At 40.8% G+C, this 127,613-nt stretch overlaps 3 protein-coding genes across 3 annotated transcripts; 1 reads left to right on the forward strand and 2 right to left on the reverse strand.

Annotated features, from left to right (window-relative positions):
- The first annotated feature begins 41,540 nt into the window (after positions 1-41,540).
- Positions 41,541-63,603, forward strand: BMX (BMX non-receptor tyrosine kinase). Its single transcript, XM_032099913.1, is given in 14 exon segments — positions 41,541-41,572; positions 41,574-41,671; positions 42,673-42,804; positions 50,499-50,727; positions 54,130-54,189; positions 54,976-55,030; positions 56,604-56,671; positions 57,352-57,393; positions 57,395-57,554; positions 59,506-59,570; positions 60,506-60,618; positions 62,411-62,565; positions 63,528-63,569; positions 63,571-63,603. Coding segments are annotated over 14 exon segments (1,284 nt in total).
- Positions 63,604-65,419: 1,816 nt separating this feature from the next.
- Positions 65,420-91,710, reverse strand: ACE2 (angiotensin I converting enzyme 2). Its single transcript, XM_032100703.1, has 18 exons — positions 91,409-91,710; positions 88,271-88,429; positions 86,280-86,373; positions 85,519-85,662; positions 84,054-84,166; positions 83,427-83,535; positions 82,627-82,724; positions 81,074-81,243; positions 79,771-79,997; positions 78,820-78,964; positions 77,166-77,264; positions 76,407-76,529; positions 75,885-76,057; positions 74,938-74,996; positions 70,315-70,415; positions 69,240-69,356; positions 67,817-68,011; positions 65,420-67,133 (listed from the first exon to the last, which is right to left on the reverse strand). Exons 1-18 carry the CDS (start codon positions 91,595-91,597, stop codon positions 67,013-67,015), a joined length of 2,436 nt encoding a protein of 811 aa, XP_031956594.1. The 5' UTR covers positions 91,598-91,710; the 3' UTR covers positions 65,420-67,012.
- Positions 91,711-101,235: 9,525 nt separating this feature from the next.
- CLTRN (collectrin, amino acid transport regulator) lies at positions 101,236-123,509 on the reverse strand. Its single transcript, XM_032100704.1, has 6 exons — positions 123,323-123,509; positions 122,893-122,951; positions 117,130-117,215; positions 109,382-109,498; positions 106,085-106,279; positions 101,236-102,052 (listed from the first exon to the last, which is right to left on the reverse strand). The coding sequence occupies exons 1-6, from the start codon at positions 123,387-123,389 to the stop codon at positions 101,902-101,904; spliced, it is 675 nt and encodes a 224-aa protein (XP_031956595.1). The 5' UTR covers positions 123,390-123,509; the 3' UTR covers positions 101,236-101,901.
- Between the last annotated feature and the right edge of the window lie 4,104 nt (positions 123,510-127,613).

Here is a 127,613-nt window from a genome sequence, read left to right on the forward strand (position 1 = left end):
TCTGTCTCCCCAGTCACAAGCAACTCCTTCAGTTTTCGTTCAGCCATGTAATAAAATCACAGTGTTTTCCAGATGCATTTTTCTTCTCCCTCTCATGTACTGCCTGGAAAATGTCAATTTCCTAGAAATATTTTAAATTATTATGCCACAAGCCAATAACTTACTACTTGCAGAATTCACAAAGTATCCCATCTGGGGTTGTTGCTTCATGCAAATTGAAATATTTGTGTCCTTTCCTCAAGGTGGAATGAGGTCTTCCAAAATTTTCTGCAGGTCCCTTAGACTTTCAGACATTCTGTCCATTTCTTAATAACTTCAAACTAATAAGTAATAACTTTATGGCTTAGTTGCTACCCTGTAGCATTCACCTCTAGCAAAAGATTTCCCTTTGGATCAATTTACTCCCTATTTTATTCAATCTCTTTGTTTTGGCATAACACTGTTTTCACCTTTGAAAGCTTCCCTCTGTTATAATTTCCACATTTTTTTTCAATGTATGCAGGCTGCCTTAAAAGTAAGACATGCCTTAAAAGCAAGGAAACAGCTTTTGTTCTGTACTGAACAATGCTGCACTACTGCTGTGAGAAATTATTACATTCAGTAGAAGACATGGTTTACTATCTGAGACATGGAGTAGTCTCACTGGAGATGGTATTCCAAATATTACATACACATTGGTTACATTCCGATACAAAAATACTCCACAACTGGAGTATTTTTTCTAGTATCACAACACTTTAAAAGTAGCTTCTTTTCAAATATTAACCAAATTCTGAAGTTGAGTGTCCTTCGCACATTTTTCCATGTTTTGCTCTCCAATGCAGGTGAATTAATATTGCAATCAAATTATAACTTTGCGCTAAAGGGATTTTTGGTGTGCCAAATTTTCAATTAGTACCACAGTGAGAAACATTCATATGTAAATAATGCATTCACATTCACTAACTACTTAACAAGCCAACAAATAATCCAGTTCTATTTTGGAATACATTTGGTATCAGGAATATATCTGCAGTAAATCAGCTGATGGGAATCCCACTATATTACACTGACCACATTTTCTACATTCCCTTCACTTGCCCTGTGCAAGGAATAATTTTTCTTGGTGATCACCTCTGACAGCAGGGAGAGGGGTGTAGTCCTTAAGACCTGAAATTCTCAAAAATGTCATCTCATACCTTTCGCACCCCTATTTTTTCCCATTCCATCCATTTTTTATGCTTAGAGTTCTTCATTAATAAAAATGAAGGCTATACCTCTGTAATTTTTTTTTTCCCCAGCTCACATACTGTAAGGCTAGAAATTCATAGGGAAACCTCAATGACCCTTTAGAAACTACTTATCTCCATCTGCAGTTAACTCCTAAATCCAGGCCTGATTCCTAAATAGCACCACAGACGCTAAATCCCTCATTTGTGAACATCTGTTGACACTAGGCCTAACGCACTCCTTTCATGCTTACCTTACAAACTGACTTTGGATGGCACACAATCCGCACCTGAAGCCAAACTGCAGACTTGGCTCAGTACAGCTGGCTGATACCATTCTCCAGAGTGACTGGAGAGTGTTACAGCAGCTCAGATCTCCAAGGATGATACAACCCTACAGCAGAGTGCTGCATCCTCCCAAAGGTTTTATTCTTAGAAAGGTACTTCAGGATAAAGAAATATCTTCCAGCTTCTCTATCAGATGAACTGTTGATTGTGAAAACTGAAAGGACTTGACCCATTTGTTTTGCATGGTATTGCTTAATTTTGCTTTTCTCTCACCTTGAGCAATGACAGTATATCAGCCCTATCTGGTTTGGCTTCTATTTGTGTTCTTATCTGCAATTCTGAGTTATCATAAGTTAACTGCAAACTATTATATTTTGGCTGCAAAGAGGTAGGAAAATCATTCCACCATAATTTCTAAAATTTATGGGATCATGTTCAGTGCTTTTAAATGTTTAAAAAAGTTATTTTTAAAAACACTCAAATCCTGGAACTAAATTTTACATTACATTGTTCACTGAAGAGTGCTTGTGGCAAATGGAATGCAAAATGCTTTCCTTCAATACATCATGTCCATCAAAATAAGAAACCTGCCAAAAGTAATGATAAAGCACCTGGTGAAAAATTAGGCCAAAGGTAAAAAAAAACAGTAACCTTGCTGTGAAGCTGCAATATAAAGAACATTGGGATGCCACTTATTTTTAAGACAGTGCAGCTAAAATAACTATAGTTTTAGCTGGAATATACAAGAGAGTCTCATAAGACATTGTCAACTAAATCAAACCTTACCCTGTTTTTTAAGGTAAGACACTATACCAATTCTTACCATTTTTAAAGAAATTATCTCTTGTGGATATGGTAATATGCAGAGACAGAAGAAACACAGGATGACTCTTTTTTAAAAGACAAGGCATATCTATGCGTTATTAAATTCAAAAACCCCATGACATTAAACCTACCTCAAAAACAGGTCAAAAGGGACTTGTTTTATGGCAACTAGAATACTATTCAGCTACCTCCACTTACTGCATTCATGCATTCAGAGGGCTGGATTAGAAACTGGTTCAATTAACAAATGTGCATGGAGCTGTCATCATGCAAGAAGAGATAAGTGTATTTATGATTAAAGTGGTCTGCTAAATCAGAGCCACCATCTCCTAACTCATTCATGGCTTGAGGCCATTCATGGATCACCTTGTTACCCTAACCCTTTGCTAATTTAAAATATTTGCTCACTAGATTCGTGTTACTTCACATGCCATGACCATCTCCAGTCATCCTTCTAGCAATACAGTGCCAAGATCTAGCATGCTGATTACAGCAATTGAATACAATCCTGACCACTCAACTACAGGCCTATTCATACCCACCTGTATGATGCATTTAATGTGTAATTTGGGGTGATTCACTAGGCCCAGCTTCCCATCTTTATTGCTCTTCTAATATGTAAGCAATTTGTAACCTACGACCATAAAGACAAGAGTTCTTTGGATGTGTTACATGCTTGTAATGATTAACATTATTTTATTCCTCATCTGACTTTTTTATTTGAAAGCAGCTAAAAATTATATTTTGTACTGCAAATGAAATTGATTTCTGGTGGAAACCAAATCCACTGCCATAGATAGTAAGGAATTCCCTTTTATCCAGCTAGCAGGAAGAAATGTGTTACAAATGTGAAAGAATTATGCAATGCTGAGATTCTGCTAATCCTAAGGGCAACCACTGACTGCTGAGACTGGCACATGTTGTGTGGGCAACTGCTCCCAAGACGAAGGCTTATCAGATGGGTGCAGGCTGCAGGATGTGGCCTTGGGTTCTCTCCAAGCCAAGCAGAATGTACTGCTTTCAAACCCCCAGCCTGCCTTCTGCTGCTCTTGCACTGTGCTGAAACATCTGTTTTCTATGAGACTAAAATCACTGACCAGCTGTTTAACTCTTAGATGTGCTAGTTTAAAGGAATCATCCAGGCAATTAAAACAACTGGTTCCCTGAAAAATCATCTCTAATGGATGTGTGTCAACTTTTATTTATGTTTTCCTTTCACTCCTATGTGAATCCTCCGATGTTGATGAGGTGCAGATTCTGAGTGATGTTTTCCTGCTGGTTCTAGGGCATCTGCAACACCCTGTCTCACGGGGTTGGTAAGAGTGGACTCCTACTGCTGCCCTCCTCAGCACAGGGCTCCTGATGGAGCCTCCATCCCTCCCACTTGCAGCAAGTTTGCATTATCACTTGAATAACTGTTTGTGAGCAATCTGCTTCTGTGAACTGACTGACACCACAGGTACATTCACGTAGTAAGGTCTTCCCTTGCTACCTAAAAAAAAGTAAAGATATTGTCTGCCATACATTGCATATATTCTTAGTACTTCAGACTGAAGTAAATAGACATTGCAATCCTACTCTGGTTCCCTTTCAAAGTCTGTCTGTAGTAGATTTACACATGAAAACATCTGATTACCATTAGCATCTGTAGTTAATCTTCCAGTTGCAGTCTGACCATTAAGAAATCTACAGAAGCCAAAAAATGAAGGAACAATGAAACAACACTCTTGAAATACCACATGAAAAATGGTACTCTTTGAGCTGTCTGTGTTTAAATCTTTCTCCCAAATGCCTACTCCTTCATCTGTTCTCACATTAATACAGTGGGTAGGTATGAAGGCATTTGGAATGCCTCCCCACTTACAAGTGTATATAGCTGACAACTACACTTCTGCTTCTTTTCTTCTTTTTTTTTTTTTTTTTTTTAATTCACACCAGGTGGAACTGTTAAACTGATTAATCATCATGAATTAAGCAGTTTTCATTCACTAAAGGCATCACTAAAAGCCCACACTCTCGCTTGAGGTTGTTTTGAACCATCAAGTGCATGCTTTTCTTTGTAGACAAAGTTTCTTCTCTCATCCAGTCCATCATCAGCTAAGACAAAGAAATTCAGTCTCACTGGTGAGCTTTGACCTTTTGTTATCCAGAAAGCAATGAAGATCTTACAAAATCAGCTCTGGTGTTAATCCATAGTTACCCTCCCAAGCAAACAAGTTCTTTTCAAACAAGCCACCTCTAGATTAAAAAACTGTATCCTACTGTGCTCCAGTCCAGCACCTCAAAGTCACACTTAGTAGCCTGGGATTACATCTCTCAGTTCCTGTGTATTTTCTGTCAGTGGAATTTGAGCTGTACTTGACTGCTGTTTGAGATCAATAGAGATATTCCACCCCCATACAGAGGAGTCCAGCTTCCATCAAACACGGTGCTGCTCTGTCCTGAAACCAGAACTTGGGAACAGGTAGCTGCTTTTTTCAATATGTTGCCAAACACTCAGAATGTAGAACACTTCATAATTAACATGCTTTTCACCTTATAAAGGTGAAATACTTCACCTCATTTTGAATCACACCCAGTTCATTATATTCTTCTTCTCCCACTTTCCTCCTCCCACAAAACTAATAACCTTATAACCTGTAAGAAAGTGGTGTGTGCTTGATTTCTTTGTCCAGCTTGAAGCCCAGGTACTTGCATATGGCTAAGGATAAAGCCAGCAGGGAAGGAAAACATCATTTATATATTTAGAAGCTAGTTTGTAGTTTGTGAGATGTCTAGGGCCACTATTCAAAATTAGTTTCCTTTGTTCTTTGGAAGTCAGCTATAATATCCTAGGTAAATGGAGTAGGATTTAAGGAAGATTTCTGCATTTTTAACACTATGGCTGTAGTAATAGAAGCTGTAATAGCAGCTGTATAAACATAATTTGGAAAAAGAGAAAAAAAAAATTGTAAAAGGCAAAGCCAAAGTGGCAAACATAGAAAAAAAATGGGGAAATCTGGCTGAGGTTAATATTCAGTTCACTTCCTCAGGTACACCAAATAGAAGTATATAATGTCCACTATGAAGGAATGAGGTCATACAAAATAGTTGGATCTTCTTTCTGCTTGACAGCTCCTGCACTACATAATTTTTCTCTGTATTCTTGAAGTATTTATATAACTATGAATTCTTCAGAAGGAAACAGGGAATTTTAAACAAGAGAGAAATTAATAGTATGTATGAAGAAATGACTTGTTGCTATCAGCATTGAGACAGTGAAGCAAATTAAGGGAAACTTAGAAAAATTAAAATGATAACCAATATTACACTTCACTGAAAATGTTATGTTTGTCTCTAGAGATTACTGGCAAACTAGAGGAATCACCACCCTTGGACTGATGTTCACTGGCAAAAATGTTCAAAGTGTTACATCACATAGTTTTATAACAAAAAAATTTCTCTATAGAAATCAATAGCAATTGTGAAATCTCATCCATGCAAGTGATATGACTAGAACTTGAATAAATAAATCAATTAAAATATCCATTAGGAATAGCAATGCAGTAATTTTTTTTTCCAGTGCGTGTTTACTTGGCTTACCCTTGTTTGGAAATATTTCTAGTTAAGAGGCAAATCCAGATGTACATAAGAAAAGCCTTTTATTTCCCTCCCTCCGCCAAATAATAGGACAGTGTAAGCACATTGAAGTTAGACATTGATGTTTTCCAAAATATACATCAGCCCTCCCCAAAAGGAAGCAATGAGAATTCTTTGGAACTTCCTGCAGTATTGTATAACACCCCCAAGGCACTCCTGCCCTCTCCTCTGAAGCTGAATGAAAGAAGCCCATGTAGTTGTTGGGTGGGACCACGGCATTATTAGTCCACTCAGCTGTAATGAACAGGGTTAGGAGGTCAACAGAAGACTGCCTAGGTTTAAATGCTGACAGAAATTTCTCTGTCACCTTTTCCTCAGTGGAATGCTGCTGCATTTGATCACCTTCTAATTCGTGTAGAGCTTTCTTCTTTTCGAAGCTAACAATTTAGGGATTATTCCTGGAAATGTTGCTGCTGAGATCATGTCCTTTTCTGGAGGCCTGTTGATCTAATGTGCAAAGCAAGACCAAGAGCAAATCCCTGAGACAAGTTGAAGTATCTTAACAGAGAATTAAATTTCTTCTTAAGTTTTTTAGGAAAAGGCTAGAAGCTACTCAAAGCTCAAGAAGCTTTTCAGGGAGCCCCAAGGCATTGTTGTTTCATCCCCATGCTATCCCACCATAAGTTTTCCTCATAACTCCTCACAGACTGCAGGAGGCTTCACAGGACAGTATTCTGTCCATACACAGCCACAATGAAACGCAGATATTGAACTGACCAGAAATGCCTGGACAACAGTAAAGCAGGAGCGCAGAGTTCTGTGCTCACAGAGACTATTCAAATGCATATTGCCTGGTCACAGACATGACCTTTCCTGGTCTCTGATGACTGATTTCAGCTGCTGATATGTCTGTTTGACAGGAAAGTCAGTTGTCAATAAGCAAACCAACTGGAGCTGTGTGGGTGCCAGGCTGCAAAGCAGTTACAGGAAATGTGCAAGAAATCATCTTTCAGCATCTGTGTTCTGCCTAGACAGGATAGTTTGGACACTCTAACCAGACAGTGGCAAATTCCTGAGCTAAGTTATGTGCTTGATCATATCACAGTTGCTTTTAATTGCCTTTTTCATCAAATATTCCATCAGAATACCGAATTGATAATTTTAGTAAAATCACAAAACCAAAATAACATAGTATTTATAATAGATAATTTCTTTTAGACCTAGCCCACAGCATTCTTTATTTCTATGCATTGGGTAAAAATGAAGTAAATTGAGTTTAAAATTAACAGTGGCAATGCTCCGTAAAACTTAGACTTAATCTAGTGCTGCAGTCATACAATAAATGTATGCAATGCATTCCAGTGCTCTTAGGTAGGGTTTGTTATATTTCAAAATATGTAAACAAATGCTGAATGTCTGCCTACTTTTCCTTTAAAAAAAAAAAGTGCCCACAAAACCCAGAGATTTCAGAAAGATTCTGGTTGTCAAAGCCTTAAAAGATGAGATATTACTGAAAAATAATACAGTGCTAGTACATCATTGAAATAACAAAATGGTGTATGACACTCACCTGGCTCATTCAGTACATGAAGTTTGGATACTAGTGGCAAGGAGAAATCATAGTTGTAACTTTGGAAAAAGACAATGGGAAAAAAAATTTCAATGAAACAACGCAAGAAGCTCCAATAGCTTGAATTGTCTGAGATAGTCACCTTTGGCTGCCTTTCTGGCTGCTGGAGAGAAACAGAGATTTCAAAGGCCTATTCATCATCCCTTAAACAACAAAAATACACCTGTGAACATAATCAAAAAAATCTTTCACATACTTTAAGGAGCATCTATGGCAACCAACTCTGTAGTACATGCTCTGCTACGGAGTTCTAAAATTTGGGAAGATAAACACCATCCTATTTTTACCGGATATGTTACATCTGAGCATAGTCTACATGTGTTTAAATGGAAGTTTCACAGTGGAAATCATCAAAGAAAACAGGAAAGAAATGGAAGAGAAATGAGATTGAACATCTGCTTTACAGCACAGAATAGATCACAGAGTCTTTGAGGTTGAAAGGCACCTTTGAAGACTGCCAAAGCAGGGGCAGCTACAGCAGTGCTTAAGCTACCTCCAGTCAGATTTAGAGTATCTCCAAGGATGCAGATTCCAGCACATCTCTGGGTAGCCTGTGCAGTTCATATTGATGCCTTTTCCTGGTCTTAAAATCAAGAGTCAAACATGGTTAGAAGGGAAAAAAGGGATCTGTATTTATTTTAAGGATCCTTAGGTGCACTATGTCCAGGTCGAATGCACCTCAATGCACACCGCAATGCACACCCTACAAAAGATCGGGTATAACATTATAGGTCTTACTAATTAGCATATCTATCAAAAATTCCCCAATGAGAGGCTCAAATGAGCTTCTCTCCCCAAGGAACCTTCCCCTGGATGGTTCTATCTTAGTTTACAGAATGTGTTCTGGAGAGGAGCTTGGGGTCTGGGGCGTATTGATCCCGAACTACGAAACCTCTAAGATGTTTAGTCTCCTGGCTGAATAAACAAGTCCAAGAATGTAGGCAAAAAAACCCCATTACGAATACAGTAGTTATAAAAGGTATAAAAGGGTGTATAAAAGAAAAGGCAAAAAATCATCATGGCATCAATATAATGGTCAATCCCACTGTCCATGTCGCCAGCAAAGATGTTGAATAGTGCCAGTCCCAGTACTGACCCCACACAAATCATCACTGCTTTCCACTTTGTCATCAAGACATTGAGCACAACGCCCGTTGAGGTGTGACAATCCAGCAGATTCCTTATCCACTGAGTGGTCCACCTATCAAATTCATGTCTCCAGATTTGAGACAAGGATGTCTCAGGTAGATCATATCATTCATTCTTCCCTCAAACCACCTTTCCAGAGAAGGCCACCAAATTTGTCAGGCACGATTTGCTGTTAGTGAAGCCATGTTGGCTGTCACCAATCACCTCATTTTCCATGCATCTTAGCACAGCTTCCAGGAAAATCTGCCTATGATCTTGCCAGGCACCAAGGCGAGATTGACTTGTCTGCATTTCCCACATTTTATTACACACCCTAAGACTTAATTTTATGTGCAGACCAAGGAAAGACAGACTTACATATTTTAAAAGTGAAAACACCAGAAAACTAGGCTGTAGTCTTACAGATCTCCTTTCTGTAAGGAAAGGGGTTTGTTTCCTTCTCCTGTGATTCATAGACTTCCCAGAACATTTGTTTTGGGGGATGAAAATGATAAATGGACTTTCCATTTCTGACAAATTCCCCAGTCTGTCTTGGTCTTGGGTCACCATTCAAAACTGGAGAGTCTGCTGAGGAACAGAAGAGGCCGCAGATTACCCTGGGTCCAGGCAGATGGTGAGCTCCCTACCTCCTAATAAAGTCTTAAATTATATTAAAAATTGAAGCTCTTTGATGTTCCTTTCCTTCCTGCAATTTTCCCAATACAATCTCTGTCACCACCACTGGATAGTTCCCTAATTAAGGACTGAACCAGTTGAGGAACTGGCCTTTAGCAAGTAGTCTCACACTGTAACCAAATGTACTGTCTTAGAACAGAAAACACGCAAAATCAGAACTAAACTAAATTTATAAATTCCCTTTCTGAAATGAAGAATTTCCTATATTGTGCACCCTTCAAAGAGTTTCCATTCAGAAGTCTTTAATTTTATCACCCCTAACATTCTTTCCTTCCTTTCCTGGGTTTTATTTGTAAATGTGTTCTTAATTATAAGAAAAAAACATTGCCACACATAAGCTATGCAGCCTATTGAAATCACAGCTGCTCCAGCAGGGAGGCACTGGATTTTCTAGCACAAGTGGGAGAGGCAGGAGTATGTATGTCCACACCAAATTCCCCTCCTGCAAATTAGAAATGATTTATGAACCTTTTTTAATATGTCTATTTTATTGCCAAAGTGAAGCAAAATATAAAACATGAAATCAAGGAGAGGCTGAAACAAAGTGGGGTCTGCATACCAGAGCAGTCATAAATTTTTCAACATGTGGTTTCAAATGTATCCGTAAGTATTTTACAGTTGTATTTTAAAGGTATTTTTATTTAATATTTTTCTTCAAGCTTGCTCCATTTTTTAAATTTCTTCAGAGTATTGTATTTAATTTCCTGGCCCAAGTATAATTTGCAACAAAGGTATGAAACACCATGTCTCAAGACACCATAAAAAATGAATTAGTCTTCCTCCCTGTATTTTTTTTTTAATTCTAGTAATACTTTCCTAAGAGAACAAAGAAACCAAATAGTTTGCATACAGAATCTGTATTACAATCGTAGATTCATATAATGGTTTGGGTTGGAAGAATCAGTTATTCATAATTCCAGGAACACTATAAGCTGTGCTTTGTATGAGGATCAGCCAAGATTTTGTCCAGCTTTTCCTTCTTAAAATGCCATGTATTGGACATACCCACTCTGTGAACAGCTGTTCTGTGGGACTCACTCAGATCTAGTCAATGCACCTTCTAGAATAATTGTTGTTTGTTAGTAAACTAGAGGTTGATAACTATCCGTGTTTTGTTTTTATTCCTATATTGCAGCATTAACTTTTTTTTACCCAGCACCTTGCTTCACCTACCTTTGTTTTTCTGTTGTACATCTCATCCATTTAGCCTTTCCCCTTCTTCTCTTCTCCTTCCTTCACCATCAGTGAATCATGACCCAAAGGTGCCATTCCACAACCACCCTCTCATTTTAATTCCTCTCTGCTATCTCCCTAAATCCTTTAAGTCTCAGGTCTGACTTTATTTGAGCAGCTTTGCAGTAGTTTACCATTTGGTCCCTCAGGCATCCCACATGCCATGCTGCCATGACCTGTATAAATACAAACCAAAAGACTTCAAGTCCTAGAGATTTCCAGGATGACTTGTAAGAAAAAAATCAGCACAGATAAATGTGGAAGTAAGAGAACAAGTAAGGCAATCTGGTGATGATTGGCAGTGGGCTCAGCACAATCTCAAGTTATTATCAAGCTTGCTGTAGACAGCCTGGCAAAGCTAGCTCTTATGGAGAGATTTAGAAAGGCAGATTTCACTAAATGACTACCATACTCAACAAACATTAATTTTTAAACGGGGCAGTAGGTTGTATCTAAATATATAGCAAATATAAAAAGTAGTGTGGGGTGAAGGCAAAGATGGACAAGGCAACTCTTAATTTTAGCCATGTTAATTTTTACTTTTCATAAGACAGATCTTTGTAACCATTTTGTTGCTATCATTCTCCTGTTGCTTTCTGGTTTCTGCTCTTGCAACAGATATCCTTTCTGCCCAGATCTATCTTGGTGTCTATCAGGTCAGTTGCATCTGAAAGATCAAAACCTCTTTTTGCACCTAGAACTCCTTTCAGCTAAACATAATTTCACACCAGTTCAAGATTTTTCCTATGTAGATACAAATGCAAATTCCTCATCTTTTAGACTGTTTCAGGCATGGAACATATTTGTGAGATTCTATGAAGCACAGAAAACACTTTGGACAGCTTAAAAAACTTCTGCAATCAAGAAATGAACTGCCACTGAGGACAGTAATTATGGGCTGTAAGCAGGATGGTAGGGAGAGTGAGAAGGAAAAAATTATTTAATTTTTAAGAGCAATAGCAACCTCCAAGTCGATAATTTCCTGGCAGTTAATGACCAGATGGATTAAGATCTCCTCCAGATGGCCATTAACTGCCAGGAAATAGTCAACTCGTTGGCCATTAGTGTTTAAAACACCATTAGGGTACTGCTCTTCATTAGTTATATTCACAGGATGTTACTATTCACTAAGGATATGAATGCAGCAGAAATTCTTGGTTTTAACAGACAACAGAACAGAACAAAAATAGAGCTGAAATAGATGGATAGTTTCACTTAAGCAGGGCTGTATTGCTGCTGGAACTGTAAGAATGTGATGCTCGTAGGAATCACTGTCAGCAGCGTAAGCTCCACACACTAATCCACTTATGTGCCTTCTCTCATGTCCTGAAGGGACCACCCCAAGAAGTGAAAGGTTAGTCTCCATGCCAAATCAACTAATGGTTTCCCTGCTAAGACATCCAAAAAGTATGTGACTCTTGAGATTAGGTTACTTGACCAGTATTAAGAGGACTTAATTTTTTTAAGACAAAAATTCCAAGTGTAGAAAGCACAGCCATTTCGTTTTATGGTGTACACACAAACACACATACATATGTTTCTTCCAAGTAATCTCCAAACACTGTAGTTTGCTATAGATGACATATAATTTACTATATAGACTATACTATGCTATAGTTTATATATACTGTGTTATAGTTCATAGGTAGCTTACTATGATTTATGTACAGTTTCCTATAGAACCATAGTTACAGAATCATGTGCTGTATGTACCTATAACTGCTCTGGCTATTTACAGAGCTGTGCAGTAAGTTTAACTGCTGAACCCACAATTAACTAGAACCTTATTTATGATAAAATCTTCAAAGTTAAAGCTAGGTTAACCTATCTTTGAAAATACTTTTTAGGATTCTTTATATGTATGTGAACAAATGTATGAACATCTATGAACTGAAAAGGGAACAATTTGTGAAGTTATTAATTAATTATGGGAAAATAACTGTTAATGTCCCTAGTCCAAGATAACTAAAGGGTAGCAGGATTAAGGGCATCTGTCTTCAAAAAAACCCAGGGAACATACCTAGAGCTGTTTTACTTTTACTGGTTTTAGCAACAAACACAAATGTTCCTTAGTCATCAGCCAATCCTTTTCTGAAGAAGATAGTAGGAACAGTTTTACCATATCTTTGCCAAGTTTAGTTAGTAATTTTACAACACATTTTACACAAAGGGCATATTAAACCTTAACTTAGAAAGAGAAAGCTAGTGAAGAACTATGGGATTTTCTGCAAAACAAAACACTGCTGATTGCTCATTTGGTGCTGGTGCTACAAGGCTTTCCCCCTACAACTTATAAGGTTGGTGCTGCAGCCAAGCCTTACCCATTTTGAGAGTTCTGCTACATAATATTGTGTGAGATAAAATTTATTATAACCCTCAGCTATGCTCTAGAGGAGCTGCCACCAAAGTTTTCTTACTGCACACCATGAATTGCATTTTCCCTGAGCTTACTATCCTGAATATGCTAAAATACATTCCCAACAGATGCACAGACATGCTAAAAGTTTGGAGAGGCCTTGCTTGATGGGGTCAAAGCTGTCTTCTTGGAAAAGAGAAGGAGATTTTTTTTTATTAATGTTTTCCTTTTTCCTGTATTATTTTACTACAGTAGATTATATTTGTAATATGTTTGCTGATGTCTTCCTAGGGAAGTGATGCAATTAATAAAAATCAGCCAATGCATTTAAAAAAACCAAAAAAACCAAACCAAACCAAAACTAAACTAAAGGTAGCAAAATTAATATCCCCAGAAATGCCAAAGATTCTTAGGTGCTTTCTGAAGCACAGAAAAACATAAGAAAGAAATTCCTCAAAAAGGAATCATTCTAAAAGTGCCTGAAAACAGATGGTTTATGAAGAAGGAGTGAAGGAGTCTGTAGTAATGCAAACATGTGTAAATTAGTAGTTCTGGATACAACTATTGTAAGGTCTTAAACTAATCCATCAATTTACAAGGACTTGAAAGTGTGCACAAATAACTGGAGCTGGCAAGCAGGCTGGGCAGTCACTAAGTGTAATCTTAGCACTTCTGTCAAGATGCCTCTTTTCACAGATGTCCTGAAAAAAAATATGGTGTGGCCACAGAATACTGTTGTAGCCCAGTGGTGTATTAACAGAGCATTTGACTGAACTCACCAGTCCAGGATGAACAGTGGAATCCAGGTTGCCTCTTTCATAGGGAGCTGCCCGTCAACACAAGAGGGAAAGTCATGGATAACATTCTTGGAGCAAAATAAGTCAGTTGGAGAGGAAAGGCTTTCTTTTATTCCAGGCACTCTACGTTGGTGTACTAATATCAAAATAATTTCTAAATAGCTCAGAACAGGCTTCTGAATGTCCTATATAGCAATGATTTATCATGCCCAGATGTATGACACAAGCTTTCATTTAGCTACTTTTTTAGTGATTTGTACACTTTTCTTCTGTTTGTGCCCCGCCAGGCCTGTTCTGGTGAGCAATCAGATGGTTTTCCTGCTACTTAATTACCTCACCCCATTTTTAGCAAACAGCGGTGCCTGCCAGTTACAGGGTACAGATGTCTTACTGCAAAGAATTAGAAAGTGCTCCTGTGTGCACAGGCAATAGCAATGCCAGAAACTTAATTTATATAATGAGGAATCACGACTTAGTTTCCAACTTCTAACAAGTTAGACACAGAGCAGTCATGTTGTATCTGAATGTCACTTGCCAGAGGCAGGCAGTGCACACAGAACATTCTCTTCATCTGTTGATGGCAAAATATCTACTGATATCAGAAGGGCCAGAACTTCACCCCAAAATTTTTCCGATAAAGTAATTTGTATCATTAGAAATCATGATATTAAAAAATACCCCAAAACCTAACAATACTTCCTTGATTGATTTTATTGAAAATAATTTAAAATATTGATTTGTGTGTATGGTTGTTACGTAACAGAGTATCCCTTTAGGAAAGTGTAGGTGAGGCTATTTTACAAAATAGCAAGATGCAATGATAGTGCACTAAGACGGTTGATCTGAAGAGAGAACTGTGGACAGCAAATCAGGAGATCTGTTTCCATATCCAGCCTTTCTGCCAATCACCTGGTTGGATAGACACTGCCTTATCTATTAACAGACCTAATAATAGGTGTAGTGTCCCTCATTTACCCCCTTTTTTGTGATTTTTCCAATCATTTTTTTCCCATTACTTGCTGAAGATATGGGAAAGACAAACAACTGGTAAAAAAAAAGGAGAAGGTTTCCTCCCTTTTTTGCTGGGGAGGAAAAAAAACCAGGAAAAACATCCAAACCCTACCACATGGACCTACTATGTTTTTGCCAGAGGGCAGTAAATGTCAACACTGTAGTATATTTCCTGTTTTGAAAATGAACCAGTTTACTTCAGAACTATTAAATGTCCCAGCAGTGGTAACCCCTTCCTGTCTGTTGTCTTTCTGTTGGGCAGATCTCTTAAATCAGTCAGGGCTGCTGCCTGCTAGAGACTGAGTCCTGAACAAACGAAACTGCCCCTGCAGTGAGATTTCTGCAATAAGGCTACGCTTTGATCAGAGCCTTCTTTCTTTCCCCAAGGATGAGTTAACCTCATAAAAATGCATATCCTGCCCAAATGTTTGCTCTCATTTATTCCTTTCTTAATACTACCAGCAAGATCGCTGAACAGACAAACTACTGAGCCTGGGTATAAATACCCAGCCTCCAGCAACCATTTGCCAGAGGTGGTCAGGGCCATCCCACAATTCATGCTCTAATTGTAGGCTGGGTGGCTGCTGTTTTTCTTGAGCTGGTTCAAAGACACCCATTGAGGACAAGCATCTGGCCTTTGAAAGGGAGCAGGGATGTGAAATCTGAACAGTATAAGCAGACACGAGTCTGAGGTATTTTTAAAAATATATCTACAACTCCTTCTGTGCTCTGCCCCAGTATATATGATAAAATTCTTACTGGGAGCAAAGTTATGAATGTAACCAGAACTGCCTACCACCACAGGTTTTGTTTAACACCACCTGAATTTAGATCTGATAGTGCAGACTGCTGCCCTTATCTGCACCACACTTATCAGCATCCAGGGGACTGCGGAGCAAGAGAGAGAAGGGTCGTGCATAAGAGAGCTTGGTGAAACATCATGGTCTTACTCTCTATATTTTATAATAAAGTGCAATAGATGAAGTTGCATGGACCATGACCATCTGAGAGGTAGGCAGCCAAAGTGCTTTTCCTCAAAGTCAAAATAAATTATCTGGCAGACAGTACAGGAGACAGCCCTAAATGTTCAGCATACTGTAACTGCACACAGACACTGTCCCCTGATGAAAGACTGAGGCGTAATGCACCTTATCACTACCTTGGAAAAAAAAAAAAGACTCCAAAAGAAAAAATACAAGGTGAATGTAATGCAGCCAAGTTAATGCCATCTTTGCAGACTTTGCCCACTGTTATTTCTTCACAACCTTTACCCCTAGAGGATCTCTATCACAGAACTTGTGCTTTCTTTGGTATTTATGGGTTTAGATTTTCACTGGTTCTGTCAACAATGCTGGGTTTTTGAGGTTTTTTGGGGGTGAGTAAATAAAAGCAGGAAAGCTACCAACACCATCCAGCTGCTGTCAACTGGAAATGTGCTGCCAGCTTGATACAAAAATCAAGAGGACTGAGCTGTTCCTGCATCCACCTTTTCCCATAGATCCTTTCCCACAGATAAAGACAAACATCACAGCTGCAGAACAATGAGAAGTGTATGCTTAACCATCATACCTAAGAGAACTGATGAAAAAATAAAAGGCATCTGATTACAATCTTAGTAGCAGATATAGAAATGTTATTGAAATATGCATTCACCTTCCCTTTCCCCCATAAAGGCTAATCTTAATAAAGATAATAGAACCACAGAGCCATATACCTCTGCAAAAAAAAGAATAACGAAGGAGCTACATAAGACTGCCTTACGTCATGCAGCATGAGTGCCTGAAATGCATTTCTGTCAGAGGTAGTGGGATGTTCAGTTTTAGGGTGTTATTAACTGGGGCTGCTTAGTTAATAAGCATTAATTCAGTCCTTTCACTGAGACAACAACATAAATTGCAGTGGCCTTTTCAACTATGAAAAATGCAAAAGGCCATAAGCACTTGAGGCAAACCAACAATTATCTTCTGGCAATGAAAGACTCCCATGGCACTTGTGCTGAAAATCTGGCTTCTTTTTGTTGGTAACAAATAGTTGACTCTTATCTTGATTTGCTGAATTCTTTATAAGTTTTAGTCTCTGTGGCCCCCAAAATATTGGCACAACAGTCACAAAGCATTTAAGACTTTGTTTTGGATGGACAAAACAGCATCAGAAGTTTGGCATTAAATGAAAAATCAAGCTGTCTACACTCTCGCAGTAAGGCTACACAACCTGGCAATACTCTCTGCAGAAGGGAAGGAGCTAGAGAAGGCAAAATTTCTTTAAACTAATTTTTAATGGTGTCCAACAAATCCATGAAGAACATGAGTTCCCAAGCTTCACCTCTTGCTTTATCCATTGTCATGAGAAGTATTTTAAAGTGTGTTCATGTGTGGTAGCAACTGCAGCTCCAGTTCTGTGTTCAGGATCTGAGGTGTGTAGGGAAACAGGTTTCCAGCCCTATCTCACTTCTGTGAGAAAAAGGAGGTGACAGCCGGGCCATGAACCATTCCCTAGCACAGGAAGAAGCACTTGGGGAGCACTTTGAAGTGACATCTGTAATACTGCCAACAGCTGTTCTTAATGTGGAAAGTGACCTGTAGAATGGTATGTATAAAAATGAGAGCCTGCCTTTCCTCTCTGTTCTGGCATAGCACAGGATAACACAGCTCCTCCTCTTTAGTAACATCAGGAAACAGTTTCTTTTGATCAAAAGCCATCATATAAAATGCAGACATTTGCATCTTAAACTACTTCCTGAGGTCAACAGGCCTGATTCAGATTGAGCTAAAATGGAAATCTAAGTTTAAAAGAAAATACTTATCTTCTCCAGTGACAGCTGAGACCTTCAAAATCAGGTGAAATAATTCCACTCCCTATGTTCTAAAAAAAGTCATACAGCATCAAGGCTGGAGTCCTCCTATTCAACATCCATCTGTGGTCTTTGAAACTTCAGTTACACCCTTTTCTTTCCCTTTCTGTAAACATGTACTTGCTCCATCTGGCAAGGAGAACCATAAATCTCCCTTGACTGTATTTGCTATTCTGGCGTTTTTGCAGTAGTTCACACAGATGGGGTGTATTTAGACAAATGGCAGAGGGAAAACACTTCTGCACACATATAAGTGGAAGTCTCATCTACAAACAGTATTTCTTCTGTATTAGTCTGTAAATTCATGGTGCTGAACATCTTGAACTCAGCTGCACCTTCTGTCTTTCAGCACTGCTTTTACTGTCTCTTTATGACTGTTTTCAGCCAGAAATACAACATTAGTGGAGGAAAAGAATGCAGCAAATACCACCATTACACCAATCTGCCTTATAAAATCTCACTTGCAAAATTAATGTGAGCCTGCTAGAATGAAACAGTCACATGGACTGAAAACCTCCATGTTGTAAGCAGAGGGTAATGATAAATACCTAAGTACAGAGATCAGGGGAGACAGCTGATGGAAGATTTAGGCATCAATGTAAATCTGGTTTTATTTAAAGTATGCATTTACGATCAGGAAAACTAAGGGGATACCACATAAATGTCATTTTTAGATGTAATTAAACCAGGAGGAATATCAACCACCAGTAAGAAGGGAGAAATCTTGCAGGAGTCCTTCATCAAAAGCGGAGGGTGAGAGGTTTGTGAAACCATGTCTGGGAGAAATATATGTCTTGGGGAAAGGAAGGAATCTGAAAAACTGATGCATAGAGGGAGACAATAAGAAGAGGGAGACATAGTGACAGTGGTGCTGGATAGCTCAAACAGGCAATAAAAACAGCAAAGTAGAGAACCCTTCCTATTACAGTGTGATACTCAAGATGACACAAGATGCAATTTGGAGTTCCATATGCAGAAAGGTCTCCACACACACTGCCCCAGTGTGCTCACTGGGACACTGCTGGGCACCAAGGGGCTGGGAGAAGCAGGCAAGACAAGGAGATGGTGATTTCTCTAGGTTCCTCTGGAAAGTGATCTGTGTATGCTGTGTTAACTACTCCATTAGTAGTTAACATAGGCACAGCTGAAGGCAGAGGCAGGTTGTGAGAGTCCACAGAAGCAGAGCCTCTATCAGCTTTGTGAACTTTGAGACTGTATTTCACAGGATCTTCAAAGCCATAAAAATGCACAGAACCATCTGAGGAGTAAGCCTGCATCCGAGGCTTCTGTTAGAAATCGTCAGTGTTAGAGATAAAATTAATCATTAAAGCCTTTTACATTCCCCATTAAATTGTTCTCATCACTATTTTCATTAGTGAGAAACTGCTTCTTATAGCAGTTGGGGATCTATGAAGTAGCTGGATGCATGCAATCAATAATTTCTCAGGAATTTGTTGGAAGTGGAGGCCAAAGAAATGAGGGGCTGAATTCAGACAGACATCTGGATTTTGCACTGCTCTAATCTTTGCATACGAGATGAGCTCTGCTTTTTGATTTACTGTGCCAGTGGCCTGGCAAAGAACAGGATGCTAACAGGAACATCATGGGAGAATTACATACTCATATGTAAATGCCCAGAGAAGAAAAAAGACTCAAATCTTCTGCCTCGAACTCTTTCAGGGATCTTTTCAAATAAATGTATGTGTAGAGACATAGGGAAAGGGAATTATTAAATCAATCAGTCCAGCATCTATCCAATTACTCAGAATCATTTTTTCATGGAGCAACAATCATTAGGCACTCCAGAGGAAACATAATAAACCTCACATCAGACAGATTAAGTGTATTTCTTTCTTCTATGAGAGACTGTCTAAAACTCAGAAGGATGTGGTTTAATAGCATTCTGATATTTTATTTTTTTAAAAATAATCACCACAATCCTGAAAGTTTATTAACCCTGTAATTCTGTCAAATATTTTATGAATCTTGCTAAATTCTCAACATCAACAACCTCCTACAGCCTGAGTTCCAAAGCCTAAATAAATTTTTGGTCAAAAAAAAAAAAGCATTATCTTACATCAGTCTTCAATTTGAAAACTTCAGATCTGCACTGAATGGCCCCTTCTTGTCTCTTAACATCAGAAAACCAAGTGCTCCTGGATCTAGCAAAGTGCCATACTCTATTTAAAAAACAAATTGGTTCCCACTATTTTCTCAGTTCTAGTAGCTATCTATACATTTTTTAATTCTCTATTCATAAAAAAATCCTTGATTACTGTTCATTTTTCTCTAACTCCCTTCTGTTCAAATGGAATGAGGCCTTCAGTGCGACATGTGGGAGTTACCAGTGGTACTAAAAACCAAACAAAAATTCTACTTGCAAGTTCCCTTTACAAAAAATTATGTAACAATATAGATAAAAATCATCATCAATTAATTTCCATTTTAAACACAATGGGGTTTAGTGTCCCAAGCTACTGCCCTAAACATAGACCATTCAGGGACACGACCAGCAGTTGGAATTTCTCTTCTTTTCTCTCAGAAGAGGTTTTGGAAAGCAGGCACTCATCAGTCCAGCCTTCTGGATGTAGCAATAGACTCTGATCCTGCAATTCGCCCTTTTAGCTGCCATTTGTCCATTCCCACAGCGAGGTGATCACTACATACTCACTACATCTTTACCAGAAGACAGTTTTTACCAGACAACATTCAGTTGTCTATAATTTTAACTCTGGTTAGTTGTTTTTTCTCCTTAGAAGAGAGAAGTCATGAAAAAACTTGGTTTTTAAAGCTGAAGCATTCTGGTCCTTTCTGAATTTCTCTCTTGGTTGAGCCTTCTGTGGTTAAAGGAGTGCTCCCTATTCATGTACCAATAACACAGATGAAATCAAATGCTTTCCTAAGCCACTTGCTTATTTCTAAAGGCACCATTATTGCCTTGCAAGAAATTCCATCACAGCATTTCATATGACTGCATATCTGCAAGCCATATCTGCAAGTATCATTATATACCCAGCTGAGGTTTTAAAGTTAAGAGCCTTGTAACTCCAGCCTAGTTTATTAACAACCTAGACAATAAAGAATGAGGTACTTCTTGGTGTTATCAAGGCTGCACAGCAGTTGGGAGGTGCCTCCTTATCTTAATTGAGAAAGGCTATGATGAGTATAGGCATTGCCAAATAGAGGTAGTAAGGAGCTAAAATCAGAATGAACGCAGGCCTATCCTTTCTTTTACTACATGTTCAGAGAACCTCTCAAGCTCTTTTCCTTAGAAGTAATCTAGCATCCACTCCCATATTGCATCTCTTAAAAGCAGGTCTGGCTTCTGCTGTTTTAGTGGCATAACCTTATTGCAAATCTACATTTGTTAAAGCATCAGATTTGCAGCAGAGATAGGCCTATTTTCATTAACTCTAATATTCTTAAATAAGCTGCCATCAGGTAATTATTCTCTTTGGGATACAAGAAAGAATTGGTGCAATCTTGGTAAACCAGGATATAATTTCTAATCAGAAGGTGTCTTCATATCTAGCCATTCTTTTGTACAGGTAGGAATTTTTAGCCGCAGTGTCTTCTACTTGCAAAATTATTTGTCTCTTATAAGTACTTTTCCTAAGAAAATTGATTGAAAGGCATGATCTCTGTGCTGTGAAGAAATGCTCTATAATCTAGTTTCTGTTTTTAGTCATGGCACTTACATGTTGTTGACTTGGTATGAAACAACTGCACTTCACAATTATGGGGTGTGTTGGGATAGCATCCACAAGTAATAGAAAGAGGTCTACAGAACAAATAGAAAAATACAGCAACACTTTGTGAAAGATGACTCAGGAGACACCTCATTCATAACACAAATGCCTCTGATGGTATGTGTAGGACTTCCTTTAAAGCTACCCCTCAAAAATCCCTTCTATCATCCCTAATGCTCTTGATGCCAAGTGAAAAAAACTTGTGCATTTTTTCATCTGCATACACTCTTATTATCCATCTTAGACTACTTGAAGAGGAAGGAATATCCTGTCCAAGCTACAGTGTGCAGCAAAAAAATTGGGTCCCTTCTGATCCACAGTCTACAGTAACTAGTTCATATCAGCCTATCAGAGACAAATTAGAACAGCCAAAAAAAGCTAAACATTCCTGAAATGACTGATGCTTTTTCTTCTCTTCATTTATCTGCCTGCAATTACAGATGGAACCCATTACCACCCACTTCCTCAGTTAGGAAACAGTTCCTCTGTACACTTTGTACTGCTCCTCAGATGGTCTGGGTGCATTTATCCAGACAGTTGTCAGTGAATTCTGTCCCTGCTGCAAGCGAGTCAAATGTAAGCCAGCCATGGAGCAGATGTCTTATGGATAAAGCCATGGATACCCAGTGAAAAATAGATTACCTGAGCCTGACCACAGCATCAAACTGCACAGCACAGCTCCCCTGCTCCAGACCTGAACCAACTCACACATCCTATGGATAGGGAATCCCACATCAGTCTGAAAGCACTGAGTAGATGTGCCCCTTTTTATCATTTTTTTGTGAACAGACACCTGCTGGAAAATTTGGTGCCCTGTTACTTATATGCATAGAGTTTATTTCTTTCTATACAGTTTATTTTCTTTCAACACTGTATTATTTACCCAGCCTACTGTTAGCCTCCAAAAGACTGCATCAGGCCTATTTTTTTTACATAAAAGGTGTTGCTGCCTTACTTTCTGTAAGGATAGTGAAGAAAGAGAAGCACCTGGACAGATAGTTTATCGGGTCTGAAGAATGTGTAAAATAGAGAGAGAGTCTTCTTTTCCCATCAATTACTCAGCAATCTCCAGATGCTCAACCATTTTCTGTAGAACCCTACAGGCTTCACAGGAAACATACAAAACCAACAAGCTTTCAGACTCGATACAATTACAACCTGGAGAGACCATTTGTCTTAAAAATCCCCCATCTATCCTCACTGAACTGGAGGCAGAACAGTAAGACACAGGCAGATATTTAGGGCACTCAAAGTTACCACAGACAGCTTCATCTTCACACAGTGGGAGGGAGGAAAGCAAAAGGATTTATTAGTGTGTATAATGTGATAAGCACATTTCCTTACACATGCTGTTTATTTTGCACAGATCCTCTTTCTAATTCTGCAGGCTCTCTCCTCTAAAGCCACTGCCTGAATGGGCACCTGGACTGAACTCCCCTTGGGTTGGAGGCTGCAGATATCTGCATCAGACACAGGTGCTTGCATGCCCTTGACTTGCTGCAGAGCTGTTGGGATAAAAGGAGGGCATGAATGCAGAGGCCAAGGTCAGAGCTGAAGATGGGAGTAGGAGGGTGGAGCAGGAGCATGGGCACTGGCAAGCTGTCCTAAATATTTGTTTTTCCTTCCCAACTTTTTTTCTCATGAAAATATCCTTCTGGTACACAGCAAAGACAAAAACTCATTTTTCTTTGGCAAGACACATTTCTGTATATCACAAAGGCATTCTTTCACACCTAAACCTTGTACCTGAAGAAAGTGACTTTTCTGTCTAGATCTGTGCAGTCGATGCCTAATAACACATTGCATTCTAATCCCAAACTTATGACTGAAAATAAGCATCTTGACTCATTCACATTCAAAACCTCTTGCCCAAAAGACACAAAAGATTGAATTCTTTGTTTTAATTGCTCAGAAACAGCAAGTAAAACATGAAAAAAACACTTTTTATTGTGTGTCCTTTCTTTTGGCAAAAGGCACAACTTTGCTGCAAGAAAGCTGCTAGGATAGGAAATTACATAAGCAGGTGAGCTTAAAAGTTTTTTCTAGTTGCTGTTACTTAAAATTTTTCCCTTTCATATTACCCTAGTACACCACTGAAATTTTTCCAAGACAAGTTCCTATTTGACCAGACATTTGGAAAAAACACATGTGTGGCGCTTTTTTTTTTAACTTCTAACAAGAAACATATAAGGTTGCTGTCTTTCTGATGCCCATAATTTTCATTACGATGAGTTACATGTATTAAGAAAGAAAATTTCTCCTAAGGCTCAGTGGAAGGGAATTTATACATCTGAAATATATTTAATGTATACATCTTAAATACACTGAAGATCTTCTAATCTGGGTGCTAATACAAGTCTTCACGTTGTCTACCAACAGCCTTTATACTTCTTAAGGAAAGAAAAACATGTAAGGAAACATGAAGTGTTTGACACCAGATGGTTGTGTCCCCTTCCAGAGGGGTTTTTACAGGTGGAAGAAATGGGCCAACAGGAACCTCATGAAGTTCAACCAGGGAAAGTGCGAAGTCCTGCACCCAGAAAGGATCAACCCTGAGGCAAAAGCATGTGGATGTGACACAGCAATGGGTGCTTGCATCTGTAAAGCCAAACACATCCAGGGCTGCAGCAAAGGCAGCAGGTCAAGAGAGAGGGTTCTCCCCCCTCTCCATTCTTGCGAGACCTCACCTGGAGCACTGCATCCACCTCTGGGGTCATCAATCAGTCACTGAATTTTAGAAGACAGGACCATAGGAGTGGAGAAATGCCACAAAACATTTTGCCATGTAAGAGAAACTCACAACAAAATACTAAAAGACAAAGTATGATGTGGTGACATAGGTAGAAAGCTCACAGTGTTAAAGGCACCATAAATATTCTATGCTGCTTCATCTGTAGAGAGCACGTTAAAAGAAGCAGGTGGAGAAAAATATATACTGGAATTGCACTTGATGTGACAAATACAGCTGAGGCTTTCATCTGATTTCAAGGTAAATTAGGTATTCAATCACTTCATATCTATTATCTGTTTATTTTTCTGTGTTGGAATGGTGCATGGAAAAACACCAGTAAAATGTTAATGAGGTTTAGCAGATCCAGAAAACATGACAATTCACTGCTGCTTTAAGCAGCTCAAACCTAAAGATTTTCAGTAAAGCAAGGCGTGTTGAGAATTCATCTGGAATATAAATGTGCTACATTGGCAAGGGCAGAATACAATGCTTTGTCTGACTTCAATAGCTGGTTGCAGCACACCAGGGAGATTGGTAACAAAGACCTGCAATATTTTTAGGCTGCAATGTCTTCATCAATTCCCATGAGGCAGATGGAGCCTCTTAAATATCAAGTGCTCCTTTCTGTCAAGATTCCCTTACCTGTAAAAAGCTTAGCTTCAGTTTAGTCACATGTCCACCTAAATTTTCATAAGCCATAAAACCTCTAATGGTAAAGTAACCTTGAAGAAGAAGGGATACAGATTGACTCAATGAGTGCTACTTAGATTCAGAATGATCACAAACTCAAATACTTTACACTAAGAATAAAAATACATATTCTAATAGAAAAGGTAGGGTATAAAAGAAATAATCTATTCCCTTGCAGCAAGCAGCTGAAGTCAGTTTGTGTGGTTTTCTATACCTAATGTGAAGAGTTACACTTTTGGGGTTTGCTTTCTTTATTCCTCTCATTTCCTTATTTCTTTTCTTTTTATTAACCTTTCCATCTTCTCTAGATTCTTATTCTTACATCTTTAAACTTTCGTCTTTCTTTTTGTTTTGTTTTGTTTCCAGGACAGGAGAAAGAGGGGAAGAAATTAGCAAGGACCTTAAAAGCTGCACATCACCGTTTTTGTTACAAGGTTAATGCAAAACCCGCACATTTTCCTAAGACTGTCCTCAATGAGGAAAGCAGAAGGAGAAGTACCACAGCACAAGCCATGGTCAATTTTTCCTGCAACAGCATATTGAAGAGAGCACTGCCAAGACATCTGCAGAGGAGTGTGCAGATGTGGCTGTTCCTACAAGCACATAATACTCATTTTGAGGTTTTCAAAGAACTGCAAATTACATGTGAGCGAACCAGCTGCTGAACTCGCTGGTTACCTGAGTTGTAACTGCTGAGGCAAGGAATACCTTCCTCTGGCCTAGCATCTCTGGGCCCCAGTTGGTTTCAGCTGCCAGCTGGGCATAGGCTCACACATCTCTCCACCTGCTTTTGCTCACCTCAGATGAGCCCCAACATGCAAAGCTACAAAATGGTGCTGTGCCATCTTCTCTCTGGCTCAGCTTCAAAAAAAGAAGTTGTACTTTGAGCAAAACTTAGGTCAAATGAGTTGCAGATCTGGGACAATAAAGCCAAGAATTGAGAGAGTCAATGGGTATAATTAAATGGGAGAGGAGGGGCTCAGAAGTCAAATACAAAGGAGCATATATGGCCACCTAGAATCACCCAGATTAAAGAGCCAGTTAAACCAAATACAATCTCCCATGCAGAAACTGACAGAATGGTTTGCATAAAGCCTCTGTCCACTCCAAGTGAAAGCCTCAGCACAGCTCATCCAAAACACTTATAAACCACAAGTCAGGCCCCCAGAAATCATGCTGCTCTAATAACTATACGTGCACTTTTAGACACTGCATACTGTGTCCGATTATTTTTCCAGGAATCTCCTAGCTTCAGTGTGTAAGTGAACAGTTTAATAGTCACTACAAAAGGGAAGCAGCAAACAACAGTCCCTACTCTCCATATGAGGAAAGCTCCAGCTATCATACCTAAATTCCCCACACCAGGCAGGGGGGTATTTTAGCCAGCCTCCCCTGTCTCCTCTAATCTCATCTGTTCTATTTCATGGGCCTTCTCATGCTCCCTCCTCCATCTCAATCTGTCTGCACACTTGCATTACACCATCCCTCTCACACTACATCCCACTGATCACATCTCCAGAATGAGGCTTTTTTGTTTTCCTTTGCTTGGTTGTTTTGTTTCAGTTTTCTTTTAAATAAGTTGCAAGTGCCTTTAAATGAGTAAAATAAATGACAGCCATCCTGCCATTCTGACTCCACTGAAAGTGATGGAAATATGCAGTTGTTTTGAGTGAGGAAATAAAAACTGAGATGGAGATCAGGAATAAGGAAATTACATGTAAATTAGGCACATGTCTCAGTCTCACTGGACTAAATTCAGATGCATGTCACAGAGAAGAATAACGATATGCTCACTGCTCACTTATGGAAGGAGTGAATTTGGTCCAGAATATTTTTTTTTTTTTTTAATTTATGAAGATGAAGAAAAGTTATTTCAAAATACTAAAAAGTAGTTTCTGCATGATGTCGGCAAAATTATCACAACCTCAGCAAAAACATCTGTATTTTTTTATGGACATGCATTTGTTTATGTGCTACAATGCAGCAATATTTTGTACAGCTATGACTTCATTTCAACATTTGCATAAAAAGGTTGCTGAGAGTCAAATTTTAAGGAGAGTTAATCCATCTCCAGAATTACATATACATTAATATCCTTATCCAACTCATATATAAGGTTATACCAAAACCCTCTTTCCTTTTTATCAAAGAGCTTCAACTTGAATTACTTCTAACATTTATCCGGAAATAAAAAAAGTTACTTCAAAGTATAACTCAATTGCAGGAGTGATGATAACATTTTTAATTGTCTAAAGTTAGAATTTTGTGGTTTATTGTGTTTGCATTACAAAATTTATCAAGTTAAATGTAATTTTTTCAGGATATGTAGTATTTTACATAGAACTTGGTAATTTCCATCTAATTCTTCTCCTGTTTTCAGTACACACCACTCCTTTAACTTGAATTATGTAGTAAGACCTAAAAGCACTGTTTCAAAGCAAAAAATCTGTTTATCATCTACTAGTTAAAACAATGCTTTTCATTATGAATTGTAATCTGTAATATTTCATCTTTATTCAATGCTACCCTAGTAATCTAACAGCAGCATTTCTCCAACTTTTTCCTCCTCTTTTTCATCTGAATTTTGGATGCCTTTTCTTGTCCACTTTGTAAAAAATTTATTTGCCCTTAAATTTACTGAGGTGTAGCTAATATGTGCTTCCTTTGATGTTTGAATGATTTAATCATCAGTTGTCAACTAAAACCAGCATTTTATTATTTCTCCCAAGGCACAAGGAGAGCTATTTTTTACTTACACATGAAACTTTGCAGTGCAAAAAGTCAGCAGTGTTACATCACTACAGAACTGATGTTGTATCAGGCACTTGACTGAATGCATACAAGAGAAAAGTTCTGTGGGTAGATCTGTGACAAGTACTTTTGTACAGATTTTGTTTCACTCTTTCAATCTGTTATATGAAAAGGTTCAATTAAAGTTCCTTCAGACTTTGCTGCAACACCTTTGAACAGATTTTTTTCTTTAAAAGATCTGATGCCTTTTCTTGGTCTTGAAAGCAAGAATCAAACATGGTTAGGAGGGAAAAAGGGATTTTGCCTTGGTATTTATTTTAAGGATCCTTAGGTGCACACGTCCAGATGGAATGCCCTGAAATGCACACCACAATGCACACCCCCAAAAGATCTGGTATAACATTATAGGTCTTACTAATTAGCATATCTATCAAAGATTCCCCAGTGAGTGAGCCCCCTCCCCAAGGAGCCTTCCCCTGGATGGTTCTATCTTAGTTTACAGAATGTGTTCTGGAGAAGACCTTGGGGTCTGGGGCACACTGATCCCTAGCTACGAAGCTTCTAAAATGTTTAGTCTTCTAGCTTGACAAACAAGACCAAGAATGTAGACAAAAAACCACTAAGAATACAGAAGTTACAAGAAGGTATATAAAAGGATGTATAAAAGAAAAGGCAAAAATCATCATGGCATCAGATCTAGCTTGGTTTTTAACTAAAGCTGACTATTAGTCTAGAGATGTGCATAAATTCCAAAGCAGGAGTTGCCAGGTGTCTGAACTATGGGAACAGGTAATGCAGTTACCCTTGGGTCACCTCCTTTAGGTAAGTTTCAGAGTGCTGCCATTGGCAGAGAGGCTGCTCATCCAAGTGTGAATGATACAGAAGCCCAGAAAAAGACAACTCTCATGCCTCTGAGCAGGTGACCCTGGATCTCTTGCTGAAATGAGATATTACTGAGATAAGACAGAAGAGAAAAAATCCAACAGTAAGAGGCAAACATTACCTCTCTTCTGCAGAGGCACTCAACAGTTTATAAGGGTGATATCAAGCACCCTTGCTCCTCCACAAGTATTAGCTCTGCAGAAGGGCTGCTCCTGGCTGTACTTAGGCACTTTAAAATGCAATGCACAACTAGTACAATTTGCAGATGTATTATTCACCACTTACTCTTATCAGCAAAGCATCTGCCAAGTTTAAAGCAAGTGCCATATGAAGATCATCAGATAGGGCCAATTCTTCACCCTGAAACAGTGCTTGGTTTTAACCATAGCATTTACTGCAATGAATGAGTTTAACCTCCAAAGGGGGACTGCTATTCATTTAATAGTTGAATAAAGTTTTACACACATTCTGTTACATAATGGCCAAATCAGATACAGACATCAGATAATAGTGTCCCAGCAACTCAGAATGCTCTGCCCACAACAGGATTTATAGATCTAACCAGACCCTCATTTTCTGCCTTGGAGATTCTGCCATATTAAAAATGGTGGAGAAGGAGGAATAAAAACCACTTCAATAGTAACCAAAAAATTAAGAGCGTTTTTGCCAGTGGAAAATATTTGTTTGGGGCAGTGTCAAGGAAAAAAAAAAAGAAATCCTAAGTCTTTTAACATAATTTGAAACCAGATCCTCCTCAGAGGAATGGAAAAAGAAAAAAAAAAGAAAGCTGTTGTCCCGAGGCAAGGGATGAAGGCACACTGCAATATTTCCAACTAAAGGTCGCTGCTCCCATGACCATCCTCCTACAAACACATACTGCTGCTCTGAAACAACACAAGGCTCTGGGCACAAATGAAGCGAGACTAATTCCATGAGATTTATTTTCCTGCAGAAGAATCCAATCAATGTGTCTCACACTAATACTGCTCTGACTGTATTTGCTTTTAGAAAGCGTGGCTGGGACATGGAGGCAAAGAGCAGGAGCCAGCAGGATTAGAGAGTCTACTCTGATGGGTAACAGCAGGAAGGCCTCGCCACCTCAGGATGGGGTTTTGAGCAGGAGAGAGGAAGCCGTCTCCTCCCTTCTCAGATTCTTGTTTCTAACACTGCATCACAATTCCCAGCCCTCATCATGGAAATGCACCTTCTTTTTAGCACATGGCAATGAGTTCATGGCAAAGACCACAGTTATGTTAGTACAACTGAGAGGGTTGCAGGAACAGGAGAGAGCAGCCAGGAGATGAGAAAGGTCAAAAACTTCTTGTCTCCAAAGAAAATACACTGCAGAGCACCCTCCTGAGAGCTTGGCTGGCTTCAGCCAGGCTCCTGGCTCTCCAGAGCTACTTCCCAGGCCTTGGCCCAGCACATCTGCTCCCTCCCAGCATCAGCTGCATTTGCAATAGTAATGTGAATTTCACAATACTGTTTTCTGATAGCCCTTCTGCTCTTGTATAAAGAAAAATACATGTACATTAAAAAACAAACCCAAAAAGCATTTGTGCTATGAAAGACAAGTTTAATAGTGTGAACCCTGATGACTCAACATATCTAGAAGTAAAAATGCTGCATGAAATCAATCATTTGTTTATGGGTTTATTTCATGTCTTTGTGGACTGACTCAATAACACAAAGTTCTGTACCTGCAATACTGCCATGTAAATTTGACTAGATAGGACACAGGGTTGCTTTCCCCCAATTTGTCTGTAGTTTCTCCCAAAGATAATCAACTTGCTCCTGTCTGTATAATGTGAAAGCAATTCAAAATAGAGGTGGTTTTCTCTCTATACACATATGACCACAACAAAGCAAAAAAATATGGAATTGAAAGAGAGGCCATTGGCTTTATCTACTCCCAGACAGAATAAGCAGATTAATGAAGTGTGACATCACCTGTTCTCCTTTGCCATGCCCTGCCACCAGCAGTGTCGGAAGCAGTGTTGTGACATGTGGTGAGCTACCACAAGAGCTTGCTCTTGCCAGCTGCACACTCCCTGCTGTCTTGTTTGTGCCAGCTTTTATGTTGTTCCTCAGAGTTCTCTGTGAGCCAGTGTAACTTTTGCAATGCACAGAAACAGCCTGGCAATAACTGATGACACTTCTGTTGTTCTAGTGAGTCAAAATAGTACAGCACAAGGTGAGCCACTAACCAACAGCCTCTGCCAAGGAGAAAGCAGCCTGAGTGACCCTGCATAGATCATTTTGTCCTTTACCTCAGCTTCCTTTTTCATAAATGAGGGTCATTTAGAAAAAGGCCTGCTATTAGAAATGGTGTTTTTGTTCTGAACGTTCACCAGTTGTTTTGGCCAGACTTGTTTTTGTTTTCCCAAGTTTTCACTTTCCTGTAGTTCACCAGAAGCCAGTTGCTTGTTAATTGGAGGCTAAGCAGGAAGAGGTAAGCAGCCTCTTCCTAGCAGTGTGCCCACTGTCCATGATCAGCAAGGAGCTGCTCCAGCACACAAGGCTCCAGCCAGCATTGCACAGCATCTGCTCTGGGGCCTGCCTCTGCACAGCTGGTTGAGGTTCTTCCAACACAGAGCTACTTCTCTGCTGTGTAAACCTGCACAAGGCTTGGGCACAACATTGCTTCAGGAGATGAGAGTCTTGAGAACCAGCTCAGCATTCCCAGACAGCTAAAATTCAGTGCCTTGGTCTGGATTTTGAACGCAATTTTGAATGCAAATTTTACTTACGTGACACTTAGGTCTTAGAGAGATGTTAGAGAGATGTTTCCCTCTAGAACAAGCACTTTTACAAAGACAAATGCAAACCAGTTTGGGTCTCTGGAAGTGGGATAGGTATGCGTGGGAATCCAGCTCCTGGCCTTGCACTCAGCACCTTCCTCAAGGTCCCCTGGTTTAAAATGGAAGCCTGATATGCTAAGAAACTCCCCATTTGAAACCACCATTTCCTAAAAAAGATGAAACCTTTCAGATTCTAAGAAGTATTACCAAAGTCTTTAGCAGCTACAACCAAGGCTCTTTCCACTGATGCTCTATGTGTTTTCAGGACACATATGCACCAGGAAGTGTTGAGATTAGTCAATAGCAAAGGCTGCTCTCTCCACAGAATCTTGTTTTCATCTCCTAAGTGAAAACATTCCTTTTAAGTGAAACCTGTAAATTTCAGATGCAGAGGTATCAGACAGCTTGTATTTTTGTTATATAAGAACTGCAATTTGACCAATCATTGATAAGCTATTCAAATGACAAGAAGAGCTCACGCAATTCCACTGTAGTTAAAAATAAAATCACAAAACCATTTCTAGATTGTTTTATTGCTATTATCTCTGAATCTTGAGATTTAACATTTAACCTTACTGCAGCCCTTCACATAAAGCAGACATATCTGAATAACTAAGGTTGTCTTGGATACAAAGAATGCATGGCCTGATTTATTAGTGACTGGCCCCTTGCTCAATGTATCTTTCACATTTTCAGTGCTCTGAGTCTTAAGGCTCATATTTGACTCAGAACAGGTCATAAAAGTTGCTTTCATTTTTAGTACTAATTCCATGTATTTCAGCATTTTGGTTGGAACATGTGCAACACAGCATATAGTGGGAATTCTTCCAAAGGATGAATTTACATTTTGTTTTTACAAAGCCATTATGCAACTCAGTCTCAACTCTCAAACACAATTCAAGTTCAAATAAGCCAGCTAGTGGGATGCTGCACTTTCTTTCAAACCTCATCAACAACAGTTGTGCAGCACTATGTAGTTTTCATTTGTGTGAGACTCAGCACATTTTCTTCTCTCAACTTCATATGGGTTTGTACCTGCTGAACCTCATTTAGAATCTCAGTTTAACTGGAGAATTGCTTCCTAAATTTACTGCACATATCATGAAAACTAAACCTCTCACATTACACAAATACATAGGGAGGGCCTGGGTATGAGGAATACTCATCAGTGCCAACAAATGACTATGAATAAACAAGAAGGGAGAATTAAATCTGGTTCTTTTAAAACATTTATAATCCTCTGTTAAATATTTGGCAGCCTTTTTGAGAAAGGACATTGATGTAGTCCAGGGAGAGTCAATGAGAATGATAAAATTTGATTGTTAACATGCACAGAAAGTCTGGAAATACATGAATACCATTGAAGTCTAAGCTTTTAAACTCTTCAACTGGTGTTTCATAAAGGAATGAAGCAAAACCAGCAGTATCACTCCAGGAATAGGACAGTGCATTTTGCAGAGCAATAACAGAGCAATAATGGAGTTCCTTGCTGTGGTTTTAGGAATAAGAGTTCTGTTGGCCTACTCTATGGTTATATAATACCTCATCTAGCACTGAGAAACCCTGAGCCCAACTCCAAGCTCTCTGAACATTTTTACTGAGATGTCAGCATTCCCTCATTTATACACGTTACACCAGTGTCCTGTCTGCACTAAGTTCACATCCAAAGATTCAATTCAGTAAATAGGGAGCACATCCAAGCTCTTCCAATTACTTTGTCATTTCACACAGTTTAAAGATGAAGAAAACACAGGTAAGTTAAAGAACAGACTGAGATTTTTTTCTCCCTCTAGGAAGTGGTGCTGTTGTGCACGTATACTGCCATCCTTACACGGAGGCACATACACCACAGGAAGAGTGTATGCATTCACAGTGAGTGAGTTTCCTGTGCCCTGAATCACGTCTGAGGATGCATCATATTTCCCCTCCTCCCCCTTTTCTGTCCTCACTTTCAGCCTTATTTAATGGCACTAGTTTTACTTCAAAGGGGATTTAGACTGAAAACAACCATATGTTGCTCTACGACCCTTTGGTATGGCTGGGTCCTGGTGTCAGAGCTCTGACATTATCAGGCTGATGACAAAGAAACATACTGAAATTCCAGCATCCCCAGGGCAAAAGCTCCCTACTTCAGCACTCGGTTAAGTGTTAAGTGACCCAACAGACTCTACAGGCTTCATGATGAAGATAGACTGAAATGTTCTGTTCTTCTCCATTTCCCCTTCATGTCTGCCCACCAGACAGCCTCTGCTGCTGTAAATTTCCACCAATTCATTTAACTGACTGAATTTTAAAGCCCCACCTTGCCTGCTAAACTCAGTAAGCACTAGACATTAAGAGGAACAGGAGCAGTCATTTTTTTTTCAGAGTGAAAGCGTGAAAAAGACATAAGGAAGACATTAAAATGACTGAGGGCACCCTTACACTGAGCAGTCGAGTATGGCACAAAGATCCTCAAACTGTCAGCAGTAAATGAGTTCCAGAACAAGCAGCAATGTAACTACATCAGAACCTCATTATTTGTGGGCTAATTGCCCTTGCTGAGAAGCACCATGTTAATGCAGCTATGGTATTTCCAAGATGCAAGATCCCTGGGTGTGTGACTAAATCAAAACAAAAATTCATTTCTGTTAATACAAAGCTTTAAAAATAATGCTTTTGACAAAAGATGACATTAAAAACCCCAGACACAATCCTCTTAAGCTTGTCATTGTAGGCATTTTCTGTTATACACAAGGTTAAACTCATTAGGACACAGAAACAGATCTGAAATCTCTCTAATGTCCTCCACAGCAGTCTTGGCAGCTTTGCAGAGTGCAGCTCACTCTCTTACTCTGCTTCACTGTGAGTAAAAGTTTGAACTAAAGCTTTGTCTCGTGCTCTGAGCAAAGGAGGACAACCATTACATTCATCCTTTCCCATCAGTTCCAGTAGCCAGACAACTACTGGCCACAGAGAAAGAGACTGACACTGTGATGGGGATTAACAAATTCTTTGGGAGTTTTTGGTTTCATCTCTTAATCCAGTACATATTTCACAGAAGCAGTTTCAAAAACCAGAAGAAACCACCCTGAATTCCCTGGAGCCTATAACAAAACAAGCTCCCACAGGACCACATTTCAAATTCTCTCCCAAACATAGAAAAGAAATAACGTAAGAAAAGGTGTTCTTTTTTCTCCCAGTCTTCAAAATCAATACTCTTACCACTATGTTACAAGGGTGAGCTTCCAGGGCTAACGCTAAGTCCTTCAAAATTTGTTTCTGAATTAATTTTAAACAAGTTTCATCAAATTAACCCCACTACCACAATTAATCCATCAAATACCACTTCTGTCAGATCAAACTCTTCTCCTCAAACATTCCTACTAATGTATTCCACGTCATCATATTAAGCACCTTCAAACTGCTTGGTTTGGACCTGCCTCTTTGTCCTGTAATTAGAAGCAATGGCATTTCAACACTATAAATACATCATTAAAAAGATAAATCGGCTTTTACTCCAAGACTCAACTAAATTTTTTAAACCAACAGTAATCCCAAAGCCCTCAGGTGCGAGTAGTTATCAGCTTATAAAAAAATTTACATTACACGTCTGCTCATTTCCATGAGTTCCTCCCAAGATTAAAGTAATGCATCCATACAAGATGACAAGAGCTTGGGAAAACCTCTCAGCTCCAACATTCACTTGTGTTGGATGTACCTGCACATGGTACATTGTGATCATTCACTCACTTTTTCATCCACATCTGTTTACTGAGGCAAATATTGCTCAACCAGAACTCTTTTGCATCACCAGAAATAGTCTGTCTTGTTACACTGGTTTTGATATATTCATGCCTTCTATCAGAGTGCAGTAACACCAACAGCAGAACAAATCAACAATAAAATTAGATGGAGCCTAATCAGCCTAACAACCATTTCTGTTCACTTGAAGACAATCACACTCAGAGTGCAGCCTGCTCCCTGCCTCTGTGTTTCCCAGGGACTCCTCAGACACACATCAGGAATGATATGGCCTAAACAGGTAAGCAGCAAGGTCTCGAATTCCTTCTGTCCTTAGACTTCCAAGCTCCGGTCCCGTTGGTGACTGGTGAGGCGCCTCTCTGAGGACCAGCCTGTAATACCCTGCTGTGTTGGAGGACGATGCCTTGCACTCACTCGACACGTGTGGACATGAAACTGAAACTGCCTGCCTATAAAGCACTTATAGGTGCTGTTTAGGTGTTCCTTAACCTGTCACATGGCCTTCCTGTCAGCAAGGGAGAGCCAGAGAAGGCCACCATTAAGCTGCAGGGTAACCCTATGCCAGGAAGGGCTACCAGAGTAGAGCAGCGTTACCTGGCATAGGCACACAGGCACAGAAAACACCTTTAATACAAAATTGGCCAAAAAATAAGCTTTTTTTCTAAAACTCTGATGACTTACCCTCTCTAAAGTAGAACTGGTTCTTACTGAGCCCCTTTTCTCTTAATCGACGTGGTTTTTCAGCAGTTACTCCAGTATGAAGCCCTTAGAGCCCCTGCAGACTGGTACTGCTGTTGAGCCGTGCCACCTTCTGGCACTCCTGAGAAACACAGACTGGCTGGGAATCGCCGCCGGAGTCCCGAACTCCCGCGGGAAAGGATGGCCCTGTATATGTCTGAGCTGTTTCCAACCCCACTCTGGACAATTTCAATAACTCTTTACACAGTGAAGTATTTTTTCCTTATATACAGACAGAATTTCCCGAGGCAACTTGTCTGTTGCCTCTTGCCCTTTCCTTGTGCATTTGTGTGAAGAGTGTCTCCACCTTCTCCAGAAATACCTCTTAATATTTAATAATTAATATGTAATATTTAATTAATTTAATATTTGGAATGGAACTAGTTCTCCCCAAACCTTCTTCTCTTCTCTTCTCTTCTCTTCTCTTCTCTTCTCTTCTCTTCTCTTCTCTTCTCTTCTCTTCTCTTCTCTTCTCTTCTCTTCTCTTCTCTTCTCTTCTCCGATTCTCTGGTTTCTGTGACTTTTCAAAAAGGATAACATATCTTAGCAATGACACCAACAAGTTATCAGCACTCTGAAATACACCCAAGCAGGTCCCACCCATCTTTTTTCTTATATATTTAGCTCTAATTTTTACAGACAGTCCATAGTCACCTTGATACTACTATTGGTGTGTGCTGTTCCAGCCCTGCTCTTTAGCACAGAGCCGATGCTGGTGGCTACACACCTACACAGGTCTGTCAGAAATACCTTATTTAAAAACCTTGATAGAGCAATTCCAAGGCACTTCATGGTTTGCTTAATCTTCTGTTACTGAAACCAGGCAAGTATGTAAAAAGAATCTGTTCTCATTAATGTTAAAACCAGCTTTCAAGTTTGTATAAAAATATTTAAGTGATCTGAAGGTGATTAAAAAAAAGCCTTACAATTATTTTTGGTTTCAATCTTGTGGTCATTTGACACCTGTTACTTTGATTGCTTGGCAATTATATGAAGATATTATTTCATACCTGATATATACAAATGTATATAAATTACACTGTTAGCTTTACTTTTCTAGATGACGGCTTGAGAAATACTGCAAAACCTCAGTGATTAAAAGGCAGGTTAACAGGATAACAGATATGTTAAATCCATCCTGCTTTCAGAGGGAGCTCAGGTCACAAAAGCAGTACAATAGTGCTCATATGAGAGTACCTGACTGTTCCTTTAAGGAACACAGCCCTGCCCTGCTTCCTAAATGTCTGTAAGGCAGCTCTGGCCCTCAGCTGCAGCTTTGTGCCACCAAGTGCAGGACTGATGAGACCTTCAAACAAGAAATAAGGTTCTCACCTATTCCTGTAAGAGGTACTGTTTGCGTAGTGTTAGCAACAATCAAAACCAGCCACAGAACAGTCCAGTTTGAAAGAGACTTTCAGGGATCATTGAATTCAACCTCCTCCTCAAAGCACAGCTCCAGCTGTGGGCAACTGCATCATGACACGAACAAGTAGGACTGCAATTGGTCACCCTGTGGAGTAATATCCCATTTCACACAGAACTCATCTGGCACATTGTAAACAAATGGATAATCCTAAACCAGAGTAAATGAAATGCATGTTTAAACACATTTCAGTGATCATATTTTAAGGGATTTTAGGCTAGATCCCACTAATACCCCTTTATAAATAATTAATTATTGTGTCATGTCTCCACAAAGTACTTTTGGTTTTATATCCTGTATACATAAAGGTCTTTCCCTCATCAATTTTTTAATTGCACAGAACAAAAGACTGATGGACCAACAGAGCTTTGGAGGGTGGAGGGAAGGAGGGATGAGTTTGCTGTATGGAGTGAAATTATACTCCTGCTTAACATACAAACCAGTCAGTACAATATTGCAGAGATTTTGATGACTTGTCATGTGAGGAAAAATACATAATACCCTTTCACTGAAAACTGAGGGCTGGAATGCAGGACAATTTAAAACACCATTTAAAATTATGTTCTAAAATTAGAAGGCAGAAAAGATTAAGATTATTAGGACTGATTTCCATTACACCAGGATCAGGAACCTGTTCCATCCCTTAGCCTAAATATGACTTGCTAAAATGAATACCAAGAGAATGCATTATAGATATCTATACTTAAATACTATGTTTTGATGGAAATATGTTCAAATTTTTCATGTTTTCATTTTTATCATATTAAAATGAATTACTTGCCTCATTTCAGATAGTTTTTCATGCACAGTTTGTGTTAGAATCACCTTTATTATAAATTATAAACACCAAGATAGTGTTTTGCAACTGGTTTAATTAACTGAAATGTACTTCAAGTGTGGTGGACTGAAAAGGTCAGTCTATCAAAACATTCAAACTTAAAAAATTTATGTCTCATCAGGAAGGTGAATAGAATTTGTAAGTAATGAGAGATGATTGGTTTTGCAGGTCTATCCAAAACTTGGAAGTCATAGAATTAGTACCTCTCACCCTCTGCATCTACTTTATTTGGAACTGAAAAGAAAATTTGTATTATTCCAAATTCTGTGTTGTTTCCGAGCTCTGAATAAACAGCTCAGTTAGATGAAACAGTTCACCCGAAATGAAGGGAAAAGCTCTCTCTGAACCTGCATGAAAAAATGCATTAAAAATAAAACGTGTAATAAAAATTAAAAGTATTTATAAAAAGTAAAACAAAAAGTATAACAGTAAAAAAAAAAGTATAAAAAGTATAAATACAGTGGTCTTTGGCCATCTTTAGCACAGGCAATGCCAGCACATCTTGCTGCAGTTTCTTTACACCAGGACACCTGCTCCTGGGGCAGGGGTGGAGGGAGACGATGGAGAGTTTTTCCTCAAGGCTGTCCAAGTAGCAGAATGGGAGCACTCCAGTTCTCCAGCAGCTTACCCTGACTGACACATCACCACCACCTGCCTTTCCTGCCACCTCTCCTGCCTCCCTCGACCCCACCTTCTGCCCTGCCCACTGCCCAGCCCAGGACTGTGTTACCTCCCCACCAGCTGCCCAAGCCCCTGCTCAGGGCTGCTCAAGGCCCTGCCTTTACCCTGCAGAGGAGCCCCTGCCTGCTGCAGGCAGTTGCCCCCATCACTACCTGTTCCTCTGTCCCATCTCCCCCATCCTGCCCTGCTCCTGCTGCCCAGCCTGCCCCACCAGGTCTGTCATTGTCCCTGCTGTCCCAGCCCATCCACCCCATCATCCTGCCCTGGTTCCTCAACATCCACACACACCCTCCCCAGCCCACCCCTGCTGGCTGGTGTTGTTGAGGATATAGAGCCAAACCACAATGACAAACACTTCCCAACCAGCTTGTTTACTTCATCTGGGTGGAGAACATGTTTCATGTGTTTGGGAGTCAGGAGCTCCACCTTGCCAGCACTTCCAAGCTTCCAACATGGCTATTTCTCCAGCAACCATAGAGCAGTCAGATTTTTCTCCAAGCTTCCCCTGTCACGACTGCTGTTCCTTTCCGTCTTAGTTTTCCAGCTGCTCACTCTCCTGAACAAAGAGGTTACCAGGAGGGAAGCAGCCAGGGTACCCTTCATTACAACCTACCATCAGAAAATGCTTATAGGCAGCGACCATATCCAAACCCCTGTGCTAGAGAAGGAAACAGAAGCAGCAGCTAGAGAATGCTAAGGAAAGTACCTCTAACCTCTAGCATGTCCTAGGCATTTCTGCCAGTTTCCAGGAGTTGGCTCGATGAGTCTTGTGTGTTCCTTCCAACTCAGGATATTCTCTGATTCTATGACTCCATGAAGCTGTCTCACAACAACCCTCTTTCTGAAGGAGAGGGAAAGTTTCCAAGCCCTGCTTCTGAGATCTGTTGAGGGAACAAACCTTTTATATTTGTCCCTGTGTTACAGAAAGCAAAGAAAATGCAACTCTCCTCGGTACAAGTACAATTTCAAGTTTGGAAAAATAATCAGAGATCCTTAGCTCTTTCATGTTTCTTCAAATCATATAAAACAAACATTTACAGCTGATTCCACATGGCTTTTTATTTTCTTCCAGGGAGAAATTAGATTTCACAGTTGAAGGTATTGAGCTACATCCAGAAAAAGGGCGGTTGTCATACCTCGCAGAAATTTGTATACAGCACAAGCCACTCTTTGCACTTTCTGCCCTGAAGAGCCATCCATCCCTTCAGCACAACCATGCAAGCACAAACTGACTCAGCACAAGAGACTCTGCTCACAGAGCAAGGGCAGCCTGCACAGGGAAAAGGCAGTGCAACACAGACATATTTTATTCCTGGACCTGTAACCCCATTTTGAAAAAAAAAAAAGAATAAAAAAGAGAGAGAAAGAAAAAGTCAAACATTTCAGCTGGCATAATTTCCGCTGTTGTGATTTCTTTTCCATGAGCAAAAAAAAAGAAGACCATTGTGCAGTGGATCTGGACAGGAAATAGTTTAGTTTTGCTGTCATGATTTTTTTGAGGGATTGAAATGGTTTTCTTTCCTGAATTGTAATGACAAGTCAAAATCTGGGTAACTTTTTTTAAACTTCAGCCAGAGCGATCCTGTACTGAAGTGGTTTATACTTGCTGCAGCATAAGCAGCTGCTCCTTCAAAGGCTGAATACTCAGCATGCTCTTTCAGAGAAACAAGGGATGTACAGGCTTTTTTGAGTCTTTTAGGTGTTTCTTTTAACCTGTACCTTGAACCTTTGATTGCACCCTTAGAACTAGGTCTTGAGCCTGCCACAGGCCCACAGTCAAAGAGGCAGAAGGTGTGCTTTTAGATCACAGGGGGATCCAGTATGTCATTTATTATGCAAGGGCATATCCACAGACACCAGGTACCTAAATTGAACAGAATATTGTTTTCAGCTAATTACCTTAAAGAGCATGTGTCTTTTATCAAGAAAATAAAATTTGAACTATTATATTTAACTGTACTTATAATTTTATTTTGTAAATATATTTAATAAATCTTGTAGGATTTTACTAGCTATTTCATAACTTGTATTTAATGTATTTAACATCTCTCCCTGCATTTCAATACTATTTATTAACAAAGAAGTGTTGCAAGGTGCAGTTTAAAGAACATAAAACTCTAATATTTGAAGGAAATTACATATTATGATAAATCCTTTTGTCTCTACTCATTTCTTGGCACAGCTTTTTCAAAGCCAGAGATTGTTTTGCTAGTGTTTCTAGAAGTAGTAATGGAAGTACCTGGCCTATTTTCTAAGCCCCACTAAGTGTAGGTTGTAGTCATTCCATGGCTTCAGCTGCTGCTGTCTGGGCTCTCAGTGGTCACAGTGTTAGAGCTGATGAAGATTAGGACCCAGGTCTCAATGAGCAACATTATCAGTCCTGGGAGTTCAGGCAATTGATCTAATTCAAGCACCAGTAGGTTAAGAAGTTTCGTAAAGATCACACAGTGACAACCCCAGGAAAAGGACCTGCAAATAGTGCTTTAAAATAAAGTAGCTGAAGTTCCATCTCCCCCATCCTTTTCCCTGGCCTGCTGCACCCCTGTGAGCCCCATGAACCTCGGTGGGATTCACAAGGTTTTTTACATTTTCTATCAAACCTAATATTTTAATTGCAGTGACAGCTTCTCTAAGCTATGATGAACTAGCTTCTAACTTCATACTAGCTTCTCCTGGAGTCAGTCAGGGCAAGTACCTGCCCTGTAATGCCTGAGAAATTTCCTGGAGTGGGGTGCCTCCTCCTTCTTTGCCCACATATAAAACATATAGAGGACAGTGATCATATATTCATTATTACAGTTTCTATAATTGGTGTTTTTATGTTAATAGTGGTAATAAAATAGTAGTAATAAATAGTGTTAATTAATAATGGCAATAAAAGTAATTGTGATGTTACTTTAGGGAAATATAATGGAGAAAAAAACAATTCTAGAAGAACTTTTAAAGGAGTCATAACAGAAGAAAAATATCACCAATTAATTACAAGAAAAGGTTCTTTGTTCTGACAAAATCAAACACTTCTGATTATGAATATGACAAAGGCATATGAAATATATTTTTAAAATAAGCTATTTTAAGATTTTCCAGTGCCACTCTCATTTTCTTCTTTGAAACTTGATTAGATATTATGTGTTAGAAAAACAGCTGCACTTTGTTTTGAGTTGAATTATAGGGTATCAAATCCTAGTTTCATTTCAGGAAAACACTTATGTGCAGGCTTAAGAGTGTTTATATTCAAAACAACCCCTACAGTTGTGCTTACCTTTGAGCATCTGTTTGTGTCCTTCCAAGGGGGACTTCAGCAAGTAATTAACATTGACATATGTTTACACACTGCCTTGGATAGGGATGTTTTCCTTGTTGAGGTTTTGCTCTCAACTGATGTAAATAACTGGCTTCAGAATTTACCTGTATGAGACGTAATTAGTGCAGAATCTCATCCCTCAGCTGCACAAAGCAGATGGTTAAACTGTCCTTCTTTCCTAAGGAATGACTATATATCACAAAAGGGTGGCCTTTCACTCAAAAGATCTCCCATTGGGAATATATGTTCCAGGCAACTCATTTTCATTTTTTTGCTCCTTTCCATACATTTGAACTCCTGCTGTGAGTTACATCCCATTACAAAACTGCAGGGAAGCTCGTTGAGAATAAACTCCGTTGCCTTACCAAAATTATCAATGCCACAGGTAGGCTTTGGGCCTGCAATTGAGGTGTTTTCCCCTTAATTCCTCCTTTTTTCTGTCCTATTCCCCCCTTCTGCCCCGTACTCCTGCAGCTGAAGCAGATGCTTTCTCTGATGTAGGGCTGAGTCTTGTAAACCTTGTAACTGACTTAGGAAGGAATTTGATCTGTATATTAGATGCAGGTAGGGCATCAAGGAGATTTTTTACTACCTTTCTCTTAAAATTTGACAAACCTGAAGCTATGGCTTATACATCTTGAAGCACAACATTATACAAAATCATCCAACTGGAATACTTCATATTGTGTTAACTTTAGTTTACAATCTGCTGTGGCTTTTTCTCTCTTAGGAAGAAAGAAAGTGAAGGGGGGTCAATTAGGATTGAGAAAATCAAATTTGTTAAGATAGTGAATCTTGAGGAAATAATGCCTTCTGCAAGACAATATTCTTTTCAGGTTAGCCATGAAATTTGTTTCATTTATGTTTCTTGTGAAATATGCCCATTATCCTAAGGTTACACTTTCTGTTCCTGTCCTAACCTGATATTGCTGAGAGCTACTGATACTGATACTTTATGGTTGGATACAGTGGTTTTAAAGCTCTTTTCCAACCTAAACACATCTGTAATTCTAAGATATTTACAGCAAGGAAAGAACCAGTCCCTATTACTGAAGCTGCAACTTTCCTGAAATATTTTAATTGACTGTCATGGAATTTAGATCAAGTCTTGTTTCTTTCATGTTCACAAATCTATCAGATACTTGCTTTAATTTTATCTGGAATATATCTGTGTGATTATCATTTATTTTAAAGCAGAATTAAGCGCATGAAGTTCTTCTTTTAATTCTCTCTGTCTAATTCCACTCCTCTCTTTTGGCCTCGATGCCAGAGCAGGATCTGCCCCCTGACTGCCTGACTGCCATACAAGTGTTCCACATTCATGAAATCCAAGGCTGTGCCTTGTATCAGGAGATGCAGCTGCACAAAGCACATTTGTTCAAAAACTTAATGTCATGAGAAAAGAATAACTTCGAATTTGTTGCCTTTCATCAGTTTCAGATGCCCAACCCAGATTCCTCCAGGAGCCTCCATCAATCCCAGTTCTGTGGGCAGTGGGACAAGCAGATGTGAGAAATGGTCACAGATTCCCTGCTGGAGTGCCAGTGACAGACTGCCCCACCACGAGCAGCAGGCTGCTAGTTACTGAACAGTGCATTAATTCATGACCTTGCAATAATTGCCTTGCCCAAGAACAAGCCCATGACAGAAACATAACATTTAACTGCCTGGTTGATCCTAGGTGTCATTCTGAGCTTTCTTTTTCCTTCTCCCTCCCTCAGTGTTGTGGCACCAAATGACACATTTACGTTAAATTAGCGTATTTATGTCAGGAGTACATAATTCAATTCAGTAGGGAAAAGCGTGTGCTATAGTTTCAGGATGGGGCACTGGGAAAACTGTGTTTCTAAGAGACTTTAGGATCGTGATAGCTGAACATAAATTCCTGCTGTAATGCTGTGGCCAAAGGAGCTAATGTCATCCTTGGACGTGGAAGCAGGCACATATTGAGTAAAAGCACTCGACATGTTTTGACACTGCTGTGATCACCAAGAGAATATTGTGTCTAGTTCTGGTGACTGTAATTGAAGAAAGATGTTGTGAGCTGAACAGATGTCAAAGGAGAGGGTTGACAATGACTAATAGATTGGATGGATAACATGTTAAAGAGAAAAGCTCACAGGGCTCCACCATTTCACTGCATAAGGAGACAGGAAGCACATTGATCAATATGTGTGTACTCACCAGTGGGAGTAAACATTTAACAAGAGCTCTTTGGGCTAACATACAAAAGCAGTAAAGTGGCATTTGAAATTCTGTGCAGATGACTGAAAAGCAATGTACACAAGGGAAGTGAAACCCTGACCTAATACGGACACACACAGAGACAGCCCAGTACTAAAAATAATCTAAAAAGCCAAGCAGATGTTAGTAATTATCAGGTAGGAATTGAAGGAAGATAGGCTGAAAACAAGTCAAACAAGCTGATTGTTTATTTTGTTAGTAGTAGTTAAGCTGTAGGACTACTTACTGAAGGACATTATAGATCCTAGTTATTTGCTTAAAAAGGTAACAATGAATTCACAGAAGAAATATACTGCTCAAGGGGTATTAGGTATAAGTGCACCACCTTTGGATCAGGATTCTCTGGTACTGTACGGCTGCCTTGAGCATGTCTTTTTCCTCAGTACTTGTTACTGGATGCTGCCTGGTTCCTGGACTTGATGAGCATTTGGTCTGGCTTTGTGTAACACGAGCCAGAAGCTGGAGGATGAATGTGGAAAAACTGAAGTGGAAAGAAAGAGTTTACATGTGGATTATAAAGCCTTCTGTACACAGATGATGGGAATATCCAGAAATATTTGATGCCATCCTTTGTTTCTGCAACTGTCCTTAGGACACTTTGACTAAAACAGTACACTCTTATAATATTTGAATTTATACCATTTCACGTGTGTGTTAAGCTTTTCTCAACATCATAACTGCTATACAATGTAGCTTTTAGTACAAGCAGGGGAAATAAAACACTAAATTATATCTGCCATGTTTGATCAAAAAGTTTGTGACATTTTTACCTACTGAATAAACCAGATGGGTTTTTTTTTGTCTTTATTCTTAATACCTCTAGTTAAATTCTAATCTTTGGCTGTAAGACCCTTCTAGTCATGATGTCGCATAAGTTGGATGGGTAGGAGCAATAGAAATTGAGCAAAAGAGAGTGCATGGGTGAGCGTAAAACAATACAGTTTTAGAAGCTAAACTCTTGCATTAATATCTCTTTTTCTAAACAATGTGATTTCATTTGCATAATTTATTTTAACATGATTTTCTGACATATTTTTTGTACAATTTAATTGCAGTTATTTCAGGATTTTAGGTTTTATCTGTATAGACTGAGAGAGGAACATTTGTAGAACAGTAACCCCGTGGGTGTCACATTTTCAGAAGGGAATTCTCTCATGTCTGTGTACATGTTAAACAGTAAAAGACCATGTTTGGTATAAAGAATAGCAGTTTATGGATATTTGGGCTACAGACTTTTAAATTGTGATTATTTGAAATTGCAGAAGACTGTAGATTGATTTGTCTTAAGCTTTTACAGTCAAAAATAAAAAAGTATGAACCCAAAATGAAAAGTTAATCCAAAAATGTAATTGAAAGCAGTTAGGAACTTGATTTATGATTGTGAGACTGCCTGTATCAATTTTGAAAATTGAAATTAATGATACTGGCATATCTACTATTACCACAGGTTTCATCATTATGGAATACTTAAAAATGTACAGAGTTGTCAATTGATTTGTGACAGTAGTTTGAAGAGCTTCATGTAGCTTCAAAGTCACTTGTTACAACAGCAAATAAGGCCATGAAACCCCCAGTCAGCTGCAAGGGCAAGTAAACACCCCATTACCAGTCATGGATGGCTTAGCCAAGTGAACTAGAAAGATAATTTTTGCATATTGAACACTTCAGTTATGCCAGATAATAATGCATGCATGTTAATGTGCTGTACTCTGTGTTCCTAAATATACTCTGAATTTGTTCCTAAATAAGTTTCTGGTGTTGCTAACAGAGATGTGTGGAGCACAGGGAGACGGTCTCCGCAGGGATGGCTCCAAACCGCCTCAAGCTTGTGACCACTGGGTAATTGAAGGCAGTATTTCTTAATCACTGATTCATAGACTAAAAGAGTCAATGAAAAAAACTTCAACAAGGTTGAAGCCAGCAGAACATGAGCCATTGTGTGCCCAGCTGGCCAAGAAGGCCAATGCTGGTAGCAATACTGGCTATAGTCATTGTAGAAATGTCTATTAAGTAAAAGGCTTATTTCCAGAGGGATCAGGGTACACCATCAAAATTAGTTCTCTGGTATGTAGGAGATCCCCATTCCTAGAGATCCCAAAATGTCCTCTCCACCACCCTCCACAGTGAAAACAGTGCAGGGCAAGCATTGTGCCTATGCTATACCTGCTATACCTGCCCTGCAGGGTGAGAAATGGTGAACTGCACTTCTCTCAGGCAGTCCCAAGCTGTGCTCTTCTGGACTTGGGTCATGGGTACAGATGCCTGCTTAGGAATGCCAGTTTAGCCCAACTTTACAGAGGCAGCCTCTAAATTAATGAACTGGGAGGTACATCTGAGCTCTTTACATGCTCTTGCCTTTAGCTAGACTTTATATCAGACAGAAACCCAAAAGTGTGGTGTCCCAGCAGCACTCGCTGGGCCGTGCTGTCTGTCTGAAACAGGCAGGATTTCACAGACCCAGAGACAAACAGGACACCAGGATGCCAAAAAGTACTGCTTGAGCTCAATTCGACCTGAGTCCTTCAGCACAAAGTTGCTTGATCAAAAAGGTCAAGAGCTGACAGAGTTAAGAATGAAAGTAAATTTGAAGATTTTTTCCTCTTTTTATTTCCTCATCTATCTCCTCCTCAATAAATGCTACAGCAATAGTGATATCTTTGACCTTAGTTTTACTGCCCAACTTAATTATTGACATTCATAGGTGGGAAGGAGGTAATGATGACAAGAGAAGAGACCAAAGTGGCTTAAGTTATGATGTGTTTATCTCTTAAATAAAAGGACTAACAGTAGGGTCTGACTGATGATTACACACCCTCTGACAAATTTAAATGGATTATGTTTCGAATCACAGGATTTTTAAATCTGTATTTCCTGCACTTTTAAAAATTTGTTTTCTTTTCTGTATATTTAGATCTGGGTCTATTTCCTAGTTTTTCTCTATTATCAGAAAGTAACTTAAAGAAAAAAGAAAGAAAAGCTGGAATTTTTATTTGTGCAGTTGATATGAAAAGCCAGGGCTTTAAGAAACACATAGATTGTCAAGAGACAGAAGATAAAAATCACAAGAGCTGTAAAATGGAGCTTTGAGAAGAAATAATAATAAAGCCCTAGAGAGAAGCTATGAACAAAGAAGCTTTTGACTTTTTTTTTCTGATAGTGAGACTTGAAAGCAATGGCATTGTGAACATGTAGCAGCATAGCCTGTTTTGAATATCGTGGTCTGTTATGCCTGGGTTCCATCAGGAGATGCTTTGTCTGTATGGAGAGATCATCAGTCATGCAAATCTGCTTCTGCACATTCTGGGTTCTGCTAAGTCTTTATGATTCATTTCTACTATCTGCTTGAGTTCAGAGAAGATATTTCTAAAGTGAAGTTTAAAAAGCAGGGATGTGACAGTTTTCTGATGGGTACTTCTGAAACAGGTTCAGTAAATGAAGCTGTAATAATTACCACATCTGGATAGAACAAATTGACTACATTTTCCCAAGCCATATGATATAATCAGGTTTAGAAGGCTAATACTGACTTCTCATAGTGAGGAACAGTCTATATTTAGTCACAAAGCTACTTCTATAAGCTCTCAGCACATTTTTACTTTGTCCTTTCATCCCTTCAGTTTGATCATCAGAGGTATCACCATCCCCCTGGCCTTCTTTCTGCCTCGCTCTCAGTTCATGTCCCTCACCTCTCCAGCATCTGCAAGGCTTTCTCCCTTGCTTTCTTCCCAACTGACCCGAGGTGTCACTTTTGTACAAGGCATTACTTTTGCACACTCGCATCCTGCACCTTTGATGCCTCCGTTTCTTTCATCAGTTCAGCATTATACCTCTCATCTGCTACAGAGGAGCTGGAGCCTGCAGAGTGATGCCATTACAAAGAATATTGGGAACAAAAGGTCCCTTCATGGGAGCCAGAGGGCACTTCCTCTGTGCTTTGATAACCACAGGAAGCAGGAGCTTCCTACCTGAGACACACTTTCACCTCTACTGGTGCCTGGCATCCACTGTCTTTGCAATGGACAATGGTTCATGTAGGTCAGACCAAGACTCTGGTAGAGCAGATGAAGTTCACTGAGTGAACACACATATCCTCTCGTTGTTACATATTGGACAAGCCTTATGGCACCTGAAGTGATCCAGCACATGCTCCCAGATGTGTAATAGCTATGCAGTTCTGCAGATATTAATCATTCCTCATGTGCACATCAGAGCTGAATCTCAGACTGTCACCAGTGGCCCTCTCTAGATGGCTGTGGCACAGTCATCATTATGAAAACCACAATAATACCACTGCAAGCATAAAGGAAAGAATAGGATCTACTCAGTTACTCAGGAAATGCTCTGGGACTTTCAGCCAGAAAAAAATGGACATGGAAAGCTGTATATATGGACACAAAACAGGACATTAATCTCTACCAGACTACACATGAAGTCTGTCCAGAATATTGCAACAGTCAAATATACATCCAGCAGTGAAACACAGATGTGCTCATCTTGGACTGTTCTTTTCCCTGGCAGGTTGGACAAAGAAAAATTAATTTCCATTATAATAATTCTATACACCATTTACTTTTCCCAATGCTTTCTAGTTTCTTCTGCTCACCCAAAAAGATGAAATTTCCATTAGAGGATGACACTCTGATCATGTCCAAAAAAAACCTCACAGGAAATGAAAGAGCAATTTAATCTTTAAAACTCTCAAAAATTACAAAGGCCTAATGTCAGAGGTGCACATCAGCTCATAAATATGATTACTGAATATCAATTTGCTCTAACATCTCTAGGTGCTCTAAAGAGACAACAGTTTAATCTCTGGACTATATTTTTTCCCATCTTTCTGACAACTGCAGGCAACTCTAATTCTGTCATTATTCCCCAAAGCCACAAAGGCACTCCAAGATTTGAGTCCTGCCTAACTCAGGCCCTCCGCTATAAGGTCCTTTCCACCAAAGTCAAATATGACCAACAGGGACCACCAAGTAGCATTACTTGATGAGTAACAGGTCTACTTCTAGTCAAGAGAAGAGGACTCTTCTGTGACTGATACCTCTGTAAAGAATGAGTATCTCGTTGGAGCTTGGTGTGATGAGATTGAGATTTTTTGTTTGCAGAAGAGTTTATGTGTGTCTTCTGGCTCAGTGGATTCAATCAGGTTCTGTGTTTTCTTCTTGTTTAAATTAAGAAATGTCAATAAATAGAATACATAGAATGCCATGGTCACTTGGACTTGATTTAAAGGAATCACAGCCTGCTGAAAGACACTTGGCATTATTTCCTGACAATGCATTACAGTGGTTTTTAGTGATAAATAAATAAATAGGTGGCATTTGCAGCCTTTTCTCCTAAGTCATTCCTATTTTCTCTCATCCTTAGCTGTCAGGGTTCCAAGTGTAGTTTTCTCTGCTCTTAATTAAAGCATTGTGATGTCTGACATTTCCCTGATTTCTAAATGCATTTCAGTGCCTTCATTTTAGATAGGCTTTTGCCCGTGATTTGATGGATGTCACCTAACTTTAATGCCAGGCTTCTCGTCCAAGTCATTTTCACAGATATCCTGAACAGCCCCTAATGAAAGGTAGACACTTCTGCAGGATGACATATTTCACGTGAAGACATGGGTCAAAACCATGTGAGATGAATCCCATAGTTACATACCAATTACATTCAACTCTGCCCAGGGAAAGTCAGGCACCAAGGAGTGAGATTCCTTATATCCAGCATGCTTGGCAGAGAAACATCAGAAATGCCTGTAAAGGAAAGGGACTGATTTAGAATTAGCATAGCTTTTGGCTTTCAGTGATTAGCAATAAACAGTTGATCAATGCTTGTTGTGTTTGATGATAATGTTACTATTGATCAAAAGCCGTTAAAAAAAACTCCTGAAGTTATTTTTAAAATACTCTGATGGGATCTTTTGATACAACAGTACCCCATCACAGTTAGTTATAGTAAAGCACAGCTTGGTCAAGTGGTGTCTGGAGTGCAGGAACTGCAACAGTTCAGAGAGGTGGCAGGATTGTGACACAAATCAGGTCTATCCTGTAATTCTGGTAATGAGAGCTTCCTATTACAGCAGTGTCAGTCTTCACTCAAAGTTAATTGCTTCTGGTGCCATCATCATGGAATTTTGTTCTGTACTCGCCTGTCTCTCACATGTGAACAACAGCGCCTGGGCTGCTTTCCTCATCCATTCTAAATGGATAAAGGAAAAAGCTGCATGCCTGTCCCCATCTTCTGAACTTTGATTAATTTGATTATTCATTATGTATGTTGAAGATATAAGTGATCATATTCATGTCATTTGTTAATTCTTATTGCAGCCTGTGCAGCATCGCCTTATCATTTATTTTCTCTGTCTTCAAAATCTGAAGCACAGAAGCCTGTCCTGCCCCAGGGGCTGCCACCAGACAAGTCAGCCCTGAATATGGCTGTGGCTCAATGCAACCATGAGCACAGAAGAAATTCAGCTATCCAGCTTGTCAGAAGCAATAAATACTGTGTATCACAAGAAAATCACTCTGACTGGTGGACAGTAAGGGATTTGGAAGGGTAAGTATGCCCTGCAGAATGCTTTTGTTCCATGACCAAAGTCTTCCTCATACCTCATCTTCAAAGACGAGACTGCAGACAGCCCTGGCACCTTTCAGGATCTATGTTAGAATTATCTCAGTAGATTTAAACATTGCTCTAGAATTGTCTTCTGTACAACTCCATTTTCATTACCATCCATGGCAGGCAGGTTGAATAAAACTTACAGCAGTCACTGCCTAGTGCAATAGCTAAGATAGTATCCAGTGGCCTTATTTTTTATATGTGCCTAAAGAAGGACTTGTGTACACAGAACCTGTGTGTACACATTTTTTCCAACTATTTAATTTACATGAATAAAAAGATAAAATCTCTCCTAACAAATGTTGCCTCCTGTTTGTGTGCAAACCAGTTTTAGATTAGCACCATTACAACTGCAGTAGTAGAGACAGCATGGGAGGCCAGTGAGAACTGCTGAGGCATGAATCCTGTGTGACTTCAGTCTCAACTCAGCTTTAGCAATACTTTTCCCCAAAGACAGGGCATCCCTATCCTGCCATTAAAAATGGCCATTAAAAATGGTTTAATTTTTCTTTTTGAGGTTCATAAATGGAGAAACTCCCTTCAGCAAATTAAAATAAGATTTTTTCATTAATATCCATCAAGGGCAGAAAAGAGTACATTTTCCAAGTTATTAAATGAGAAACAGCTTCAGGAGTTCACTGGAGACCAAGGCAGTACAACAAACAGGAGTTGCCTGGAAGAGATAAGGTTCGTGGTGTGTCTCAGGATGGATAATAGCTGAGTTTAATTTTAAGTACTTGACAGAAATGTGGAAGGGAAGAATTTTTGAGCTAGGGGATCCCCAAATTGCTTTGGAACAGACTGAAATTATTTGATCTAGTCATAATTCCCTGATTAAGTTTACAATTACAAGAAAACCAACAAATAAAGCCACTTAAACTTGAGGTAAAGTGTCTGCACTTCATAACTAACAAGATTGCATACAGTTGTGGATGAAGAAAGCAGCACATGACCCTGGGAACTCAAAGAAAATGATAAGTTGGTAATCTGAGATACACTCCTAAACATCTTCATTTAGGGTTATGTAAAAATATATGATACAGGCAGCTTTGCTTATGGAGCCTGAATAGAGGGCTCTAAGATGGATGAAGGAGCAGAGAGGCATTCAGAAAAAGGAAGCACATTTACAGGTTTTTTCCTTTGGGTTGAAAAACTGAGGCTTTTGCAGTCTTGATTGCATAAGGAAAAGTCACATATGCACCGTAACAAAACCTTTAAATTCTGCTTGAAAAAAAAGAATGAAGATTTTGATTTCTTGAATGTAGGAAGAACAAACATCAGGACTTACCTGTTTCACCTGTTTTTATGAATGATCAGTTTTCTTGTGCTACTGAGATCTGTGTCAAAGGGACTCTTCCCACCCATATCCACCCATATTCAAATATACAATTTATTCCCCACAGTTATTTTTCTGATGGGTGTGACATCCAGTCCACCACCTTAAACCTAAGGATGCTTGTTGGCCCCTGTAACGTAGATCCATCATGCCAGCTCCTCTGAGTGGTAGCTCAGCTGTCCATATTCACTTAGCTTCTCAGTTTCATCTGGCATTGTACAGGGAAGAGTGCTGAGCCTACCTACTGGCTTTTCATGATCAGCCTTGGCTAGTTTTCAGGCAGCCATTAGTCACTGGTGTCCATCACGGTGCCTGAGATGGCACACGAGGACATCCTTGAATGGCTGCTCCAACCTCCCACTCAATGAAAACAGCCACGGAGGAAGAAACCATTTCAATGTCTAGCAAAAAGAGTTCTTCACTGAAATGCAATTTTCTACAATAAATTGCTTCTGTATTTTTATGCATGGCAAATAAAAGCAGAAATGTTTTAAGCATGAGCATTTCTGTTAGTGGCGTTCTAAAAAGTGGGTCTTTGATTAATTCCTTTTGCTGTTTTAAGTGGCCACTCTAAGGTGCAGTCATGTATGCTATTTAAACCAGGAACTGTTTATCTTGTGGGAATGAAGGATTTGTACCAAGTACTTACTTGAGAAAGCTGCCTTGGAATGATGATAAGCCAAGGTTAATCAATATGCAGCCATCTACTGCTTAAGTGTTTTCCACACCAGTCTAGTAAAGATGAGGCAATATTTCTGGAATATATTTCTTTTTAAATAATCTTCTGAGTATTAAGCATAAAGTTCCCTGAAATGCTTAGAATCAGAAAAAATTTATCTTGACTCACACATTAATACAAAAACCATCCTGGTTTCATTTAAATCAGTAAGGTTTTGTCACTGACTTCAATGATGCTGGGATTTCGATCTTTGTACTCTTATTTCAACATTAAATCTGCCTTGCTAGCACTCCTGTGCTTTTGTATGTATGTATGTGAGTAGTCCAGTGCAGGATAAAGGGAGTCCAGATCTGTCAAAGTGATACATCACATCCATCTTTCCCTTTTTAGTAAGACAACATAACATTTTAAGCATTAGATGTATGCCAAACTATTTGGATGAAACGGAATAGATTGTCTCATAATAAACTATACTGGACAAAATTCAGAGATTCCCTTGAAAAATCTAGACTCTTCTAGTATCCTGTGAAAGGAACCATAAAAAAGAATCTTTATTATTTCTGAACAAGAGGTTATTTTAGAGGCCTCTTTCTTTGTCACACGAACTCCTGTCATCTGTCATGCTAAGAACATTTGTTTGGAAGTCTAAGGTTGTGCAATTTTGGAAAGCTTCCATGTAGTCTCTGAAAAGGTAGATGCAATCTCCTCATAAGGTCACTAAAGGGATATGTAGTGTCACTGCCTGTTACAGCATGCACTGAGAATATTTGGCTTTCTAACATACTGCACAGTGGAGGAGAAAGGCTGTTTGAGTGTTCACCAAGTGATAAAAAAATCCAGACAATTATATGTGTCAATTTTAAAAATCATCATCTTAGACCATGGCATAACTACTCAAGAAAAAAATATACATAGCATTGCTTTCAACCCAAGAAAGGAGTTTTTCATAGAGTCGTTGAATCTTATAATGGTTTGTGTTGGAAGGGACCTTTAAACACCATCTAGTCCCTGCCATGGAGAGGGATGTTTTTCACTAGATCAGGTTGCTCAAAGCCCCATCTAACATGATTTCAAACACTTCCAGGGATGGGGCATTCACAACTTCTCTGGGCAAACAGTTCCAGCATCTCACCTCCCTCCTCATGAAAAGTATCTTCCTTATGTCCAGTCCAAATTTACCCTCATTCTGTTTAACACCATTACTCCTTGCCTCGTTACTACAGGCCTTAGTACAAAGCCTGTCTCCATCTTTCTGGCAAGCCCTTTTAAGTATTGAAAGGCTGGAAGTTTTTCACAATTTTAGCATATTGTATTTTCATTGCAGGGGAAACTCCTGTGTCAGCGAACTGACATTGGCAGAAGAACAGAGCATTGCTAAGCATGAGTGAGTTGATAGAACCCATCTTCAGGAGAACCAGAATATTCTTTGGGCAGAGCTTGCATTTCCACTTTACATGTTCACTATACATACAGCAATGGTATCCTGTGTATGGCTGTGCTAATAATGATAATAATTATAGATATTGTCATCAGTGACTGCCTGCAGACCTCTGAAGGCATGAAGGTATTTGTTTTCAGGGAAAGAAAAAGTCATTTAGACAAATGAGTCTTGTATACCAAAATGATGCTACATGAAAGGGAACTGCTATTAAAGACTTCATTGGGGCTCCCTGAACTGATCTGACAGAGCATGTTTGGATTGTTTCTCCCATTTGGAAACTCTCAGTTTATTTAGTTTACTTAAATATTATGTAACCAGAAGGTTACATAATAAAAATAAGGTTAGAGGAGAGCTGTGTACCTCCCAAGTTTAAGACTGTGTCATGGTCTGCAGGAGACAGAGCAAACTGCTTCTGATAGAGCTCCTGGCAGAACTTGAGGGCAGCAGGATCCTCCTCTAAGTAGTTACTGTAAAAAGTCAATGTCACAGAATGGACCCAGACATTTAGGGCAAGGCGAGCCGCTCATGAGGGGAAGCAGATGGGAACTAATGGTTTCCCTGTAATTTCATGGCAAATAACCACATATGCAGGACAAGTCCCAGATCTACCCTCTCACTTTTAAAAGCAGTTTTGAAAATATTTATAATGTCTGGTATTTTTTTGTGCGTCTGCTGGACTTTATTCAGAAACCATCCTGAGAATAATAAGCCAAATATTTCTCTTTGTAGTTGGTATGCAGGTAATATCTCCCATGCCCAGTCTGAGCAGCTGCCCTGTCAGAAGGTCCTACAAATCCTTCATTGCTTCTCTATGAACAACCACAGAACGGTTTCTGTGTCTGTTGTCCTTGCTCTGCTGTGTAGCTAGAGGATGCTGATGCTCTTCAAATAGCTGTAGTATTGTAAGTTAGAAATTCTTGTGCTGACTTGGTATTGACAGTCATATTTCCAAGAGTGCCTCTCCTACATAAATGAACAAATTTTGCACCTCTAAAATAGTCTTAGAACAAAGTCACACTGAGTGCATTTCCCATCAAGCTCTGTTTTTTTAGTTATCACCTCTAGTCCTGTGTTGTTTGCTCCAGTGTGGCTTTTCCTGCAGGTCAGTCTAGAGGAATCCTCTGAGGTGGTTTTACGATATACAAACGTGGAGTAAAAGCAGCTCACCGGGACAAGAACACTATCTGAGCAAACTCAGCACTGTGCTCACTGAGTGTGGACTGGATGCAGCTGACTCGGAGCAAGGATGGACAACATCACAGGACTAGTCAGGTGCACAAGGAGATGACTGCACAAATACTTGTCCATGTCTCTTTCTGGAAGAGACAGAGCCTCCTCCATGCTTTCCTCTTGGATGTGCTGTGTAATCATGTTTTCTTCTTGTGGCTTGCTACTTGCTCTCACTCAGTCTTGATGGTACTCAGCCACCAACTCCTTTGATGGAACACGATCCTTTGGGAGCCTTGGCTCACTGTCCTTTTCCTTAGACCTGCACAAGAGGTTCAGAATGAAGTTCAAGTGTGGCCAAAAGATTGGGAAATTATTGACAAAATTATGTCCCTGTCCCCAAAGATGCTGGATACCACTGGCTCCAATTAACTTTAGGGGACAGGAAATTTCCTTCAAACTTCACAGCAATGAACTTCTAGGTTTCTTCTTTCCTCCGTGCAATATAGAGGTGTAGCTGTTAAATGAACTCTGAAAACCAGAATTTCCAGCCCAGACTGGCAAACCATTAACAGAAGTAAAGTTGGATAGCAAAAGTTAGGATTAGAGAACCACATAAAGACTAAAAACAGTGCAAAGATAGAGTACAGTGACAATCTTTTTACTTCTTCAGTATTTCAGAAATACTTAGACAATAGAAAATACATCAATCTAATTCTTAATGTAAAGGAACTAAGTGTGGTGGGTAGGGCTCTTATATGTGGTGGTGATTGGGTCTTATAAACTGTATAGACGCTGGAGGGGACATGAGGTTAATAACTCTTCATCTCCCCACTTATAGATCTATATCTCTGCAACAAAACAAAATTGCAAACAACTTACTTCATGTCTGGGCTGGGGTAGAACTCATCTAATTTTAAATATTTATAGTGGGATACCACAGCCACTTACCTAGACCTTCTCTTTAGTGGAAAGAAATATTTCTCAGGCATAATTCATCTTGTCCTAATGTAGTCCTTAAAGGAGTTCGGATGAGTCATGTCTCCTTCTTTCTGGACATTACGCTGTAAAAGCCTTGAACTCACTGAAATTAATCCCAACCTCATTGCTTGTTTCTTGTAAGTTGGGGGTTTTTTGGGGGGTTGTTTGTTTGTTTGTTTGTTTTGTTTGGTTTTGGTTTTTTAAATTAGGGAAAAGAAGGTGCTTTTCTGGTTCTGTCTAGCCAGGCAGGAATGTAGACTGTGTCTGTACTCAACAAGGTTCCTTGCTGAGTATCCAGTGAATGTGTAGCATTTCTATGAGTGTGCCATGGACACATGGCTTGGTGTGACTGGTCAACAGCAAAATCTCTACATTGTGTTAAAAATTAACCTGGGGCACATTCGGGTCATATTCATTCTTTGAATTTGAACATGAAAGTGGCTCCCTGAATGGGGAAACAGAGGTCCAGAACTGTCTCATCTAAACAATGACATGTAGCAGGCACATAATCTGGGGGAATAGAGTAGTCTCAAGAGTGAGAGAGAAGGAAGGGAATGGGAATGGGAGCTGGAATGGGAAGAAGGGGAAGGGAGAAGGGATGGGGAAAAGGAGGGGGAGGAAGGGAAGATGTTAAAAATTGGATGTAGAACCAATGCAAGGGCAGAATGTGAAAGTCTTTTGCTCCAGATGTAACTGTTGGGAGACAACTGCTAACCATCAGATTTCACTGGAATATGCTGCAGGAACCTCCAGTGGGCTCCAGGGAGCCTGTACTGCATATCTCAGGAGGCAGAAGCAGGCTGAGGCAAATGTAAGAGTTTTCCTGGTGACATCTACTACGTATTTTTTTTACTTGGCCAGCTGGAGCACTGCAGCTCATGCAACAACTAACCAATCTATTAACACAAGGGCTGGAAGGCACTTTGCAAGGTTTTGCCATGTACTGCATTATGTGATGTTTTTAATTAGTAAAAAAGGAACAGTTAAGCATTACATGTGTACAAACCCCTGAGAACAAGTACTACCTCACTGAAAATTACTGCTTTGAATCAATTCCCAAAGTTATACACTACCACCAGCACAACTTAGCTTTCTGGAAGTACGTTAGGATGTTTTTGGTGCTGTTTCTGGAGAGCTGTCAGTTCAGGCAAAGAGATCTTGTAAGGTATCCCACAGGAGAAGTGGTGCTGGGAAGGCAGGGGCATGACCTAACACTGGTCAGTTCTACCCCTCGGGGTCAGCCACAGCTGCACTGCCTTTGCTGGCACTCTCCCCAGAAAGCATTGTGGTCTGCTGAGCAGAGACACCCAGCTGGCTCAGCACAGGCAGCTCTGGAGGAGCAGCACTAAGGTCACATGTAACCAGCACTGCCCAACATGATCCTTGTGGGTCCCTTCCAACCCAGGATATTCTACATTCTAATGCACTCTGCTGCAGAGTGGAGCTGACAGTTCTACAGCAATGCACACTGTGCTGCCTGCCTTCATGGGCTCTGGGCTCAGGAATTAACGTGCCGCTTCGCAGCACAGACATCCAACATACTTCCAGAAAGGTAAAGGGTAGGAAGGATCCCTTCCCATGACTCCTTAGTAGCTGACCAAACAGCCATTAGACAAGTATTCAGTCAAAAAATATATGGAATATAACTTTGAGCATACACTGTACAGCACAAAGTGTTTGGGATGATTAAGTTTCCCAAAATAAAAAAAAAATAAAATCGTGAAGTAATAAATAGAAATTATTGTACATTTCTCTAAGTTTTGTTCTTCAAATATCAATACAATGTACTGAAAGAAATCATTGAAACTGGATCCCATCTGAAACTGAGTCCCATCTCAGACTTCAATTACTCCATTTCAAGAAGGATTGAATGTTCTTCTGCTTATTACTTTGAAACTTTTGATTGATGACAATCAAAAGAAGACTCAGTATTGACAAAATTACAGTGTTATAGCCAAAACCTGAAATAGGATTTAGCAGCACAAAAGTGTGGCCTTAATGGTGGGAAAACCCCGCATTTATCTGCAAGTTTACAAGCAAGTATTTCAAGTTGTTTTGATGAGGGGATCAGTCCTCTCAAGGTCTTGTACCTAAAGTTTATGTTAAACTTAGCTTTCAAAAATGCTGTCCTTCATTGGGGAAATAAACTGTTATTTTATTGGCTTAATAATAGTGAACGCAACCAAATTTCTGGTGCATTACACTTCAGGGTCAGTAGCAATATTTTGCCTTCTAACTCTAGACAAAAACATACTGAAGATTTTTGACAATTTATGTTACAGTCTTGCTTTATTTTTCAATTGGGGTGCAGTCCCCTCAGGTAGCATTTTTGTTATATTGTTGATGCTTTCAAAGAATTGCCTTTATGTGTAAACAAAGCTGTTACAGCCATACTTCACTAGTTACCACAAACTGATTCAGAAATCAGAAACATCAGAGACCTTAAGTAGCAGAATTCAAGCTGTAAATATAAAGTCAGTTTCCTGAAAACTGGCTGTGCACCATGGGAAAGCAGAAATAAAACTTGAGCTTGATTTCAGATTGAAAACTGCAGATGCAAACAGTATCGCAGAAGTTAATGAGCATGCACACAGAGAATACAGCCCTAGATAAATGTTCTCAAGTGATCATTTGCAGAAATAGGCTTCTACTGAACTTCTCATAAATTAAACTGCTTAAATTGCCTTTCACTCTGTTTGTAGTGCATTGCAAAAAATCCAATCAATGCTTTTCACTTTTTGATGCCTTGGTAAATTCTGAGACTACTGAAACAGGCCCAGAGTAGGAAGCCTTTTATAAGATATTGTTTAGTTTCTTGCCCTGTTGCTGTTTTTCCAGATGAATGTGGGTTTCTCACCTTTGTTTCTCATCCTACAATTTCCTTATTTTTAAAGCTGGGATAATGCTACAGAATGTTTTTTCAATCAATAGTCAAAAAGTGAAACAAGAGAGTGACTTACTATTGCCTAACAGTCTCAAACTTAAATGCGTCAATCAAAGATGTAATTATTCATTGAAATGCTAAAGGACAGTAATTATTAGCAAACACCTGATGGTTTTTGGTCCTCTTTGTGTTCTTTCCACTCATCTCTTTTCATTTCTCCACTAAAGGCTTCTAGGAACTGGTTGATTGACAGCAAACTTACTGTGAAAGTATCTGACCTTGGGATGACAAGGTAGGTGAAAGAATTGGCAGCCTGGTGAAGCTCTGATGTTGGTGTATATGCACTTTACTGGCATTGATCAGCTGCAGCTGGCTGTCAGGGAAGTTAAGACATGGAGTGTGACACAGCGCTTTGTGTTTTCTTTCCATTAATGACCATAAGTCATTATGCAATAAGAATAAAGAATATAGAGTCCCTCAGCTGTCGCAAAAAGGTAAGGCTTAAAGGCAAATCACAGCTGAGAGATTTCAGTAGTCATGTTTGTAAAGAAATCTCAAAGTTTACCTTGAGTACAAGATTTGCACCTGATTTGGGGACCAGGCATCTTAATGAGTGGCCTCAATGAAGAGAAACTGGAGAGGATGAGCAGCTGATGGAGCATGGTCTCTGAGAAGAGGCTGAGGGAGAGAGCTGCTTAGCCTGGAGAAGAGGGGGATAGATGGGATCTAAAAGCTCCCTATAGCCACTTACAAAGCTATTGGAGCCCAGGAAGTCTTATCTGTGCCAGGTCATGTAACAGCAGACACTGGCCACAGGCTGCAACTCGGGAAGTTCAAGCTGGATAGTAAGAGAAGTTGTTTCTCCAGAAGGGTGGTGGAACAGTGAAACGTGCTGGTCAGGAAGATGGCAATCTTTAGAGGTTTTTAAGACTTAGCAACGCAGATCCATGGCTGACCTGCTCTGATATTGGGAGTAACCCTACTTGAGCAGAAGGCTGGGCTAGATTGGCCTGACAACAGGTGTTTCTGTGATCCTGCATCATTTCCCTAGTAAACTGATAGCAATGATCTGTTCAAGATTATAGGTAATGTCTCTATCAGGTATTCTTTGGAAATCTGAGGTTCTGCCTAGGCTTTCTTTAGGAGCCTTATGATGTTCAAGGAAGAAGCAGTAAATAGTATTTCACTGTAACTCGTTCACAACCAAGTTTGGTTCTTGCCTTTTAGGTATGGTCTGGATAACCTGTATATAAGTTCTCTAGGAACCAGGTTTCCAGTGAAGTGGTCAGCACAAGAAGTTTTTCATCACACCAAATTTAGCAGCAAGTCAGATGCATGGGCCTTTCCTATGCATGGAATTTGACATATGAATTTGTATGTATGTATGCCATTACATTTGGATTTCATCAGCTTGTTAAGCAGAAATGTTAGACATTGAACATGCTGAAGGGCTATAAAAAGCAGTTATAGCTCGTGTTCTTTTTTAATATTTTTTATGCAAACAAGCCCTATCCTATCTGGATTTTTTAGCCCTAGGATTCTTCCTTAAGGCAAACAGAAGCTGCCCACTCCATATTTGCTACATATGTGTTTAATAGGGTCAAGTAAACTTTGGCAGTGGAGATCAAGTCGAATCTTTAGTCTGCCTTGACCATAAATCAGTGTTGCCCAGCTGTGGGAGTCTCTGTGAGTTGGGACTCTATCTCAGCAAAAAGTGTATCTGTTTGCAGATCACTTTCCACCAGGAATTTTAAACATTTGAACTTCTACTTCTGTGGTTTCAAGCTGTGATTTCCAAATCCCTGGAGTCTGCTCAGTGTTTCTAAAAGTCTGCAAAAGGTGTCAAAGGAAAGAAAATATTTTGTGAACCGGCTTGAATTTCACTTACCTGGAATCTGCTCCTCCAGCAGGAATATTTTGGCAGCTGTCAAATCGATGAAAGATTGGCATTGAACCACAGTGAATAAAGCAGATAAAAGTGTTTCTGAATGTTGGGTGGCTTCTTATCTTTAACCTCAGCTAGTCTCCCCGTGTTAGCAACTCTGGCAGAAAAACAGCTCATTCATGCCCTTTAGAAGTCATTTATAATATATACAATTAAATCAGAAGTTGGATTTTGTGGTGATACACTTTCTCTTTGCTCCTATTGATTAAATCCTGGCCCCAGGCTTTGCTGTCATTAACTTCAATATTGGCGTTAACTTCAATGAGAAATTTTATTTTTCCTTAGAAGATCTTTTTATCATTTTAACACTATCCATTGATGCTGTGGAAGCAAGGGGAGAGTGGGATCAGTCCATTCTTGTTTGATTGTTTTTAACTAATGAGCCTCTAAAGGGCTAAAGAACAGATCTGATGTATTCATATCCCAAAAGCAGATGTCAGAGAACAAAGAATCCTGGTTTTTTAATGTTCTCATCACAGAAAGCTGGGATTTGGATGCCATTTTAGTGTCACTGTGACACTACAATGCTCTAGTCTTCAAGCTGGAGAGAGATCAAACACCCTATAAATTTCTTTTTTAAAAAAACTTCTTACAGCCAATATTATATATCATTGTGAAATAAATATTTCACTTTTTTTTTTTTCTTTAGGGTAGGCATGTTTATCACATATATTCAGTTACAACCAAAATTGTTTCTTGCAAGGCTATAATTATGAATTATTGATTATTATATTACTCAGTGTTTCTATTGCTTCTGTGTAATCCAGTTTTTAAGCATATGTGTAACTGACACTGTAAAATTTTTGGAAATCTTTGTGATACCAAAGAAGTGTATGTCACACTCAGAAAAATCAGTAAATATTTTCTTATTATTTTAGAAAGACATCGATACCTATAATTTTCATTTTGTTTTTCCTTCCTTCTGTGCACACACACATACATAAGAGGATGTCTGCATGTATTCTGCAGAAAATTCAGCCCAACATTGTTCCCATTAAATATATTTTATAACTAACTTTATCACCTAAATGCATCTACTTCTGCAGTAGGAGTTATTTTACATTCAGGTACAGAATCACACTTGTCAGTCATCTTTTTTGGACAATATTCTCAGAGTATGAGCAGTTTAATGTTGCATGTGTATCTTGTTTCATGAAAAAGGACTTGATCTTGTATTTCTTGACTTTCATTTCATATCTTAATATGGGAGGTGTTCACTTTGAGAAAGCAGCCCTGTGAGCTTCATGGTAATATGCAGAAAGTTTCTCAAGGATACAGACTTCACAGACCACAGCAGGTTTCAACCATCATCTACCAGATACCGGACAACTGCTGGTATGAGGTATGTGTGTACATCTGCACATACAAACTGGAGAAAACAAAGTAATAGGAGTCACTGGGAGTCTCTGCTGATAGTTGAATTGATGCTTATAATGAAAATATCCTTTAATAAAAGCCATTGCTTGTAAGTAACACATTCTATATTATCTAGTTTAGGACATGGTTAATGCAGGAAATGGGGCACAAAGGCAGGTTGGCTTCCTTTTTTTTCAGAAGCACATATTTAACATAATGCCCTTCAGCATCAACAAAATGTACAGGATGAGATTTCTCTCACCTAATTTTAACAGTTTAAAAATTGTGTGCTGAGCTAAACTCACTGTCTAAATTTGTTCCATGATTACAGGACCGTTACTGGTATCTCCCCATGGTCATTTGCCCTTCCTCTCACAGACATAGAGGACTCCAGTTTTAGGGGTAACTCTGTGTGAAATAACCCTGCCCTTACAAGGAGAAGGATGTGTTACCCCATCCATGAGGCTTCTAGGAGCTTTACGTCAGACACTGATCGTGCTCATTTGGTTCTGAGATCTGCATCTTCTGTGCCAAAAATTACCCTGATTTATTGTTCCTCTTGACCTAAATTTTGATCACCTCTCTGTAGACCATGACTTGTTTCTCACCAGCAACAAAGAACTGTTTTGCACATTATTGATGACACCATGAAATGACTGTGATGTTCTCTCCTTTTTTTAATATAATTGTCGGGAAAATGAGTAAAGTGACTTATATTAGAGGACATATTAATGCAAAGAAAGAAGATTAAACTATCATAATGTAAGATAGATAATTAAGTTTATTTATATTTACCCCCTGCAACTTTATTTTAGCATGCAGAAATTTGTAGCAACATCACTCTCTATGAATTTCTGCAAGCTAAAATCATGAAAAACTAATGCAAATTACAGTTCCTGAATTATTTTAAAATTAAATTACTATACCCATCATCTTTGCTTTGTTTACCTACCAGAACAGCTCCCTGCATTTTATCAGCTGTTACCATTCTTTTGAGGCATTGAGAGAAGGTAACAGAGCTTGAAAAATAGGATTCAGAAATGGATGACTGCATACTGGCTCCATATCACCTGCCTGCTATACAAGAGCTGAACCTAAAATCTGCCTGACATTAGCCACCCTTATTATTCTGTATTTTAGTGTTCTTCTCATTTAATCAGGGGGTTGACCAAGCAGCATATGGAGAAAGAGTTTGTGACGCTCTGTGGGTGACAGAATTTGGAATGATATTGTAGAAGAATATAATTTTTGTTAGCATTTTTTCAAGACTTCTCAGACACTGAGATATATATACCAATTATGTGCACTCCTTCAGTGCCTCCAAACTGTCGTTATTTGGCCTTAACTGGAAGTGTAAAAGGGAAATATATGCTTGGTAGGTTTTCTGATTATCATAACTCATCTGAATGTGTTTTTTCTTTATAATCACCTGAAGCTGACACCTAAAGTCAAATTTAGAACTACTGCAAGTGACAGCAACATAAATAGATATAGTCTTACTTTCAATTACTTAGAAATTACTACAGGTAAAATATTATATCTGTTTTCTCATCAGTATTATTGACTTTAGTTTTGGCCCTGAGGGCGTATATTTGATTTGAAATTCATTCTAAGCTGCATATTTAGGATATTTTCAATTTAGCAACATATGAAGCATCTACTAGAGTGTTATTGCTTCCTGCAATAACTGGTAGAAATAAAGAAAATAATGTTTTATGCGGAATTCTATAGTCACTGAAACAGTAAACGGTAAATTTGCTGATCTCTATAAAACTTGAGAAGCAAAAATTTGAAGATAAATGAAAATGCTATTAATATAATTGCTTAGCCAAATATTTTACTCCTGAGGCACTGAAATTTGGCTTCTGATGTTAGTGCTTGAATAGGAGCACCCACCTTTCAAATGTGCACAGCACTACAAAAATTAGTGCTAACTTCAGCAAGTCTTGAGATACCAGATACATCTGAAGCTACGTAAGTGTAACAGAGGGATCTAAACTTAGACACTGACAGTTGCAAAATGCTGATCTAATATGTATAAAGAGGTTTTAAAATAATTTCTGAAATAAATCCTTTTCTCTCTTCTCATATCTGAGCTAGTTCAGCGTATGATGCCCATAAGAGTCCAAGTGATGCCTGCTTGCCCTTTCCCTGATGGAGCTGGCCCAGCCCTAAAAGAGACCCCTCTGCCGCTCTAGTTTGAGCTCTCCTGAACCTAAGGAATAAGAAATGCAGGGTGCAGACATGTGGGGAAGGGGAGAAAGAAATGAAGGTCTCTGGCCAGACAGAGGCTCCCGTGCCTGTGCTTGCCCGCATTGCTTGGTCCCAGCACTGGAAGCTGGCTCGGAGAGCACATCCTTGTCTTCGTGGGGAGCTGCAGGTGTGTTTGAAGGAAAGCTGCATTTGGGGTTATGCAAATGACTTGGGATCTGTGCAGGCCTGGGGGCCACGGAGGCTGCACGGGAGGGAGGGGTAGGGCTTGCTATGATGCTGCCTGTGAACCAACCTGGGCCAGGGCGTGCTGACTCAGAGAAAGGGTCAGGGAGGGGTGCTGACCCTGAGAAAGTAGGAGAGGGAGGGCCCCCCAGCACAGGTGAGAGCTATTGGTGGGGCTAATGCATGCAGCTGATTTTTTTCATATAAAAGCCTTTTTATTTATGTTCTTCCAACACCCTGCTATATCCTTTTAGTGGCTTTTTGTGCTGACAATTCTCAGTAGTGTTTTTTGATTCATAGCACAGCTTTTAAAATTAATTGTATTGAAATTAAAGCTTTGTCATAATGAAAAATTTAATCTTAACAACAGATCTGAAGATGGCTGTCATGACCAATTACTTTATTTGATTGTTTCCAGCTTTGCCATTCCTTTTTTGTGTTACTGCACAGTAAGTAGGAAGACCACAAATAGTTGATTTATTTATCCTAAAAGTTCAGCTCAAGTACTAAGGTTTGGGGTTGTTATGGCAATGGAATATGTGGTATAGATAAGCAACTTAAAAAAAAGTATTTTCATTCCTTTGCATTAGTGTCTAGTTTGCAGTTAATTAGTATCATCTGCTTACCATTTTGAACTGCTTCATTTAACGGTCTTGTCTCTTAAATTGGAAATGAATGTGGAGCATTATGTCAGTGTTTTGTGAACCTGTAGAGCCCAGATATACTTTTCAAATATATTTTTGGTTGCTTTCTACAGATTGTGATCATTTTGGAGGTCCATGATTTTAAGAGTCCATTAATTTTCTGAGCATTTTTCATGCAGGATCATGTTTGCTACTGGCTTTTTGTTGCAATCCAGGACTGAGTATCAGACACCTTGTGAGTTTCAGTGACTGGGTGTGTACAGAAAAAAACACGCCGGCATGGTTGCAGCTACAGTGGGGGACCTACAAGTCGCAGAATCACAGAAAATCTGGCTGAAAATGTCCTCTGGAGGTCATCCAGCCAAACTTCTCACTCAGAGTGGATTATACCCATTGGTCCATCAGCCTTACCTTTGTCTACCTGATCTCTGAACACTTCTAAAGGTGGAGATCTCACAGAGTACAGAACAGGCAACCTGGTCCAGTGCTGCACTATCCTCCATGTGAACAGATTTTGTTTTTCAGGTGCAACCAGAACTTCCCAAGCCTCAGCCTACTGCCCCTTGTATGTAATAGCACAAGTGTACTTGTTTTATGCGGCATTTGAAATGCAGTATTTGTAATAGTGGAGGCAATGCCCAAGGAATAGGTTAAAATAACCAAAACAACTTTGATCATTTAGTATTAAGGAAGTTGCCATTTTTAATGTCAACATAAAAGAGATTTTTTTTTTTTTTTTGAGGGAGCATGGGCTATTTTGTCTCTACAATACTTATCAAGCAAACTGTTAGAAAAATAACTTATGTTATAACTCCCTAATAAACTTCCAGTGCTTGTTAGTCTTCATCCAGTATCAATTTTACATTGATACAGATTTCTTGAAGGTGCAAAAATTGCAGTTATTTCATATCAAATTGAGTTCTTCATCACTAAGGTTCTTCTGATAGTCAGGTGGTTTTTTTGTCACTGTCCTTAGAACACTTCTGAGGTCTCCATCTGGAAAGATCGAGATGTTCTTCAGGAGGATATGAATTATTCTTATGTGTGTCTTGGTCTGTATACAACTGTATACTTCCAAGCTTTTGTATCTCATGACACAGGAAACAGAAGTTGGATGAAAAGCAGCACAAATGGTGTGTAATATTATGCACATAATTCATAGAAAAGCCATGCGTTTTTTCTAGTTGCCACATAAATAGCAGATTTAGTTGCTATTGGCCATGAACCAGTAGATTAATGGTCAACCAGAGGACATTGTTTGATGCTGTCCATAGTGGTTTTCTCCTTTGCTAGGCAATATTGTTAAAAGTGAAATGAAAAAAAAACCAGAAGCCCTTAGTGTACCCACACCTTTTAAAATGCTGTTTGTGTCTCTTCAGCTGGCTCAAAGCCCAGGTTGCTTCTCCCCTCTTCACCATAAGGGTTCACCTCTCCACTGTTTGATCCTACTTCACCTCTGCTTTCTCTTGCTCTCCTGTAATGAAAATTCATTTTATATTAGAAAGTCTTCTGTTCAAGTCCTCCTGGATCCCCAGAATCCCACACTGTAAATAATACCATGTTCAACATTTTATATATATATATATATATATCTCAACATAGTATATATATATTTCTTTTATATAAAAGAAATCAAGTTAGATTTAAGAAGAACTGTAGCAAACCTCCTATGTTCTTAGAAACCCTGTTAGTGGAGAGTCATAGAAAACCAACCAAACTTTATTGTTGTTAATGCAATAATATTTAAGGAAGACTTCACTACTGTACAGCCTACAATCAGATTACAGAAAACTGTAGGTGCTGATAAATGTGAACAACTCTGCTGTTGGAAAAGGCACCATGTTTCCAGCAGGACATCCCATCCTCCTTGCAGCAGGGTTGGCAGAAGCCTGGACACCCTGCAGCTCCCTGTGGCCACAGCACTGGTTAAACTGATGGCAGTGGGGAAATTGCATTAAGCTGCCAAAGCTGCCATGTACTGAGAGACAGGGAGCTGAACCTTTAGCTGTCACTGTTGAGGGGAGAGGGATAATAAGTTTTCATTCCTTAACTTGCTTCAGGTAAACTGGGCAGCCTAATTTGTAAAAAATCCTGATGATTTAATTATCGGTACATCTTCCAGTGGTCATGGTCATAGTATCAAAAAATATTACTCACTTTTTGCGATCTCTTTGACCAGTGATGATCAAGACAATAACTCCAATGACAACCAGACTCATGACCACCCCAAATACAATTAACCAGATGGTGACTGGGGGTTCATAAGGTGCAGCCAGGGTTGGAAGTATTCCCACAAACTCCAGCGTGTTATCATCCAGTCTGAAAGCCTCATTGATTCGTCCCCGAGACATCCTGCCATCGAATGCAAATTCAAAGAGTTTCACACACTTATTGGAAGGAAAGGAACAGTTTTCAGTTGTTTTATATATCTCCAGTGTGCCAAGATTTCCCTGAACTGCTCAGTTGAAAGGACTGCAGAGGAGATACTGCTAAACCCATATTCCTTCTGGGATATGAGTGACAACCACAGGAACTTTAACCCTTCACCTGTAGCAGTTTAACTGACATGTTCAGACACTGTATGGACTCTTAAACTCAGTCTTAACATTCATCAAATGAACCTTCTGATCTTCTTCTCTCCTTGTATTTTGCCCTTCATTCTCTATCCAGAAGTTTCTTAGATATGACACATAAAACCCCACCTTTGACATCTTACCTATCTCCCCCCTACAATCTTACACAATTTTTATTCTTGTGTTTTTCACTGCCCTGAAAACCCTTTCCCTGGTGTATCATCTGGGCCTGGTTTTTCCCTAAATTTCCACATCTGCTATTGAGTGCTAACCCGAGAGTGACTTTCACAGCCATATTCTTTTCCCTTAGTTCACCTACTTATCTCACTGCTTTTTCAACCCCATCTCATGTTGATGCCACTTTTAGATTTGTGCCCTCTTCACTTCCCACTGCACCTTACCCATGATCTTCTGCAGAGTTGCAGTTTTACTTATCATTTTTATAGCAATGACTTACAGTGGTGTCACACCGTGCTATAAAAGAGCTGCTCATTGACCTGTAAGTGGAAACTAGCTCCTGCTCTGACCTCTTCTATATAATCAAATACATCTGGCTGTCTTTCTAGTGCACCATTATTCTGGAGTCCTTGTTAACAATAATTCTTGCACTGCCTTTTCATTAATGAGAAGAAGAACACACGTGTACATGCACACATTGTTACTGTATTCTGGATTTCAGAATAAAAAATAGTTCCTTTTAAAGTTTGAGCAATTATATCTGCTGACGAGGTATGATGCAGTGAGATGTGTTTTGGCAATTTTACAAGCTCCCTGAAGCATTTTACATTGGCTGCTGTCCAAGACACCATCTGATAGATGGACTGTTTCCTTTCTGTCATAATAGTTTTCATCCTAGTTTCTCACATCCCACTATCTCCATTTTAACTGCAATATTGACTCCCTTGTCACTGCTTCTGCCTCAGCTGACTTAAGCAGTGTTTTCCCTTCCACCCTTTCATCTGGTTGTTTGGTTGGGGCTTTTTTTCCCCCAGAGAGCAAAATCTCACCTGATGGCATTTTCCACGTCAGCTTTGGGCACAATATCACTGATGTTACCTGGCATGCTGACAGTAATGTAGAAGGAGATCCTTTGTGTCTGTTCCCCAACATGAATGTCAGTAATTCTGAAGAAGAAACAGAAGAGAACGGTTATTTTCATTGTTTGTTAAGATGACAACAGCTTTAAATTTGGGCAAGTGAACAGTTGTATTTGATTGGCATTGCCAGGGGCTTAGTTTATGCTAGGGAATGCTTTCAAGTGAAATCAGCTGGGAAGTGAAATCAATTTTCCTGCCAGAATTTCTTTTTCTATGTGTGAATCTGTATCTTGAGCTGGAGAGAGTCTACCTCATATCTAAGACAATCCTTGGTATAATTTTCTACAGCACATAATCACTTGCAGAACAGAGAGTGTTTGGGGCTGGCCTCCTGGATGAGGTGATGTATGAAGTACCAAGTGAAAAAATAAAAAAGCTTTCTTCCTTATTTTTCTAGAGTAGATTCTAGATATTACATGACTGATGTTCTATAAAGTAATATCTAATAGCTTAAGTACACAGCTCCTGAACGTTATTGAAGATACTTAATCAAAAGGGTTACCAAAATCATTTTCAGGTGAAAGATTTTGTTTGTAACCGAGCTTAGATAAGGTTAGTAAGTCTGTACCAAATTCTAGTGGTTTATAGTCAACATGTTTGTCTTTCCTTGGCCCCAAACTTCTTGGATATTCAGTATCATACATATACATTGCTAGAAATGTTTATTTCTAATCAGTCCACCTTCCCTGATGTTCCTATATAGGCATTGGGCACAAATTGTCAAGGTTCATCTCCATCACTGATAAGCTGTGGGAGACAAAGCCTTCTTACCTAACTTTAGCACATTAATCCTAAACTTCAGGCTCTTGAGTGGAAAGACACCATGTAGCCAAACTGGCATCTTGCCTTTTGCAAACAGCTGATGTTTGACATTGTTTCTGTCACCTTACATTTGACAGAAGGCACAATTAATTCCACCAGTTCATGCCATTAGCCAATCAGAAGCAATGCAGGCAGAGCTGGCACAATTAAGCAAGCCACTCACTGGAAGTCAACTTCCTGTTTCTTCACCTCCGCAAAGTATTTTCTCACGGCATAGGCAACGGATGACTTGAACAAGAAGAGCTCACTTTCATCCCATTCATACTGCAGAAACAGCACAAGAGAAATTCATCAGAGATGGCAACAAATCAGAGACGCTGAAAAATCCTTCTAAAAAGAAATAGCAATTGTAATGCTTGGCATGCACTTCAGTATTATTTATTTGTGCCATGATAGCACATCAGAAACCGACCCAAACTCTTTAGCTCCATTAATCTGGGCACTGTGCAGGAGAATAACCAAGGAGGCATCCCTGCTGCCAGACATCATGCTGTCCCTCTGCAATCTCTGGTACCTTTATATGAGACTGCTGAATATGCTGCTGTCCCAGCACATCTCCCTGCCTTAGAGGGAGAAAAGGCATCAGCAAGGCTATTCCTACAAAATATTGTGCATTCTCTTTGAATTTCAAATATTTCATAATTTATATCTTGTTTTAATCACATAATTTTATTTGCAGGCATGTTCTATTAAGGATGAGAACCTTTGTGGTAGAGTTGTGTGAAGGTGGCTAATTTATTTCCTCGATGAGCTGGGATTTTTGTTTGGGATCTGTTATGGTAAAAAACTCTTTGCATCTGTACTTCTGCAGTGAACACATATTTGTTGTTTTTCTCTGGAGAATAGATAGGTGATATAAAAAAAATGTACTGCCTGTGTGCAGGCTTCTCCTGGCTTGCCTTATGAGTCCAAAGTTATTTGCAGTGGAAGACAAAAATAGCTTCTCTGGTGCAGGAACCAAGAGCTTTACAGGGGGCAAAAACCACCACAGGAGGTGATAAAGCAGCCTGGTCTGTTGTGCAATAGAATGTGTGCATGAAGGGAAAATTCCCAGCTGAACTCCCTGGCAATATCTTTTTATTCCCCTAAGGCATAGATTTGATTGTGTTTATGGTACCTGGGCAGGAAGGCCTGTAAATGCTGTCAGTGATAGACTTACACAGCTCCTGACTTTCTTGAGTGTTATTCAGGAATGTGTGGTAGAAGGCAGCTCTGTTGTAACAGGTGTTATAAAACCCAGCTACATTTTTCAACCGTATCCACCTCTTTGACACTGATATAAAATGAGAGAGATGTATAAATATCTATGAGGAAGACAGGGATAGACAGGGATAAACTGTTTAGCTGGGTCTGTTGCACTAGGACAAGGAGTAATGGGTTTAGACTAAAAGAGTTGATTTAGATTAGTTACCGGGAAGAAATTCTTTACTGTGAAGGTTGTGTCGCATTGGAACAGGTTGCCCCGAGAGGTGGTGGATACTCAGTTTCTGAAAACTTTCAGGGTCAGGCTGGGTGAGGCTTACAGCAACTTGATCTAACTGAAGATGTCCCTGCTCATTGCAGTGGGTTGGGCTAGCTGATCTTTAAAGGTCCCTCACAACCTAAACTGTCCTGATTCTATTAATACACGGGAGGAAAGAGCAGAAAGAACCCACTGGTTTCAGTCCATTCAGGACCAGGTCCCAGGAAAGGCGCAAGTATCCAAAGCCATGGCAATCAGAGCAGTCCCCGTGGCATTTGGAGGGCAGGGGCTGTGCCAGCCCTGGCTGTTCCCACCAGGAAGGGCTGAGGCTGAGTTGCCTTTGTGAGTTAAATGCCCCTGGCTTTCTCCTGCTTGCACAGCCCTGCACCAAAGCACCTCTTCTTGTTACTGCTGCTGCCTCCGGCAGCTGGCACTGTTCACTATCACAGCTAAGAAGCTATTGTCGGGGTTTCTCTATTTTCTATTCATGCCCAACATCTTAAGGCTTACAGTGCTGGTTTTATTATAATTTTTTTACCAGAATCTAATTGAGCTTGATTCCTCTACTGATGCTTTCTGTACTGAGCATGTGAACTTTTTAATCATTTATTCATTTCTCTAGCTTATATTTTTTCTTTTTCAGTCTAATGTATTTTAATTGCCACTGTGCCTCTCAATTGCCTTTATAAATACTATTACTGGCTGTGTGGATGGGAAGTACCTGGCTGGCTTCTGATCTGTGTTTGAGTCATGACTACCCACACAGCTTCCCCAGGCATCTGAGGAGCCCACCTCACACTGCGTGTTACAGAAGCCGCTTTGCTTCCAGAGAGAAATGAACTCTGCCAAGCCCCTCTGCTCTGTTACAGTGTGCTGCCTCCAAGATCCCACATGCCACTTGAAAGACAGTGTAAGTGTGGCCTCTGATTCAAAAAGGATTTTTCATTGTAAAATACATCTAAATGCCTGCAGGCTGACAGCTCTCAGTTCCCTAGCACTGTCTTGTGTGGCAGCCCTTTACAACGTGATCACACATGCGGCATTGACATGGTGGAGAATTTTGAATGAGTGTTTGAAGAGGGGTCTGGTTTTCAAGTGGCAGTCAGAGGCTGGCACTCCTGGACCTGTTTATTTTAAATATGACAGACCCCAAGGGATTCAGTGGGGATCTTGTAGCACTTTCCCTTGTGCGGGCACTTTCATAAAGCCCCAGCTGAAGCAAAGCTGTGGATGTTTCAGCCTCATCAGCTGCACTGGTGATCCAGGGATGCTGCGGCTGCAGCTCTAATCTCATCAGGCTGAAAACAATTAGCAGGGTAATTGTGGCAGTGGACGCTCTGGTACAGCTGGCGTTGAGCCCATCCGAGAGTCTGGATGTTTAATTTGCCGGAACTTGGGGCTATTGAAACTTCCCTGCTGTACCAGCCAGGGTTGAGTCGCGGCCGAGAGCCGCAGCTGCCCTGCACCCCCAGCACAGCTGTACCTCTGCCCAAGAGCAGGAATCTTTCCCTGCCTGCTCTCTCCAGAGCTAATGAACACAAATGCAAAAACGTTTGCTGGCATACTCAGAGTGCTTTGTGCTTGTTAGGTCAGTGCAAAGCAACTCAGAATACACCTTAAACAAACAGCTGCACGGGGCCCACAGCTTCTGTGCACTGTGAGCCATGAAAAGCACCCAAAACACATTGCTCTGTGTAGATGGGCTGAGATTCCTGCCCGAGATTCCCCCTGCCTTTCTCTATGCCAGGTCATGCATGTACCATTACCTGCTGCTGCCATACCAGCATTCAGCCATGTCCCTGGGGGCTCAGCAAAAGGGAAGTTTGCGGGGAGGCAGAAAGCAACCTAATAGAAAAGGTTTCTTGAGAGTTGGTGATGTGAACTGGTTTTGAGAGGAAAATGTATGTCTTGCTCTTCAGATCTTAGGAACCTACCATCCATACAATAATTCAAATTAAGTAATCTGTATGAGATTGTTTTACAGCTGCTCAATTGCACAACAAAAGACTATGATGGCTAAAGGCAGGCATAAAAATGATATTAAGCTAAACATTAACCATAATGACTAATAAATGTGTTGTAATATGGAACCTTTTCATGCTGCTGATATCAGTTTTGAATTGTATCTAACTTGACTAGGCAGTCTAGGAAGCAATAAAACTCCAGTAGGGCTTGCATGTGAGAGAGTGATAGAAGCAAGAGCATCAATTCATATGAAAAATGAGCCCGTGGTTTGTGTCCTTGCTAGTGCAATAGGCTCCAACACGCAGGTCTAAATGACCTGCCTGATGACATACTCGTTCTTGGAAAATTACTTATGTCCTGCAAGGTGAAAATGGCTATTAACAGGAATGAAGTGTCTGCACTTAAACCTTCTACACTGCCTCCATGAGATTAGCATAAAGAGGAAGAGTTAGAATAAGGAATGAATTTTCAGCCTGGGTTAAGCAGATGGGCTAAGGCAATGCTCTGTTTAAAATCATAAAAGCCATCTTCGGCTTTGATGAGATTTTTTTCATTGCTGTAATACATTTTATTGGACCAGCTGGTATAATTGGGGAAAGAGATAAACTCTTGAGAATGTAAGCCCTTCTCCTCATCTGAAACAGAAGCAGCTGCACTGCACTGTCCCCTGCAATCTCAATAACAAAGCTGTCTCTGCATCAGGGTTGGAGGGCAGGGAGGCAGCTGAATATATCAGCTGCAAATATTTCCAGGGCCTGGAAATATTACAGTAAACAGGCAAACAAAAATCTACAGAGAAATGCTAATAGATTTTAGTTTGAAATCAAGAGTACTTAAGAATAGAGAGTGGGATCCACCAGCCTGCTTTTAAATGTGAAGTAGCTGCTCTAATAAGGGATTAGATACAGCCACCATAGCTGTATGGCAGCCACCATAGCCATGATAATGGCAATTAGAGGAAATTAGGTAGAAGCTTTATGTGGACACATCAGCAAATCTGGGAAAAATACAGCCATTTTCATGTACACAGGTTCCCCTATGTTAGCCCTCCAGGCCTGTTCTGTAGGAGGCAAAAAATCATGATTGGTATCTCTACAGAATAACTCAATTCATCTAGGTGAGATGCTTTTCCTAAAATGGGTGGGTAACTCCCTGGAGGAGTTCCTCCAATAATTCTAGAGGGAGTCTTGACCACAAACTCAGACAAGACATCTTATATGTGATAACCCTTCACCTGAGCTGATGCCACCCTTCAGACACAAAGATCAGCTATACCCTGACCCATTTTCTGAGCACCATTATCACAACACCTCTGTTGCCCAAGCAGTAAGAAGGGTGCCACAGGACAAACACACTCACCGCCTGGTCCCCCAGTGCTGACTTCAGGCTGATGCGTACTTTGATGGCATTGCTAGAATCTGGGTTAAAAAGAAACAAGGGCCATGTTAGAGCTGCAGCAACAAAAAGTCTGTTCCTGGGAAGTGCTGAGGTGGCTAAAGTTTCCTTACAGGTTCCCCTGCTCCCCTTGGAGAGCTTGGTGGGACTGATTTTGTTTCCTTTCAGTCGTCTCTACTGCAAACACACTCATCTGAGTTCCCAAGTCTGGTTTTGTAGAAGATAGAAGGAAAATTCCTCTTTCCCACCACTGGGAATGAGCAGCTTAGATGCAGATGCTGGTGCCTGGTTTGGTGAATCCCACTTTCAGAGACTGGGACAGGGCTATAAGAGTTATGGTGCTCTCCAGTACTGGCAGTGATTACACATATATAACCTGGCTGGCTCATCGCTCAGTGTCACAATAAGATGAAAAACGCATTTTTCCACAGTCTCCTCCTTTTCATCCCCTTGATCTCCCCTCTTTGACTAACACATGTTAGCAAAAAGCATAGCAGTAGTTTCTCTGTACTGGTTTGCCCCTATGCCTGGCTCCCAGGACCCGTAGCTCCCAGCCCTGCAATACAGGCACACTGTTTTCAGGCAAGTGCCACACAAGACCAAGCTTCTGGTCTTTCTTCCTTCTGTACAGTCATCCCATACTCTGAGTGCTGCCATTATGAAAAAAAGACACCTCCGTTTCTGGGAACTGGGTGGGGTTCTGACAAGCACCTGTGCTGACTTCTCCAGCTCTGGCCATGAGGCAGCCAGTCTGTCTTCTGTGACTAAAACTTACAGCTCAGTGTTTATTTCCCATAACCCTGCTTTTCTAGGGGGAATAGCCTCCAACAGCTACCAGGGAGAGGGGCTTTGCTAATCAAGGGTTGTGAAGACTAACAAGTGTCTTTAAATTACCCACAAGCCATACGTACATGGAGCCCAGTCTGTTTTCCAGCCAATGAATCTGCCAGAATTGTTTTTTTTCAGCCACTCATATAAAGGTTGAAAGTAGTTGAGCAAGGGAGCTGCATTCATGTATTTTTCTCCTGTTACACTTTCCAGCGCTTGAGTCCAGGGCTTGGATCTCCCTAATTCCAGCAATTTTCTGTATATGTGAAATGAGAAGTAAAATGTTATTGCCATGTTCTGTCTAGATGAGAAAAACAATCTGTGATCAGTATAAAAGTGTTCTTTTTTGCTTCTGAATTCATTCCTTTCTCCCATTATTCCTATTAAAAAAAATGTTTTATTCCCACAAACAAGTAATTAAACCTTTGATGCTTAGAACCTTAGTGTACATAAATTTAGTCAACCTGTCAAAATGAATTGGTTGGTATATACTAAATAAGCTAGGTTTATTCTTGATGCAACCTCATTGACTCCAGAAATTTTCAAGGATGACTTAGGCTTTGTTGTACTCTGATTTATTACGTGCGAGAAATTTACATCGTTACCTGAGTTTCTGACCAGCTGCAGTGGAGTTGGAAATGTCACACTTGTGAAGAGGCCCGGTATGGTTAGCTGCCTTGCAAAGTGCCTCCTGGAACTGGAACTGATAGATGGTGCGGGTGTAATACCTAAAGGAAAGGCAAGGAAAAGGGAGGCACAGGTTTTATTAGTTGTCTGTCAAGGAAACCTGCAAGCCCTTGGCCTTTGGAAGGCTCTGCTGTGTCAGCTGTCACTCCTGGGAGACTGCACTACAGGGAGAGAGGCCAGCTGATATTTATAGCCTAAGCTAAGTCAAATTTAGCAAAATGCCAAGATCAAATGGACTAGAAGTGCCCCAAATCTGTTTGTTACGACATAAATCACGAGAGAGTAAAGTTTTTAAGATCCAGCTCTCTGCTCTGAGCCCTCTAAATGAGGCGGCTGAGACACAGAGGACATCCAGGGCTGCATGTGCATGGCCCAAGGGGCATGGGGCACAGTGATTACCCAGAAGGCAAACACCTCATACAGAAGTGCTCCTGCTGGTTTGATGGCAGCATGAAACTTTTCTCCTCAGCAAGAAGCTCATCAGCCTCCTCACTGCTCAGAGATTATTATGGAACAACCCCTGATGTGCAGAGAAACACTCCCATTGAAATCAGCAACCTTCGGTCTGGGCTTTAAACAAAATAAGATTGGGTCCTGAGACTCTCCAGCAGATGTTTTAGGTAGTTCGGGCTCGTTCTGTAGACAAAATTTAAGTCATGAATTAAACACTGCACTACCTTATGAAGGAGTAATCATTGGCCACATGAAACAGCGCAGCAGGGTCACAGTAGGTTTCATCATGAGGGACTGGTTCCACAACACCAACTATGTCTCTCCTGGAGATGAAGGAAAAACACAGGGTTTCTGTTTATAGACAATAAGGAAAGGTAATCCGACTCAGCTTTTCTTCTGTTTTGTCTGGTACGTATGGCCACCCCTCTCACTTGCAAACAGAAGAATTCCATACAGCTCCCAGTAAGCCCAAGCGAGTTCTGCTCCACAGCTGGAAAGCACAGAGAGGAAGCTGCTTGTAAACTCATTGTGCAAGGAAGGGATCTGTATGATAGCAGGGTGTGCAGAGAGAAATTAGTGGTAAGAAATAATCTACAAGACATGAGCTTCACACACACAGCCCTCATGCCCTGGGACATCCCCAGTTTAGAGACCTGCATTTTCATTCTGGGCAAGGGCATGCAGAGACTGGGCAACCCAAAAGGTAGATGGTCTCCTGTGCCACTGGGCCAGAGACAAGCTTTCTTTTTATTTTCCTCTCCTGAGAAGTACTACAGAAACAAACCCATGCCTTAAGTTCTGAAAATGATAATAAGCTTCCATAGAAATATTTTTCATAAACCTGTATTTCAAGCAGAGAGCTGTGCACTCTGCAACAGACGTGATAAGCTTTGCTGAACAGTTTGTCATTCTCTGTTTCTCTGACATCTCTGCTACTTTTGAATACATTGAAGCTGATTGATTTTTACAGTGGGTCAGGAGGCTTGCATATATCAAGTTATATTATAGATTCTGTTTGCTGATGGAGGCTTACTGTTCGTGTTCGTGTTAGAGTTCAGGCTCCATTTTCAGTGTGAGGCTTGTTTGGTTTCTTCGCATTTTTCTGCCCTCATATTAAAACCAACCTGGGAAATTACAAACTCCTGTCTGAATCATACTGATTTTTAATCTTGTGCTCCAAGGTGCTAAAAATAGACTGATTGATGGGCATAATCTGAAAAGGCACCTCAGGTGGTTACTTGCTGAGGGAACTGTATTTTCATTACTGAGAAAAGTGGTATCTTAGTACGCAAGAAAGGAAAGATTCAGTCTGAAATCTTTCAGACAATTTGCCTCCAAAACCACTATACAGTGGGGAGGAAACACAAAGCAGACAAGTGAGCTGAGATACTTGGTGGATTGAGATCTGCATGCTTCTCTGGCTGGCAAGTACAATGAACTTCACTTTCCACTTGTCCTCAAGGATGTGGGGAGCAAACCAGAACACATGACCAATGAGACTTAGAGAAGGGCTGTACTTTAGCTACAAAGATGTCTTGGGGAATGTGTCAGGGGGACAGAAATGTTGATCTGAAAGGCCATGCAAAGGCCATGGGCTGTCTTTATCAGGAAGCTGACACAGGAAACAAGGAGGAAGTTTTTTGAGAGGCAGGGTAAAGTGCTAGAGGATATACACAGAGTTAATGGGGACACACGGCTTATGAGGCATTGTCTGCACCACTATTGGGTATTTCTATCTGGCACTCTACTGGTATTTACAGAAACACTCAGAGACACAGATCCTGCCCTACAGGAGCACAAGCACCTCAGTACATTGAGTAACTAGGGTTGAGTTTGCAGGTTCATATGAAAAAAATCCCCTTTGTTTCTCAAACTTACTTCATCTCCCACCACTGTTTGGTCCATTCCTGCTTTGTAATCTCACCCCTAAACACCATCCACCTCCACTTCTCCAGCATGTAAGTAAAAGGCATTGTTCCAACAATCGTTAGTGCTTGTTTGAGCAGAAAGTTGATTTCAGTTTCTGAAGAGAGAAGCAGTTAAGGTAACGGTTATGGTAGCAATTAGTATCTGATTAGATGGCTAAAGTTACTTCCCATTACAGCTAATGCTTACATCTTGTTTGAATTACAGATTTTCACTAAAGAAAAAGTGGAAGGAAGAATATTACTAGAAAAAAACATGAGATAAGATCATTTAGGAATTGTACACAGTTTTATCTCTCTTTCTTTCCCCCAAACTCTTAAATAACCTAGTCCTTTGACATTTACATTTAATTAGCCATCACTGTGAACCTTTCCAGTCTCCGGGAATTTTGATCTGAAGACATCTCAAACTGTATAAAATGTGCATCTTCATCTGTCTCAGGCAGTACTCAGAAGCCAGACGAACTGCATTATGATGAGGGCCTACCTGTGTTGTCACTCAATATTCACTTAAGTGGGAGATGTAAATCTTGAGGTTTCAGTTTCATTTGAACTGCTAAATACATATCTTGATAGAGATATGTAAGGATTCATGCAACAGAGATTGAAGAGAGTTTTGGAGACTCATCTAAATGAACTACGAAGATTTAAGGATGAGTTGTTCAGTACTGAAGGTAATGAAGTGCTAGCTATTTCTTTTTAAATTATGTAGCAGCATTGTAAAGCACGGATCCTTGCCGCACAATGTGATTTGCGGAAAAAATAGTATTTCTGGTAAATTAGAAGAGTTAGATTTTCAGAAGCCTGTCAGTTGAATATTGAGTTTTCAGACGCAATCTTCTGCTACAAAGTAAGGCCAGCAAGTGCTTTCACATAAATATATAATATTTATACATTTATTTACCTTCATCATCTTGGAAAGTTGGCTCTAGGAGATCAAGAGATTTCAAGTGCTGAGGAGTGGCTGCAGAAAGTGACATAATTTCACCTACAGCTTCGTGGAAGCCCTCGTTGGCACCACTCCTCAGCAGGTAGGGCTGCCCTGCGTATGCCATGTCGTACTCAATGTGGCCCATCTCATGGTGTGCAGTCAGGAAGTCATCCATGGTCACTTTGGTGCACATCTTGATCCTGCACACCAGAACAAAGTGTCTGTGGTTAGAGAGACAGTGGCCAAGAGAGAGGCTGCCTGAGCATTGTCTGCCACAGCCATGGGGCAAAGCCCCTCCAGGCTTGCAAATGCCTCTTGCCCCTTGTAAAACCTGGGCAGCTACATCCTAGTATGCAGTTCACATCCTCCTGCTACAGCAAGACTTCATGGGGAACTCAGCAAAACACCTTCAGTCACCTTGAAATTGTCCAGGGAGTAAGAGAAAACTGCTGTTTTGTGAGAACAGCTGTCTCCTAAAACCTGGCAATAAACTCACTGTATGTATGGGACTGAGTAACCACTACCAACCTCAGGAAGACAGTAATGTATAAAACTCTCTGTGTTGGTGACTCCTGCTACTTCATCCTCATGTAGGTACTATTTGCTAAAGGAATGCCTTCCAAAGAGGGGCTCTTTTCACCTTCCCCAGACTGCCGAGGTGTGACGCTGATGTGTATCACTAAGGCTCTGCTGGGCACCATCTTTTTTCCCTGGGTGACTCTGGGGACTGCAAGAGGGGTCAGAATTTCTGCAAGAAGTATTCATTGTGTGGGAGCTTGCTGTCCCACTCCCTTTGTAAATATGGAAGAGACTGATGGATTTTGATGAAACTGGATAACCCCACTAAAGATGGACAGTGGGCTCACAGGAGATTTTCCCTTCCTACCCAGGGAGCCGCTGCCATTGCTGAAAAATGTGCAGCTCTCCACAATCTCACCAGTATCCACCCACATTTCTGCTTATTTGCTAAGCCCTAGAACATAGTCATCATTTCTCTAATTCATAAAAATATTAGTTACTTCTATGCTAAAATTTGAGAGTAGATCTTGAGTAGATCTACTAAAAAATTTGAGTAGATCTTCACAGGAAAAGTTACACAGAAAAGTTTACAATCCCAAAGGATCCCTGCTCTCTTGTCTTCCTTTCCCCTCTTATCAGCCAGGAAAAAAAAAAAAATAAAGGAGAAATTCTAACTTAAACCAGCATGGTGCTCCTTTAGTGAAAATATGTTTTTTCTAGGAGGTGGTATAAAAAGGGGTCATAGCAATTCCAGTACCTGTAATCGTTTTTGCCCAGGTCCCATGCTGTAGGATGGCAGACAACCTTCCTGTTGTCGGTCGGCTCTGTGAGCATGGAGTTTTCCCAGAAGCCCTCAGTCATGTTATCAAGGCCAATGGAAAAGAAGAAGGCCTCAGCAGCTTTGAATATTTTAATTGCATCCCAATTCTGAAAGAGACAATGCCACCATTAACCACTCCTTCCGCATGGAGCCTGTTCCCAGTGCCCTGTTTAATGCAGGGCAGCTGACTTCATATTTAGTTCCCAGGAGCTTCACACCTCCACCTGGCCTATTGAGAGCAAGTCAGTAGTGTCTGCCTTTGGCAGTTCTGTAAATTCTGCTGGGAACTTGAAGTGGTTTTGCTGCAAACAAAATAGGTTTCTGCACTCAGAGGTTCAGCAGATAGCACCTGACCCAGACCAGAGAAGCTCTCAATAAAAGATAAGCTAAGATAAAAAATGCATTCCTGTCAGTAGTATGTCAGATCTGCAATCCAACCCTTCAGCCACTTCAGCCAGCTTGGGGACAACTCATTTGAGGAAGTGGAGCTGCATTCCCAGCAGATGAGCATGAGAGATTTCAGCAGAACCGTAAAACCTGGCAAATGTATCTACAGGAGTTGCTTATCAGATTGTAACTGCATGGCAATGTCCAGGATAATTCTGCCATTCAGCAGTTTTATTATTCTACCCAGAAGGAACTCTGCATTTACTGGACTGAGCTCTCACAGAGACCTGGCTGGCAAACAGCTCATCTGGACAAAAATCCCAAACTGGGCACACCCACTAACAAGGATGAGCCCACCCATTGCTCAAAGGCTCTGTAAATAATATTTCCCTTCTTGAAGTGGAAAGTCAACAGACACAAATTTATGACATAGTGCTGCCTATGACAGGAGAGTAGATTTCAGGTGAATAACTGCATTTCAGAAATCAAATTCTACCTATCACTCTAGTTTATAAAAGGAGTGAGGCTTTGGCAAGACTACAGGGAATTATCTTCATCCATGCTCTTGGTCTGGTAAAGGTGCTGTCACAGCTGTTAACTCTGCAGATCTCAAACACAGACCTTATGGTACTATGCAGTTATCAAAAGATAACAGGCAGCATTGCAGTTTCTCTAGCTGTATCCAAATAAACAAGACTGACAAAAATAAAACAAACTGTGATATACAAACTATTTGATTATGGCAACTAGCAAAGGTCATATTTGATACCAGCCCACTCCAGGAGTCATGAAATATTTATAAGTACAAAATACATCTCTTAATGGATAAGTGTCTCTGAGGAAAATATACTTGGAAACAAGATTAAGGGAGTCAAAGAGGGTGGAGGAAAAAAAAGAACAGCTAAGGGGACAGGTACATTGAAAAATGCATAAACACTTTAAGGTGAAAAGCAAAAAAAAGGATGCAAAAAGCAACACTTTGTTGGCAGTACATCTGCCTGAGGGCAGACATGGATTTCTAGAGAGCAGCTGATATGTGGTGCATGATTTTTATACCATCTAGATTTGTTACATAATGCATATTGCATGAAGGCATGTCTTACCTTTTCAACCATTGCAGAAGTTACATCAATGTTTGGTTTGGCTGGATAGGGAACAGTCAAGGCATACAGATTCGTCCAGAATCTACCCCACATATCACCTTCACAAAAAGAGAGAAACAAACACTTTATTATGTATTGCTCAAAGGTGCCAGACAGGCCTATAAATTGTGCAGTGTCAAGAATAGGGACTCCTATACATCTAACAAGGCCCAATCCAGATGTGGATGGGAGCAGTTCTGAAAGGTCATGCATAGGTCAAACTCAGATCAAGGATCCTTTTATTACCCAGTATCAGCTATTCTTGTATAATATAGTTTCAGGACTGATTAGATTCCTAGAGGTGTATGACAACTGAACATGCTTTTTTGTTAGTCCACATGATTGTTGTGCCATGTTCAGGTACACAACAGTTACAGCAGCTTAATGCTGCACACTTTGAAAGCCAAGTCAGGAAATGTGGGATCTCAGAGTAAAATTCAAAAGGAAAAACAAGTCTCTCTGAAACTCTCATTTCTAAGGAAGACAAGTGCCACAGAGGGGAGGGAAATGTCCCAGCCCAGTGCTAGAGTGACATTTGGCGAGGATGAGAACACCTGCCTTCCCTTCCTGCCACTGCTGCTAAGCACTTGTGTCATCTCTGCTAGGAATTTATCCATTTCTCCTCTACCCTTCCCTTTATCTGTAACCTTTTTGTTAATATCCTGATTAAACAGTCAGATTACTCTCCTCCCATGTGCCTTGAAGGTGACTGTCCTATGTATAAAGTGAGGTTTGCACGACAGGGACACAGGTTGACATACCCAGTAAGTGAGCAGGGAGGCATCCTGTGGAGCTGATGTGCTCGGAGCCATACACTTGCTCCAGCTTGTGTCTCACGTAGGCATGCAGCTGCTCATACAGAGGTTTTATCTGGAGGCAGAGGAAGAGAAAGAAACTATTTTTTTTTTTCACTTTGCTCTATTCCACTCATCGCTCCTAAACAGAGAGCCTCAAAGCTGTCTCTGGCAAAGTTCAGCTGCAGGTAAGTGCACCCCAAACCTGCAGCTGAACTTTGCCCCCTGCCTCAGGGCTCAGGCACTGAGTCCAGATTCCAGCCACAGAAGTCCTGTTCAGATATGAGGGAGGGAGCATTGCTAACTTTCAAGCTGGAGTACCAAGGATGCCATCTACCCCATGGACCCTGCTGGGAGGAGAGACATGGACCTGCAGAGCTCCCTTTTCCCAGCCGTTGGGGGACCAAGCTGGTCCTTGAATGGCTGCACAGGTAGAAATGTCATGTATGTCTCCTCACATCTGTTTCTGTTAAATCCATGCAGACTGAGATCAGCTAGTTTAAAGGTTTCATCTTCCTCCATAACATTGGCATATGAACCCACCATTTCAAAACATAATCCTGCAACCCAGGTGAGAACTTTTCCTGCCTCTACCTGCTCAAATGTCTTCTCCACATCTTCGATCAGCTGGTCACGGCTGTATTTGTAATCTTCTGGAGACTTTGCTTCATAATTTGCTCTCCAGTAGTCTCCGTAGTCAGCATAATCTGTAAAGCATGGATGCATCACATGAGGACACCAGATGTGGCACTGCTTTGGTCTGCAGGAAAAGTGCAGCTCCCTGCTGATCCCATGCAGACCTGCAGCCTTTCCCCAAAGCAAAGCAGCAAAGTGCAAGATAGCTCAGGTTTAGCAGAGAGGAAAAAGCTTCTCTGAGGATCTGTGTCATGAACATTTTTCTCATGAGATTTCCAAGAAATTCAGAAATTGCAGAGACAGCTATGTGCTAGTTAAGGTCATTCTGTCTGTAGATGGAGGTCAAAGGAAATCATGAATCCTGACTGGAGCTCCTGCGGCTATGAGGGACAGCAGCCTCTGCTCAGGCTGGATGCTAAGGGGTTCTCACAGAAGGTATAAACTGGTGGACATTGAATATGGGCCTGCTCTTGCAGAAACTAAAGCACCAGGACAGATGTGGACACCAGAAGTGACATTCAGCTCCCAGTTCCACTAAGTCTTCCAGTCCACTTGGCTCCATCAAGCCTGAAGTAAAAATGGCACCTTTCTTCCTTGGTGGTACGGAGGAAGGCCATAATGACCATTCCTTAATGTTTAGCTTTTTTCCATGCCTTACTATTTGGACCATATTTTCTTATCTAGCTGCAACTTGACAGTTTTTGCAAAACAAGGAGCATGGGAAAGCAGGTGATACAGCTGGAGTTTGGCCAAGAGACAGATGATGTAGCTACTTCAGAAGCTATCTTAGAAGACCCCAAAAGAAAATTAGAAGGTAGCTGCTATTGTTCCTTGAAAAGACAGTTCAATATGATTTGTGTGGAGATCTCAGACTGGAAGCACACTTCCCTTAGCACAAAATCCTTTTTGAACAGCCAGCTGCACCTGCTGTCCCAGGCCTACCACATCTGATCATTCCAGTTAGGGAATAACACTTTATAAATGTACCAGTGATTGTGGCTGCTGCAAGAAGGTCAAGGCCCATAGGAGAGAGGAGATGTCACCAAAATTCAGCAACACTCAGAAGCTGTTTAAATGGAGTGTGCTTGTCCATAAATCACAAATGGTGCAGTTCTGGGTGGTATGTAATGAGGGACACTGATGCATTATGGCCTTTGGGAAAAGGGCCAACAAGGAAGGATCCCAACGAAAGGGTGCCTCTTGTTCCAGGCTGGGAAGAAACCTCTAAACTGGTCAATGGCAGCTGTCTGCATTGCCTCTTACATTGAGACATGCACACCAAGAGTAAATCATGTGCAATTTATGTATGTGTTTTGAATTCCTGGGAAAGTTGTGTAACCCTGCAGTATGTTTACTGGTTTCTGGAAGCCAGAAGGAAAAAAAAAGAAAAAGGAAACAAAAAGGGGAAAAAAAAGTGACTTACTATTAAGCCTTGCAACCTCATTTTCAAGTTCAACATACTCTTCATATAATGGTCTCATCATTCTGCCAACATCAGCTCTCCAGCCTTCCCAGGCCCACAGTCTCTCATGATAATCAGTGCTCTCAGCCATAATAGCATCCAGACCTGTCAGAACAAAAAAATAAGTACTAAGCTTTGAAAAAGCAGAATTTTTCTTTCACAGCAGGCAAATGAACCAAAGTGAAAGAAATTCATGAACGGAGAAGAAAACACTTTGTATTTGATATACTGAACTATCCCATTATTTCCTTGCATCCTTTCCTAATTTAATGTCTTCCCCTTGTCTTTAAGAAGCATGGAGCACATCATGAGTCTCTTAAATGCTCTCTCCACGTTATCTTCCCTTAAGTTGGTAGAATTCTCAGGACTGGCCTCAATAAAACATTGAGTCCAACAAGACTGATAGCAGGGAACAAAAAAATAGATTTTCTGTGATATAGGCAAACCCCAGGTGACAGGCAGGCTGCCACACAAGCAGAGCAGCCCTCCCCAAACTTTGTTTGCTACAAGCAGGAGACAGCATGTCTCGTGGGCAGAAGGTCCAATGGAGGTCCCTGAACTGCAAGGTGCAATTAAATTATTACTAAGCTTTAGATAGCAGGAGATATCTGTTGAAGTTACAGCCTGTCCTTTTGCAGTCAGGAGCCACAGCCACCCTTGGGCTTTCTCTTTTTGCACCCTCAGGGTGAAGGACACAGTAGGGGCAGTGGTTCGTGTCATACCTGGCTCCAGCACCAAACACTCAGTCGGATTGTTGATTTTACAGACGGTCCCAGTGCTGTAGATGGTACTCATTGTATTTAGTACAGTGCCCAGCTGCAAGTTAGATGCAAGATAGCTTGTTAGAAACCCACTATGTGCAAAATAACAGCCAATTATGGTAATTCCTTAAGAGCTAGAATCAACACTTCACCCACCAGCTTAATATTTAAGCATATGTTTGAGCTCAGTAGAGATTAATGAAAGAATTTGCCGAAATGCATTACTGAACCAGACCTAGCTGGAAAAGACAGATAATCTCCCAAATATATGACATAACCTACAGGTTCTTAATATCCAGTCAGACAGGATTCAATGAGCACTGACTGTCACAAGAGAGCTATCAATACACAGCAGAAATAAAAAAATAAAGTTTTTTTAAAGTTTTATGAACCCACATAAACTTTGCAGGAAGGTTGCAGCTTTGAGTGGCAGCAGAAAGGGCCCCTTTGGCAGGTGCTGCCAGGCTGACTGTTGCTTGTGGGTTTTAACATCACATCCCACTGATTGCATGGATCTGCTTAGACTCTATCACAGAGAAGCTGTGGCTCATGTCTTGGGCCAGCTGAAGGCCAAAACGCATCTGAAATCATTCAGCTCTATCTCGGAACCTATGCTACGCAGCTCTGGTTTTAATATTTTTTAATGTTTTCACATCTTTATGCATCAAGGAAAACATGTACCACTTTTAGCCTTCCCTTTAGGACTATGCAATTTCTCACTTAGAGCTTTAAATCAGAGCTATGAAGAACTGTCAGTGGGAGGGGTAGTTAGTGAGTAGCTCTAATTTTATCTCTGTCAGCAATAAAATAAATGGGTGCCCAGGCAAATTTTTGTGTCAGTGAAGAATACTTAAATATTCCTATGGAATCCCATCAGACTGTATAAAATAAGTCACTTTTCAAACATGAATCAACAACTTCAGCCCCAAAGGCCATTATCTAGGAAATTCTAAGTGTCTAAACAGGGAGGCTACTGAAGAACATACCTCCTCAGCAGAGACAACACTACCATCAGTGCACTGTTGTGATTCAAAATAAATACAGGTTTGTATGAACTGCCAGCCTTCCCACCATCACAATCTGTTTTTCAGAAATGCATCTTATATTTGGATAAGACAAGAGATCCAGCCAATCTGCTGCCTCCCTTGTATGGTGGTCATCACTGCTGACCTTAGCAGGAAAATCTCAGGATTCTTCTGTAATCAGGACTGTAGGATCTGGACTGTAGGCTTTCATGACTCAATGCTATGTTTCAATTTGATCTTCAGCAAAAGGAAAGTAATTTAACTCTCAAGCGTTTGGTTATAAATCCCTTTTGAGTCTGCATAGCTGCTCATTCCATCTACTATCCATCTACCTGCCTCTTAGGTGAACTTGCCAGCGCAAATGTCAAATCTCATTATGATTCTTGCCAAATCTTTCTGGCCTTCAGCAGCTTTCAGTGGAACCCTCTCCATTCTCAGGCATCCCAGGGTGCCCAGTGCAATGAAACATTCCTTCTTTTTCACAGTGTGATAATGTACCATGTTCAGAGAAAGAAAGACTTCCTCCATCTCTACCTTTTTGACTCATTGAATGGCCTTTCACCCATCTCTTTCTGCTCATTGCCCTTGGTCTGGACTACACCAAGCACTTACCACATGTCCTTTCTTGGTTTTATGACTAACCCAGATATAAGCACAAGGACTACTCTGAGGCGTGTGTATGTACACGTGTTTGAAATTTATTCCATGGCAAAACTGCTGACTGAAATGGTAACCAGCTTCCCAGGCCAGACTACCCCTCCAGTCCTGTATTGCTATGAACACCTAGAACAGGTACACTTCCATACCATACACAGCATCATCCCAAAACAAGCAGGGTGGCGACAGCACCATGCCCTGGCTTGAGGGTGTTGTGGGAGGCAGCTGAATTCACACACCAAAAATGATGAACTACATTCAACAACTTACTCTGTTATATTTTTCTGGTGACAGCACAGATGATCCTCTTTCCTGGAGAATCTGGATCTGGAGCTTGGTGAGGTCATCCGTGATACTGTCTACCGGGAAGCTGCTGGCATTCCTGGAGGCCTCCTCGTAAAACGCGGACCACTTGGCACCTGCCTCGTTCTGCAAGGGGTTCACACAACCCTGAATTACCCTCTTCAAAGGAGTGGAGTGGCCTGATGCCTCTCCAGACAAAAATATCACTTCTGGGAAGAACTTCATTTGTGAAGAACACCTGTGGAATGCAGGCTGAGCACTTGCACCTCATAGCTAAATGACTGGAGAGCTTTTTGGCTTTGTTTTATTCACACACCCAGATAACCATTTTTCCTTGGGAACAGCAAAAAGCATGACTGTCTACTCACACCTTGCTTGTTATAATTGATCCAGCATCTCTTTGCTGTGTCTCCTGCTACTCTAAATCAAATTTTCTTCCCTTAGTGCTTTTCTTCACCCACCTGTGAAGAAACAAGCCAGGGCACAAAGAGATCTGTGGCCCAGATGTCAATTCCCACTTCTGCTGCAGTAGCAGGAACACTCAGCAGCCAAGATATTGATACTGAGTCTGTTTGTAAGGCAAATATCACTTTCTTCTGAAATGCTGGTAAATAAAAGATTATACTTGGACAAAGGAGGCTCTAAACAGGTCCACAAATTGGGCATGCAAAATCTCAACATTTTGCACAAGATTGCTTTTAACACTTCTGCGGTTACAGACCATGGCATCGAAACTCCCAAATTTCAGCGCACAAAGAAGCAGCATTAGAACACAATTTGGAGTTGGGACTGTCTTATTCAGCTTTTTCTAATGTGTTTGTACACAGTTTAGCACATCAGAACCCATTCCAAATGGCAAGAATAACAGTACTAATTAACCTGTGTCCTTGGGACAGTTTATTTAATTGCGCTTATGCCAGAGCTTCCCAGCGTGTGGAAGAGGGCACCTGTAACACCCATCCCTCCCTGCTGAGGCGTCAGGGAACTCAAATGTCAGATTGTACCTGAAGAGCTCCTTCAGGCACTCATAATCCCTGTGCAGACACACAGCAAGGCCAACATTTTCTGCAGGGCTTTGCCCAGGTTGTCCAGCCCTGTGTGACAGGGGCACAGCATCCACTGCACCTGCTCCAGGCTCCAGCAGAGACAGGTGGTGGCAGATGTAAGCCCGTGGTAATCCCATCCCCACACCTCCTCCATCCTGGCTGCAGGAGGGCAGCCATCACTGGGAGACTTTCCAAACTCTGCCCTTCACAGGAGCAAACAGTCCTGACACTCCTCAGCAGCTTGCAAAGCTCAGTGGGCAAGAGCTTGATAAAAACCCAGAGGAAGAGCATCGCTGTCCAGATGTGTTCCTGAACTCCTTGTCCTGAGCAGGGACAGAGAGGTGCCTCAGGAGTGGCAGGGCAGAAGGGGGGGCTCGTTGGCTACAAAAGCCGTGGGAAAGAAGTTATCTTGCTGTCTGATATTTCCACAATTAGAGAAATTGGTTGATAAGTCAGAGGAATAGTTGTAGGGCTTGTGACACAATTTACAAGGAAAATGGATGTGAAGGAGCCAGAAGGGACAGTATTCATTAACTCTCCTTGAGCAGAACGGGAGGAGGGGAATCAGTGGGTTTATTATCAGTGCTGCTGAAGAGATCAAGCGAGAGAAAATGTTCTCTCTGAACACTAGACTAATTGGTTTTTATTGCTGGTATCTCCTTATGTATTTTATTATCATCTCATTAATGTTGAAAATACTATATAGGGCTTTCATTTTATGTGTTTGGAAACATTACAGTTTAAGTATCTGGTGCCTCGGAAAAAATTCCAGATTGACAATGATTAGTCATTAGGATTTCTTCCAGCAATCAGTCTCCTTGCTTTAATTAAGAAATATGATAATTAAAACATGTTTTAATTAAGTTATATGACCACAAAGTGAAAGACCAGCCATTGTGCAAAAATAGATGTAGGATGTTCAGCAACATTTTTATCCTCTGAATTGTTTTCTCTAAGGCTTGAGTTAACTTTAAAACACATGCAGCCTCAAAACAAGGTGGTTTTGTTCATTTTGAAATGCTGAGCTGAGGCATGGCAATATCAGTAACCAGCCAGAACATGGCTGCCTGCTCTTGACAAGTTCTTGCCTAGAGACCCCCGGGACTGGGGCAGACAGAGGCTGGTTTTGAGAAGCAAGGATTATGTTGGAAGACAGTTGGAAGTAAAAATGTTGTGGTCCTTCCTGCAGATAGAAGTGGACTTTCAAACCAATGTACTAGACCACTAGAAACTCCATTGCTGGCATTTGTTAGTCTGTGATCTCATTTCATTTTTCCCAGTCTAATACCTCCAGGCAGTCTACCAACAGCCCTGACTATGAGAAGAGTGATAGGGGCAGGGGGAAAGGTCCACTACTGGGTAACTGGTGTAGGCTGCTATATAAATCCATCAGCAAACATTTAACAGAATGCCTGCATCCAGAAAATATTTGCATATTCACTGAGAAGTAAAACAACTGCCTGTGTCAGTAAAAAGCCCAGTGTTTGTTTGGTCTTAGGGAAAGTGGGAGATTTGAGCTCACATGGGTACAAGATTCAAATCCTGTTTCCTTGCACCACAGGGCAGCATCCCAGACCCTCAGGGAAGATCATCCCCTCTGGGATGTGCCCTCTCCAAGAGAAAGGGAATTGCTTTGCTCTTGGAAACACTGCAGAGAAACACTACACCAGGAGGCACTGATGGTGTTGGACTCAGCAGAAGAAAGTGTCTCTCTCCATCCAACACAGATTTTGGGGATGAACATGCAGTACCCCTTTGCCTTTTCCCTCCACTCACTGGGGTGACCTGAAGTGATGGCTAGGGACAGTCCAGCTTCTGGACATCCCTGTGCAGTGCAGGTAATCCAGGTACTAACCCAAGGCTGTAGAGGCTGGTAGTGGCCCAGGCACATCCAGTGAGCATTGCTACATTAAAGCAAGCTCCTCTACCCTCCCCAGACTAGAACACAGCTACCAGAGAAGCAACACTCCAATTTCAGCCAAGCTTGGTGGAACCAAAACAAACCAGAAAGTGTCAGATTCCTAAGACAACAGTAAAGCCCACAGGATGGAGCACTTACCATTTTATTGGCATTCTCCTCAGTGATGTTGGTGTTGTAGTTCCATGAGGCAAGAGAGTTCTCATAGCTGATATTTTCTGCCCTCCTGTTAAACTCTTCTAAAAACATTTGGGCTTGTTGTGTGACATCCTGAGGGGTCACAACAGAGCTCAGGCCGCAGAGAAGCCACAAGTGGACCAACATATTCATGTTCAGGATGAGAACCTCCCAATGAAGTAGGTTTCCTCAGGGAAGCTTCTCTGTCAGTCTCTGCCTCATCAGCCTTCAAGCGTGGCCAGCATGAAGAAGAAAGGCTGAATCCAATTTGCTGTACCTTTTATAGGTTTTATTCATTATAGGAGAGAAAGGAAAAAGTTTTTTATAAAAAGCCAAATAAACAAAAGTCAATTATTAACTTTGGAAAAACATAATTACTCCTGCCATTTTATGGCCTTCTTATAAAAGGCTTTTACTTTTGGTTAATGTTTCCCAAATGTGCTGTCAATGATACAGCTGGTCACTTTATGTATAGCCTACCCGTGTCTCTGGTAGCTCACAGAATCTGTCAATCCTTTAACAGGTTGGTGATAAGCTGTAAAAATATTTAGAAACTTCACTGAAACACCAAGCCAAGAACCTAAACTCCCAGGCAGGAAGAAACCCTAGTTAGTCTGAGACAGGGTACCTGGTTGGGTGTTTAGGGCAATTTTTTTAAAGATTTTGCAAAGCCCAGGTGATTTGGGGACCAGACCTCATTTTCAAAGCAATCAGGGCATATAAAACCTGAATTTTAAATGTATTCACTGAGCCATCAAAAAGCGGCAAGAGACTTTGTGGGATCACAGCATCCCGTGTAGAGTCCTAATCTGAACTATAAATCAACTGGATTTAAGTACTAAGGTGACTAAGGCTACTGAAGTGACTCCATCTTAATATTTAAATACCTTTGCTAATCTATCTAAGAACCCAGCAGTTACTGCAAATCAATGGGAAAATCAATGCATGAATTAGCTCTGGAAATGCAGCTTGGGTTGAGTCTTATTGATCACACAATGCCTTAGTGCTTTTTTAATTAACCTATTTTTGCTCAGGATCACTTGGTTGGTTTTGTTTTGGGTCTTGTGGGGGCTTTTTTGAGATGCAACTCTGAAGCCACATCTACGGGGTTGGTTTCCTGTTCCCAGCAGAGTTTCTCCAAAACCACTATGAGTCTGCCTCCATGGGAGTAGCAGGAATCAGCTCCAAACCCTGGAGAGGAGCTCCAGCCCTGGGGAGCCCTTGGGAACCCAGCACAGCCTCAGCAGGGCCACTAGCAACAAGCATCTGGCAAGCACAGCCAGAAACCAGGGCCCTTGAGGAAACACCTGGCTTCAATATCTTGTGGTACCCAGGGGTGAGTGATCTCTCTCATCCATGTACAATCCTCTAACAATCGTTTTTTTCAAGCAAAAGTTAGCAATATTTGCTCAACCTTTCCCCACAGGTCATGCTCCCTAAATTTCATGTTGCACTTCTTGGTGCCATCCAGACTTGCTTTTTTTGTGCTTCATCAGCAAGGGTGTCCATATCTGAACACAACTGAACCTGTATCAATGACCAGTAACCCAATCACGTTTTACATGCTGTGCCTCGCTGATACAAACCTTCCTTCCAGTGACATTTGCCAACATGAGCTCATGTTCCAGGTGAGACCTTTCTGGTAGTGCCACTTTCTCAGCCATTCCCTTTTTTGTCTCTGTACATCTGGTTCTAGGGTGGCACCAGTTGCTGCACTGTGAATTTGTCTGGGCTGAAGCGCTTTACACTGATTTTTTAAAACCATTTTTAGACCATTTTTCAAAATTTTATGACCATTTGGAATTGTAATCCTTCAAAGGACTCCCTTGGCAGTGCTTGGCAATGCCCAAAAACCTGTTAATATATACATATTCTCTTCACACATCCAGATGATATGGGATATAGTAAGGCCCAGGAGAGGTACCAAAATGACCCCTCTTCTTGACTGAGAACCATGAAGCCTGTTTGCTAAGCAATTATGTGCCTTTTGTGATTCTTGTCTTGCTCATCACTTCTCAATGTGCCAGTGAGACTGTCACATGGTGAAATGATGAAAGGATTTTGTGCTGTTGTTTCAGCTGTTGTCTGTCAGAGCAGAGAATTATGCCTATTATTACCTTGATTTCTTCTTCTTCTTCAGTAGAGATCAGGGACTATGTTGACCCTTCACTTCAACTCTACTATTTTCTCTTCTATGCTGGCAAGTTAATTGCAAAATCAATGAACTGGGTACTTTTTAGGGTACTGAAACAGGGCTGGCTGATCCAAAACTCCCTTTTTACATGCAGGTGTTATTTTTCCTCCTTTACAGTGCTGTGCTTCCCCAGAGGCAGCCCTGGTAGCTGTCAACTCCCTGCCATGGTGCAGGAGTCACCTCTGCTCCTCACTCCTGCCTGCTGCTGCCACCTGTCTGTGCACAGCCTGAAACCCCAAGGGGTACACACATGACTCAGGAGCCCCCAAATAGTAGCATACTTCTAGGGGAGTCCTGTAGGGCGGAGAAGGGTGTCACCTCATTTCATATAGGGTTTGCCTCTGCACCTGCATTTAAAGGTGTATGCAAGCACTGTAGTGAGCTGAAAATGGAGCAGGTAGAGTCACACTGAATTATGCTGCAAATTGTCAGCCCTATTCCTATGTTCTTTTTTATTGCATACTTAAATGCAAACCTTGATATCATATCTGAGGAATAATCCAATAACTACACTCCACCTTTCTTGCCATTGCCTTTACACAACAGAAAAAAATAAGCTGTGAGATGAATTAGCACAAAGTTATGTTTTTAAAAACTGTGTAAGAGCAGTGAGGAGTCACTGAGCCTCAAGCACATCAAACTTTCACAGATGGATTTGTTCCCACTGAGAAGATACATGGGAGACACTAGATTCATAGAACCATAGAATCCTAGAACATCCTGAGTTGGAAGGGATTCACAAGGATCAGCAAAGTCCAACTCCTGGCCCTGCACAGGACAGGTCCGAAGCTCACACCATGTGTCTGAGAGAAGTATCCATGTCCTTCTTGAACTCTGACAGGGTTGGTATTGTGATCATTTCCCTGGTGCCCAACCATCTCCTGGGGTGATACAAACTTGTTTGTGTCAGCCTTACTACCATGACAGGCTTTCTGCAGATTGGCCAGGCTCTTAGCTGGGAGTGATTTATATAGCCAGAGATGGTGATGGCCGCCCATGCTTGGCTGAGGAGAAGTTCTTGTGGTGGACCTTCATGCTGGTCTGGAAAGCTGGTGAGAGCATGGAGACAGTTTGTGCCACACCAAAAAGGAAACAGCAAACAGCTGAGAAAGGGAAGTACCTCGAGCCTTTCCAGGAAATTCAAACTTCCAAGGGCAGCAAGGCAGCAGCCATTGGTTTGGGTGATAGGAGAAGAGCAGCTGGGGGTTTAAACCATGTCTCAGTGAAATCCGCTGTTGTGTGCAATGGCAGCCAGCCTGCTTGGCAGGAGCAAAGGGCTGTGTCAGCTTGCCGCTGCCACAGCACAAAGGCTGCCTGTAACCTGACATGCTGACACAGGCTCCTTCTCCTCCCGTGAGCCAGTCCTCCCCTCCACCCCTCCCGTCTGCAGCGGGAGCTGCGGCTCCCAGCTCCTACCTGAGACTCCCAGTCCTGTCCCTAGGGTTCCGAGTTGTCTGACATCTGCTGAAAGAGCTGCCCACCGATGTTCATCTGTACCCCGGCTCTGTTAGAGCAGTTTTCTGCCTCACCACTCATGTTGTTGGCTGAGTCCTGTGAAACTAGGACTGCAATAACAGAGAATTGCAGTTAGGACGTGTCTCAATAAAAACCCTCTGTGCTGTGTATTGGGCAGCACACACCCTTAAAAATTGCTTAAAACACCATGATCAGGACAATTTTTCCACACAGGAGCGCTGGTTAAGCTCTCTGCTACACTCCGTCGTTCTGCCTAGTGCGTAAAAGACGGACAGAAGCGTTACTCAGTGGCCGCTTTGCGAAGAGGGCTCTGAGAGGCTGCGGCTGCACGGCGCCAGGATTGCCCGGCCTGGAGCATCCCCAGGGAGAATGAGCTGCCGTGGCAGAGCCACCTCACGGCCTGCACAAGGCTGCGGCCACCCCACTCTCTGCCACTCCTCTGCCCTTTGCCAAAGACCAGCTCACTTCAGTTAAATACCTGGCAAATCCTTGCTCTGAGGACTCCCGTAAAGTGCCTTTGTGGAGGCAGTGACCAGCCCAGGGGAGGCTTCAGCCCCTCCGCACATCTCCCTGTAGAGAGGGGCCGTGCTGCACCTGGGCATCGCTGGGGGGCAATCCCCCATCCTCTCCCTCTTCCTCGTGCCTCGAACTGGGGGCTGGGCAAACAGTCCTTTTAATCCCCTGAGCAGCCTTTTTCCCACATGACTAACTCTTCTGCATGCGTGACATCTGCCTTTTCTCAGATGAAAGCCCTCCCACCAGTGCTGGCACTGGGATGCTGGCTCCCTGGCTCACAGCTGCGAGCTTCAGCCCGTGCAACAGGAGCTGTCCCCACGCTGGGACACATCCCCGTCCACACGAGGAGGCTTTCATGAGATCCTCGTGTCCAGTCTCTCAGGGGATACCGGAGCTGTGTGGCAGTGAGGAGGGTGGGCATCTCTGCTCCTCTGCAGGCAGGCACAGCCTGTCCAGCTCGACATCTGAGCCACCAAAGGCACGTTACCAGCACAAAGTCTCAGCTCGAGCATCAGCAGTTTGGAGTTAGCTGGCTCTTCCTCTGCAGGAACAAGAAAGGGCAGATGAGTGGCTGGGTGGATTAATTCCCCACTGCCCAGCAGGAAGGGAGGTAAAGGCAGCAAGTGCAAAGCGCAGAGGCTCACCACCTGCTGCCCCACACTCAGGACCTCTGTCTCTGAGGGGAAGAAGCGAAGGGAGGCTGCTACCTGGAGAGCCGGTTCGACTGCCCAGCCACAGGCCAGCGACCTCCCAGAGCATGGAGGGCTTTGTACCCCACTGCTCTGAGCCTGGGACTAATGCCTTAGACAACTAATCCAAACCTCTCCATAACCTCCTGTCCCAAGACAGGCTGATTCGCTCCCTGTTTTTCTTTTTCGGACCTAAAACATGCTGTCACCTCCACACAGCTCCTTTGCACTCCAAGGTTGCCACAGGCTGATGGCTGTTTCACACATCAAAGAGTGCTCAGCATTGCCACGGGGACAGTGCCCCATGTACAGGGGCCAGCTCCAGATCTGAGGACACTAGGAACAGTGTAAAGATGCTGTCAGTTTCCCAAAGCATCAGGAAATCCAAGTGTTGTGTCGAAGTTTAGATGAAAGCTTAGAAGCTGAATGATTTTCAGGCAGATGAGTGTACAAACTGGCAGGTTAAATTAGGGTATCATGAAGTACTACTTTGAAGGCTACAGTCAAAATCAAAACCATATGTTACGAAGGCAGAGGAGAGGCAACCACTCAGGGGCACAGTATTCTGCATCCCTTCCACCTTGCCCTTTACAAAAAGCCACCTTGCCCCAACAAGGAAGGGAAAGGAATTGATCCTCTGAAACATGGCTTTGCATCCGGGCAACGTGTGTTTCTCACTTCAGTTTTACTGAGTGGTCCCAGTTCATTTTACAGTGACCATGTGTTCGCACATCAGCACCTGCAAAGCTGTTTAGATACAATATCATAAAGAATGTTAGTCCAAAGTCTAAAATTCCTGTTGGTCCAGAACTGATAAAAGCCACACACTGTAATTTGTAGCAATTAGAATTCAAATTATAGGAGAGAAGCAAAGGTGATAGAGAAATAATGCAAGAACACTCTTGCAGTTTCTCCAAAATTAAATGCTTTCCATTTAGCCATTGCTGTAGCTAACAAGATGCTTTGACAGCTTCAAATCGCCACCTCCATGGGAAAGGGAAACATGGTAGGAAGGAAGAGGACAGGCTAACAAAATCAAACTTTACTTTTTGATCTTTGGTCAAATTCAGTTTCTACTGAACCTGCTTACTTTACTCAGAACAAAGCTGAATCTGGGCTATAAGGGCAAAATTCCTCTGGACTGATGCAAAATACCCAGTTAAAACACAAGTCTATTATGTGGAATGCATTCACAGTGCTTAATGTAGTCACAAAACTGAACATACTGACACAATGTGCTGGCAAGAGTGTACCACTCATCACTGTTGATGTACTTTAGCTTTATGTGATTTGAAAACTAGCAAGTTCAGTCTGTCAAATTAGGTGTATCTAACTGTGCAAATTTTTCATTAGCAATTGCCTGTTTGCATAGGAAGCTGTGGTGTCACTCCGTTGCACACATCCCTTCTTGCATGCCACATTAAAAGGAAGCAAAAACCATGAGAGGCCAAAAGAAGCTGCTCATAGAAAGCCAAGCACAGATTGCTCATTGCTAATGGATTGTGGACAGTTGGTCAATGCATTTTCTATAAAAACTTGGCATATTTAAAGCAGCTCATTTCATGAGTCACAGGTTACTGCACTGATGAACTGACCAAATTTCTGGGATCATCTGAGCCATGTTTTAAGAGGGTCTAGAATCACAGAGTCCTGCTATTCACTGAGTTATTTCACGTCTTTCTTGCACTTCTGCCATGAGCATGAAAGTAATTTCTTTTGTTTTCCCAGATGTGGGAGTTTACACATGAAAAACTCTTTCTGATGTGATAACTCTCCTTGCTTGGTCAAAACTGGCACCCAGCCCTTGAAAGAAATTATCAAACCAAAAGCTCTTGTGCTAATACTGTGATTTGTATTAATTTGGGAATTATTTTGTTCTCACAGTGATGAAGGAACAGGACTTGAATCCTGCCCTGAGGCTTCTTGAGCCCGCTTCACGCATCTCTTTTGTGAACAACAGCAGAAACAATGGACTGACTTCCCTCAAAATGTAGAATAAAGGTGCCCCTTTATGAAGGCTCAGCCAGGAAAGGGTTCTCCATGAAGATCAGTAAGACAGAAGCAAATGTTATACCTGGACAGACAAACAGGAGCATATAGTGTGCATGAGGCCCATGAGTTCAGCCTTGAAGGCTCTTCAGCACTGGCAGAGCCCCAGGGGAATACTGATTCTAGTTGTGAGTACCAGGCTTCAAGGTGGGCTGACAGAGATGTTTAGGGCTGAGTACCACAGACAGACTCTTTATATCGACGTTCTGCAGCACTCCAAATGTGTAGCTAATGACTGACAGTGTAAACAACTTATTCGTGCATGATTTGTGCTCATTCTAGTGCAGACATCAATGCTCTCTCTCAAGTAAGCTGAACAGAACTGTAAATGTCCTTTCTGAAATGTCGACTTGCTGGGGATGTGGAGCTAGTGATAAACATTGCAGATGTTCTTCAAACAGAACTTCTCTGGGTATATTGATTCATTTAATTTAATTTTCCTTTCTCCTCTCTTTTCTCAAACACTGCTCTTGAAAATGAAACAGTTCAGTCTTGGGCACACCATGTACCTTTTTTCAAAATTCATTGGCACTGTAAAAATGTAACTAAAAGCAGAACCAACTCATTATTTTAGGAAGCAGTTCACCATATATTCTATATTGCTTGCTACTCACTTTCTTTTTTCTTATCAGCTGTTGGATGCAGGTGTTTTAGAGAAAAAAAATGTGGAAGTTACATAAAACATCTGGGCCAGATCCTCAAGGGATATAAATTGTTGTTGTACCATTTGCAGGCTCTGGAGGACAGGCTGTACCAAATCAAAGTGTTCTTTGTTTTCTAATATGATCCTACTGCACAGACTAGAAAAGAGATTTATTTCTTCTGTAGCACTGTGCCCTTGATTAACCTCATTTGTGGTATCTATTTCAGTGAAAGAGCTAATACCTACACCGGCTTCAAAGTGTTGCTAAGTGTGGTATATGGCTGCTCATGTATCATTTGGTTCTCTCAAGCCATTTTCTGTCATAAGAGAGGCAAGTTAGATGTATGCTCTGGGTGAATCTCATATCATCAGCAGCAGAATATTAAGCCAAACTGCTGTAAAGTAATGATGCTAAAAGGTGAGCTGTAAGACACTGATTAAATACTTACCACCACAGTTAGCCCACATGGCATAATGTTTTGTTCAGAGGCTTTCAACCTCTTTTCAAACTGGTGGCCAGTGCCATGGGCTGAAACAAACCTTCACTCAGGCCTTAAGAGGTATGCTCAGATAAGCTTGGCCCTGTTTCATCTCAAGTGAATTTTATTTCAGTATCATATAGTAAAATACAGGATAACAGCAATTCTTAATCTGTAGCTTGAGGTTACTCTTGCACCACTAAGCTGTTCTCACCAAAATCTCTCACAGGTTTCTTGCAGAGGTGCTGCAGTCACAGCAATCCATTGTGGTCACACTGAGGTGTAGCTATCTTCCATACCAAGAATGGGAAAAGTGTGAAGGTTTAGAAATGATGGGATCTGAATTACCCCAATAAAACTTTTCCTGCATGAGAGACCTTGGTGCAACCACTGACGCAGTAATAATAACACTGTACTCTATATTCCCCCTCCAGCACTGGCAAGCTTCATCTTTGACATTCCTGTGGGAAATACACCCACATGTTGTGGATGGGAATTTTGATATTATATATTATATTTGATATATTATCACTAATAACCAACTTTATTAGTCCTTTTCAGAATGGAGCAGCACACACTGGGACACAGAGAAGATGCAGTCCTTGTGCAGAGGTACCCACCAGCAGGACATCAAAGACAACTGTGACAAATGAGACCACATGATGCAAATGATCAGTGGGTTCCGTAGTTTTGTTTTGCATTTAGCCTTACTCTCCCCTGCCTCCCCTAGCCTCGGGCTTCCCCTGCTCAGCTTTCCCCCTTCACCCTGCTGCTTTCCCTTCTCCTTCCCATTCCTCCCTGTCTGCTGACACCGGTCCTAAGAGCCAGTAGAGACAAGTCAAAGGTGCTCAATACAGCCAAAAGGCTGAAGGATTTCTACCCTGAGAAACAAGAAACCTTTGTACCTTCAGGACACCGGATGGTCCTTTACAAGCAGCTTTTACTCCGTTTAACCCTGTTCCTGTTGGTGAGGAGTCTGATGAAATAATTCTATTAAGCAAAGAGGTTTTCTAATACTGCCTCTAAACATGACACTGGAAAGAGGATGGCTAATGGTCAAATCCTGCCTCTAGTGATGTGGGCAGATGGTTGGTGACTGCAGATACTGGATTTTGCTTCAACACATTTCCATTCTTTTTTTACAATTACCCACACACAAAACTCCCCTTTTCTGTGGATCCGTACTTCTGAATTTTATCACTTATCCAGGTCAGGTGCACCAAACCCAGCAGCTGGTGTTTCACACCTTGAATCCTTTCAAAAATTATCCACCTGTCACATGAAGGTTCTTTTGACCCCAGACTGGCTATGCTGGAAATCTACTCTAGCTTTATTATTAAAAAATGTAAGGAAGATTTTTCCAGAGAGTTGTGAAAGAATATTTACAAGTGCATGTAGGGGCAGGACAAGGAGGAATGGCTTCAAACTGAAAGAGGGCAGGTTATATTAGATACTAGGAAAAATCCTTTACCATGAGGGTGGTGAGGCACTGGAACAGAGTGCCCAGACAAGCTGTTGAGGCCCCACCCCTGAAAGTGTTCAAGGCTGGACTGGATGGGGCTCTGAGTAACCTGGTCTACTGGAAGGTGCCCCTGCCCATGGCAGGGGGATTGGAACTAGATGATCCTTAAGGTTCCTTCCAACCCAGGCTGTCCTGTAATTCTATGATTTAATGAGAGCTGGGCACTAAACACTGACTACACCTGTGGAAAATCTGCCCTTTGTTGACTTTGAATTTCAACAAATTTCAGAGTTTTGCAACTTTTAATTTCCAGCTCACATGACCTGTAACTTTAACAGTTAAGTGAAAAACACTTCTAAGTACCAGATCTTTGCTAGCCCCAGAGCTATAGATGATCCAGCTATTTTGACCTGGTCTTACAGAGACTGTGAAAGCTTCTTTGTTTCTCAATAAATGAAAACTTTCATGCACTGATCACTGTTCCATCCAAAGGCATACAACATAGCAGCAAACAGAAGTAATTTTACAGAGAAACTTTTGCATATGACTTGAGAGAAAACCCATCAAGGACTGACAATGATAGATGATCTCCCCTGTGACATTCAGGAATAATGCAGTTTCACATTTACGTCAGGGAAAAACAAGCAATGGACATATTTAAATAATCATTAAAAATGAGATGCCTGACACAAGGCAGGTTCCAACCCTGTTCTGCCACACATCTTCTGGAAATCTTTTCTGGATATTATCTGAGGCCTTCTCATTTGTGTTGCTCACGAAAAATTGTAATGGAGGTTCAAGTGTATGTGTTATCAGCAAAAGGTTCTCTCAAGGGAAATTACGTGAAAGGACATTTTTCTTGTCTTCATGTTTGACATTCAGGAGTAGTGATGAGAAAAGGTAGGCACAGGAGTCTTTCAGGAAAACACCAGAGAGCCGTGGCAGCATTTCATAGGGATGTGAACCGTTCATCATCTGCTGCAAAGACTCCATTAATGTGGCTTGCTTTTAAATCCAGTGCTTCACAAGGAATCCCATTTTCTAGTGTCACTTCAACTTTCTCTTCTAAATTTTCTCTCTCTGTTGAGTCTTTATTCTTTCTAAAAACAAGAAAGAAAAGATCATCTTATTCTGTTGACCTGCAGCACTCCACCATGATTCCACAGACAGAAAACTGCATATTTAGTTAGAAGTTTGTCATAGGTTATGCTCATAAAGGCACAATCTGGTGTATTTCCTTGCTGTAGTAAATACACCAGATGGATGTATCTAGATACAGTAGCTAGGGAACCCACAGATTGGAAGCCCTTGTTTAGGTGAGCTTACAACTGGAAACCAGAAAATCTGAAGTAGACATGTTGTAAGCATGTTCTAAAAATTATTTACTCCTTTTATTCTGTAAAATGACTGGAAGCTGCAAAAGCAAAAGATGGGGCAAAAAAAAAAATTGAAAAAATCTCTAAATCTGTTTGGGATTTTTTACATCAAGAAGGACTGCACTAAACATCTAGTCTGACTCTGCAATGTATGTCATAGATTTCACCCCATGATCTGTACAAAAATAAAACACACTTTTTAGAAACAGATCAGTCTTAGACTAACTATAGCCTCCAAATGTGGAGACTTGGGTGCCCTCACGTGCCTGATTACCTTCTTCAGAACATTCATGATTACCTTCTTAGGTAATCTCAATGCTGCAAATCTGCATTTTTTTTCTTCAAACTTCATTAGCAGCCACCTTCCTACCCAGTATTTTATACTTTTGTTTTCTAGATCAGATAATTGCATGGCTTTCACTTTTCCAGGCTCCAGTTGTCGCAAAAACATATTATAATAGTGGCTGAATAAAATGATATACATTAAAAAAAACCAACCCTAAAATAAATTATCTAAAATAAAATCATGAGAAGATGTAATAAAGAAATATCAGTCAACAGGTCATGATGTTCCTTTAATTCCAGATTTATTCTGACCTTGAGGACAACTAGTTCATAGTTGAAAAACCTGCTGTACTTTACGGCCTGCAGCATCAGCGGTTTCAGAGGATAAGAAACTCAAAGGTCAGCTGCACTGCTTCTTCCTACCCCACAACATGTCCTCTAACAGCCTGACTCAGGACAACCATAAAAATCTGACTCAGTGTAACTGCTAATAACAGAGATATTAACAAGAATAACATTTTATTGGCCTTTGGAAAATTCTTGGCATTACAGACTTGTTAAAACAAATTTGGGGTGTAGTAGCAGAAATCTCTGACCTCCGGCTGCTCTTACGCTGATAAAAAGGAGTGTTCTTTAATACAAAACTGTGGAGACAGAATATAAAAGTTACTAAGAAGGAGGTTCAAACAAAATGAGAGGAGTAGAAGATGTGTGAAACTCATCACCAGAGGAATTCAGAGAAGCTAAAAATTTCCATGAATCCAAGGGGTGACCCAACAAGTTAAGGGAAGAGAAAACATTGTGGGTTTCCCAATACAAGAAGACCAAATCCAGCTCAGGAAGGCCCACAGCTGCAAATTTAATGCTGGGACACGAATAGAGGGAAAGACTGCCTGTCTACTCTGTTTTCACTCTTCCCAAGGCAAATGTTTATGGCCTCTGCTGCAGATGGAATTTTGGGGGATAGGGGGAGACTTTGGACTCGTTCAGGACAGACAGTAGAGGATGGTCCTGCCCTGGGCATGTGGCAAATCTATTGCTGTAGAGGGAGGTGTCCTATTGCTGCAAGGACAGGAGAACAAACATAAGGGAGACAGTGTGTCTGACCCAGATCACTGTAGGCACTGCAAGAAGCAAATCTCAGTTCAATAAATGATGCATGAGTCTAACTCGATAGTGAAACTCCTGTATAGGCCAACTCCCCTTCCCTGACACCCTGAGCACGGACAGCCTGGAGCACGTGCTTTTGGTCTTATCTGAACCAAGGTATTTAAATGATACTTTAAAGAGAGAATGCCAGATTTATGAGAAGTCAACACCATCCTTGGGGCCAGATTTCCAACACAGCTTACTAGGCAACAGAGTTCCCATTATGTAAGCTCTGGACAAGCTCCCAAGAAAACTAATTACTGGACACACTGAAGTCTTTGAAAACCTGGTCACTTACTTCAGTGTCTGAAAAAGAGATCAGTGCTTTTGTAATTCTTTTCTCTGATGTCTGGCTTTTTTTTTTTTCCCAAGAAGCCAAATTGCCCAGACCATCCCATTTACCTCTCCAGTCCTCATGACAGTAGATAGAAGAAATATATGCTTGGTTTATCCTCTGTCTCACTTCCCTGCCCCTGCCTGCAGATGTTATTGATGTGAAAGGAGGGTTAGAGTTCAGCCACAGATGAACCTGCTCTGAGGAAAGGTTATATGTAATGGTAGAGTAGGGAAACAGAGGCATAAGTGAAAAAAGGAAAAAAGCATAGCAACTAAAAGGACAAGAGCATGAGACAGAGAGGGTGCCAAGTGCACACAGGCAGGCATCAAGAAGCCATATCAATGGCAGTGTGATGATAAAAGCATGGAGCTCACACCATATTGAGGGGAACTGCTCAAGCTCAGCCGAGTTATTTTGGAAATACAGGGGGAAATCCTGTCTTTCAGCGTGATAAGAAGCACAAGTGATTATTTTAGCTAGAAGAATCACAGCTATTTATCATAGTTTATTTATATTACACTTAATGTGAAATGTTTGAAGACTCCCTTTAAGTTAGGCACTATAAAGAAACACAGAGCCAAGATACTACACAGAGGGCAGGTATGGGCTTCAGGTAGCAACATCATTCAGTTTTACAGAAGAGGTTGCCTATATTTGGGGCATGAAATAATTCAGTCCATACAACATGGTTGTGATAGGGCTTTAACTATCCACAGATTCCAAATACCTTGCCAGACTCTTTCCTCAACAGCATCTTTCATCTATTGTTTGCTGAATTTTGGGGGATTTTTATGAAAACAGAAAAGGGGTTTTGGAAATTCATACAATTCCTCTGAATGCAAAATATAACTGAAGGGATTCTGACTACACTACTAAAGGTTTTCTATGAGAAGCACTTAACCTTCACAAGTGTTGTTCTTCTTAGGTCTTTTAACATTCTTCAAGGTCATAAAAAGGCAGAAAGGAAGTCTCTGCAACATACCACTTTTCATATATTAATTCCTTGTTCTGATATATTTGGGAATACAATCCATCATAGAGTCAGTAATTTTGATATCATCTAGTTATCAGCAGGAATTTACCCTTTTTCAGTTCTTCTGCTGTTCCTGTATGAATCTATTGCTGAAGTCATAATTTTGTGTAAACCTAAACTCTGCGGCAGCCAAAAGCAGGGTAGAAGCTGAACTTCTGTGGCAGAATCTCAACACAGCTGAGAAATTTCTATTCCTTATGCTAAACTCTGAGTCAGCAGAGATGGGAGGATCAAAACTCCACCTGCTCCCTGTGCTCCTCCCACATGCTCACACTAGGGAAGCATGAATAGTTTTCTCTTTTTCACCCATGCCACCAGGGCAGAAACGGAGAAGAAAAGAGAGTCTCCCTCTCCTGCCCTACCACCAGAAAAGCTCCTAAGCTCACGGGGAGATCTGCCCATGAACCTGTGAAGGGCTGGGTATTTTGGGCTCATCAAGTCATGAATGGTAGGTGAAACCCTGCACTGTTCCAGTGAGCAGGTCCTCTTCAGCCATACATTAATCATTACTGTGTGCTCTACTGAGTCTTCTCAAGCTGCAGAAGCACAGTTTTTTTAGCCCTGCCAGCTTTTGACACTACTGCCCTGGAAGGGATACAGTCACTGCCAGCTCCCTCTTGGTAGCTATGTGGGTGGTCTGTGGCACAATAAACCTTCACAAGAATGACATCAATTGTCTTTTTAAAGCTCATCTCTAGTTAGGTGGCCTCCAGGATCCTATTCTTACACTCTCCATTTCCTCATTACATTCCAAAATTACTAAAGCATCTATACTTCACAGCTAAAAATTTTAAGCCTTTTCCTTAGAAAAGGAGACATGGGTTACCTTTACCTAGTTAGGGAAGGGAGCACAGCATTAATCTGTCCGAGGCTGCTCTGAAACACAAAACCAGCCCAGCTGACCTAACTAGCAAGTATTTCATTAAAACAGAAGAAAGACTAAGCTGCTTACTTCTTGTGTTTCTGAATCCCTGAAATAATGAGGAAAACAATCCCAGCCACAATGAGACAAAGAACAACACCAAATACAATAAGCCAGACAGGTGTAGAGGGTTCAACAGGAGGTGCTAAGGTTGAGGTTATCTTCAGGAACTGCAGTGTTTTGTCACTCAGTAGGAAGGCACTGTTGATTCTGTTCCGGTTCATCCTTCAGGAAAATAAAACAGAAAAACATCACAACTCTTTATAAAGGTATTTTACAAGTTCAAAAGGTAGTAGAAAACAAAAGGATTTTCCATGAATGTGCTGCAAGTTTGGCAGGGCTGAATGTCATCCACCATAATGAAGAAAAGGATGTTGTCTACCTTTAATGGGGGTCAGCCTCTTTTCTCAGGAAACAGAACAAGAGGACATAGCCTCAAACTGCACCAGGGGAGGTTCAGGTTGGACAACAGAAAGAATGTTCTTCACTGCAAGGGTGGTTAAGCATTGGAAAAGGCTGCCCAGGCAGTGGAGGAGTCACTGTCCCTGGAGGTGTTCCCAATGGCACCCAATGCCATGGTCTGCTTGACACAGTGGTGTTCAGTCAAAGGTTGGACTTGATGACCTTGGAGGTCTTTTCCAACATAAATGATTCTGTGATTCTATGATTTTATGATTCTGTGATTCTATGATGTTGTCAGGATTACACAGACCTTGGCTATACCAGAGACCTCAGTTAATCCATAGACACCCACACATTCGGAACATTTCGAACACCAGACTTTCCTATGCATTTATCTGAAAAACTGGGAAATACAAATGAGACCTGAAGTACAGTATTATTATTTATTTCTGGTTTGAATCATGTCCTGAAGACATAGTAGCTTGTAAGCAGTAAGGCTGGCTCTGTTACCTTGCTCATGTAGCATTCAAGACTAGCACAGGAGTGGCAGATCTACCCTTCAATGCTCAGAGGATTTACTTACAGTGCCTCCTCAAACTGAACCATCTTGCATGTTATGGGCTGGTACATGTGCCCCTGCTGCTGTAGATTTTCTTAGGTCCATGAGGCACAGGATACAATTCATTCTGGAAGAATCCACACCTATTGGCAACATGTCCTTCTTCCCTGCAGGATGCAGCTAAAGGGATTTGTACCTTGCATATTTTTCCCATTATGAGAAACTGTAAGTCTGAGAAATATGCTTTTTCACAGAAGTAATACAACTGCTACCCTTCAGTGGATATCTCCACCCATTTTCACTGCCTGTAAGCATTTCACTGCCTGTAAGATATTTCTGGATCTAAATCTAAGCAGGCTTAAGGGGCTTTAGAAGTATCTTTCATTAGCTTTTTCAAAATGTTAAAAATTTTTAAGCAAATGGATTACATATATTGGTCTTGAGAGATTCTTTTTGATAGCCATTATGTGAATTAATGCAGCTCTTTTTTGTATACAATTCAATTTATTTACCAGAGAGCAAGTATTTCCTAAGAAAAGATGTATGGGAAATACAGGGACAAGTTAGCAAATTTCACTTCTTGGAAATCATAATGTTTGGCTGTCCCTTAAACAGGAGGTTCTTAGCCTTAATGGAAAGTCAGCATTCCTGGACAGGACTGAAAGCCATGGCATGTTTTAAGACTCATAATACCGTAAGCTGTCTGCCATTTAGAAAAGATTTCCTTACTGATGTGAAAGGATCATTGTGAACAGCTGAAATAAGCATTGTTTACCCTCATCTAATGGCTTGAGTTTCAGAATTATGTGCTGAAACAGGCAACTACAAGTGCATTTCATGTTTGTATATGCATAACTACATCTTGTGTATATTTATGCAAAATCTTGAGTATCATACAGAGCTCTGACATGGTTTACCTTCCTCTTTATTCTTACTTTGTAGGAATCTCATACAACAAAATTCTAGTCCATGACTAGTGTTATGTGCTACCATAGTATGAAGAATTATGATAAAGGTTTTGTATGGAAGCCTGCAATCAGAAGCAATTGAACAAAAAGCATTGTAGTTTTATAGACCATTTTATTTCTTGCTTTTAAACTAGGTAGGAATTAAAACTTTTCATAAATAGCATATTCTTTATCAAGTGACAGACAACAGTTAAAAACCAAACAATAACAGCATCCAATTTCTGTGCCAAACAGGGCACATAAAAGACTTAAATAAATCAGCTTATGCTACTGAACGTATCAAAGAATAACAGAAATGCAAAACCCCCGCATTCCAGCACTCTTACAGAGAGCTTCAGTGAATAAATAATCTGTTTGCTCCACTAATGCTATGAAGCTATTGTTTGGTGTCTCTGTAGGAAATAGTTTAATCTGCTCATAAGCTTAAATTAATCTTTCCAAAAGAACGCACACTCATTCATCAGGAATTAGGCATTACACCTCCATAGAGATAACATGAATTTTCAAGACAGAGCACAGAATGCCTGAAAACAAAGAGATCCATTTTCCACTCCATGCTTGAGAAATGTATGTGCATTATGCTGCTTGAGGGACTCATCCCTATAAACCCCTTGTGCAGGTTTTTTTGGACCATTGAAGTCAGATTACCCATTTTTTCTTTTTTCCTTGTCAGTTCCACATTCTTCCTTTTACTTGCTACAGAATGTGATGGTAGAAAGTGAAGTGATTTGTAGTGCACTGTACTTTGTACAAGCACTGCTCAGCTGTGATATTGACTGGCATTCTAGAACGAGCTGGTATGAAAAGAATGTGAGCATAAAATTGTTTAAACCAAGCTGGAACACAGCCAGCTCTGCTCATGAGGAGTTCACAGGAGCTCTTCTCATGTGAAAGCTGACTTCTAAATTAAGTCAGATGAAATGTTAGTGAGAAGCACTGAAAGGGAGCCTATGGTCATTAGCCCAGGTGTAGATGTGCATGTAGCATGCAGTGAAAACTAAATTATATTAATCCCACCCAGAAAGTGTGCCCTTCCATCATCTGAGGAAGAAGGCTATCTCACTGGGAAATGCAGCAGCTGGATGAGAGCAATGTACCACACACTGGACAGCACATCACAGGCAGGGCTCTGGAAAGGGACTAGATTTCTTCTGAGTCTCAGCATCAACAGAGATTCTTTCCAAAGTTATAATCCCAAGGCTCACATGCTTTGCATTCTGTGGGACTGGTAAAAATCCTCTTATCTCACATTCATTAAAGAGTACTGATCCCTCAGTATTTTAGCAACTTGGATTAGTTCATCCTTAAAGAGGCAGAGTGCTCACTCATACAAGGCCCAGAGAGAGAAAACATCCCCCGTAAACAAGGAAGAAAGCATTGCAAAAGCAGTGACTGTACCTGATGGCTGCTTCTACCTCGCTTCCAGGAACAGTTGTCACATTTTTGGAAGAATCTGTGACCACGAACCAAAATGACACTCGATCTGTCACATTGCAGAGCAGCACATTGGAAATTCTGCAGATAGTTAAAATAAAAATCATCGTTAAAGAAGCATGGAAGGAATTATTTAAATATTTTAGATTTTCATAAAATATTGCTCTCACCTAAGGGGGGGGGGATTCTTGTTTTTTAAAAAGTTAACAGTTAATACTCAAGAAAGAAATCACTCACTGCATTTCCCATTTCCCAATATGATTTTATAAAAATCAAGCTTATGAAGACCAAACGAGTCTTCAAAAATTTTTCTAAATCTATTACAAACTTGCATGGTCTTGGAAATATATTCAACATAATTAAATGGACAAATACATATTTGAATAACAGTCATCACTGGCTGTGACAAAGGCCATATAATGAAGCAAATGCTTTGGTGAACTAAGAATTCTGGTTTTGACAGCAAATACCACAGGAACCGGTCATGGAGAATTGCACACAGGATTGTCAAGTGAGTGAGTTCTTCTACAAGATACATTTTTTGAAGGGAAGATCAGTGGAATTGATGTTATTCCTTTTGACATCTTTGTTCACAGAGCCAGGCACAGAGTGGAGGGAACAAGCTAAATTTAGTCCTTCTACTGGCATTGGCCTCTGCCCTTTAGCAGTGTCAAATATTTATATTATGTATTTTAAAGGAAGATTGCTCAGCTTTATGTGAAGTTAAATGTGGAGGGACATGGGCAGGCAGCTTCTCGTGGCATACTACGTAAATAGTGTGCAAAATGCCTTTTAAGCGCCATTTTTTTCATCTCTCTCCTAGTAAATGGCGGAAATATCAGAAAACCGTTATGGAATGACACAATCACGGGTATTTAAAGGAAGGGAGGGAAAGCCGGTAATGCAGGGCCGCGACAGGGCCCCAGCGCCCCGCGCTCTGCTGGGCAGCGCCACCTGCCGGCCGCCCGCAGCACCGCCCCGGCCCCGCGGGAGCTGGCAGTGGTGCGACTGGGGGCACTGGGGGCACTGCGGGGACTGGGGGGACTGGGGGGACTGGAGGGACTGGAGGGACCGGGGGGACTGGGGAGACTGGAGGGACTGGTGGCACTGGGGGACTGGTGGCACTGGGGGGACTGGAGGTACTGGGGGGACTGGGGGGGACTGGGGGGACTGGAGGCACTGGTGGCACTGGGGGACTGGTGGCACTGGGGGGACTGGGAGGACTGGAGGGACTGGTGGCACTGGGGCGACTGGAGGGACTGGGGGGACTGGGGGGACTGGAGGGACTGGTGGCACTGGGGGGACTGGAGGGACTGGGGGGACTGGTGGCACTGGGGGGACTGGTGCGATTGGTGGGACTGATGGGATTGGGGGTAAGAGGGGCAGGAGGGAACACTAATACCCACCAATATCTGGGCAGTCCCCATCCAGCCAGGGAGTTGCTTGTAAGGCAGATCACAGTACCTCATTACGGGTATTTTCTAGAAATGTTTTACTTGCTGATTAAAGGTTTTTTTGAGTGATGTTTCAGGTGCCCTGGGTAGTGCAATACCTCGTTTTACAGAGGTCTATCTATCATCTATCTATCTCATGGAATCATAAAATGGCTTGAGCTGCAAAGAACCTTAGAGATTTGTTCCAACCTTCCTGCCATTGGCAGTGAACCTCCCACTAGACAGGTTGCTCAGAGCTCCATCCAGCCTGGCTTTGCATACTGCCAGGCATGGGGCATTCATAGCTTCTCTGGGCAACCTGTGCCAGTGATTCACCACCAGTAAAGAATTTCTTCCTAACATCTAAACTAAATCTACTCTCAGTTTGAAGACATTCCCCCTTGTCCTGTCACATGCCCCTGTCAAAAGTCTCTTTCCATCTTTCTGATAGGTTCCCTTCAGGTACTGGTAGGTGCTATAAGGTCACACCAGAGCTCTCTCTTCTCCAGGGTGAACAGACCAAATTGTCTCATCTTTTCCTTGCAGGAGAGGTGCTCCAGTCCTCTAATCACAGAATCACAGAATATTCTGAATTGGAAGGGACCCACAAGGATCATTAAGTCCAACTCTTATGGGAGTGATCCATACAGGGATTGAAGCCACAACCTTGTCATTATTAGCACCACGCTCCAACCATCTGAGCTGATTTCATGTTGGCTCTTTAGAGCTCGCTCCAATAGGTCCGCGTCTTTCCTGTGTTGAGGACCCCAGAGCTGGATGCAGCACTGCAGGTGGGGTCTCACCAGAGCAGAGCAGAGGGGCAGAATCCCTTCCCTTGCCCTGCTGGCCACACTGCTCTTGGTGCAGCCCAGGATGCAGTCAGCTTTCTGGGCACATTCCAGAGAGATGTGCAATAAAATGGAAAGCAATGATTTTACTGAGCCAAAATGACCACTTTTACTTCTCTAGAACCGTATCAATTTTGCAAATACAGAGAATTTTTATGCATAAAAGAGGAAAGCCATCCTCTGGAATTTGAAAACATGTTCACATCAGTTTGCTGGCAACAATCAGAAGATGAAAGCAGCTTTATTCTTTGCAAAACAAAAGGAAAGCACAAAACTTACAGGAGAGGGGGAAAAAATGCCTACTTTTGGCTGGTGGCTGACAAACTCTTGCTGACTTCACAGAATATCTAAAATTGTAACTGCAGAGGACGTTTTCTATCTGGGTGTTTATAACAGTAGGACCCAAAACTTCATGTTGCTGAAGTTCCTAAAGCTGCAGTTTCTGTGGTGCAATCAGAAACTGGGCCAGGTGGAAAATCTGAGCCTGGTGTTGCCCTACAGATGTTCTTGAAATGCAGTAAGTGAAGAAAGATTGATCCCCAAAGAGAAAGATAAAGGTAGACAAGGACTGGCAGAAGACCCTGACTTTCATACCCTCATTCAAAGACTCTTCAAGCTAGGGTCTTCTCTAAAGTGCCAAGGTTTTAGCATGAGACAAGGCAGCCAGTCACCATGGGGGTAACATCTGTGTCTAGACCAAACAGCACTGAAACAAGGGGCAGCGAGGAGTGCACTAAGATACATAAATTTGGCTTCCTTTCTTCTCCCTGTTGTTTCTAAAATCCTTCTCGATTACAAGCCACCACTTTTTCATCAGTGGAATCCAAATGCCATAAACCCTTCCAGGTCCCAAAGAGAATAATCCCACTCATGAGAAGCTCAAAGAAGATGAGTAAACACCAAAACAGACTGGTTCAACAAGCACCAATGTGGCAATTTCTATGCAGTGGTGCACTTTTTTTTCTCCCATGCCACTTGCATTCAGGTTGGATTCACAACATGCAGAACCATTGCAACTATGACATCACACTGTATGGATCTGAGAAACCTGGCTTCTCCAGGCACCAATGAAGTGTATTTGTAAATATATATGTGGACATTTCTTTCTTTCCTTAGCAGCTGATAGATTTTTGACATGGGATTATATCAGACTGTTATCATCAAAATGACAAGATCCTGGTTCAGCCTTATGGCACCATGGCAAAAGTCCAAAACTACATTTCCTTTAATATACACAAACACTGGTGAGCAGAGTACAGGAAACCCTAGCAATTCCTTGGCCTAAAACACCATCATTGTTCCTTCTGGAGATTTAAAGGATTGTTTAGGGGTAAGATAGAGCTGTCAGAGAGTCAAAGGGAGCTGAGTGCCCACAATGGCTGTTAGCTCATGAAAGAACCACAGCCCCAAGTCTCAAGTGCATATCTCCAGCTCTCCCAAAAGCATCACGCCTCTTCCAACACAGGGCTCTGCAGCTGCTCCTGCAAAGGAACATTATTTTCTTCCCAGCAGCCATGGGATCGCCTTGATGTAACAGCTTTACTCCAGAGTCTTATTTTGTTGTTCTAAATGGTCACAATATTTTTAGTATCAAAAAAGCCTGTCTTAGGAAGATGGATAATGTTGATGAATTTTTTTCTGGTCACTTTGTAAGGAAAATTTCAGGGTTTTTTATCTATAAATGGGGGGAAGATGTACCAAAAGTAGATTCTGTTACTTGAATGGAAACAAATGTGTTGACATTCTTTTTGCTCTAAAGATTAACTAGTCTCAGGCCCAAAAGAGATGCATATTATTTCAAATGAGTCACAGATTAGAGAAACCAGGGTTACTAACAAAGGCTACAACAATAATTTTTTAACACTGAGAGACCAAACTTTCCTCTCCTTGTAACCAAAGGTTGGCTTACGTAGTTCATGACCATATATATTGAGAATCAATTGAAAGGCCACATATAAAGCAGGAAATAAAGGGGTATTAATTCTCCACTGAAAAAGAAGTGTTTCTATCTATATTATTAGTTACTGGGTAATTTGATTGATTGTGCCTTTCTTCTGCTTCACACAAACTTGAACATTTGACAAGCCTTTCAAACATTAAACACTGTTACATGATTTTTTCAGTTTGGAAATTAACTGCAGAGAACTTGAGATGTAACGTGCAATCCTCCCCAGTCTACGCTGGGTCACTCAGTGGTTACACAAGGGAAACAACAGCATCAACTGCTGTTTGCAGCAGCACATTGAAATGCTTGTCATCACAGGCTGGCTTTTATCCAGCTTCAGAAGCCTAACAAGAGGTGACTTTGAATATCAAAAATGATGGGACAGACTGCAACAATAGTTATCCTGATCCACCAGACAAATTATTTTGGGGCCTGACAGAGCTTGTGGAAGTTAATAGCATTTGGGTCTCATGTGGAAGTTAGTTGTGGCTGTGAGTTACTTCGGGGATGTGGGTGTGTTAGAAATTACTGGGATGTAAAAGGGGAGGTTTGTCACATCCTGGCTATGGCCATGTGCATAATTCATACCCTGACAGAACCAGTATTTAATTATGTAAAATAATAGTGATTTTTGACAGGTTCTATTTTGACAAAAAACTTCATTTAACCTGATACAAAATTTCCGTAAGTTTAGATGCTACCAGAATGCAGCCACAGGCAATTTGTTTGTTCTTACATGACAGAATAATTGGTCATTGGTCTTTTACATCTCCTGAAGAAAATCTGTTGGCATTTTCCTGCAAAATCTCTTGTAGTGAAATGTAATTTATTTGCCAGCAGTGCAGTGTAATTTATTTACTACAACCTCCTGCTTGTGCCTCCCTCTTCACCACAGTGAACTCTCTTTCCCAGCTCTGCCAGGGTGCTGTTCCTGTGTGCAGCATGCTGCTGTACCTTCTGGGAGGCTGGGTGCTCCCACACCTCCATGCCCGCTGCAGAAGGAATGCAGCAGGACTACAGTCCTTCCTTACAGCTGCCAGACACATGGGTGGGGAGTGTGTTATTTCCGAGGCATCTAATAGGATGGAGACTTTCACAGCCTGCCATGTAAAAGTCAGATTATTTGAGGTATATTGGGAGGTTTATCTAGCCTTTCCATCACTAAATGGGGACTTCAAGGTCCCTTGGGATTTGGGAGAGATTTATGTATAGGAAACTCCTCAGCCTTTTGCCTAGGAAGTTGTGCCAGAACTCAGAGCTGCAAAGCTCTCCTTCAGGCGACATGCTGTGTGTAATGACCCCAAAGGAGTCTCTAAGTCCTAGATGAGTTATCAGTTATACCTGCAATATACACCCCATGAGGGGGGTACCCAAGTTACACCCCACGAGAAAATCTGATACCATATTAAAAAGAGGTAAAGATGCCCACAGTTGGCTGATTCCAAATATTATACTGACTTTTCTGGCCAACTTAGTAGCAGGGAATTATTGATGTGTGCAACACCACCTCCAAACTGGAGTTGATGCCTTTTCCTGGTCTTAAAATCAAGAGTCAAACACAGTTTGAAGGGAAAAAGGGATTTTACCTTGGTATTTATTTTAAGGATCCTTAGGTGCACTACGTCCGGGTCAAATGCACCTCAATGCACACCGCAATGCACACCCCCAAAAGATCTGGTATAGCATTATAGGTCTTACTAATTAGCATATCTATCAAAAATTCCCCAGTGAGAGGCTCGAATGAGTCCCCCTCCCCAAGGAACCTTCCTCTGGATGGTTCTATCTTAGTTTACAGAATGTGTTCTGGAGAAGACCTTGGTGTCTGAGGCATATTGATCCCTAACTACAAAACCTCTAAAATGTTGAGTCTCCTAGCTTTACAAACAAGTCCAAGAATGTAGGCAAAAAACACTAAAGAATACAGAAGTTGTAAAAAGGTATAAAAAGAAAAGGCAAAAAATCATCATGGCATCAGAGTAACACTGACATCATCATATTTGTCCATAGGGCAAATTCTCTTAGCAGGAAACTGAATTAATGAGTATAAATTCTATGATTGCCCAGAGTGGGTACAGATAACTGCCATTAAAACTTCTACTCCTTCCATACCGGCTTGACTTTTTCCCATTCCTGCACCAACCTTATTTTAATCTTCAGAAAACCACAGTGCTTGAAGAGGAAAAAGATCACTGGCTTCTGACACAAGTCTTTTGCTGTATGAAAGTACCATGACTTTGAAGGAAGAGAATAATTTTAAAAAAGGACCCAGGAATAAAATAAGTATACAAAAGTGAATCTTTATGGATCAGATGCTGAATGAAAACTCTGCTCCTTTGAAATCCTGAGAGAAAGTCCTACATAATCATCTCTAATTAGCTTGTATCTTGAACTCATTTTTGAAAGTGTCATTTTAATTGGGTTGAGTAGCACACTTGGCTGTTTTTGTTAAGCTTGACGTAACAGCTCTCTTGCTCAAAGGAGACCACTTCTGAGGAATAAAAATGAAACAGCAGGAATCAAACATTCCTGTCACATGGAGGGGGAAATCCCCTTTTACTTAAGAGAAGTGCAGCAGCCACAATAATCATCATGTTACTAAAGTTAACTAATATCTTTGCAAATGTGGAATATGCTTCACCTGATGCAGTGACTGCCTGAAGCAGTTTTATTTTTAAGTAAATTGAAAACCTTATCCTCATTAGCCTACCAGAACCATCAATCTTTCATTTCAGGTTGAAAAACAATGAAAAAAATAATAGGTCTATGGAAATGCACTTACAAGGTTTTTTATTTAAGAAAGATAAGAACATCCTGAAAATATAGCTTGCTAAATGGTCTGTCTAATCTGGTATCTAATTTCATAGAGTAGCAAGGATCAGAAGCCTGAAAAGAATATTCAATACTTCAGGGTAGATTTAATCCCAAAACCAATTACAGGCTGATTTCTATCTGCACTGCAACATCTGAAACTTCTTGATGGTAGGTAACTCAACCGCTGTGATATCAGGGATAGGAACGCCCAGCAGAGCACAGCACCGGCATACCCACCTCCCAGGGCTCTGAGTCAGCTCATCTTCAGCACACTGCTGAAGCTGAGCTCTAAGGAATCATGCACCAGAGCTGCTTACTCAAAGATCTGTGCTGCCTTTCCTGACCTCCCAGTGTGTCCCTTTGCCTCCTCCCAGTATAGTCTCCGGAAGGTGTCAAATCGTCCTGCTGCATTCTGCTTAAAGTGAACTGGCACCATCCCACTGAGCTCCACAGCTGTGTCACTTCACATCCACAGGGACACTGGTTCAAAGATTGAACATTGCTTAAGACAGAGACAGTGTGATGTTGCATATGTATGTGGGTGTCAGAAGTATACTGCAACAGCCTGGTTTTAGAATCTCTATATAATGATTTCTACAGCTCAGTACAGCAGAGGAAAGGTCACTACATGCAGCATTGTTAATATGTATAAGGCAAATCCAAGCAGATGCTTACTGAGTTGTGCTCTTGCTGGAATATCTTCTCATTGCAAAAGCCACCATTGCTTTGAAGAGGTACTCTTCATTAGCATCCCAGGCATACTGTAAAGGAAGATGGAAAATAATTAGTTTCAGCACCAGTGCTGGCAGTACAGAGAGGGAAAAGAGTTGCTGAACTTGAAATGCTGTATTGATCAAGAAAATGAATAAATTCTCTGGTTGTGCTAAGAAAATAAATGCCCATTGTTTAGTATGGACAAAGGACTTTTTCTAATGGAAAAAAAAAAGTGCAATATAAACTGCAATATAAATAATATAAACTGCAAAGAATGTTTCCAAAAATTGAATTAACTTAATATTTCTGAAAGCTGACCAAACTGGAGATGTAAAGTTTCTTATACCAAAGACTAGAATTCTCCCCACACAGCTGCTTTCATGGCTTTGCCTCTTTTGCTGGATAAACTCAGTAAAAGGTTTAAAACCACCCTCAAAGACTTTTGGCCCTGCCCAAAAATAACAATAAAAAAACCCCTAATGTTGAATGTGGTCTCTGGGAGCTGGACATCAGGACAGCAGGAAATAAAATGAGATTGCAGCCTTATTGCTGCACACTGTTCTGATTACAAGAAGACTCAACTATATTACAAATTATTATATTGCATGTGAGATAAAAGAAAGAAAATAGCATCCCTACTACTTCAATAAGGAGAACATAGGCTCCAAAAACTGTTCTCTGTTGTCTTGATGAAAAATCATGCTTTCATAATCTAAGTTTTCTGAGACGGCTTCACTGGGTTCCCCTGGGCTTTCACTCACATATGCAATTCTAATGACCTGTAAGAACTGCATCTATTACATTTTTATAACAGGAGCCATGACTGAGGCATACCGATTGAATTTCTTCCCCTTTCAGCAGATTACAGAGATTATTAGTTTCTTGGAATTATATTAAGGGAGGTTAGAAACAGCTGTCTTCAGTCAATCAGAACACAAATCTAATCTTTAACTTTCAGCATTAAAAAAATCTGCTCTGTAATCATGCAAACCAGACACCCAGTGGTGCGGACACTTAAATCTGTTGTCAACTTGGACCTACTTTTTCATAGTCCTTTGTAACACATTCAAAAAACAGCAATGTACATCAAAAAGAAGTAAATAGCATTGCAAATTCGAAATCTTAATTCTGGTCTTTAAATTCTGATTTTGGGTGCATGGAGATGCAACCTCTCCACAAAAAAAGAGAATCCAACTTTCAGGTATCTGCAGCCCTCATGTTGTGCTGGCATCCTGTGGACTGGGAAACTAAACAGGGAAGGAGACAGTCATTTAAAGAGGAGAAAGTGATTTGTTTGTCATCCCTAGATGAATGTTGAGTGAAATGGGCTCCCTGAGATGAGACAGGACAGGGTCAGGAAAGCTGAGGCAGCAGTCAACTTGAGCAGCATCGAAGTGCAGCTGCAGTGCTGAGAACCTGGGTTCTGACTCACTACTCTTGCCTCATGAATGAAGAGGGTCGTGAGCATACTGTAATAATGCCTGCCAACCTGGGAACTTCAACTGAAAAAAAAAAAAAAACCAGAAAGAAACTCTTTGGAAAAAATTTATAAAAGCCTGTGTTTTGATCCCACTGCACTGATGAAAATGTGACAGTAATGAGAGCAACTAATACTAAAAGAGATCATGCAGTAAAGGAATTAATACAGATCGGAGCCATAAAACTATTTATCATCATTTTAAAGATATCTATATTTAAACCATGAAGCACAATTTGCAGTACTAACAGGGAAGATCTCTTTTTTTCTGTGTATGGCACTATTGACTGAATCCCTACATGCCATCTGCAGTCTTTGAGAACAGGTCTAAGAGGACAGAAAAAAGTCATTTGTTAGCCAGTGGATTAAGCCAGCTGTAGAGATAATTTAATCAGTTGTCTTGAAAATGGATAATGATGAAGCACACTCCATTTCATGCTTACATGGACACAAATACAATGCAGCAGTACCAAGTACATGTTTATGTTTAGTGCAATGCATATATACATGCACAATTTGTCACAGTTTTCATAAATAATGCAGTAGCCTAGCACTTCTTTAAGTCAGAGTAAAAAAAAGGGTATCTCAAAACAGGGAAAATAATTTGTAGTGAGGAATTCCAGGCCCAGCTGAAAGAGTAAGCACTTTAAAAGAGACAGAATAAACAGAAAACTGCAAGAAAGAGGGGGAGAAGGCTGGCAGAGAAAGCTCAGCAGAAGTCAGGGGTCTGCCTGAGTAAGGAGAAGATACTGCAGACAGCCCTCTGGGCCAAAGGGCAAGAAGCCCCAGGAAAACGGAGATTAAACAGGAAGTAGTGGAGATGGAGATTGCTGTGGGCTCCAGGTGAACAAGAACCTCTGTCCATGACTGCATACAGGAATATACAAGGTGAAGGCAACATAACGAGGAGGAAAAGTAAGGCAAGAACTTCAAGCTAAAAAACTGTATGAACTCAGGACAGGTGGGCATGAATTTCCAGAAAACAGTTTCTAATCAGCAGCTTTCTCCAATCAGAGGGATGGATGCAAAGAAACCTTGAATGATTTGGATTGGAAGGACTCTAAAGATCATCTAGTTCCAACTCTCCTGCCATGGGCAGGGACACTTCCGCTAGACCTGATTCATTCTACTATGGGGCTTTATCAGCTTCATCTTTACCCTCCAAATGCAAAGGCCTGGCGTGCAGCTGATGACTGAGGATGTTCCTATACAGAGCAGCTATTGATGCACACTTTCTGCTGCTCTAGAGGAAACATTAAATATTATTTGCAACCACACACTATAAACATAACTGTTAACAATGAAACACTACATGACGCTATCAGAACTATTAATGTTTACATCTTCCTGGTGCTGCAAAGGAACCAACACAAAGACGTTGGCTCAGTTGCACTCGCCATCCTTTATATTTCAAGGAGGAGCAGAATTGGACACAGGTGACTGTGAAAGGCAGTCTTAACTGCCTCTTACTGAACGAAGATGATGAGATAATGCATGAAAGATGATGAATGCAGGTTGCTGATGGGGTGAAATGCTGTAATAGTGCTCTAAATGACAAAATTTAAGATATGAGAATATAATATTACAAGACGGCTCTGACCTGATTTCAGTGTGGACCTGGCTTGGAGCAGCAGAGGACTAGGGACCCTAGAAAATCTTTTCCCTCCTAAATGGTTCTGTGTTTAACTGTACAGCCATTCAGACTGCAGAATGGCTACAGACACACAACACTTCTGGATCCCATCTTGTGGCAAGACACAAGGTGTATGTTAGCATTCCTCCTCTTCATCCTCTACCCTGGAAGCAGCGTGAATACATGAGCCAGAAGCAAGTGCACTTTCTACTTCACCTGGCTGCACCCCTGAGGTGCCAACTCTTTGACTCTTATGGTTAAAATGAGTGGTGACACCAAGTTACATGGACTTGTCAGTGCTCATCACTTCTCACTCTCTAGTTGCCTCTGTTCCTTTTGAATTAACTCTCTACTCCTCTGCTGACTCCATGAACAGAAAGCAACCAGTGACTAGCAGCTATTCCAGAAGCCACTCATGAAGTCAAAACCATCCTCAGAGAGACTCATAAATCACCTTCCATTTAAGGCCTACAGGCACCGTGTTTCCTCCCACGGATCAGCAAACATCTCTGTCAAGTACACCCATTATTTGCAAATAAAATGATAACAGCTGAATATCTACTGCATCTGAACTGCTCTGTCCAGCTCCATTGTGATAAGAACTAAATAAATACACTAAATGGAACTCTCTGCCTCAGAGTACAGCTTAGGTGATGAACAAATTAAAAAACGGTGTCCCGTTTTCATCTGCTTCACACACAGTGGATGGCGTGCACTAAACCATGTGAAAAGCTGCACCAACCTATTTCCTATGCCCTTGCATGTACACTGGAATTATCCTGCCACTCCTAGAGGAAAATTCCCACAGTATCAGGGCTTTCTGTTATCATGGAGCTTGAAGTGACTTGGAAATGAACAAAGCTGACCGTGTCCTGCTGTGACACAATGAGAGTATTACACTTTTCTTTGCTAAAATACATAACACAAAAAAGTAAAGTGTCCCAAATCCTTTAACCAAAATGAATTTCAGTTTCATAGTAGTTTCAGTTTTCAATTTCAGTCATTCACAGAGAAGACTGCAATGGCTATGAAAAGTAACTATTACTACCTGTGTACTAAATAAATTGTTTATTATTTGTGGGTGATTTTCTATGGCATCATACCAGTTTCAGCAAGCTGTTGTTCCAAAATGCTGCTCTCAATTGTACCATTCTTTGCGCTTTCACACACTTTGTTATATGAAATAAACGACTACAAAAAACAATAGACTCCTCAGTTGTTGCTTTTATCTTGCAATATAAAGTGCCTTCAATGGCAATGATTTGTTTCATATCCTTTTTGAATGAAAAACAAAAAAAAAAATAAATGATCAAACAAGCTCCCCTTATTTTACTACAGCTGGAGATGGAAAAGGCACTAAAAAAGGTCATTACTGGGAACTGCAATTTTTGTTCTTTGCTACTATGTTGAACCAAGATTAAACCAAAATATTAGCAGTTGTCATCAAGGAGAGATTTAATAATTATTTTGATGTATTTTCAGCCATAGTATTACACTATTTTTAATAATTAAAAAAAAAAAAATCTAGGCTCGCACTACTGTTTAATTAAAGTCTCCCACCGAAGAGAATTGACTTCAGTATGAATTCCAGACATTTACTTTAGCTGGTATGTTGAATATTTCTTTGTACTTTGTCTGGTTTACGAAGTTACCAGTGAAATTTAGGTTCCTGCTAATGTTAGTTTAACTTACCTGATCTTTCAGGGTAATTTCAGAACAGCTTCTACAGTCACAGGGAGTTTCTCATATCACCAACCTTTTATAACATAATACTGCTTTATTTCCCAGGGCTCATAACACAGTCAGACACCAGACTCACAAGTGGAGATGACTGTCCAGGATGTTTCATACCTAATTTTCTGCTGAGCCCTGTTAACATGCTGCAGATTTGCTCTACGTATTCAAACTAACAAAGTACTGGGCTCTGACATATTAAATAGTGCCTTAGATCAGGAAGGACCACTCAGTCATCTAATGTCCTGATCTCTTATGTATCTCTCATTGCTCACACCAGTACTTCTACATTAAGCCCAAAGATCTGAATTAAGCCAAAGCATTTCAGTCCTTATGAGACAAGCCTGCGCACCACGAGCAGAGAAGAAAGGCCACTATCTGAAGCCCTCCATTAGCAGGGAATTGATGAGACATGCTTGAATGATCTCTACAGTTAATGCTTGTCTGAAAGCCTGATACAAAGCCCCATTTCATAAAGACCTAAAAATCTTTTCCTGCTTCTCTTTCCCAGACATGCTTGACTTTACAATTAGCACCCTCAAGCAGAAGTGCTTTTCCCAAAATACAGACTTACATTTATGCAGCACTTCTCATGCATAAAGTGTAACATCCCTACTGTTTTTCCAGGGGAAAAAAAATCTTTGACAGAAAACTACCTTTATGAAAAAGCAAGCTTTATATTTCTTCTAAAGAATGCTTTTTAAGGAGTGGGCTAGTCAAATGTCAAGAAATGGATGCCTGGATCATGACTTGAGCAAACTATTACAATGAACACTGCAGAACAAATTGCTTCTATTGCCTTCAGAAATTTTACAGTATATATTACTTCTATTTTGGCAGATATTGAGTTAGGAAGAATATGTGAAGATACAGTACTTACTGCATTATCTCCCAAAGCTGTTTTGATACTAATTCGTACTTTGAAAGCATTCTGTGCATCTGGCACAAAGAGAAAAAGCAAACATATACAGATAGTCAGTCAAAATAGGACTTTAAATCATTTACTTCCCTGATTATTTCACAAACATCAGTTTCTAAATGTGTCTTAAGAGATGACCCGCTTAGGAGAACAGAAGTTACTTGCATGAAAAAGCCCTACAGAGTCTCAGTGAGGTTTACCACAACCTCTTTAAGTGACATCAACTTCCATACTTAATTTGCAAACTCATAAAAGATCTGAATGCTCAGTGTTTTAATCTTCAAACTGAAGAAAAACAGTTAAAATAAAAATCTGAGAAGTTGGCAGCTTTGTAATCTAAACTGATAGCTACTTTATTTAAAGAAGGATGGCAATCAGTTCCAAATCTTACCCGGCTTGCAGAGCTCAGCATGAGCAATGGCAACTGCAGAGAGTGTAAGCAGCAAAGCCCGTAACATCCCGTCAGCATGGAAAGGTTGAGGCAAAAAGAAGTGAGTCTCCCCTGCAAAGCACTCTTAAACTTTCTGTGACCCAGGATTAAAGCATCAGGAGCACAAGTGAGCAACCAAGTAAAAGGTTTAATAATTAACCCCCATTATTTTAGCTAAAAACAGGCACTAGAAACAACTGTCTTCTGTTAGTTATTTACTAGTTTTCTCTGTAGTAAAAAAAAAAAAAAAAAGCTGCAACAAATATTAATTTTCCTTCTTCCTTTTTAGAAAAATACAAAATTTTACAGAGTGCTCCAGGCCAATCATTTTTTCTCACAGGCGTAGTATCAGACAGACACACGAGGTGTCTGTGGGATGTCACACCAGAGCAGCTGGCAACTGTTACCCACAGCAGGTGAATCTGAAGCTTGGCTGACACTAGATCCCAAAGAAAGCCACCACCTGTCTTCCCTGGGAAACTGTCTGGCCCCACTGAGGGTCCTTGAGGATAAGGGAAGATTGGGCACCCTTTTCACCCCGCCAAAAGAAATGTGTGATGAACACAGAATCCCTGGACCCAAAAAACAGGGCTCAGGTATTGCCCCTCACTTGCCTTTGAACTCACAGCACTTGTGAAGGGCCAGTCTGATGAGCACAGTGCCACGTCCCCCCATCCCCACCCCGGTCCCACTCCCATGTCCTGGCTCAGGAGCTGGTCTGAGCACATCAGAGCAAATGCCTTGTTCTACACAAAAACATCCAACATCTGAGGCATTGCTTTGCATGAAAAGAACTGTTATGTGCATGGAGAAATACTTTTTTCCTGTTAGAGGCTCGTTACGGTAGCAACTAGAATAAGCAGAGGTGCAATAAAAGGATTTAGTAGGAAGCATGTTGTATAGGAACATATTTTTGTTTTGTAGACATGACTCATTGTGTATACATGTACACACACGTGTGGAAATATTTTAATGCACTCTACACTATTAATCAAATGTTTACCAAGACAAATAAATAAATGTGGACAAAAACAATTCCGAAACTGAGATGTATTGCAGGTATTTGAACAGTCTCTGCAATCTAGGCAGCAAGACAGGATTACTTTATTTCATTCTGTTGCTGTACTCCTCCTGTAGCCATTCTGATTAATGGTTAGTTCCTACATTGAAGATCGCTTCAGAATTACTTTCAGTTGGTCCTTTAGCACTACGAAGGGTGTCTTGAGACTGCAAACCCAAAGAGCTTCACACAAATGACAAACAGTGAGAAAATCTGACTTAATTGTTGGACTGAATTTACAAAAAACAATAACCAGTATTTACTACATTCAATATTTGACTTTGGGGTAACAGAGAACTTACTGTTTCAGTAATTTAAACCATTTTTAGAAGCCAATGTTAAAGGACTTGATATCCCATCTTTGAAAGTCATTCACCAAGCTGATTCCCAGGTACCTCTTTACTCTTACTAGGCAACCCAGTCTGGGTACAAAACTATTGGATACATTATCTGCTTGAATGTTTAATCTCTGCCTATGAAAACAAAAAAGTGATGTATTCATTTCTAAAGACAGCTTAAATTAACCTGCTGTATATATGCACATCAAAAGGAGCGAACTGAAAAATGTACAGATGTATGAAGGACTGTCAGGTTACTGGAACATCTGTAACTTTAAAAAAATCTTAAAACAATGTGAATACAATCAGTTTCATGGTAAATTCATGTGCATTGCTTCAATAGTGAACACGTGAACTTTTTTGTACCTTAGGGGGAAACACTGAAGAAGTTGGGAAGAGAGGAGAAGAGCCAAGCACTCTTTCCCTGCTGCCAGAAGGCAAGTGGAACTGAGTGTGATACGCAGCATCACCACTTCTCCCTGCTGTAAAACACCACAAATCAGTTCTTCCCCTCAGAATTGCACAGGACCGGTGTCAAAGTACATCGAAGGCACACGACACCCAGCAGGAACAAACTCAGAGGACATGACTGGATTCCCTGATCAGAGCTGCTGAATTCCAGCCAGGATGGCTGATTTTCCCCAATTTGTCTTGCTGGCAAGAAGCAAGACAAATGATTTTTTCCAGCAGAGAGGGGAGGAGGCCAGGAGAAGAAGCAGTGTGATAAACACCCCAGCTCACAGCTCACAGGGAGAGCACCGTGCACTTGATATATATGTGCACAGCAATGTGGATGTGTGCCAAATGTATCCAGCTGAAGGCCCACGTGCTTATCCATTTGTACATGCACAAAGTGCTGCACATAAACAATCAGTTGCTACACATCTATAAATCTTTTTCCAAAGCCAGCACGTTTTTTAAATAAGCCAGGTGGACATGCAAGACTACACCAGGTGTTAGCAGGAAGATAACTTTGCTCCAAATTAATGGTATTTTTAAATACTGTCTTAAAAAGCACTGCAACTTTTCAGTTTACAAATGGAGTATATCTGCATAATCTAAAAAGACAGACAGACATTCTGCCACTTTGTATCTTTTAATAAATCTATATGCATGGATAACTTTCTGTTCCCATTTTGGCCAGATACATAGCACTGTTTAAGCATGTCTGCATTTGTTTACCACTGATTAATCAGTCAGGCATCAGTTTGTTTGAACAAATTACAATCTTCATGCACATATGCAAGGTATGTTTTTAACTGACTACTTTGTGAGGCGTTAGACTTTTAAGTAGCTCCTCTTTTATAGCATCTTTTTTTTTCCTAACTACTGTGGAGCTACAGATCATAGCCATGCAAAATTTCATGCACGATCTGCATTCCAGAAATATCACTGAACTAGTGCAAAGAATTATTTCTCTTATTGCACCAAATGAATTTGTCTGCCTGGTTGAAAATAAGAGTATCTCTGTAATTTTTTTCAATGCTTTTGGTCTACAGAAGCTAATGTATTATCTGTACATATATATTTTAAAATACATCAAATTTTGGACTACCAAACAAATCAGGAGAGGACTGAAATTTCAAGGAAGCATATGACTTGGTAAAACGAACAAACCCCTTCCATCTTCTCCATGTGATTAGCAATGTACTTTTTCTGCTCCTTTTGATGTCTTTGAAATGGAAAATCCCAGGGAAGTAAAATATTGATAGCTATTGTAGAAGTTAATTAACAGCTATGGCTAAACTTAACCTCAGTTTTCAAATTTGACAAATTAACAGTTTTAAACTCTGAGGAAGTTAATCTTTAGTCTTAAATAGTTGTGTCGAACTCTTATGAGGAAAGAGTCAATGTGTGACTGTCAGCATTAGTCACTCATGGAAATGTACCTGGCGAACTCCAGACCCAGTTGTGCACAGCGCTGCACGGTTCCCTGGGTGCAGTGGAAATTACAAACACTGCAGATCTTTACCAGAAGGTTTTGAGGAAACAGGGCATTGAATGAGGGCTGCCACCACTGTCATCACTGTAACAGTGCAGAAGTGACTTGGTTGTCTCCGAGTTTTTATCAGTGCTCACAGAAGCAGACAGTGTGTGAGAAATCATTTAGCTCTCGAGACAGTCATGTAGCTGGGGGAAGGATGCACTCTCCAGCATTCCCATGTATCGCCTTGGAAAGGGCACTTTGCAGTGGAAAGCACCAAGGACAGCCCACAGTGGGGATGGCACTGAGACTGAGAACACAGAGACCTCCAGCATAGAGGGGGTGGGAGGATGGTGCTGCTGCCGGCACTTCATCATCAAACAACAAACAACAGCCCTGAAGTATCAATGAAAACTGACCCATCCCAAGCCCACACCTCCTGGATGTCTCCTACTTAGCATGTATTTTCTGGGTCCAACAAATCCAGGCTAGTGATTGACTGCCATTTCCCTCATGTTCTCTTATGTCCATTTGCATCAACCATGAAAAAAAAAAATGTACAATTCCATGAGGGAAAGTGCCACTCTTCTCCTGGAGCATATGGCAAATATTATGGTGAGGACAACTTTTACATAATCTGTATGTTTATAAAATGTATCTTTCTTGTTTCCACGGAGGGCTTGGGCATACTACAAAGAGAGTGAACCCTTCTTATCTGCTTGTGTCAGTCTACAATGGCAGAAAATACACGAAATGGAAACCAGAAGAGCCACAGTGAAAGGAAGTTCAAATGTGTGCCAAACAGTCACTGCACTTCGACTCAGAGCTGCTCTACTGTGCATGCACAGTTCTGTGCAGACATCTGGAAAGGCACAGAGAGATTTAGAGTGCAACGTGGTATGTAACTCATGGTATGTAACTAGAAGTTGT

This window comes from Corvus moneduloides, chromosome 2, assembly GCF_009650955.1.
Source record: "Corvus moneduloides isolate bCorMon1 chromosome 2, bCorMon1.pri, whole genome shotgun sequence".
Taxonomy (NCBI): domain Eukaryota; kingdom Metazoa; phylum Chordata; class Aves; order Passeriformes; family Corvidae; genus Corvus; species Corvus moneduloides.

Bases quoted from the DNA above. Each gene is read 5' to 3' on its own strand.
- ACE2 (XM_032100703.1), bottom strand. From the start codon at position 91,597: ATGAATATGTTGGTCCACTTGTGGCTTCTCTGCGGCCTGAGCTCTGTT. The intron at 77,265-78,819 runs GTAAGTTTGAGA...CTTCATCTCCAG, and splicing joins AAACAGTGGTGGGAGATGAA to GAGAGACATAGTTGGTGTTG. The intron at 76,530-77,165 runs GTAGTGCAGTGT...CCTTTCCTTTAG, and splicing joins AATGATTACTCCTTCATAAG to GTATTACACCCGCACCATCT.
- CLTRN (XM_032100704.1), bottom strand. From the start codon at position 123,389: ATGTTACGGGCTTTGCTGCTTACACTCTCTGCAGTTGCCATTGCTCAT. The intron at 106,280-109,381 runs GTACAGTCACTG...ATTTTCCTGAAG, and splicing joins GAGGTAGAAGCAGCCATCAG to GATGAACCGGAACAGAATCA. The intron at 102,053-106,084 runs GTAAGCAGCTTA...TCTTGTTTTTAG, and splicing joins GGGATTCAGAAACACAAGAA to AAAGAATAAAGACTCAACAG.